The 144,179-nt window shown below is 43.1% G+C and overlaps 3 protein-coding genes and 1 pseudogene across 3 annotated transcripts in view; all 4 read left to right on the forward strand.

The window, feature by feature from the left end:
* The first annotated feature begins 7,702 nt into the window (after nucleotides 1-7,702).
* Nucleotides 7,703-11,253, forward strand: LOC123363192 (39S ribosomal protein L54, mitochondrial-like). Its single transcript, XM_045004076.1, has 2 exons — nucleotides 7,703-7,763; nucleotides 10,853-11,253. Exons 1-2 carry the CDS (start codon nucleotides 7,703-7,705, stop codon nucleotides 11,251-11,253), a joined length of 462 nt encoding a protein of 153 aa, XP_044860011.1.
* A 2,247-nt stretch (nucleotides 11,254-13,500) lies between these two features.
* On the forward strand, nucleotides 13,501-62,694 carry CNDP1 (carnosine dipeptidase 1). The gene is made up of 12 exons (XM_045004473.1): nucleotides 13,501-13,663; nucleotides 34,248-34,364; nucleotides 35,730-35,873; nucleotides 40,639-40,798; nucleotides 43,468-43,556; nucleotides 48,532-48,729; nucleotides 50,793-50,877; nucleotides 52,289-52,449; nucleotides 54,419-54,583; nucleotides 54,821-54,962; nucleotides 60,687-60,834; nucleotides 62,446-62,694. Exons 1-12 carry the CDS (start codon nucleotides 13,661-13,663, stop codon nucleotides 62,549-62,551), a joined length of 1,518 nt encoding a protein of 505 aa, XP_044860408.1. The 5' UTR covers nucleotides 13,501-13,660; the 3' UTR covers nucleotides 62,552-62,694.
* A 7,758-nt stretch (nucleotides 62,695-70,452) lies between these two features.
* On the forward strand, nucleotides 70,453-98,013 carry LOC123363754 (annotated as a pseudogene).
* A 44,140-nt stretch (nucleotides 98,014-142,153) lies between these two features.
* The window catches only part of ZNF407 (zinc finger protein 407), a 398,789-nt gene continuing 396,763 nt past the window's right edge, over nucleotides 142,154-144,179 (forward strand). Inside the window, exon 1 of the mRNA XM_045007628.1 lies at nucleotides 142,154-144,179. This exon is cut by the window's right edge and continues 2,787 nt beyond it. Within this exon, the coding sequence (XP_044863563.1) occupies nucleotides 142,154-144,179 (2,026 nt within the window).

Genomic DNA, 144,179 nt, shown 5'->3' on the forward strand with positions numbered 1-144,179 from the left:
TTTGTCTTAAATCCTATGCTAACAAACTAGAAAATTGGTCAGGATATTCAGCTATTCAGGTTTTTGCAATCAAATCACACAACCAGAATAGAAAATAATACACAGTCAGCTGCTGTCTTGAAGATTATTTTGTTTAAATTTTTGACCGAGATACCTCAGAATAAGGCCCCTCTTGTGCCAATTGACTCCACTTTTCTCCCTTCACCTAACAGTTAGTTCTGGTTGGTTTAGTGTGTGCAGATTCTCTTCCATTTACGTGGATCATACAGTTGTTTCCAGCTTCTGCTCTGTTAGGAGGCTCAATTCACATCTGTAAAAATATCTGAAGCTTCCTGTAGTACAGGGAACAATATATCCAATCTCAGTCTTTATAATTCTTATTAAAGCAGCTATGCAAACCTTTATGCTTCTTGCTGCAGCTGAATGGCAGCTTCTGTATCCACTCTCTGTTTCATGTCTCTGGCAAGTCTGTGGCAATCACAATGTTAACATTAATGAGAGTGCTTGAGGAGGAAGGGTGGCAGTACTTAATCCATAAATACACAAACTGAGCACAACCATTTTAAATGGGATGTTCATATGTCACCCTAGTATAACACTGGGCAGGTATACACTATCACTTAGGTTGATTTAACTTATGTTACTCGGGTGTGAAAGACACCCCCTCGACTTGAGCAACACTAGTGACCTAAGCACTGTCTCCTGCCAACATAATTTCCACCTCTCAGGTGAAGTAACTTATGCTGAGAGGGGAGCGCTCACCTGTAGGCATAGAGCATCTTTATCAGATGTGCTACAGCATTGCAGCTGCATTGGTGTAGTTGTGCTGCTTATCACTTGTAATATAGACCTTGGCTCAGATCTCCAGTTTTACTCTGATTTGAAATGCAGAGTAGTGGGCTGAGTACTGACTGACCACCAGGAAACCCTGAATGTCATCTGCTTGTTGTGTAGATTTGGACAAGTCAACTTCTGTGTCCAAGTTAAAAAAGAGGGAGGGATCATAATGCATGACTCTTTCCTACCTGACTGTGGTGTCTTGACACTATGCAGCTTTTCAGAACATCAGTTATCCATTTCCATTTGTACAATAACAGTAAACATTGGCTTTGAGGACAGGAAATACAATGCTGAACTTCTCCTAAAGGTTCAGTACAGGCTTCTAGATAGCACCCCTGCCAAAGTCAGTCAAGCTTGTTAGGCCAAAATTAACTCTTTAAACTGCAGATATATTTAATTTGTAAAAATACAGATCTGCCCTCTTTAGAAGTCTTTGCTTTAGCATAATGAATTTGATAATGGCATATCTAGTTAGTTGTAACTTTTCCTAAAGAACTCCTGCTATATCATCCTAACTTAAGGTCAGCTTTGTGATCTCTTTGTGGGAGAGGAAAACATTTGTTTATCTAGAACATTTAGTTTGTTTGCTCCACTTGTTCTGGCCAAATATTAGCTTTAAAAAAAATATTTTTTTCCCTGTCAGCTGAACACATTAAATTAAAATGTGCTAAATATGCTTTTGCAGTGAGTCACTGTTTAACCTGAATAAATCATCTTCCTGATCATTAATACAATTATGCAGAGGTTTTAAATCACTCTTAGTAGAATCTGCTTAGACCATATAGGAGAGCTTAGTAGTGGATAATTTTGATTACTATCCCTTGCTAGCTTGATTATACCATTCTACATCATGTTGGCTTATGACAAACTCTGAACGCTAATGTATGTTTTCTAGTAGTTTCAAATATTCATGTAGGTATTAATTTTGCATATCCCTAGAGGTTTTGAGACTTCTTGTAGACTAATTAAAATGCATGCCAATTAAATGGACCAACAGATGCTGATATATTGGTACACAGTGTCCTCATTCTGTCTGAGCAGGCTTATGTTCATCTCAATCAGACAGCAGCATGGACCTCTTAAATTTCTGCCCTCAAGACTGAAAAATGAGAGTGCATGTATTAGAACAGCTTCCTTTGTCATCATTACTGCACTGTCCTCTCCTTTGGGGAATGTGGCTCTCCTATAGGTATCACATCTGAATCACAGAAATCTGTTGTTGTGTTGATCTCTTGCCCATAAGTGAAAAACCATGCCAGCAATACAACAGCTCCTGTATGACTAAACCAATGGTTAGTGAATTGTTGATAGAAACAAACTTCAGTGTTTTGGGTCAAGTGCTTAAAATATAGTGTTTATACTTTACAACTTCTAGCTCTTAAAATGAGAATTAAAAGTGTGTGGTTGGGTGAAGAGGAGGGTTGGCCTCTCTCCCAAACTGGTGCTCCCTTTGGAGGTACAGTTGTGTTTAGCAATGGCTATCCACCATTCCTTGATTTCTAGTGAATTAGAAGAAGCACAGACAGGTGTCTGTAAGGACAGACGATGTATAAGCAATGTATGTGTGGTACTTTAGCAAAGATGGTTTGGGCAGCGCTGTTCTCTTAATGTTTCTACATTATAATACAAAATCTCTAAAGCTTGATACCTAAGTGCTCAAACCCAAGCAAACTTTGAGTACTTTTTCCTATACAAGGAAGCTAATTCTAGTTGATCGAGCATAAATTCAATTTAAGAGGCAAGCCAAAAAAAAGTGGCGGGAGTTATGAAATGGAATTGCTTCTTTCCTGGGTGACTTTGTTCTGAAGCCTGACAGAAGAATTATCGCCTGCTGGAGTATCCATTTCTGAACTTCAATCAAATGGGCATGAAACAAATTTTACAACTACTTTGTTCCTAACAGTTTCAGTAACTTGGAAAGCAGCAGCCTAATGTCTAAAGCATTTTAAATTTGATAAATTGGTTAAAATCTTTCTTTATTAATCAGTACAGTAAAGTAACTGCAAACGACCTTTGCCCCTTGGAGTTCTGCGCAGTCCCTGTTTATGTCCAAAAACACTAATGATATCAGTGTCTTCCTTGGATTGAGGATTAAGGGATTAAAATCTCTTGTTACCTTGCCAGCATGGAAAATCTGTTTAAATGTTCATGTACCATAATTCAGGGAAAAACTAAGTAGCAACTACAGAACTGACAATGAATACACTGTCTTACTGAAACATCTGCCCTTGGAAATTGAGCTTTATCTTTAGTCTGTTTCCACTGTTGTTGGTTGTTGCGAAAATCTAGGCTACAGAGAGCAATTAAACAATTTGATGGCCACTTGCCTTAATTTTTAACTCTTCCTAAAACAAGCTCATTGGGTATGTGACTTTTAGTCTACAATCTTCAAACTAGGGTAGCAAGATCACTTCATTATATGTAGCCTAACCTCCATTGCCATCGGGTTAGCAAAAAGCATTTTCTTCTGCAGGGTCCTACCGTTTGTTCCCTGGGTACAGGGCCAGCTCCAGGCACCAGTTTATCAATCAGGTGCTTGGAGCGGCCACTCTGGAGCGGGGCGGCACTTTCAGGTATTCGGCGGCAATTCGGCGGAGGGTCCCTCACTCCCGCTTGGAGCGAAGGACCTCCCGCTGAATTGCCGCAGATCACGAGTGCGGCTTTTTTTTTTTTTGGCTGCTTGGGGCGGCAAAACCCCTGGAGCCAGCCCTGCCTGGGTAGCAATCTCTTCTAAATTGCATGACTCCATTGCAGTCTGTAAGCGGGGGCCAAACATCCATTTTTTGTCTCTGTTTAACACATCTTTGACTTAAGCAATTGCTCTTGAATTCTCTCTTCAAGCTGCCATTTATCAGTCAACATCACTGTCTTCCACTTGTTGACTTAAAGTTTAAGCTTCTCCAGTGAAAAATTAGTAGCATTCTGATACTGGAGCCATCACTGGTATTGGAGCTACATATCCTCTGGATTCCTCTTTTCCCCTCTGATATTTACCCTTTTGATTTCAAAGCTTAGATTGGGCCCATCCAACATCTAGTACAACTATCTTACAGAAATGTTTAATAGCAACTTGAGTGAAATATCAAAAGCAGGAAATTGGAAAATTACTTCTGTTTCTTGTGACTATTAGGCTTTTAATGTCTCTTTTCCTTATAGTTATCCAGATTTGCAAAACTTTTGGCATATCCCTAGGCTCTCTCATATTCATGGTCATGATCCTCCTCCTCCTCCTCCTCATAAAAGATGCATTCTTGTGCATGTTCCCTTAGAGGAACTAGTAGAGGATTTGCTGGGATGGTCAGACATGCTTTAACTTTATAATAGGTATGTTTCATGTATTGACTGAGTTCATTCTAAACACTTTTTGTGACTTTTTTCCCCCTCTTGCTTGGTAGGTAATACTTTTTTAAATTTAATTCATTTTAACCTTTTTGTTATCCAAACTGCTGCCCTTACAATGGCTAATTTTGAAGATCAGTAAACCGTATAACAACTAAGAAGACAACAGGTCTAACTAGATTAGCTTTATCTTTTATTGGTCATCAAGTTCCTTGTCTATCCCTTTCCTTCTCCTCTTGGGTATTTGTGTGGATAGCAACAGCAGGCAGGCTGGCAGTTGTCTCTGTGCATCCATTGGCACCTATTCTTTCATCAGCAGAAATGGCAGACAGCTAAAAAATTGCAGTTAAATTCTTTCTTTCATAAAAAGTTCCAGGTGTATTTTGCTTGAGGACCATATTTCTATTATACCAGAAGAGGCAAGTCCTAGGCAAGAAGAGACTATTGTAAAGACTCCAGCCTTCGTGCCTCTTTGCTTTTTATTAAAAAAAAAAAAAGGGGGAGGGCAGGGGGAGAAATGTCCTTCTTCAGAGTATGGAAGAAGAAGGAAAAAAACCACTGTGCATAGTTCTATGAAGCTTTGAAATCTATGTGTTTCAGATATGTCCTATTACAGATCGTCACACCTCAGACTTGGCTTTTGTGCAACCAGGTATAGTACCATTCATGTTAAGACGCCAATAACTAATTGAAATTAAAAACCTTAAATCAGTGGATGGAAAAGTCCTTTAACAAATTCTTTCCTTTGCTGCTTAATATAAGTTTTTAAGGCTGGCACATCTCCTTTCATAACAACACACTTCACCTCACTTGGTCGGTGGTCAGGCAATAGGACTTCCTTATTTAGGGATAAGTCAAACAGACCTTGAATTGCTTCATTTCTTTTGTTTTGGAGGGATGGCAAACCAGCTCCAAGAGTATGTTTTGAATATAGGGATACATGGGAAAAGATACAAATCTATATATGTAACTAGAATCTGGGGGCTGATTGTCTATAGAAGCAATTATAATTCAATCTACTAACACTTTGAACTGGCACGAAAAAGCATTGAATGGAAATTTTGGCTCAATGAGCTCTTGCTAAGCCTTGAGTCTGGTTCTGGAAGTTTTAACCACATACAGAGTGGTGTTTTTAATATACTTAGAGTATGTCTACACTACCCACTGATCCGGCGGGTAGCAATCGATCTCTCAGGGATTGATTTATCACGAGCAGTGTAGATGTGATAAATCGATTCCTCTTCCATTGACTGCTGAACTCCAGCTCGGCGAGAGGCAGAAGCAAAGTTAACAGGGGAGCGGCGGCCATCGATCCCGCGCCGTGAGGACACGAAGTAAGTGATTCTAAGTCAATCTAAGATACGTTGACTTCAGCTACGCTATTCTCGTAGCTGAAGTTGCATATCTTAGATTGATTGCCCAGTGCAGACCAGGCCTAAGAGACCAACCCTGAAGCCCTTACTCAAGTAAAATTCCCACTGAAGTTACTGGTAACTTCTTCAGAAAAGGGTGTTGAATAAGCACTAAACAAAGACAGAAGTGTTTCCTCAACTACAGTCTGGGGGAAAGGGTGGAAGGGAATTGGTTATTTAATAATTAAAAAAATAAAGACCCCATAACTCAAGGCAATAATTTCCTTGACTGGAATCATGGGAAGTGGTAACCCCAGGTCCTAGAGAATGTGCTGTGTTTAATGGTCTCTGAAAGCTCATCCCTAAATGGGAAGGTGAGCAGTAAAGTCATTAACATAAAGCATTAATATTGAAAATATATTCTACCTTTCTAACACAGGCTATCGTTCCACATCTTTCTATGCACAAATATGACATAGATTTAGTGGGACACAGTCACCCTGAAGCTGTACTCAGTAACAGTTGATTAGTATTATCCATTCCAAATGTAAAACAGGTTCAGCCTCTCTGATTTCATTAGAGGGAGACAAGAGGCTCAGTAATACATCTGCTCCTCTAGCTCCTTCTAGTAATTGGATTAATAAGGGGAAAGTTTTATGGACAGAATCCCTGCCACAAACAAAGCCAAATTATTTAAGGAAGTAGAAGCAGCATTCTGAAAATATTAAAAAAGAAAGAAGGGATCTGCAATTGGATGGATAACCATCAAGGGCAAGCTTTAAAAACTGTCCTTTTTTACATAGTAAAGTTAGTGGGGCTGCTGTGACCCAGATTGCAGCTTGCAATGGAAAAGCATAGTCTAGTGAGTTGGGCAGACCTGAGTTATAGAAAAGCCAGAGTCCTAGGCCTGGTTTAGATACTGGCTCACTCTCACTGGGCTTAGGCAAATTATTTACCCTCTCTGCCTCCAGCTGTCTGTGTGTCAGGGTGACTGATGTCAGTAATCATATGGTTTAAAATAAAATTCTTGTTCAAGTTCAAGCTCTTTTGCTTCAATGCGAAGAATAGCATCCAGTGTCCCCAGCTACCTGTGGGCATTGCTCAGTGCTAAATAGCAGTATTCTGTTTTTAGAGAGTAAGGCAGACTGTGCTGGGAAACTGAAACCATCAAGGTGAAACCAGAAGAAATAGGAAAGATGATGGACACATACACTCTTTGGTATCTGGGGTAATGGTCAGCATGAGTGATGGAGTGAAGGTGAGGTTTGTTAGAGGAAATTAATAAAGTTCTGGTAAGGCACATTTCACAGTTTAGGGCGACTGTACCTTTATACCCTCTGCTATCCAGCAAGGGAACCCATTCTAAGCTTCTGGGGGCTTGACTGTCACCTCTTCTGGGCAGAGACCTCTCCTTCCTGACCCCGGGGTATTTTCAAACTGCACAGGTCCCTGACTACACTGTGGTGTTCTCAGCAAGCCAGACTACATAAATAGGCCAGTATCTGAGCTTCTGCTTTCTCTTCAGAGGCTGTGAATAGCTCTAGTTGTCCACAGTTACAAATTACCACACAGCTCTTTTGAAGCAAGCATGCTTATAGTTAAGGTGAGAGCATTCCAAAGAAAGCATATTAAAAACAATAAATGAAGTGATAGGCATGCTAGTAAGCTTGCTGGCAGTCACCCCAACTCCAATCCTAGGCTTGGGCAGGTGTCAGTCTTTCCAGCCTTTCCTGAGCTGTCTGTGGGACTCCCCTGCCCCGTTTGCTGGATCAGAAAGATGGCTCTGAGTCAGGCTAATTATCCAAAATTCCTTCCTTGGGGTGTTGGTCTCTGGAGAATCTCAATTCGACCCAGTACATACAAGCCTTTCCACGTGGTAGTACCTCTCTGAAACTGTTACAACCGGAGTGAATGTGCCTAATCACTCCCATCCCCCATGTTGTTCTTAGTTCCTGGAGGAGCTGTAGCCACCTACCCTCATGGAGTTGCACACAATCCTTGTCCTGTAATAATATGTAAACTTAATACAGTAAAATCACCCAAAGAGATTGCAGGAAAATGCCATTTCTCTCGCAGCACATGTTATATGTTGCTGTTGCTTTTTACAGATTCTCAGCTAATTTACACCTTATCTGTCCCATTCCCGCACGGCCACCCCACCTTTTACTAAGATGGAAGTTGAAGCTAGACTAATTCAGACTAGAGATGAGACACAAATTTTGAACAGTGAGGGTAATTAACCATTGGAGCAACTTACCAAGACTTGGGTTGGTTCTCCATCACTGGAAATCTTCACATCCATATTGGATGTCTTTCTAAAGCATATGTTCCAATTTAGCCTCAGCTACTGGACTTGAAGCATGAATTAATTCAGGGAAGACCTATAGAGTGGTATGTAGGAGGTCAGACTAGAGTATCACAATGTTTTTTTTTCTGGCCCTAACATCTATGAATCTCCTAATCATTTGATTCTTTTTCTCCTTTGAATGATTCAGAGCACTTAGAGATCAGCATCAGCAAGTGAACTCTGGATGGAACAAAGAGCTATTTCTAGATTCATGTTGCAAACAGGAGAAAATGGTACGGTGGTTTTGACTAGAAAGGCTTCTTTTTCCTTTATTCTTCTTTAAGGGCTCAAGATGAAGATACTGGTTAACTTAATTTTGTTTTCAATGTGAATTTTAGAGGACCTTTAGGGTCAATCTATGTTAAGTGATGTAGAATAACAAAACAAAACATAACTTGGTTTTATTACTGTGAAGAACGGTGAGGATGCAGAGGCTGATAACTATTGAACAGAAATGAGCTTCTGGGCCAAAGATATAAAGAGTTCCCAAGTCATGTTCTTTTGAGGGAGATTTAAAGGAAGAGAAGGAGAGGGTGAAGTTGGTAATCTACTTTGTAGTTGAAATCCTGGTCCCATTAGAATCATCTGTGAACTCTCATTGACTTCAATAGAGCCAGGATTTTGCCCTGTACCTGTGAAAACTTCAACAGCTCCAAAAACAATATGACTTTTTTTAGGATTGGGAAATGGAAAAGCAATGGATCTTAGGGTGTTGGTTTATTCTATTTTTATGTATTGAGGGAGATACATTCTTGATCAATTTCTAGAGTTTAGCATTAATAGCTGAATTTAGAAAATGGCTTGGAAATTCCCAAGGCATTAACTATATATAATTCAACACTGAGGAAATAAAAATCTAACCTGAGCTCTTATCAGTAGTTTATTTGTTCTCTTGCCACTGTATAAATAGACCACACAGAAGATGGAGCCTTAGACAGTGAAACTCCTAAGGGTGTAATAGATTCTATGTAACAGGGATTATGAGCTTGTTAAGATTGTGTACTTAATGTAACATTTGAGAGTTAATATCTCAACACATACAACGGATCAAATTTTCCCCTGATTTATATAATCGCAATTATATAATTGACTTCATTAGGCTTGTATATGCTGTAACTCAGTCATATACAAGTAAAATTTCTCAAGCTCAAACACACACCAAAAAATATAAGTAAACAAGTCAGCGCTGCAAATAGAACCTGGTGCTGCTAAATTCCAGTCCAGTTTCTTCCTCACAAGTCCATCCTTCCTCATTCATAATACTTTAAGCACCTGCATTTATTTGAATACTTAGTCATATCAATAACTAAAGCTGTGAATATTTGGAGCATTGCATGGTCAAATGAATCCACGAGTTTGTTTAAATAGGGATATGCATATATATCACATTCAGATATTTATACCTAAATTTATTTCAACTGAATGATCAAAATCAATTCACATAAGTGAAGGTGCCTTTATTAAGGGAGATTGGATGGTCAAGTCCTTTTTCCAGGTTTAAAAGTTCTAAGGTGGACTAGGATTAATAGAGTGCTATTTAATCATAGCTGATGTGTTGTTTTTGAAGATAAAATGTAATATCTTGCTAGCAAAAGGATAAATTGTATTTTATTTTTGGTCCAGTACCACGACTGAATTTATAGAGTCAAGATAGCGTAGTGACATTTACAAACCTGGGGTCTTTCTGCCAATTTGGAATTAAATCGAAAGTAAAGGGTATTGTGGTTTCTGTCTGTGTGGCAACTGTATTCAGAAAGTGTTTTGCCTTGTGAGAAGCAAGTCAGTAAATCCCAATTACACATTCCTTGGACAAGAACCTGAAGCAAAATTTTAATTCTACTCATTTCTGCAAAAGAATACTTCTCCGATGTGATGACAGACAAACATATCCTCGTCCTAAATTTTACCAAGATATTCCACATCTCAAAATTGTTATGAAATCTGGCAAAACTACAAGCTTTTCTTATTTAAGAGAAGACTTTTAGTGGGCGGTCACGATTGTAGAGTAATATTCCAGGTCAGACAAACAAGCCGACACGATCAGTCTCTCAATTTTTTTCATGCATTTATTAATGTTTAATATTTTTAAAAGGTTCATTTGTAGCCTGTTTTATTTAATGTTGATTATACTACAGTGGGTTCGGCTCTGGTGAGTACAATCTCAAGTTCAACAGTTATCTGTTTCTTCTAGATCTAGAGCTCATAGGAACACATGAAACCATAGGCAAGTAACACAGACAGTCACAAGAACAAGCTATCTTTTAGCTGTTTTATTAAAGTTGCCAACAGAGTTATGAATGTCACAGCATATACAATTCTTAAATAGATCCACGCACCAGTTATGATGTCAGATATACTCGCATCCTCCTAAAAAGAAAGTACTTGTGGCACCTTAGAGACTAACAAATTTATTTCAGCATGAGCTTTCGTGAGCTACAGCTCACTTCTTCGGATGCATAGAATGGAACACACAGACAGGAGATATTTATATTTATAAATATGTCTGTGTGTTCCATTCTATGCATCCGAAGAAGTGAGCTGTAGCTCACGAAAGCTCATGCTGAAATAAATTTGTTAGTCTCTAAGGTGCCACAAGTACTCCTGTCCTTTTTGCGGATATAGATTAACACGGCTGCTACTCTGAAACCTGCCACATCCTCCTAGATGGTGTTAGAGTCTGATGGCGCTCTCATGGACTGATCATCAATATGGGGATGGTCCCCGCTGGAGGTTTCCCATAGGAAGCTCAATTTTCCCACTCTGGACACCCTTTTTTATAGCGTGATTCTCTCTATACCTACATTCTGCACTTGTACATGAAAGTGTCAACCCTCTTTTATCTTATTGGTCTGTGTCCCCTAGAAACATAAGGGACCCTAAATTCTATAGGCTGTATAGGTTCTCTTTATGCTCATTAACAGTGACTGGGAGAAGGAGACTACAGCGGAGCCCTGCATGTGCAGCTGTGAGTGAGAGCCCCTGGCTGCCCAGGCACTTGTACAGGCTCTCGGGGATGGGCGCTGCTTGGGTGCCGTCCCCACCACCTTCTGCAGGATGCTGGCTAATGGCTATGCCAAGAAAGCAACGGTGAAGGCCAAAGGGAAACGATTCAGTAAGGAGGAGATGAGAGGGCTGGATATGTGCAAGGACCCCAAGCTGCTCACCATGCACACCATGGGAGTGAACTTCCACAGACAGGGCCCAGAGGTGGCTCTGAAGGACGGCTCCGAGTATCCCGACTGGCTTTTCCAGATGCATCTCAGCCCCCCCAAGAAACTGGAGAAGCTGGACTCTGAGACACCCCAGTACTGGAGGCTCCTGCGGAAGCACAACACCTCGTGCCACAACAAACTGAGCAAGAGCAAGGAGTTTTAGGGTGGGGCCTGTATGGCGACACCCCTGCAGCCTCCTGTGCCCCTGGGCTGGGGGAGGATGCTGCACAGGGGCTCGAGGTAGGATTTGGATCTGTCCTGTGAGACAGGAAACAGATGCTGCTGCTGGGCGGGTCCTCTGATCTGGGACCAGTTGGCATCTCTGCCCAGCCAGGGTCTCTTATTTTTACTTTGAATACTGACGCCAATAAATCACTGGCCGTAACTGGGGGAAAAAACACATTGATGTACCACCTTTATCCTGTGGTTAAGACACATATTGGAGACAAGATGTGATTTTACAGCATTTTTTATAATTTAAAATTAATCTTCCAGCTAGATTTTCACAATATTATCACATGATATCTCTTTTCCCATAATCTTAGGGCATTGGGTTATTCCTCGGTCATTTATTTGTGTCAGCATTTCTTGTCTCCAAAGTCTAAAATAGTTAAGCTAAAATCTTGTGTTGTCTTACTTATATCTAATGCATGATTCCTCTAACTACTGATCAATATTATACTTCTATAATCTTACAAATTAATTCTATTTAACATACAATTAATATATACAATATAACATTGATTAATCATAACTTCACACCATAAATGGATAATAAAGTAGAATCATGGCAGTAAGTGATTTACGAGTGATCTAATACTTTTCATAATATTTAAATTTGGTATTTTATGGTTTGGAAAACAGCCGTTTATCTTTCTATTTTAAAAAAAAACCTGTTCATTTCACATCACACATTATGGGGGAGGGATAGCTCAGTGGTTTGAGCATTGGCCTGCTAAACCCAGGGTTGTGAGTTCAATCCTTGAGGAGGCTACTTAGGGATCTGGTGCAAAAATTGGTCCTGCTAGTGAAGGCAGGGGGCTGGACTTGATGACCTTTCAAGGTCCCTTCCAGTTCTAGGAGATTGGTATATCTCCAATTATTACTTTTTTTATTACCTTTTTAAAATTGAGAATCTGTCCTCACTAAATTGGTTGTCCAGTTTAAGGCTGAATTACCAACCCCAGGGATGAATGAAATCTCTAGGTAGAATTATAACCTACAGAGATAAATTTTGCATACACTGAACTATGAAATCAAGGGGCATCAGTCATGCCTTATGGCTAATGTTATACCATTTACCAAAACTGCGATTCTACTATAAAAAGTGACTATGTATATAAGAAAAGGAACTTTATTTCTTAATAGACCTGTTCTCAGTTGCATTCAATCAAATCTGCTGATTTTAGTGAAAAAATAAGTTTACTGCTTTTTATTCCAGTTAGCCTGTAGAACCAACATACATAGCCTAGAGCAGGGGTGGCCAACCTGTGGCTCCGGAGCCGCATGCGGCTCTTCAAAGGTTAATCATAGCTAGGCACAGATTCTGGGGCTGGAGCTATAGATGCTAACTTTCCAATGTGCTAGGAGGTGCTCACTGCTCAAGCCCCCCTGCTCTGCCCCAAGCCCTGCATCCACTCCACCCCTTCCCCTGAGCCTGCCATGCCCTCGCTCAGGGCCGGCTCCAGACCCCAGCGCGGCAAGCACACGCGTGGGGCGGCCCTTTCCCGGGGGGGCGGCAGGCTGGGCCGGCGGACCTGCCGCAGTCATGCCTGCGGGAGGTCCACCGGAGCCCCGGGACGACCGGACCTGCCGCAGGCATGACTGCGGACGGTTCGCTGGTCCCGCGGCTCGGCTGGACCTCACGCAGGCATGCCTGCGGCAGCTCAAGCAGAGCCGCCGGACCTGCGAACCGTCCGCAGCTGCGGGAGGTCCAGCCGAGCCGCGCGACCAGCAGACCCTCCGCAGTCATGCCCGCGGGAGGTCCGCTGCTCCCGCAGCTCCGGGGCACCTCCCGCGCATGACTGCTTGGGGAGGCCAAAAAGGTAGAGCCGCCCCTGCCCTCGCTCCTCCCCCTCATAGCCTCTCCCCTATAGCCTCCTGTGCATATGAAACTGCTGATTGCATTGGGCGGGGGGAGGGGGGAGTAGGCGCTGATTGTTGGGGGCTGCCGGCAGACAGGAGGCAATGGGGGCTGGGGAGTAGGTGTGGGGCTGCTGACGTATTACTGTGGTTCTTTGGCAATGTACATTGGTAAATTCTGGCTCCTTCTCAGGCTCAGGTTGCCCCCCCGCCCCCCCGGCCTAGAGAGAGATGATTTCTGAGTTCAGTTATGTTATCTATCTAATCTTTCTTGTGCACATAAGCTTTTGTTGACACGTTCTAAGTCCTTTTCTGTAACCCTGGATATTAACCTGTGGTATGAGAAACATTAACACTGATGAGCAAAACATATATATATATTTTTTATAAAAAGGGATAATGAAGAAAAAGACTAACCAGGTGTGGCTTTCCATGTAGGAAGAGAAGTGGGAAAGAATTGCTAAATCTTTTAGCTTCAATACTACATCATGGTAAGTCCTTTTAATTAACTGTGTGCCTTGGATTTAGATAAAGAACTCCAACTGCAAAATTTGAATGTCCATTTTCAAATGTGAGAGAACCAAAAAAAACAAACCCACCACCAAGATGTGGGCATACAAATAAATGAAATCTGAAGCAGGCAGCCTGGATCTGCAGTCAGGTCCGTGTTGTGAATGTTAAAAAAACCCTGGATGGCATAACTGAAGGGGTTGTGTTTAGCCACAATATTAAATAGCATTCCATGCACAGCCGTATTAAAGAGGGGGCATGTGAAAGTACCCTCTCCGTTTCCCTTAATTGGGGATATTTAATTTTTTCTTTAATTTTTTTTTTTTTAAATCGCATTAATGACTTTTACCACATTAGCAACTATGGTCTGTCTCCTGGAGCTGTGTTTTGGTTGAATTTACCTTTTATATAAATAGGCATGACTTAGTTAACCAAGATGTAACTGTTCCAGATTTTACCACTAAAAAGGTATGCACATCATAAATCCCTCTTATTCCCTTTTTGTTTTGCCAGTGGGAGTACCCCTGGTTTTCCTTATCTCTTTTCTGAATGTCTCCTGCCTTCTCTTCTCTAATAAAAACACACACATGGACATACTTTGATATATAATTTTTTTGTTCTGTTTCTCATCATTTCTAAAATCTGGAGTGCATTTGTTGCTCTTGGAAGAAAGAGACTAAAGCCTGGGTACAGCAATGCAGTCCTTAATGGAACTGCTCATGTGCTTAAAGTTAACTTCAATAAAACTACTCAGCACTTAATTTAAGTGTGTTCTTAGGTAATTTGGTGGATTGGGACCTAATGCTACTGGTCAGAGCCAAACAGGGTGTTCTAGTCATCATGCCGGCATCTCAAAAACACCCATGCCACAGCGCTTTAGCCCTAACCACACGATCTCTACTTCTCTAATGCTGGGCTTTTCTTGCTAGAAGTTGCTATTTATATGATGGCACAGTGAGATGGATAACTAATAGAAATTAGGATTAGACCAGTAAACTCCTTTTAGGTGATCCTGGGATTTCCCCAGGAACACTTTCCCCTCAGCGTGGTCTTGAATCCATAACTCTAGATAAAAGGCTGGCATTTTAACTTACCCTGAAATCTAATCCGTTTTGAAATACAGTAAGTAAAAGGATAGGAACTTTTGTTCACCTTCCAGGATTCTCCTGAACAGTCTGGCTGAAATTTCAAACTTTTGTGCCTAAAGTTAGGCTCTTAAATCCGTTTTTAAGGGCCTGGTCCAGAACCATTGAAGTCGATGGGACTTTTTGCCATTCACTTCAGTGGCAGCAGGATCTAAGCCTAAATACTGGCACATTTTTAGGTGTCTAAATATAGATTAAACATTAGGCACCCAAAGCTAAATGTTTGCCTCTTTGCTTTTGGTGTCGCAGTATCATGTTTCATGTGCTGTCAACGGTCAGTTTTGCTAGAGACTGGACAACACTTTCATTAACTATGAAGGGGCTCCGCTTAGGGCTTGTCTATATGAACACTCAGTTTGTGGCAGGCTGGAGTGTAAATCCACCTCACACTTGTCTGCCATGCACTAACTGTCCGTGTTTGACCCTGCTGCCATGTACTAAAAGTTTCCAGTGTACTTTAATCTACTCTGGTTTCAAAGGAGGGCAGATCAAAGTGCACTAGGGAACTTCTAGTGTACAGCAGCAGGGTCCACATGCAGAGCTACTGCACGGCAAGCTAGCGGGAGGTAGATTTACACCTTAGCCTGCTGCAAGCTAAGTGTTCATATAGACAAAGCCATAAGTCTGAGCCTGCTCAGGCTTCTGGCAAGATGCAGGAGTGGTCTGAGGTGTGAGCTTTGTCTGGTTTCAAGTTGTAGAAGCAATAATTGTATGTATTTACTAAGAATAGCCTCTCTCCTGGCTTTGAGTGCCTGCCTGCCCTTCAATCCATAACAGCACAGCTCCAATGGAGATGTGCTTCCGGACCTTTCCCTAGGGGTGGCTGCTGTTGGAACCTCCCCTCTAAATGGAGGTTTCCAGCAGAGAGAGGGCATTACGCAGCAGTCAGGGGCAGGACAGCAACAAGTTGTATCAACTTCTCAGCCTTAAGGAGGAAAAGCGGGGGAAATAAACACACTTCCATTGCCTCCATCTGTACTCTCCCAGACAGTGGGGGAGTGCTGCATAAGCTTTTAAACGGATGCCTGTATCATACGGCTTTAATAAACATCATCCCAAATCCTAGCCATTCACTTGCTGCTGTATGGGTGTTCATCTCAATTGCACATACAACATTAATCACCCTGAGTCTAACATTGATGTTGCTTTGCTCTGCTCACCAAAGCAGCCTGAAGGGTCTCAAGATTAGAACAACTTCTCATCATCACTTACATGAGACTAATATCTGAAAATACTTTTTGAATTTAAAAACTATGAATTTCCAAGCTTGCTGTTAGGATGCCCTTCTTTTGTTTTTCTATCTTGGGACACAACAGAGCCCAGAGGAGAAGGACATTAGACAAATAAGTCTTTTTTGTTCTCTGGGGCCTGACCATTTAAGCTCTGTGCATGGAAGTCCTATTGGCTTTAGGGGGAGTTCTGTGTATGGAGGACTTGCAAGGTAAGCCACGAGGTAGGAAGCAGAGGTGTGGTAACAAGGGTGTACTCCTTGTGACAGCTGATGTGGAGTCTTGTAAGTGTTTGTGGGCCTGATCCTAAAAGGTGCTGAGTGCCCCCAGTTCCCATTGAAGATCATCTGTAGCTGCCAAGTTCCATGCATCATTATGAGTGACTTTCTTTTGACAATGTGACCAAGCCTTTTCTGATTTGGCCTTTGCCCAATAATGATACACTAATATTAATCAGCACTTATATAATACCTGCCAACTCAGGACCTCAAAGGGCTTCTCCTTACCTGTATAGATATAATCGTATTGTCTGTCAAGTTTTTGCAGCATAATAATGTTAGGTCACTGAACAAAATCTTGTTCCTAGAATCCAGCACAGGTAATGGGGCTAGTTCTGAGCGAACTCCAAAGGGGGCTGGATGAGAAGTTCTCTCTGGAATGCAGAGCAATAAGGATCCAGTCAGCTGCTGCAACTCTCTCAGCAAGGGAATGGGGCCGTGCCCCTAGGAGGTGAGGGGAGTATTGGGAATTTTGGGAAGGGGCCTTCCAATCAGCATTTGCAGCTCTGAGGGAGAATTTTTTTAAACTACTTTTTTCTAAAGGTGGCATTTAGATTTAGGGCAATAAAGACAGGCATGGCTGGTAACTTGGGATCACTTGTGGCTATATAAATACTGGGTAAACACATTGCCCTCTCAGCTGAAATATAGTGCACGGTATTGACAAGTGGCTGTTATGAGGTGGAGGGTAACTAATCACAAAATGATAGGTAGAGATGAAAATCTTTATTCCATTATCCAGACCGTTTCCTTGCCAGTGAGGGATTGCTCCCTGCAGTGTATTTTCCAGTCTTTTACTCAGTCAAATATGAATTGGTTCAAGAAACGTGGCTTCCCCCAATACCTTTCACAGTCTCACTATAGTAAGTTTTTTTTTCTTTTCTTTTTTTTTTCTTATTTGTCTGTCTTTTTTTATTACATTAGCACCTAGTGACCTCAACTGAGTTCAAGGCCCTAATGTACTAGGCACTGTACAAACACATAATTGGAGACAATCTCTGCCCGGAAAAGCTCAAATTCAAAACAGACAAAGATATCACTGGTCTACAATTTTTGAGAAGTCGTCTGCTTCAGAGATAAAATGTGCTATTTATTATGTATTTTGATGTGCTGAATTCAAATATGACAATTAAAACAACTGATTGGCTACTGTTTCTAAGTTATTTAAGTTTTTACATTTTATGTCTATGTATATTGTGTAGATAATAGAGTTTTAATCATAAATTGTAAACCTAGGTCTTTTCATGTGTTTATGGTTGCTTTACATGGTAATATTTCACCTGTCCTGTTTATGTAACACTTTAAAAATCAGCAAAAGGGTTATATAAATAAAATTTATTATGAAACAAAAGGCAAAAAACTATTATGTACATAGTTTAGTCCTATTCAGTGTCTACTCGGCGCTTCTTGGCTTGTCTCTTGTATTCATTAAATGGAGCATCTCTTGTCACTGTCCAGCAATAGTCTGCAAGCATTGATGGGCTCCATTTGCCCTGATAGCGTTTCTCCATTGTTGCAATGTCCTGGTGAAATCACTCGCCGTGCTCGTCGCTCACTGATCTGCAGTTCGGTGGAAAAAAATCTAGATGAGAGTGCAAAAAATGTATCTTTAGTGACATTTTGCAACCAAGGCTTTTGTATGCCTTGAGGAGGTTTTCCACCAACAACCTGTAGTTGTCTGCCTTGTTGTTTCCGAGAAAATTTATTGCCACTAACTGGAAGGCTTTCCATGCCGTCTTTTCCTTGCCACGCAGTGCATGGTCAAATGCATCATCTCGAAGAAGTTCACGAATCTGAGGACCAACAAAGACACCTTCCTTTATCTTAGCTTCACTTAACCTTGGAAATTTTCCACGGAGGTACTTGAAAGCTGCTTGTGTTTTGTCAATGGCCTTGACAAAGTTCTTCATCAGACCCAGCTTGATGTGTAAGGGTGGTAACAAAATCTTCCTTGATTCAACAAGTGGTGGATGCTGAACACTTTTCCTCCCAGGCTCCAATGACTGTCGGAGTGGCCAATCTTTCTTGATGTAGTGGGAATCTCTTGCACGACTATCCCATTCGCAGAGAACACAGCAGTACTTTGTGTATCCAGTCTGCAGACCAAGCAGACCAAGCAGACCAAGCAAGAGAGCAACAACCTTCAAATTGCCACAAAGCTGCCACTGATGTTGGTCATAGTTTATGCACCTCAAAAGTTGTTTCATGTTATCATAGGTTTCCTTCATATGGACTGCATGACCAACTGGAATTGATGGCAAAACATTGCCATTATACAGTAAAACAGCTTTAAGACTCGTCTTTGATGAATCAATGAACAGTCTCCACTCATCTGGATCGTGAACGATGTTGAGGGCTGCCATCACACCATCGATGTTGTTGCAGGCTACAAGATCACCTTCCATGAAGAAGAATGGGACAAGATCCTTTTGACGGTCACGAAACATGTTAGGGTTTCCATCACCTGCCAGGAGATTCCACTGCTGTAGTCTGGAGCCCAACAGCTCTGCCTTACTCTTGGGTATGATCTGTTGGCTCTCTCCAAATCATTGGCACTGCAAAAGGCATAGATTTCCTTTTCCTGTTCAACCACTGGCGAAGATTTGTTGCACAAGTGTTGCAGCATATGTGTGGGGCCCACCTCTTGTCCTGATCTCCAATTTTGCAGCCAAAATAAAGGTGATAGGCTTTCTTAACCATAGTGGTTATACTGCACTTTTGTGATGCAAAAGTCACTTCACCACAAACATAGCAGAAGTTATCTGCACTGTTCACACAAGTACGAGGCATCTCTGCTCACTTTGGCTAAACAGAAATGTGTCCCTTTGCAAAATCAAACACTGACAAATAAGAGAGCACGACACTGTATGATTTCTAGAGCTGATATAGGGCAATTTGTTCAGCAGAGTGATGTAAGCTTCGTTATGATTGCATCATCCATGACTTCTAGGAATAATATGATGCAATTCATATCATGTATGACGCAATACCAGCTTCAGATTGCATCATTCATTGTTTTGCCTAAAAAGCAAGTACTGTCCAAACCCAGTCATAGATTTATTCATAGATCCAGTCAAAGATGTATTTTAGTCATTTCTGGTTTAAATTGAGATCCCTTCCCTTTATAACTCACTTATCCTCCGCTATTCCCAAGTCAAGGGTCGTATATACTGACCCAATAGCATATCTTGAAAACTAGAGCCAATCAACAATTTTAAGCATCATTTTCGTTCTCAGTGACCCAGAATTAGTAAAGTTTGACTACATTTAGTTCAGAAGCATTTTGGCTGTAGAGCAGTGTATTAAGACAGCTTCCTTTTCTTTATCTTATCCCTTTATTACTAATTCCACTCTCTTCTACTCCTGTAAATAATTCTTTTCCCTCCTGAGTGTTTAAACACTCAGCTGTTCTCCTGAACATTGTCAGCATTTAACCAAACTATTCATATTGAGTTCTTTAGTCTTTCCTCATAAGCCAACCCTTCCAGTAGTTAATAAGCTACCACCAGGGAGACTTTTATTTAAGGAGATAAAGCTGCTTGCATTTAACCAGGCCTTCAGACAATGTTTGTAATGTTTATGATGGCCAATAAATGGAATAATAACCACAAAATCATAAACCTGATACATCATGAACTCTAAACTTTGTTTCAAGTTATAGATTATTAGATAAGGATTTATTTAAAGTGAAATATTAAGCAATAAAAGAATCCCTTTTTTCTTAGCACAATATTGCATTTTCCAGTAGTATACTATGACTTATTAGCAAGCTGTTGAGCTACAATAATATAATAGACCTACTTCTGATCTCATTGACACCATTGTACTTCAGGATTACCTCCGTGGAAGACAGTGGAGTTTGATTTAAAATCAAGGCAGTTGAGATCAGAATTAGGTAGTTTTAGAATTGTGCCTCAGGGTTAGGATAGGCACATTTAAATATAAATATACAAATTTCACCTTCCTCACCCACCCCTTTGTGTTTCATCTGTATAAATTCCAGTTAGTTTTTATGTGAATTTAACCCAATATGAATGCTTAGAAGAAGTCTTTATAAGGCTCAGAAAGAAACAGTGGGGCACATTTCACATGTATTGGTGTGTATGTGACTTGGCTTTTGTAGACAGCATTATTAGTTGACAGGTTAACTAAAAAGCTGTCATAAAATTCTGAACTAAAAGTTAATTTTTAGCCAATCAGTAACCTTTCTTAGTTAGTTACAAACCTTTTAATCAACTTGGATAAATTCTTTGTCCAAAATAAAAAGCACAGCTTGTAGTTCAGTGTCTCTAGTTCCTCACGCACTATCAAGAAAGCGGCAAAAAGAAGAACATAAATAGGTAAGGGTTTTCTTTTAATATGCAATATAGAATATAGTGCTAATAAATATCCTGACTTTTCCTGAATAGAAGACTTTCATGAGTTAGGAATGTAGGCCCAAGCTTTCAGTAGTAGAGCTGGGTGGGAATTTTAACCTGGCTATTCTGCATCCTAGAGGAGTGCTCTAACCACCAGGCACTTTGGCTCTTCTTGTGTGGATGTCTCTCCATCTCTCCTGTTGGAGCTGTTCTGTTTTGTATACATTAAATATTCATTGGGCCAGAGAGAGAATCAGGCAGAGCAGAGACATGAATCTGGGTTTCCCACACCCCAACCGGGCTATAGAATCAGTATCACTATATAAATAATTAAATATGTACTAGGTCAAAGTGGAACAGCTCCAAAAGGTGAGATTGAAAGAGCGGTCGCAAGTGAGCGCCCTCACCACTGGGCTATTGGGTATTCTGAGCTGGATGTCTTTCACTCTTGGTTTTTTGTTGTTTTTTTTCAAAACTTTTTTGAGAGGTTTTCACTTTATTCTAATGGAACACATACAAATATCACAACCTCACTTTTTTTCATAAAACAGAATTCTTGGTTTCCCACCAGCTCTAGTCGTAGCACTATAATCTGTCTTGGAAAACGGCTTTACAAAGTTTTACAAAAACAGTATTTCAAACAGTTGCTACCCGAGTGTGACAGTGCTTTCTATCTACTAACCAAATGTCAGATCCTGCCAGCACTTCACATGGAGACCTTCCATTGTAGTTATAAGGCTTGCAGGATGAAACTCCGTTTCTTTGCCCAACTTAAATTACTGCCAGATTTGGTGAGAGGCTGAGATCTTCCTGCAGCTTGCTGAATGCCTTCTGCTCCTGTGGAGTACAATGGAAGCTGCTTTGCATGGCTGAGTCTTTTTTCTGGAGAATTTGCTGAATGAGAAATGTGTGAATACTAGAACCAGCCATGTGGCCACAAGAGGTCCCACTGCTTCAGTCAGAACTGTATTCAAACAAATGGTTGCCCTTTTGTGCACTAGGTAGGGAGTAGCTATTTGGAGAACAGCTCAACACTAAGCTTTTGTGTTTTGTTATTTTTAAACTACCTTCCTGGATAGTAGTTCCATTAGGAAGTTCAAGTAGGGTGACCAGATTTTATAGGGACAGTCCTGATTTTTGGGTCTTTTTCTTATATAGGCTCCTATTATCCCTCGCCCCCTGTCCTGATTGTTCATACTTGCTGTCTAGTCACCCTACCGTCAAGAAAAAACCCACCATTTGTTTGCCAGACTAACCTTTGCTGTAACTGAAGACTCGTCTCATTTCAAAATGTTCAGTTTACTATGAACATGATGCAAACCCAGGTATTCTCCAGCCTTTTAATTTTATGAAGAAATTCTTTCATAGGATCCACCTCCCATCAACAAACCCCATCTCCACCCCCGACTCTGCTTGGTCCTCAAAATATTTCATTCTATGGACGACTTGCTTGTTGACTTCAAATCTTCATCCCCACATCCACAGCACCTGACTGTGATGGCATAAACCAGAGAGTCACTTCAAGCAACAACTAAGGCAGGGGTGGGCAAACTTTTTGGGCCGAGGGCCCCATCTAGGTGGGGAAATTGTATGCAGGGCTCGGCCAGGGGGTTGGGGTGCGGGAGGGGTGCGGAGTGCAGGCTCAGGGTGGGATGCAGGAGGGGTGCGGGGGTGCAGGGTGTATGAGGGGGCTCAGGGCAGGGAGTTGTGGGGTGCAGGAGGGGTTCGGGCTCCAGCCCGGCGCCACTTATCTAAAGCGGCTCCGGGGTGGCAACAGCGTGCACTGGGGCTAGGGCAGACTTCCTGGCTGCCTGCCCTGTCCCTGGCCCCACACCGCTCCAGGAAGTGCTGCAGCCCCCCGGGAGGGGGGAGACGAAGGCTTCCCGTGAGCTGCCCTTGCCGCACCTTCAGGTACCTCCCACAAAGCTTCCATTGGCCGCAGTTCCCCGTTCCCAGCCAATGGGAGCTGCGGGGCCTGGAGGCAAGGGCAATGCACAGAGGGGGGCCACAGGGACATGGTGCTGGCCGCTTCTGAGAGCGGCGCGGGGCACACCGCGCCACGGGGGGGCAATCCCATGGGCCGGATCCAAAGCCCTGATGGGCCGGATCTGGCCTGCAGGCCGTAGTTTGCTCATCCCCGAACTAAGGTCTATCTTGGTTAGGGGTGTGACTTTTCTATCAAAATAATTAAATCACTACACCACCTTCTGTGGATGCAGTTATCTGTATAAAGGTAATGAGGGCTTGTCGACACTACAGAGCATTGGCCAATATAGCTATGCTGACAGAGACCCCAAGCTCAGAGACAGCGTAAGCAGGCAGAAGGAGTTCTGCTGCAATAGTTACACCATCTTCCCAAACTACATTAGCTAAACTGACAGAAGCACTCCTCCACTGGCATAGTTGCGTCTACACCTGTGGTTTTCTCTGCATGACTTTTTTCACACTCCTAGATGGTAAAACTTTGTACTGTAGATCAAGGATTACATCTCTGTAGCTTATTCCTGTTACCGACAGTAAGAGCTATGTGATATAAGATGCCTTTATCCTGATATAACCCACTAGAGTGGGTTGTACTGATACAGTTAAAGCAGTAAACTTGTGCATAGACAAGGCTGAAGCTGCATAACAGAACCCTTAAAAAGCAAAGATCTTCTTTTCTTATTAATGACTGTTGAATAAAAAGAGGAAAGTGAAACACAGAAAATGTGCTTATTAATAAGGAGTGAAGGAAGGGAAGTGCTAAAAATATATCATATGCATTATTTCTAAAAACAATTGTTTTTAAACTTTTCCAGGGGCTGTTAACTGCTCTTTAAGGTCAGACCAATTCAAATGCATTAGGATTTGAACACTATAGTGTTTGTTTTCTCCTTTTGCTATTGCATGCCTGTGCCATCCTATGAAACTAGTGCCTGATGATTTTTGTTGCAACAATGAGTTGCTTTAGTGTCACCAGAAGGCTCCCTTCTATTTATTAAACCAACTCCCCTTACATAGCTCTTTCTGGTTACTACACAAATGCGAACTAGAAGTTGCTGTTTTGTGTATTGATAGTGCAAGTACCATGTAGTTTCTTCTCTTAATTCGTCTTAATTTCCCCCCCCCCTCCCCCCCCCCCCCCCCCCCCCGGGAACAGCACAACATGGTTGCTATCTAATTCCTTTTTGGATTTACAGTATTTGGTCACCTTGCTACCTGTGAGGGCTCTGTGAGTATTTTCTCATCTCTCTCTTTTCAGGTTTTTCATATACATGTATACTCTCTTGCTTAAAAAAACAGAATTTCACAAAAATCTGTTTAACAAGTGATTAGATTCCCCCTCCAATTGGACACTGGCAGAATTAATCATTTTAATCTTGTTTTTCCCACAGCACTTCAGTTTCTTTGCTTTTTTTTTTTCAACCCCGTTTAAAGCTAATTGTGAATAAAAATAAAATCATGGGCTTTATTTGTGAATTGTAGCATTGCCAGGTGTCTGATTGTTGACCAGAACGCCAGGTTGAAAAGGGACCTTGGTGGTTCTAGTCAGCACCTCGGCCAATGGGAGCTGCAGGGGCAGTGCCTGCAGATACAGGCAGCACACACAGTGCAGAGCCACCTGGCCGCCCCTGCATCTAGGAGGCAGACATGCTGACTGCTTCTGGGAGCCACGTGGAGCCAGGGCAGGCAGGGAGACTGTCTTAGCCCTGCTACGCCTCCGACCGGGAGCAACCTGAGGTAAGCGCCGCCCAGCTGGAGCCCAAATCCTCACCCCAACCCCCAGCCCCAGGTCAGAACCCACACCCAAATTCCCTCCCAGAGCCCACACTCCCTCCCACACTCAAAACTGCTCAGCCCCAGCCCAGAGGCCCCTCCTGCACCCCAAACCCCTCATTTCTTGCCCCACCCCAGAGCCCACACTCCCAGCTGGAGCCCTCACCCCCTCCCGCACTCTCAACCCCTGTCCCATCCCAGAGCTCCCTCCCACGCCCTGAACCCCTCATTTCTGCTCCAACCCCAGAGCCTGCACCCCCGGCCAGAGCCCTCATCTCCTCCCACACCCCTGCCCCAGCCCAGTGAAAGTGAGTGAGGGTGGGGGAGAGCAAGCGATGGAGGGAGGAGGGATGGAGTGAGTGGGAGCAGGGCCTCAGAGAAGGGGCAGGGCAGGGGTGAGGTCTCAGGGAAGGAGTGGGGCAGGGGTGGGACAAGGGCATTCAGTTTTGTGCCATTAGAACAGAGGTGGGCAAACTACGTCCCGTGGGCCCGTCCTGCCTGGCCTTTGAGCTCCCGGCCGGGGAGGCTAACCCCCGGCCCTCCCCCGCTGTCCCCTCTTCCTTGCAGCTATGCCGCCACGCGGGCAGCACTCTGGGCAGCGGGGTTGCGCGCTCCTGCAGAGCAGCATGGCAGCATGTCTGGCTCCAGCCGGATGGTGCGGCTGCCAGACATGCTGCTCTGAGTGGTATGGTAAGGGGTGGGGTTGGATAAGGGGCAGAGGTTCGGGATGGTGGTCAGGGGATGGGAACGGGGGGGTTGGATAAAGAGTGGAGTCCCAGGGGACAGTTAGGGGCGGGGGGGGTCCTGGGAGGGGGCGGTTAGGGGACAAGGAACAGAGGGAGTAGGATGGGTCAGAGGTTCTGAAGGGGGCAGTTGGGGGTGGGGAATGGGAGGGGGCAGGAGCCAGGTTGTTTGGGGAGGCAAAGCCTTCCCTACCTGGCCTTCCATACAGTTTTGCAAACTCAATGTGTCCCTCGGGCCAAAAAGTTTGCCCACCCCTGCATTAGAAAGTTGGCAACCCTAGTGTATTGAGCAGACTGTTGGGGCGGCTTCTGAGACCTTATCCACTCAGTAGCTCCTGAGACCTTATCCACTTGGTTCCCAAGAACTTAGCTCAACTCCAGACTTGTCACTGAGATATCTTTATTGACATACAATTAAACTACACTTTAGGTGACCAGGCTTAAGCATAGGGCAGTGGCTCTCAACCTTTCCAGACTACTGTGCCCCTTTCAGGAGTCTGATTTGTCTTGCGTACCCCAAGTTACACTTCACTTAAAAACTACTTGCTTACAAAATCAGACATAAAAATACAGAAGTGTCACAATACACTATTACTGAAATATGGCTTACTTTCTCATTTTTACCATATAATAAAATCAACTGGAATATAAAGACTGTACTTACATTTCAGTATTTAGAGGAGTATGAACAAGTCATTGTCTCAATGAAATTTTAGTTTGTACTGACTTCATTAGTGCTTTTTTTATGTAGTCGGGAATAAAACTAGGCAAATATCTAGATGAGTTGATGTACCCCCTGCAAGACCTCCACATATCCCTGTTTGAGAACCACTGGCACAGGGCATAGGTTCAGAGCATACCACACTTCTAAAAATAAAAAGCAAACCTCTACCTTTATATACATTTACACATTATATTGCATTTATTATACACTGCATCACATCTTCTGAAGCTGGCTTGGTCACTTTGTAGGAACCTGTCCATGTACAGCATGCTCTGTCCGTGCATTACTTAGGCTAAGTCTACACTACACCGCTTTTAGTGACATGGCTGTGCTGCTACAGCCCTGCCGCTAAAAGGCGCGCAGTGTAGCCACTGTTGGCTCTGCTGCTGAAAAAAATCTTCTACCCCCAATGAGCAGCATTTACGTTGTTGGCAGGAGCTGTTCTCACCTGTCGTTGGCAAAACTTGTGTCTTTCAGAGGGGGGTGTTTTTTTAACACCTCTGAACGACAAAAGATTTGTCTTTCACTTGCCACTGTAGACACTGGCGCTTTACAGCGCTGCAACTTTCTTGCTCAGGGGTGTGAAAAAACACCTCCCTGAGTGCAGCAAGTTTCAGCGCTGTGAAGCGCCAGTGTAGACAGTGCCCCAGCGTGGAGGTGGGTTTTTTAGAACACTGTGAGAGCTCTCTCCCAGTGCTCTGCCGCGACTACACGAGCCATATTAAAAAACACTGCCAGGCAGCGCTTTAACATGGCCAGTGTAGACTAGCCTTTACTTTTTACCTCATCTTACATTCCAGGCTTATTTTATCCATTGTTATCTTGTCCATTGTAAATGGTTCCCTGGGTGTTTTCCCCTTATCTTGGCTAGTGCAGACATTCTGTTTCCAGAAATAAGGCTGATCCATTTACCTCCCTAATCCTATCTCCCAAGAAATAAGACCTCACCAATTACTCATGTCAAGTCAGGCCTACAGACAAAAAAAAGAGAGGTCATGATGGCCATATCAGAAAGAACAAAATAAAAACAAGCATTTTCTGTAGTTGCATTCTTCATATTAAAAGTGCTGTATTTCTTTGGGCAAAAACCTAAACCTGAAAGTATTTCCATCTTCAGATTTCATCGAAAGCAAAATAAAAAATTCGTGAAACATTTTCACTTTCAAAAAAGACCATTTTCAACCCCTCCCCCTCAAATCATTTGTCAGTCCCTGATCAAAGAAGAGACAAAGCAAGGGATTTGGTCCTAACTACAGAGAACAATATTCCTGCAATAAACTGATGGATGACTACTTTCCTCCAGGGTCTTAAGCTCTGTGTAAAGACACATAACATAAATTTGCAAATTAATTAGAATAAATATTTTTTGTTCAACAGTATAAATCTTTAATCTTTGTATTACAAATTTAGAAATACTTCTCACTCTAAATAGTACTTAGCACTCAGAGTTGCTTTATATTTTTAAAGCACTGTACACGCAATAAATAATCCTGTTACTTGATTAAAATAGTTAAAGGTATACACAAAATGTTCCAAGTGGGTGGAGGCAAAGAGATGGAAATAACTGATTATCTGAATGCCAGAGCATGCCTGAACTAAAGCTGTGTTTTGCTATGAATAACAATGGCATCATAATGATTCCTATTAAATAATTGGTATTTCTCAGTACTGTGATAATTAGCTAATATTTGTAAAGTGCTCTGCTGTAAAGCACTAAGTACTGCTGATTTGTTGTTACAATGTGAAATATAATGTGTGCAGATATACACCTAAGTGGTCAAATTAAAAACTGGCAGTTGCTATTAAAGAGGAAAAAAGAACATAAGGTTGGTAGAAATTAAAGAACTAAATATAGAGAGAGTGAGTGAGCATCTTAGAACTCAGGGATGCTGAATGGACACTTAGGAGAAAATTCTTTATGGCTCTTAGTCAAGAGGTCACCCAGCGCTCTGGCCAGAAATGTGGTAGAAACTTTTGCTGGTATAATAATGTTTGCTAGCTGTGTGTTTGGTTGTTTGCTTTTAAACAACATTTCTATACTGGCAAACTCTACTGGCGTAGACGCAGTTATACCAATGTAAGTGTCTTTGCCAATATAGCTTATTTTGCTTGGGCATTAGTATAAGCTATACCAGCAAAAAAACTTTTTTGACAGTATAAGTTGCGTCTACACTGGGAGGGTTTGCTGGAAAAAGGATTGTGGTAGAATATTTAAACTGGACATACTGAAATGAAACAAATGGAAAATGAAAGTAATAGTACTTCGGCTCGGCCAATGGCAGGAGAGCTCAATTTAAACTCATATAGAACCAGTGGCAGAAGATTTCACAAAGGTAGTGTTGCATAATAGCACAAAATTAGGTATCAGGAGAACTTGGTTCTAATTCCAACTCTGACAGACTCTCAGAATGACTTTATACAAGTAACACAACTGCTGTATCTCTCTTTCCCCATCTGTAAAAGCCTAATGCTCACTATACTGCCCAGACATGGGTGTTGTGGGGCTTAATCAGTCAACCTCTAGAGAAGCAGTTTGATATTGTTGGATGGAAGATGCTATGTAAAAAATTATTTATTTGTATTGTAGAAGTGCCTAGGAGCCCTGGTTATGGACCCGAGTGTGCTAGGCACTGTATAATTACAAAATAAAAGGATTAAAGGATTAGAAAACATGCCTTAAAGTAACAGACTCCAGTAGCTCTGTCTATTTAGCTTAACAAAGAGAAAGTTAAGGGGTTATTTGATTGCAATCTCTATGTACCTACATCTTTGAGGAACAAATATTTAACAATGTGCTCTTCAGTCTAGTAGAGAAAGGTATAAGGCCATCCAGTGCCTGGAAGTTGAAACTAGACAAATTCAGGCCAGAAATAAGGCATACATTTTTAAAAGTGAGAGTAATTAATCAATAAGGCTACATTTTAGTCACGGACCGTGACCTATCCATAACTTTTAGTGTATACCCCTGACTAAAACTTGGGAGCAGGGTAGCCAGGGCGCGGGGGGGGGGCCTGTGGGTGCTGCAGGGGAGGGTTAGCGGGGCTGGGGCAAGCTCCCTACCCAGCTCCTGAGCTCCAGGTGCTGCCTCCACTCTGCCCCAAGCCCTGGTTCTGCCATTGGCTGGGAACTGCGGCCAATGGGAGCTGGGGGCAGGGGCGGTGCCTGCTGGCAGAGGCAGCACCTAGGAGCTGAGGGAGGGGAGTTCCTGTGACCCTTCTGGGGATCCCCCCGGTAAGCACTGTCCTGCACCCCAATCCCCAGACCTGAGCACCCCCCCCCACCCAAACTCCTGCTGCTGGGGGCAGGGGGAGGGTGAGACTCCCCCAGCAGCAGTCGGTGCGACTGGCCCAGGGCCTGCATGAACTGCTCAGGCAGCCCCCAGGCCAGGAACACCAGCTGCTGCAGAAGTCAAGGAAGTCACGGAATCTGTGACTTCTGTGACCTCCATGACAAACACGGAGCCTTATTAATCAATAGAACAACTTACCAAGGGTTGTGGTGGATTCTACATCGCTGAGAATTTTTAAATTAAGATTGGATGTTTTTTTTAAAAGACCTCTTCTAGGAGTTATTTGAGGAAGTTCTATGGCCTGTGTTATACAAGAGGTCAGACTGGATGATCACAATGGTCCCTTCTGGCCTTGGAATCTATAAATCTATGAGAAAGATGATCCCTGTCACAAAAGTAATGTGTCTGAGGCAGAGCAGCTGCTCAAAAACGACACCCAAGAACCAGAAACAAGAAATTGCTCACCTAAACTTTATTGAAAATGAACTGAAATAAATAATCTGTGACACAGGACTGAAAAGGTGATATACATCTCTACCTTGATATAACGCTGTCCTCGGGAGCCAAAAAATCTTACTGTGTTATAGGTGAAACCGTGTTATATCGAACTTGCTTTGATCCACTGGAGTGCACAGCCCCGCCCCGCCCCGGAGCGCTGCTTTACCACGTTATAGCCGAATTCATGTTATATCAAGGCAGAGGTGTATATACAATACAAAGAGGTGTTCAAAAATTGTTTTAACTTCGATATACTGGGACTGTCAAGACTGCCCTTCACTGGCTTTTCTGTGGAGGTTCCTGGGTGTCTTGGAGGTTATGCACTGTGAGCTCTCAAACGGTAATGGAATGGCCAGCTGAATTTTAACAAAGGTGTCTTTTCTCTGAATTGTTAATTCGTCATAGAAGATACAGATCTGAACAAAACTAGAGTTTTAAATGTTCACATTTAAAATCCCCTCCTCTTGGTTTTCACACTTCTGTGCTGTTATTTCACTAGTTCGCTGTGATTATAGACTTTCCACCACAGACAAGACTTAATTTCCAACATTTAACCAAAAAAAAAAAAAAAAGGAGGCAGAAAAATGAATCTTTAAAAAGCAAAGTTTCTGGTTCCCTTTATACATCATAAAAAATTAGACAAGCCCCATTTTTGTTTTTCCTTTTATGAAATGGCAAGCACTGGTTTTGACCTCTTGCTACACTGATCATATTGGTTTTGTGATCTTACAAGAAAGCCTCATTAATTTATATCTACAGTTAAAGGTATTTTCTAGCCCCTTCTGAATTAATGATGAGCATTTCCTTGTGCAGCCAGAGCCTTTCAACAAGGAGCCATCCCTCTTCTTAAGGTTTTCTCTGGGTCTGATTTAATTCCTCCCTTCTTAAGAAACTTATGTCCCCCAAATCTTGCTTGGTATTTCCAGTCTCATAAGCCGCTTTGTCTCAGTGCTAAAGGCTCTCACTCTAAAATGAGCCCCAAGCCACAAATGTGTGTAGCAGTTTTCACACTGAAACATTACGGGAGAGGTTCAGATCTGGGATTTTGGACTCTATTGTAAGCCTCCTATTGTTAAATCCTCTCTGCTGCTGCTCTATCCTAAACTTTAAGATACTCTGAACAATTGAAAACAAAAGCACCAACAAGCATCACCTATTTCTTATTAACCCCTCTGAGATATTTTTTCCCTACTCAAAATTTCCTGGCTTTTTTTCATGCTTGCTTCAAAAGTCCCTTCACTATTTCCATTTGGTTTTACCCCACACTTCTATTGCTATAACTGTTTAATGGAATCGTTAAACTATGGAATGTTTATTAGCTTAAACTATGAGTGGTTTATTAGCTCCATCTGCTGGGTGAAATTTTTGCCTCTTTTTATCTGGAGAAAAAACCCTCAGTAATGGAAGGAAATTGTTATTCTGATCATTGCTTGATACTTTTGTCTCTCTCTAATCACTCTTACTATTTCTACAATATCCCCATATTTAATCTCTACACTTCAAAATATCTAAACATTTTTTCTTATGATGTCATATATATTTGCCTCTCTTTTAAATGAGTAAAGGATTCCCCCTAGCCCACCTTCATACTTTCCATTACTCTACTTTCCAGTAACATTCAAATATCTGGTACATACAATATGACCCCACACTAATTTTAAACAAAATACATTCTGATTGGGCTACTCTGCCTAAATCTATTTTTGGAATGCTCTTGTTTTTTTGGGCTCCAGTTGCCTGTATCACTCAGATCTTTCAAATGTCAATGTTTCGAGTGCTGATATGCCGCAGAACTGTGTATGTCAGGAATATCTTCCATTTGAATATTACATTTGGTGACACAAGGCCTTATCCTGCAAATTTTACTTCTAGTAATAGTCTCTGCTTGTGTACAGTAAACATGTTGACTTCACCCATGAATAAGGGTCACAGAATTGGGCCAATGCTTGGTCCCAGAATTCCCAAACTGAAGTGGGCAGCATTCTAGATCACCATAATAAGTCCTTTAACTTCCTCATATGCATGACCTCTGACTTTTTGTCCAAGATCTGCTCTTCACTAAACTTGTGCGGGCAAAGAATCTAGCCATGAGTTTCAGATAGTTGATGAGGAGTTTGCTGTCTACCTGGACCTGGACCATTATATTCCTTTTGTCACCACCAGCCAACATACTAGCATTCCATTTCAATGTCAAACTGGAGTTTGAGAGATGAAAAATGGTAGCAACTATTTCCAGGGAGGACTTAATAACAGGCCCTCCAAGCTTCCATGTGATGGATCCACGAGGGTAGTTTGCCCATGATGGCTTCTAGCTCACGGAGACTTGCAGGCCATAGTTTTACTTTAAGGCTCAAGCCTCCAATCTCTGCAGATTAATTAAACCCTAGAAATATTGCCCATATGAAACCTGAGAGCAGGCCTAAGAGTCTGGCAATATTAGAAAAAAGTGAGTTTTTGTTACTTTGCCTGCCTGTTCTAATGACAAAATAGTAGAGATGGCTGTCTTCCCTGCCCAATGTTCAGACTGCACCATCCACTTTCACTGGATTCCCTGTGAATTCATCAAGTTTTAAGCTTCTTTTGGTCACCTACAAGACCCTTCACAACTGTGTCCCTGTAGCAGGGTGGACCCTGCTCCGGGGTTTTAAGGGGTTAAAAGTGGCCTGACAGAGCTGGGCTGATTGGGAAAGTGGCTGCAGCTGGGGGCCACGCCCCAAACTGAAGCCCTGGGGCTTATAAGAAGCAGGGAAGCCAGAGCCCAGACAGTCTCTCTCTGGAGGCAGAGAGAGATGGGCCTGGCTGCTTAGGGCCTGAGGCTAGATACCTGAGTGAAGCAGGGCTGGGGGACAGGCTGAGGAGCTAGGGAAACTCCAGCCTGGAAAGCCCCAGGCTGCGGCCTAGCAAAGGGCCAAAGGTACTGGGAGTTGCAGAGGGCAGCCCAGGGGTAGGACAAAGCAGCAGGTCCAAACCCCTTGTGCCTGTGATGAGTGGGCTGATACTGCAGTCTGCCCCAGGGTTTGGGGCTAGACCATGACTGTCAGTGGCCACTACTGAGGCAAAGTGGGGATAGTAGGGTGGGGGTTCCCCTGGGAGGGGGAGACCCAATTATAGTTAAAGGGGCACCGGGTCCAGGGAGGGACACGGGGGCCTGCGAACAGGGGGATCACCAGCCTGCCGAGGGTGCTCCAGGGCTGGACTGAGTGAAATTCCGAGACCAACCAGCAGGAGGCGCGGCAGGGGTGAGTCGGCCCGTTTACAGTCCCGCTTTGCTTTTCCTTTTCTGTCTCATAGCCCCCTGCTTCCTCCACTATGCCAATGCCTTGGCTGTCAGTTTGTCACTGTGCTTCTTACCATACTTCCCTCTTCTTCTTCAAATCCCGCCTCAGGAACCACTTCTGCTGTGGTGCCTCGGAGAAATCATCCATCTAGTAAAGGTTTGTTCTTGTGTCAGGTGGGTTTAGATGATTGTAGGTACATTTAATAAAAGCGAGTGATCTGGAACCATCAACCTGTGCAATACCTATGTCTCACATGATCTTATTTTCACTATCCTTGTTCACTCTCATTCCTTTTTCTCCTCGTTTATCAGTCTCAATTTTTTATATCTTGTTCTCTCACAAACATCACTGAAACTGCAATTAAAACTAGAGGCTAACATTACGGGTTGTGCATGCAGCAGCATGTTTTGTTGACTCAATTTAAAGTACAACTTTTTGGACAAGCAGCTCATTGTTTTAAATCCCAGAATCCCTTTTTCCAAAGAGATTACGCCCTACAAAACTATTTAGTTTTTAGCCCCATCCTTCAAATGTCAATTATCTAGCTTCCCAGTTCAGAGAACCATCAGCAGAAACTCCAGAAACACAGGAGGAGAAGAATTTTCAAACCCTTGTGAAAATTACAAACTACAGTGGCTTGTTAAATCTTGTTTTGTCTAACGTTCGTGGCAGTGGAACTACAAAGGCAGTAAGTGACTTCTGCATTATCTAATGTTTCAGCTTTGCCCTTGTGTTTAATCATCCACAAAAGCCATTTATTGCCTCGTATACATCTCCATCAGGATTGTTATCCCTTTAAACAAACTGCATGTGAAATGTACATTTTTGAATTAGTTCTTTTTCCTTTTGGAAATGTCGGAATAGAAAGCTGAGCTCCTTGGGCAATTGGTGTTTCTGTTTGCATTTCCCCGCCATGTTTGTTGTGTTTGGCAGAACCTACAGTTTGAGGTTGTTTCACAGTTTTTCATGAAGATATAAATGTCTCTTTAGAAAATGTTTGTGCATCAAAATCATTCCCAGAAGTTGCTTGTAGTCCAGATAATGCAAAACCCATTTACTGTGTTTCCCTCCCCTACAGATTGACCAATAAACTCTGCATGCTGTATGTACTAAATGCCTTTGCCTAGTGCAGTGGGATTTTAAAGCAGACTGACCTGTCCATTGTTCAGCAATTATTTATGGCTGCCTGCCCAGCAGTGAAATGTACCTGACAAGTGCTTGTGGGTATCTTCTCTTCAATATAGCAAATTTTGTCTTGAACTTGTAGATATTGGCTCTCTCTGTTATCATGCTGCTTTTTGAAGCAGGAGTGTCCTCATCCTCCTCAGGCTTGGAGAATCAGATCTTCCAATACATTGATCTTCATCAAAATGAATTTATTCAGGTAAGAGCTACGCATATTGTCAAATAGCTACAATGCAGAAGTGAAGTAATAAAGACCAACAATGTGTGTTCATGAGACCACTTCTTTTCTCTTCTAAGGGGAAAATAGTGAGCAGGCTTCCCCAAGGCCTCAGATGTAGTGGAAATGCCACATTTCACTATGCAGCAGGGCTAGGCAACAGAAAGTCTATGGTGGCGACGCTGCACTCTTCTTGTGTTCCATGTAGCAGAGATCGTTGGTAGCTTTGCGCACAGTATACCATGCAACATGGGAATATGGGTGGATTATGGCCATCACCACTAGATCCATGCAGAGTATGCAAATCCATACTGAGCCAAAACCTTGCATAAAGGGGAGAAGCAGGCTACATATGCTGCTGCTTCCCTCACTTTGCCATGCAGACATGCCACCTCTGCACCGATTACTGGATTGGGGATGGGCTCCAGGTCTTTTCCTCAGTTCTGTGATGTTTCTGTGCATTTTTGTGAGTGCACAGCTTATTCGTTTGGGCTGTGACCTCTTTGCCAGGATTTAACCTTTAAAGGGATTCTTTAAAAAAAAAAGTGGGATCAATTTGCTTTGGGAAAAAGGAAGAACAGAGGAATGGGACAGATATGATTAGTTCATGTCAAATTATGAACACTTCATTTTGTTAGAATTACTCAATAGCACATACTCATTGTAACAGTGGGCATGTCTGAAACTAGATGAGGATTGTCTAGACTCTAGACAATTCATGCAAAATACAATTACCCAGTTCAAAGTGAATTTAGATGGACAGCCTTAATACTACTCTGGTCCCTCTACATTCTCCTAGACAGGGGTTTAGATCCCATGATGACAGTTAGCTGAGAATTACCTCAGATGGATAGAAGACAGAAAGATAGACCATCCCTCCCATGCAAAATCTCTCTAGAGCACCCTATCTTTAAGGAATCCATTGGGGCTCATTTTGTTTGCTCTGAAACTATACCCCCCGCCCACCCAAGGTGTACTATACATGTGAAAAGGGTGCTGTCTGAGGGACAAGTAGAAAGGTAAGAACTGTTGGGGTCCCCTGATGGAATCAAGAGGGTTGGTTTCAATGAAGTTCTGTAAAAATGGATGAGGAAATCAGATTTTGATCACTCTGACTTTAGCAGCAGAGCTGACACTGAACAAGAGAGAAAGTGACTCCGTGTCGTGACAATTCTTTGCCAGATAGAGCAGGCAAAGAGGCTACAGCAATAACATGGCCATGACAGAGCTGAAATTAAAACAGCTTCAAATCTGATGTGTTTTGAGTTCAAAGTGCAAACAACAGCACAGATCTGGTTTTCAATACCCCACTGGTTCATTTAATTATATTCCTGGCTTCCTTTGCAGACCCTTAAGGAATGGGTAGCAGTGGAAAGTGATTCTATTCAGCCAGAGCGAAGACAAAATGTAACACAAATGGTGGAATTAACAGCAGACAGGCTTCGAGCTATGGGAGCCACTGTTGAGTTAGTGAAGTTGTGCTCCCACAAGGTACCTATTTGTCATTGCCATGTTTTAAAAATACTCTGATCTGCACTTTAACGGTGTGTTCTTATGTAACATATGGATAATTCTCATTGGTAGGAAGGAGTGAGACACCCATTGTCACATGTATGCAGAGGCATTCTCACTTCTAAGCATAGGATTAAAACATTAGCCCAGGAAGTAAGGTGGTTTCTTATATTTGGACCCAGCAGAGAAGGAGATACAGACAGAGAGGAGCTCATTTAAGCACATAGACTTATAGACTCATAGACTTTAAGGTCAGAAGGGACCATTATGATCATCTAGTCTGACCTCCTGCACAACGCAGGCCACAGAATCTCACCCATCCACTTCTATAACAAACCCCTAGCCTATGTCTGAGTTATTGAAGTCCCCAAATTGCGGTTTGAAGACCTCAAGCTGCAGAGAATCCTCCAGCAAGTGACCTGTGCCCCATGCTGCAGAGGAAGGCGAAAAACCTCCAGGGCCTCTGCCAATCTGCCCTGGGGGAAAATTCCTTCCCGACCCCAAATATGGCGATCAGTTAAACCCTGAGCATGTGGGCAAGACTCTCTAGCTGCCTTGGAAACCTTTATTGTTCTTGCAACAAAACTGAAACCAACTCAAAAGTGAGGCTTTACTCTGGGGAGAGGAGAATGCTCAAACATTTAAAGGGACAGGACAACACATTCCTACACCTACATTAAAAAAACTTCCCAAATATAGATGTACCTTATCATTTACATAGACCCAAAGACTTTAAGGCCAGAAGGGACCATCAGGGATCATTTAATCTGACCTTCTGCATATTGCAGGCCACAAAATCTCAGCCACCTACTCCGGTACTAGACCCCTAACCTCTGGCTGAGTTACTGAAGTCCTCAAAACATGATTTAAAGACTTCATGTTACAGAGACTCCACCATTAACATTACTTTAAACCTGCAAGTGGCCCATGCCCCAGGCAGTAGAAGAATGTGAACCCCTTCCACTCTCCCCCAGGGTATTTGCCAATCTGACCCAGGGGAAAATTCCTTCCCTACCCCCAAATAGGTGATCAGCTAGACCCTGAGCATGTGACCCTGGGCAAGACCCACCAGCCAGAAACCTGGGAAAGAATTCTCTGTAGTAACTCAGAGCCCTACCCATCTAGTATCCCATCTCCGTCCATAGGAGATATTTGCTACTAGCAGTCACAGATTGACTACTGCCATTGTAGGCAGTCCCATCATATTAATTCCCATCTTCTCCAATTTAATAAATAATTTCCAATGTGGAACTGTATCAAATGCCTTACTGACATCCAGGTAGATTAGATCTACTGCATTTCATTTGTCTAAAAAATCAGTTATCTTTTCAAAGAAGATCAGGTTGGTCGAAATGATCTACCTTTTGTAACGTTATGTTGTATTTTATCCCAGTTACCATTTACCTCTATGTCATTAACTACTTTCTCTTTCAAAATTTGTTCTGAGACCTTGCATACAATTGAGGCCCATAGTTTCCCAGATCACGTTTTTTCCCCTTTCTTAAAAATATGTACTATATTAGCAATTCTCCAGTCATATGGCACAACCCTTAAGTTTACAGGTTCATTAAAAATCCTTGCTATTGGGCTTGCAATTTCATATGCCAATTTCTGTAGTATTCTTGGATGGAGATTATCAAGACCTCCCCAGTTTAATGCCATAAAAGACTAAATAATCTAACAAAAATTTGTGAGTGAACAAGCCATGATCTGCCAAATAGTGGTGGATATTTTCCTTCAATCACATAAAAGGGATTGTCCATCTAGTTGAAATTTCACCTGGAGTATCCTTTTTGGGACTAACTTTTCTCCAGTATAAATCTTCAAAACCATACAGGTTTCTTCCAGAGGAACTTGTAACAAAGTCTGGTGATAGATGCAGAAATCAATGAAATGGCAGCTCCAGTATCAAGCTCCATTCTTGTAGAAATTCCTTCAATCAAGGGTGTGACCCAGATGTCATTTCTGACTCCAGATAATGTAGTGCTAAGTCTTGGCCAGTGTCACTAGAGCTCTTGTCTTTTTCCACATTATGAATTCCTGACTCCCATCTTCTCTTAGCTTCAGTCTTCATAGGTGTCTTCTTGTATGGACGATTAACCTGTGCTGGAGATAGTTGAACTGTGACAGATCACAGCAATGTGTCCTTCCTTCTGGCACATACTGCAAATGACCTGGTGTGTCCAGCAAGTCTTCTCAGCATGTATAGTTTGTGCACAGTGGCCACACAGAAATTCCTTACATTCCCGTGGTTTTCTGTCTCATCAGTTCATGAGATGAACTTGTCAGTTCATGCTAAAGTCCAGAGAATCCTGGAAGTCCAGTCACTTCAACTGCCTTCTTGAATGTAAGCACTGATACAGTAAATAATTTTTTCAGGACCTGCTCATTGCATAATCCAGAGACTAACTGGTCATGGAGGGGATCACTTAATATTTGTCTAAACTGACAGCTTCCTTAGAGCAGCAGTGAACTGTACTACCGACTCACCACTTCCATGATGTTGCTGATGAAACTGATATAATTCTGCTACCATCGATGGGTAGGAGAAAAATGTTCCTGCATTGCTGCATGAATTGCAGCATACGTGGCAGTTCTGGGCACAGTTGAAGATAACAGGTCATGCAGCAGTCCATATGCCTTCAGACCCATCACTGTCAACAAGGGTCTAACTCTGGAATAGAACTACAAGTTACAAATGTTTGAGATACGCCACCCATGATTTGCAGTTGTCGAATTCGCCAACATTGCCCACACTAATTGCCATTCCTCTGTTCTCCTGTTGGACTTCAAACCTCCTGGACACCTTCTCTGCCACAAGGAAACTCTTTTTTTGTTACTGTGCGTCTGCACTCAACCTGCCACTTTCGGAGGCATGCATGCCAACACGGCAGACTGTAGAATTTTCCCTTTGGCTGTATTTGGGCTCCCTCTACTGTCTGTAGACCCTTTAGGCAAGCTAAGCTGCTGCTCAGGATGCCCACTTACACCTGGTCTGTCAACATGGTTGCTTACTTCCCCCTCACTGCTTTGTTTTCAGTAGTTCTGAGCAGCAGCCCATTCTTTTTTCAGTTTTTAATTGCCAATTCCCCCTCTCCAGCTGCGTGGTTCACACTCTCCCAGTAGCAAAAGCAGCAGTCTGTCATCCTGTGCCTCTGGGTGAACTTCCCCCTTTTTTACAGTATTATTTCCTTCCTTTTTCTTTTCATTCATCCCAGTAGGAGCACTGGACATGCATGGGATAGAAATCCTTCATTGCCAAATGTTATATCTAGACCCAGCAGAGAATGAAATACAGACACAGAGAAGCTCATTTAAGCACATATAGCTGCTGTGGAAACCTTTATTATTCTTGCAGCAAAACTGAAACCAATCCGAAAGTGAAGCTTTGCACTGGGGAGGGGGAGAGTGCTCATCATTTAAAAGGACAGGACATCAGTTTTCGTTCATTCTGTAGGAAGGAGAAAGCACTAGACTTCTTACAAATTCCCTCACCTACCAGTGTAATGCAGCAGCTACCTTCCTTTCATGCAGAATCAAAAGCACCTGTTAATGCAATGCAGTCTGCAAATTCTTCTCCTTCTTCTTTGAAACAGAGAGCTGCTCCTTTTGTGAGCCATCCAGTTTTCTCTAACCTGTGCAGAAATCTGTCTTGTGTGGTAGTAAACTGCCATATTAGCTTGAGACCTTAGCCTGTCTTTAGAACGGTGTGCAACAGCTGCCAGTGCTGCCTACCAACACGGCTTTATATTTCGTTTTTTAATAGATTCCAAGAGCCTGGAACTTCAATCTGTTGCAAAACCAAACTCAAAAATGGCTTCTGTGCAACCTTGGATTCATTCTCATGTTATATGCAGGGCTGGTGCAACCATTTAGGCAACTTAGGCGGTTGCCTAAGGCACTAGGATTTGGGGGGCGGCATTTTCTTTGGCAGCAACCGCGGCAGCCAGATCTTTGGCCGCCCCGGTCGCCACCAGCATTTAGGCGGAGGGAGCTGGGCAGGGGAGCATGGGAAGGCCCGCTTACAGCAAGTAAGGGGGGGGCGGCATGCAGGGGAACTCCCCGCCCCTGCTCACCCTTGCCCCGCCTCCTCCCCGAGCACGCAGTGACTGCTTCACTTCTCCCGCCTCCCAGGCTTGTGGTGCCAATCAGCTTAGGCGCCACAAGCCTGGGAGGCGGGAGAAGTGAAGCAGCGACAGCGTGCTCCGGGTGGAGGAGGAGCAGGGGTGAGCTGGGGTCAGGGGGGTGCCTCGGGGTGGGGAGCTGCCGCGGGGTGGGGGCCTCAGGGTGGAGGGGGGGAGCTGCCGTGGGGGGGCCCTCAGGGCGGGGGCTCAGGGACGGGGGAGGACGCAAGGTGGAAGTTTCGCCTAGGGCGCGAAACATCCTTGCACCAGCCCTGGTCACATGTAGTGTGGACAGTTTTCTATCGTCTCCATTGCAGGCTGAGTTGTGAGGGAATGGAAGGGCCTAGCAAAGAGCATGTGCTATCATTGTATTACAGTTAAACATTAGTTGGGCTCTTCAGTTTCACCACAGAAGCTCAATGGCTGGGGAGAGAATCTTAGTTTCTGTATAAGCTTTAGAGATAGGGTGGAAATCAATTTTGACAACCTGCTCTGATAAGAGTCCAGTGCACCAGCAAAGGGTTGTTTGAATACTGACAATTCCAATTCCCCATGTAGCTACTAGCCTGTTCCACAAAGTTTTGGCTTTTCTTTGTTACTGTGTTAATATTCCTCCACAGCCTGATGTCCAGAGCCTTCTGTTGCCTCCTCTAATTCTAGCAGAACTTGGTAAAGATCCACAAAAACCCACTGTATGTTTCTATGGACATGTGGATGTACAACCTGCCAAAAAAGAAGATGGATGGAAAACTGACCCCTACAACCTGACTGAAATTGATGGTCTGTACATGGTCATTATTCTGGCACAAGTATTTGTATGCATGACACTAACTTATGGAGTGGGAGGAGATTCCCTCTAAACTCAGGCCTGGCGTAAGAAGGTGCTACTTGTGTAGAAATCTCTGGGACAAATTCAGGGAAAATGGGCCTTCAGGAGCCATGCTGTCATTGGTTGAGTCCTGCTTGTGATTACACAGAATCAGCTGGGAAAGAGCCAGCAGGAGTTAATCAGGGTTGGTTGTAGGAACAGGCAAGCAGGGCAGTCGCCCTGGTTGCAAACTTCCAGTGGGCACTGTACTGCTGTGCTGCTTGTGGGTTTTCAGTTTTGGGGGGTATTTTGTTTTTGCTCTGCTTTGATTGGCTGGCTGTTTTTGTTTTTGTTTTGGCTCTGCTGATTTGTTGGCTGCGGGCTGCACATGATAGGGTTTTGTTGGTTTTTTGTTTGGTTGGTTTGCTTAGACACTGGTGGGCTGAAAACATTTTCCGCCTTGGTCAACAAAACAGAACAGGGCATGGTTTTGCTCTGAAATCCTCTGGGTCAGAAGAGGATGATGAGGAATGAACAGCGCCTCCTCCCATTCTGCTGTCTACCCAGTTCTGTGATACCACAGCTCCACAGAGCTCTGCCAAAGGACCTCCCACAAGGGCCAAAAGTCATGGGCAGCTGTGAGCCCCCCCATTTGGGGATGCTAGCCAAGCAGCCCCACCCCTTCTGTCTGAAGCCCTGCCTCCACCCCACCCCCATCCGCCGGAGCCCCCAGCCTCCCTCTATCCCCTCCCCAGCTGGAGGAGCCCCAGCCAAACCGCCCCGGCCTCTGGACCCAGCTCTGGGCCACCAGCTGGTCCCAGCTGCCTGCTGGCCTCTAGCCAGAGCTGAGCTCCCACAGGCTTGGCAGAGCGTGTGCAGGGCCAGGGCTTGGTTTACGGGAGGCTTAGCCCCTCCTGGCCTATTATACCCACCACCCATGCCAACAGTGATGAATGGAACTCAGTCATATTTCCTCCCTTAATTTCATGCTCCCACGAGAAATCAGATGGATCTAAGGCAATGTAGAAGAGAAAACTATGGAGCCAAGGTCACAGTGAGTCAGTAGAAGAGTAAAGTAGAGAACTCAGAAATCCCAACTCCCACTCCTGTGCTCTAACCACTAGACCAGGGGTAGGCAACCTATGGCATGTGTGCCAAAGGCGGCACGCGAGCTGATTTTCAGTGGCACTTACACTGCCTGTGTCCTGGCCACCGGTCCAGGGGGCTCTGCATTTTGATTTAATTTTAAATGAAGCTTCTTATACATTTTAAAAACCTTATTTACTTTACATACAGCAATAGTTTAGTTATATATTATAGACTTATAGAAACATTAAAATATACTACTGGCACGCAAAACCTTAAATTAGAGTGAATAAATGAAAACTCGGCACACCGCTTCTGAAAGGTTGCCGACCCCTGCACTAGACCACTCCTTTCCACTCTTTGGGACCGATTCCTATCAAACTTACCAGTGTAGCTCCATTGACTTCAATGGCAGTTACTTTGGATTTACACCAATGTGAATGAGAGCAGAATCTGGACTTTTATAAATGTATACAAATTTATCAATCTGAAAAGTTTTGTAGTAATACCATGGCCTGTATCCCTGGATGTGTTTATAGGACTTCTAGGTAGTGTGCAATTCCTACACACACCACTGCTGAGTGATACCATCCCTACAGTTCTTTTTGTGGGCTTCATCTGCATAGCAACTGCATGTTGTGCCAAACTGTATTGAAATGTTGTGGTCTGGACAAACTTCTGTTAAGAACTAGAATAAAATCAACAAGCAGACTTGTGCCACAAATCAACATTTGAACTTGGAGTCCTCAGAGGTCTAGTGCACTAACCCTACTGGGAAACATCTAACACCTTTATTTAAAACTATTCTGTGAAATCCTGGTTCCATTGACTTCAATGGGAGTTTTGCCATTGACTTCAGTAGAGCCAGGATTTCACTCATTTATATCTGAAGCAGGGCCGCCCAGAGGATTCCGGGGGCCCGGGGTCTTCGGCGGCGGGGGGCCCTTCCGTTCCGGAACCCGCTGCCAAAGTGCCCCGAAGACCCGCGGCAGGAGCCCCCCACCGCCGAAGCGGGACCGCCGCCGAAGCGCAGCCCGGTCTTCGGCGGTAATTCGGTGGCGGGGGGAGGGGTCCCCGCCGCGGGCCTTCCGGGCCCTTAGGCGGCGGGTCCCGGAACAGAAGGGGCCCCCTGCCGCCGAAGACCGGGCTGCGCTTCGGCTTTGGCGGCGGCGGGTCCCGCTCCCCCCAGTCCCGTTCCCGTTCCCGGCCCCGGCCCCAGCCTCTTACCGAGCGCGACTCCGGCGGGGCCTGAGCTCCGTCCCGCTCAGAGCCGCGTGCTGAGGGGGCAGGGCTGTGAGCTCCACGCCGAGCGGAGGCAGCTGCCCCGCCCCCTCCCCACGCCGCTCTGAGCGGGGCGGGGCTCGGGCCCCGCTGGAGACGCCGAGGCTCCAGGAGAGGGGCGGAGGCGGGAGCCTCCGCTCTTCTCTTGGGGGGCCCCTGCGGAGCCCGGGGCCCGGGACAAATTGCCCCCTTTGCCCCCCCCTCTGGGCGGCCCTGATCTGAAGCAGCATCAAAGGCTCCAAAGTTTGATATAAGCTTTTTTTTTTTTTTTAAGGAAATCTTTATGGGCGTGGAGCAACAGATAACAAAGGACCTGTCTTGGCCTGGATAAATGCAGTGGAATCATTCAGAGCACTAAAATTAGTAGGTAGCAAAGAGAAACATTTGTATTCCAGTGGCACTGCAGGAGTGAATTTCAGATGTAACCTCATCCCCACAAATTGGTTTCAAATATTTGCAAACATTAGTATATTTTTAATGCTGTTTCCAAGCCCATTCCAAGATCATTTTGTGCTTGGGTATTTTATGTATTGACCGGGCTCAATGTAATGCAGAGGGTGCAATCTCCTTGTCCTGCCTTATAGAAGGTACTGAGGAAAAAGGCAAGCATTAAACTGATTTGATACCCAGGAAGACCATTTGCTTGAAAGCTTTTTAAAATTGTAAAAGAACTGACTTTAAAGCAAGTATTGGTCATGCTTAGTTTTGCACCTTTCTGTTCTGCTGGTGGCTGCAAGTTATCATCGGTATGTGTGTATCCATGGACAGTATAAGGATACGAAAGCACCTGGAAAATGCTCATTCAGAACAGTATATTCTTTCAACAGCATATGAGATTCAGCAAAGAAAACAGCTAGTCTGCAAATATAGAAATTATATCTTAAGTTATTTGCTGTCCAAGTCAGCTGTTGTAAACTGATGTGGTTTATGGCTGTTTTTCTACAATGTGTTAATCTTTCAAATCAGTAATGTCCAGGTTAGCATTTTAACAAGTGAACAATACTGGATTTACCATGGCGCCAATGGCGCCATAGCACTGGGCCCAAGCTCAGAACAGGGCCCGTAACACTCGCTTCCTCCCCTCTGCAGAAATGGAGCCTCAGAGCAGCCCAGATCCAGCATGGGAGCTGAGAACCCATGGGGCCCTGGGAGATGTAGTTCCTTGGCCAGCTCCCTGCCTATAGAGCTGGCCCTGGAGCAGGGAAGGAACTACATTTCCTAGCATTCCCTTGGCCGCTATCAACAGGAAAGGGAGGAGAGAAGCTGAGACCCCATGCACTGCAGCTTGCTGTGAATGGAGAGCTGGCTGCTAGAATGGGGTGGCACTGTGAATGGGGAACAAGTGTGCCCAAGGAGTAGAAGGCTTTGGCCCCGATATCACCCTCAGAAGACTTCCCCAGACTGGCTTAGCGATGCCGGTGTGACCTTGTCTGGCAGCCCCCAAAGAAGGAACTGAGTGGACTAAATGGACAGTGACCCTCTCTATCTGAAGCCTAGCAAGGGAGGTACGTGGATCCCACTAGAAGTTAAAATGATAAGTAAGGGAGGGGAGGCTCTACTAAAGGACCTGGGCAGCTTCAGATACAGTACAGGAGGATTTCCACTTCTGAGCCATGAAAATAGAAATGGACTTTTCCAGATTTATCTAATATTCAGAAAGGGAATCTAGCACCTGCCTTCCAGATTTGAACACCCTCAAAATTCAGGAGTGCTCAAGCTCAATTTGGGCAACTGTTACTTCATTTCTCCCAAATCAAATATGTTGATCCACTGTAATTTGCTGTAGAAAAAGTAGGATAAAATTGAGCAACAAATGCTGGGGTCTTCCGAATGCTAACTAGGATTGGATCTGCTATTTTCAACAGCCATTACCGGTTTTTTTTTGTTTGTTTAAAAGGAAGACAGTGATATTGCATTGGCAAATTCCCCATAGAAACAAAGAGTGGAACAAAAGAATAACAAAGGCGCCTCAACTTTTCCTCATTTATGGAGGACAGTCTTATAATATGGATCCAGATATCTTCCAATCACACAAGCTGAAAATTGTTCCACTTTACTGGAGCTCTGTAACCATGCGGGAACCAGTCCTGTCTGTATTTTGTGCACATCTAAAATTCTTACTGAATTCAGAAGTGCCTTGCTTTTGTGACCATACTACCTGATATTTTCAGCCATTGTAAACAAAGCAGGTTTACATTTAGTAATTGGGTGGGAAGCCTCACAGAAAAAAGTTAGGAGCTGTAGGAGGTGTTGCTTATTCACTAAGTAATGTGAGACCTTCCTTTTACAATAGTAAACCAGTACAGCACAGAATGCACTTTGCTCCTAGAGTCTAGAATGGGATCCTTTGCTTCTGTACACAGCCCATTAGAAAGACAGTGAAAAGATTCCCACTCACTTCAACAGGCTTTGGACAGAACTGATTGTACACAGGGTAACTCCACTGTCTTCACAGGGTCCTGGTCTCACAGCAGAGGGGGTCATATGAGCTTGTTGCAGAGCTGCTGCCCAGGGATAGGAACCTCCTGGCACCCCAGCCTCCAAAATCATCCAGGCTGCACTTTCTGCACGGCTATGTGCTAGCTGAGGGGTGTGTGGGAATTGGTGGCCTCTGCTGCAGGTGATGGGAATCTCAGGTACTCAAAGCCATGGCTTAGAGGAGGGAAGAGCCTAACTCCAGAGTCTGCAGCTGCCTAGGGCCAGAGCTGAGGATTTAGAATCCCTAGTGCTGATGTTGCAAGGTTCAAGCTTGCTCAGCCTTGGAATTGCCACCCCTCCCTTGACTAGTAGCTGCAGCTGTCTAAGGCTGCCCTCTGGCAATTGGCCCCATGGCTATATTCAGAGACGCTACAAGTGGCTCTGTGACTACTGGGGGCAGGGGCGGCTCCAGGCCCCAGCACGCCAAACGCGCGCTTGGGGCGGCATGCCGCGGGGGGCGCTCTGCCGGTCGCTGGGAGGGCGGCAGGCGGCTCCGGTGGACCTCCCGCAGGTATGCCTGCGGAGGGTCCACTGGTCCCGCGGCTTCGGTGGAGCATCTGCAGGCACGTCTGCGGGAGGTCCACCGGAGCCGCGGGACCAGCGGACTCTCCGCAGGCACGTCTGCGGGAGGTCCACCGGAGCCGCGGGACCAGCAGACTCTCCGCAGGCACGTCTGCGGGAGGTCCACCGGAGCCGTGGGACTGGCGACCGGCACAGCGCCCCCCGCGGCGTGCCGCCGTGCTTGGGGCAGCGAAATAGCTAGAGCCGCCCCTGACTGGGGGCAATTAAGCTAGAGCAGATAAAGGAACTGGAATTAACTTCAAGGAACAGAGGTCACCAGTAGGAAAGGAATGTCGAGGGGAGCAAGGAAAGAGGAAGCAGGTCAGGCTTGCAGGGGGAGAATAGCCCCAGCTGGTTGGGGAGCATATTCAAAGTAGAAAGGAAACAAGCATGGGGAGAGGTGGTGGTGATCAGGTAGTAGACTAGCATGTAGATGGGAGCAGAGGGAGAAAGGCTGGTGTCTTCAGATTCCCAAGGGCTAATTCCTCACTTTGGGTAAATGGTGTTTGGAAGTGGCTTGCTCAAATGGCAGGATGGGTGCCGAGGGAGGGATTTGTCAGAATTGGTCAGGTATCTGCTGGCTTTAGAACTTTGAGCTGAGACTAGGACCACATGCAATGACGGTGGTACTGGAGACATGGCTATAGAAGGTCTGAATGAGGAAGGAGATAAATCTGTGGGGAGTTTCCCTGATCACTATGAAAGTTCTACTCACTGTGGACACTGGTAAACCCACATGGGTGTACAGCTCAGTGAGAAAAACTGGGGGCTGAGGGAGCTGTGTATGGCAATGCATATAGTCATGTAGAGGTGTGTGATCAAAATGAAAAATGTCTCTGAGATTCAGTACTGGATACACTATGGCACCAATGGCACTGCCCCACCAGGCCCACACTCGGAGCCCACAGTGACTACATAAATATATTTGGTGCCAGGGCCCACTAAAGGTAAATCCGGCCCTGCAAGTGAATCAGATAAGGCTTATCCTCCTGAATCCTCTCTCTAGCAAATGACAAAGTTCATTATACAATATATGTGCACAGTTTATTTTTAATTTCTTTGTGGTTGTTTGGCGAAGCATTCTGTTTTATCCGATCACTCAGGCTAAACTTGTCCCTGACGTAAGTCTGTTAAAGTCCAGGGATTTGTACTGGTGTTAAATCTGAAACCTGAAGAAATGCACTGTGTTGCTTTCTGTTTAACTTAAAAGACAATCTTCATAATCTGAAAATGAACCACAGTGGAATGCTGAGCTTAGTTTTTCTTTCTTGTTGGGACATATGAGCATTTCTAACTCCTGTTGGCCCTTGATGAAAGTTGTCATATGATTTTGCCTGCATTGAAGACTTTCTCAAATTCTCCGTATGCTGCAGTAGCTGTGCAACTTCACTGGTGCTAAGGGCACTGGAAGTACCACTGTAGGCAGGTGCTGCTCTAGGAATTCCGCCGCCCCAAGCAGGGAGGCACGCCGCGGGGGGCGCGCTGGCGGTCACCAGTCCCGCAGCTCCGGGGGACCTCTTGCAGACGTGCTGGGGAGGGTCCGCTGGTCCCGCGGCTCCGGTGGAGCATCCGCAGGCACGCCTGCGGGAGGTCCACCGTAGCCACGGGACCAGCGGACCCTCCGCAGTCATGCCTGCGGGAGGTCCACCGGAGCCACCTGCCGCCCTCCCGGCAAAATGCCGTCCCAAGCGCGCGCTTGGCGCGCTGGGGTCTGGAGCCGGCCCTGACTGTAGGCTGCCCAACTGCATTTTTACCACCATATCGCCTAATCCTGCAGGTTTAGAGAACACAATGATAAAAATGCCAGCAAGGGGCCTACATGGGCAGCCCCTCCATGGCTAGCATTGGTAGAGCTGCAACAGTGGGAGATATAGAGGAAAACTTCAGTGAAGATGCAGCCTGTATGTTAGGGAGCAAGAAAGAAAAAAAGGGGGAAAATAAGGAAGAGAGCGAGAGAAAGTTTATAAGGGAAAGGAAATGTTGTCCCTGAGGCTGTATGTTCCAGGATTGCCCTTTCTAGGGGGATGTGTTGTTGTTAATTATTTATTAATTGTAAATAAATATTATTTATAAATTTATTTATTACTTATATTACCAAGAACCCTAGTAGTGACCAGGACCCCATTTTGCTAGGCAAACATTGCACAAAAAGGGGCTCCCTGCCCCAAAGAGATGACAATTTAATTAGACAGCCCACTTGGGCTCCCCCCCCCCAACCCCATAGCCCAGTTTATTAGCCCTCTTAATTATTAAAAATGCCAGTTTCTTACCTAGGCTTTGTTGATGTTTTTTTACTTAGGACACACCAGTAAACCACAAGTTCATTATTGAAGGTATGGAAGAAGCAGGATCTCTTGGACTAGAGGAAATAATTAAAGAAAATCAGCGTTTTTTCTCTGATGTTGACTATATTGTGATTTCGGATAACCTTTGGCTTAGCAACAGGAAACCAGCCCTCACGTATGGGACTCGGGGAAACATCTGCTTCTCTGTGGAGGTACAAGAGAAAATGGCATTGATTTATTTGGGGTTGGGTCCTGGGGCAGAGGATGACAATGTGCTCTGTAAATATGTGTTTGCTAGGAGAGGGACAGACTGACTGAATGCGCGTGCAGACCCTTCATCCACGTTCTCTCCCAATTCCACACCCTCCCCACCCTAATTTCATCAGCTCCATTCACTCTCTCTCTTCTCCCAATCCCTCTCCTACTCTCCCTCACCTTCTCCTCATCCGCAATTTCACATTCACTTTCATCCTCTCCTTCTCTCCCCTCTCCCTCCTCCAACCTCCCCTCCACCCCTAAGGGTACATCTATGCTGCAGCTGGAGGTGCAGTTTCCAGCTTGGGTAGACATACAAGCACTAGCTTTGATCAAGTTGGCACTCTAAAAAAAAGAAGTTGTTGCCTTTGGGGCACAGGCAGTGGCACTGGCTAGCTGCCCAAGTACAACCCCACCCCCACTGCTGCCCCACCCCTGTGTGGCAGGCACTGCTCAATGCATGGTGTCTGCCAGCAGAGTGCACAACTTAGTGGGGACTGTTGGTTGAGAAGCCGCACTAAGGTTCTGAAACCACTGACCAGAGTAAGTAGTACACGGTAAGTGATTTAGCAACTTGCATGAGCCACTGGGAAATGTAAGGAGGACAGGGAAATAAATCCCCTGGCTGGAAGTTTTTGTGTCAGTAAGTAAGAGGGGAGATACTGCCTTGGCCCCAGGGCTGGCTCTAGGTTTTTTGCTGCCCCAAGCAAAAAACATTTTGGCTGCCCCCCCATTTTTTTTGGCTTTTGCACTTTGCAATGTTTTTGTTTTGTTTTGACTGTTTAAAATTTAAAAAAAATGAAAACAGAATTTGTAGTTAGTGAAATAAAACAATTTCCTACTAGTGTTCTCATTTAATTTTAACAAAATGACAATTACAAACAACTTGGGTTCAACTATACACTATAATGAAAAACGTTAGTGTATTCCGGTGCGCCCAGTTTCTGATAAATTAAAAGGATGTATATGAACTGAATTTTTCTGGTTTTTATACTTGCATAGTCTTTTAATAATTCAGTGGCTGCCCCACTAGGCAGGACTTTCCCCCTCTCCACCCAGCTTCAGCTCTGCCAGCCGCCCCTGCCCTGGGACACCTTTGCCCCCCGTTACCTTCAGTTCTGTTTGGGTCTGGGCTGGTTCCCCCCAGGGTGCGCCTTGCTCTGAGCCGCTTCCCCCCTCCGCTGTGCTTTAAGCAGCCGGGCTGGTCTGCGCTCCCTGGCCCGCTGGCCCGGGGGATCAGGTGTCAGCAACTAGCTTCATCTGTCAAAGCGGCTCCTCTCTGCCCCCCCTGCGAGCAGGAGCCGGGGACTTTGCCTCACACCCGCTCCCCTTGGCTCTGCCGGGCTGGGAGCCACTCTGCGAGCAAAGCACATAGTGCAGAGCCAGCCTGGCTTCTGCCAGGTCCTAGCACTGCCCGATCTGCCCATTGGTGGATTTTCCCCCCAAAAAAAAAAAGGATGGCCGGAATGCTGCCCCTGGAAATGTGCTGCCCCTTGCTTTGTTGGTACCTAGAACCGGTCCTGCTTGGCCCCATCCTACAATCTAATCCCTAGAGAACCAAATCAAAATCTACATCAATCCCAGGGCTGGAAAAAGAATAAAATTAGTAGATGAATATTTTGACTAAAAGCGATTCTCTCAAGATCCTGAATACAACTCTTTCAAGCCATGCTGAAGAAGAATGACTCCATCAAAATAGCAAAAATGATCCATATCTGCTACTAGATGACTGCACAGAATGATACTTGGAGCTCAACCTGTCTGTCTCATACTCTGCTACAAAGCCACTAGGACATCTTTCACTTGCCAGAAGCAGACCTGAGACCATTTCTGACCCTGAGTTTTCCACATTGCAGCAGAGGGACTTTCCTAAAAGTACCTAGGATACGCCTTTTTTTAAATACAGGCCATAAATAAACAATATAATTGAGATTACCTGAGTCCCTATGGAAAGCCAGTGATTTGAAAGCATTAAAACAATGTTCTTTGCATGTCAACATGTTACCTTTATTTCACACAGGTACAGTGTGGGGAGAGAGATCTTCATTCAGGAAGTTTTGGAGGCATCATTCATGAACCAATGACTGATCTAATAGCTCTGCTTGGTAATACTGCATATCGTATTACTGGACGATAACTAGTTAGTAATGGGTGAGGGTGAACCTCAGAAATTCAGTGGTTCAGTTTGGCTTGTGTAAGCATCCTGACGTTTGGATGATCATGTGTGGGGGATTTTTTGTGTGAAGTTGGCCCATTGACTTCAGTGGAACAGCTCAGGTGCTTAAACTTACACATGTTAAAGTGCCTTGCTGACTCCAGGCCTATTCTGGAGTTAAATGTGGCCCCTCAGTGCCTGTCTAAAATACAAATACTTCCCACTATTTCCACTCGGGCTATCACTGTTAGGAGCCCCAGAGTAGATGGCCCACCAGTTGCTGACGCTATTTTCAGCACCATGTTTATTAGACCTGCTCCAGGCAAGTCTTATTGACATGTGCTGTTAGTGAAGGCTTCTGAAATTGAATATATTGTATGCTAATTCTTATATAAACTGAATGATGTTTCCATGTCAGCCACTAGCTTCATGAAAGACTGAACAGCAAACAGCAACTCAGTGGGTTTCTTAGTAGATTAGAAAATACCCCAGGCCAGAGGACCTCTTAACCATTATACAGTTCTCTCCCGTAACGGGTTAGTTACCCGCTCCTGCCCTTCGGGGCTTAAAACAGCCCAGGAGAGGGCTGTGGCTGGGGCAAGAAGCCTGGGCTGATTGGGGGAAAGCAGGCTCAGCTGTGGCCATGCCCCAATCAGGCCCAGCTGGCCCCTATAAGAGGCTGTGAGCCAGACGCCCAGCCAGTCTCCCTCTGCCTGTAGAGGGAGAAGGGCCTGGCTGCTGGGAGCTAAAGACAAGGTACCTGAGTGGAGCAGGGCTGAGGAAAGGCAGAGGAGCTGGGGAGCTCCTGCCTAGAAAGCCCCAGGCCGTGGCCTAGCATAAGGCCAAGAGGAACTGGGGGTTGCAGGGGGCAGCCCAGGGATAGGCAAAGGCAGCAGGTTCAAACCCCTTTGCCTATGATGAGTGGCCGATACTGCAGTCTGCCCCAGTGGACGGGGGGTAGATGGAGACTGGGCAGTAGACAAGACTGAGGCAAAGTGGGGATAGTGGGTTGGGGGCTCCCCAGGGAGAAGAGACCCAGATTGGTGGGGTACTGCCGGGGGGCAGCACCCCAGTTAAAAGAGGCACCGGGGTCCAGGGAGGGACATGGGGGCCAGAGGACAGGCGGATCACCGGCCTGCAGAGGGCGCTCCAGAGCTGGAACGAGCTAATTCCCAGGAGGCGCCAAAGGGGTGAGTCTGCACGTCTAAATCTCCCTTTTCATATTGTTAAATGGGAATGAGTGACTTGACTAGATGCGACTGAGTCTTGGTATGAAAAAGAGGAGTCCCAGTATGGAAATGGTTGAGAACCACTGCCCTAAATTAAAGGGAAGATTATGCCTGTTGGTATCTGTTCTGTAGATAGCCTTGTGGATACATCAGGTCGTATTTTGATCCCTGGAGTCTATGATGATGTTGCTTCCCTTACGGAAGAGGAGAAGAAGTTGTATGAAGCAATTGAATTTGATCTAGAGGAATATAAGAATAATACTGGTGTGAAAAAATTCCTATATGACACTAAGGTACAGTAACATCTTTATTAATAGTCTGCAGAAAGAATTTAAATGACCCATTAATTACTTTCACCGATTACTCCAAACTTCAAGGTTTTTCAAGCAACGGTGAACACTGGCAAACAAAACAAAGGAATCTAATGAGTTAAAAGCTCAGGTAGGAAGTTTAAAAAAAAAAAAAGATTTGGCCTGATCATTTGCAAACATCTGGGGGAAAATAATCGAAAATGCAGATAGTCAATAAAAAGTAGTAATACAAAAAAACCTCCAAAACCCAACAACCCCCCAAAACAAACAAAAAACACTTATTGGAGAGTCAAGGTGGATGACATATCTTTTATTCGTATCATTACCTCACCCACCTTGTATATAATAATAGGAGATATACCAATCTCCTAGAACTGGAAGGGACCTTGAAAGGTCATTGAGTTCAGTCCCTGCCTTTACTAATAGGACCAAGTATTGATTTTGCCCCAGATCCCTAAGTGGCCCCCTCAAGGATTGAGCTCACAACCCTGGGTTTAGCAGGCCAATGCTCAAACCACTGAGCTATCCCTCTCCCGCCCCGCATCTCTAATATCCTGGGATCAACACAGGTACAACAACACTGTATACAAAAAACCACTTATATAAGACCATAGACTAGAGAGTACATTGAATTCAGGTTTGGAAAGTGGATGGCAACAGAAAAGTTGGTATAATTTGGGGCTGGTTTTATGTATTTATTTTAGATTTTGATGTCTGACACTTTTGACAGAATTTTAAAATGACAATCCCAAAATTAACAATACCAATAAAACCCAGCAGCTAAGAACTGGTCTACCCCAGTTGTACCAGTAGTCCTATGTCAGTTAGGGATGTTATTTTTTTTTTCATTACCTCTATATTTATGTTAGTGTAAAACCCTTTCATGTATGCTGTTATTCCGGTATATAAGTGCCTTATACTTATATAGCTTATTCCACTTCCTGAACCAGAATAAAACTATATCATTTTAAGCACTCTTATATTGATATAACTGTCCACACTAGGGAGTTTTTCCACTTTAACTATATCGGTATAGTTAAAGCCGTACAAATTATCTTTTGCATCCGCTCCAGAGAATGGATGGGATTGTTCGCTGATCACTGTCCAGTTATCCTTTCTATTTAGATATGAGTTGCCCATTATTAAAAGCTTTTCTTCCCTTCTTCACCATCAGAGCTTGTCCATTCTGCTTAGTATCATTTGAACCAGTGCATAAATAGGGTACAGCAAGATGGTGTAAAACTCTGTAAACTGAGTAGGCCAGCAGTTCTAAGGTGAGTGGTTTTAGTAGCTGATTGGAGACTACGTAATAATGATCCCTGTTAACTTGGTAATGATCATATTCCAGGCTAATACATGCCTTTGCCATTGTCATCAGAATTTATTAGCCCAGGATACAACTACTATTTTGCAAATGAGAAGCACATTCAAGTTATCACTGAAACATTTATAAACAAATAGCATACAGTTTATGGAGACATTATCACAATTCATGATCCTTTTATAAAATTAGAAGTAATCACAACTGAAAGTAGCTAAATAATCACTACATAAGCCAGTTGGTTGTTAGAATTTGAAAAACAAAAACGATCTCCTAATGGTATTTTTCTTTTTAGTTCATTATATTTATTGTACACTTTTGCCTCCAAGACACTCTTGCCATGCCATTTTTCACCTGTCTGCTCTTACTGTCACCAGAGTTGTATATGAATAGCTTTCCTCTTCCATATATTCTCATGCTGTAGGCAAATGTTGACTAAAAGAAGTAGCAGTGTTTACTTAGAAAGACCTTTACCAGCTAGAGGTTTTAATCACAAATCAGTCAGCTCTAAATTGCAGAAGCAATCAAGCACAAATTTTACATGCAAGATACTTAGTTTTTCAGTAGATTGTGTGAATTTTTAATGGCTGTGGCATTGTCACTTTTGTTTTGTTTTGTTACATTATAAAGGAGGAAATACTTAGTCACCTGTGGCGTTACCCCTCTCTCTCTATTCATGGGATTGAAGGAGCTTTTCACGAACCAGGAATAAAAACAGCTATACCTGCAAAAGTAATAGGAAAATTTTCAATCCGGCAAGTCCCTCACATGGACATTTCAATCGTAAAACGTCAGGTAATACTGGCAAACTTCAACTCTTGGTCAGTTCTCAGCATGTTAAATTCCTCTTAATTTCAGAGATCCTCTCAACACTTAAAATTTACAGAATAATGAACAGCATCTTTCCACTATGTGGCTGTGTATGGGCTTGGGAGTGAAAGTGTGTGTGTGTGAGTGCACAATTTCTGGATATATTATTGTTGAAGGATGTAATGTATAAATACTGTTAATGAAAAGATGCTTTCCTTGTAGGTGATAAAATATTTAGAGGATGTTTTCTCTAAGAGAAACAGCCCAAACAAACTGAAGGTGTCTGTGCCAATAAGTGCAATGCCATGGGTTGCTGACATAAATGATCCTCTTTATACAGCAGCAAGAACGGCAATCAAAACAGGTTTGTTCTTTCTTTTATTATTTTTTAACATCCACCAAACAATGTCACGCTAACAGTGACTTGCACAAAGGAAAAGGAGTTTTCCTAAAATTAAAGAATTTCTTGTTTGGAACATTATTTAGATCCAGATAATTTGGGAAGGCGGGGCACGGTACTTATTCAGTGAATGAACTGTGCCTGTTCAGTGACACGCTTGCAGTTTGGTTTTATGGTTCTAGTCTCTCATCCGTGCATTTAGATGCAGGTAACCGCTTATTGCTGCCTTATGTATCAGGCACCCTGAGGAAAACTCACCTCAGTGCTGCCCATTGACATATCATGATGTACCTGATAGTGGAGTGTAATACTCAAATAAATAAATGCAACACAGCAGGTAAATGGGGGAGGAGAGGGCAGCTATGCAGATAGGCATTACCCTGGTAAATGCTCCCATTTGTTGATAAAAGATCTTTTTAATGTTCCCCCTCAGAAATATCAAATATGGTTGTCGCTACCTCAGGAAAGGTAATGTAAGCAGGTCTTTCACAGCTAGATCTGAGTTAAAGTTTCTCTTACCCTGGGACTCTGTAAGCTTCTCCTGGAGCCCCCAGGCTCTCACTGGCCGCGGTCCGCTGTCCCAGAGCAATGGGGGCAAAAAGGTAATAATTGGAGATATACCAATCTCCTAGAACTGGAAGGGACCTTGAAAGGTCATCGAGTCCAGCCCCCTGCCTTCACTAGCAGGACCAATTTTTGCCCCAGATCCCTAAGTGGCCTCCTCAAGGATTGAACTCACAACCCTGGGTTTAGCAGGCCAATGCTCAAACCACTGAGCTATCCCTCCCCAGCAGGAAGTGGTGGCCAGCACATCCCTCGGCACGCGCCACTTCCCGCCGCCCCCATTGGCCTGGAATGGCAAACCGCAGCCAGTGGGAGCCGCAATCAGCCAAACCTGCCGACACGGCAGGTAAACAAACTGGCCCAGCCCACCAGAGTGCTTACCCTGGTGAGCCGTGTGCCAGAGGCCGGTGTATATATGTGATGATGATGTTCGTCCATCGTTTTCGAAGAAGACCTTAACATCTATCAGGTTGTGAGCTGTCCACAATGCGTCCGCAAATGGCTGGTAAGGCCAATACGGGCACGGAATGTTCTGCCACATGTCGGGCAGACATGCGTGGGCACCACTGTTACAACATTTGCAGCTCTGGCTTTACGGAGTGCTCGCTTCTCTTGTGCTAGTGTTATCCTTCTAGCTTCAGATGTCTGGCAGCCTTGGTGGATCAGCGTACGCCATGTCGATCGGTCTTGTGCCAGGGTTTCCCAGGAGGTGACGTCGATATCCAGGGACTTAAGAGAGGCTTTCAGCGTATCTTTGTATCGCTTCTTTTGTCCCCCGTGCGATCGCTTTCCTTGAGACAGCTCACCAAAGAAGAGCTGTTTGGGGATGCGGTGGTCTGGCATCCTCACAACATGGCCTGCCCAGCGTGTCTGGGCTTTCATAAGCAGAGTGTAAACTGATGGCAGGCCTGCTCTGGAAAGGACTTCTGTGTCAGGCACCTTATCCTGCCACCGAATCCTCAGAAGTCTGCGGAGGCAAGTCGTGTGGAAGTGGTTCAATTGCCTAGCGTGCCTCCTGTATACAGTCCAGGTCTCACTGGCATACATCAAGGTAGTTAGCACTACTGCTCGGTAGACTTTAAGCTTTGTAGCAAGGCTTATTCCACGGCGGTCCCACACGTTGGTCAGCAGTCCGCCAAATGCAGAGCTTGCCTTGGCGATTCTGCAGTTGACCTCGATGTCAATTGTCACTGCACGGGAGAGGGTGCTGCCAAGGTATGTAAATTGGTCCACTGCTTGCAGCTTTTGCCCCTTCACTGTGATGATGGGCTCTTGGTGTTGGGCTTTCGGAGCTGGCTGGTGCATCACTTCGGTTTTCTTTATGTTGATAAGAAGGCCAAAGTTATCGCATGCTGCTGCGAATTTGTCCATGCTGGCTTGCATTTCCTGCTCTGATCCAGCATTCAGGGCACAATCGTCAGCAAAAAGGAGGTCTCGTAGCACAGTCTCCTTTATCTTGGTGACAGCCTGGAGTCTTCGCAGGTTGAACAGTTTCCCATCAGTCCTGTATCTCAGGCTGACTCCCAAGGAACTGTTCTGAAAGGCGTCTGACAGCATGGCTGAAAACATCATGCTGAACAGGGTCGGTGCCAACACACACCCTTGCTTGACGCCATTTGTGACGGGAAAGGCCTCTGAAGCTTCTCCGTCGTCCAGAACACGAGCCGTCATGCCGTCGTGGAACTGACGTACCATCAGGATGAATCTATCAGGGCACCCAAACTTCGACATGATACGCCACAGACCTTCACGACTGACAGTGTCAAAAGCCTTAGTGAGATCCACAAAGATGGTGTACAGTTCACGATTCTGCTCTTGACACTTCTCTTGGAGCTGTCGGACTGCGAAGATCATGTCCACAGTGCCACGCTCTTTACGAAAGCCGCACTGTGTCTCGGGTAATAGACCCTGTTCCAGGTGGTCAATCAGGCGATTCAGCAACACTCGTGCAAGGATCTTGCCTGCGCTGGAAAGCAATGATATTCCTCTATGATTGTCGCAGACTTTTCGATTTCCTTTCCTCTTGTAGAGGTGTACGATGGATGCATCTTTCAATTCCTGAGGAATAGACCCTTGATTCCAGAAGGACTGAAACAGTTGAGTGAGTTTGTCAACAAGCACTGCACCACCATCCTTATAAACTTCTGCTGGGATCGCATCAGATCCTGAGGCCTTGCCACTGGACAGCTGGCTGATGGCCTGTAGGATTTCAGACTCTGATGGTGGAACGTCCAGACTGTGGTTGATATCCGCCTGGGGCATTCTATCAATCGCCTCGTTATTAATGGAAGATGGGCGGTTCAGTACAGATTGAAAATGCTCAGCCCAACGCTGTAGAATCAGAGTCTTCTCAGTAATGAGAGTTACACCATCTAAATCCAGTAAAGGAGAGCTCCCTGAGGGCCGAGGTCCGTACAAGGATCTGAGGGCTTCGTAGAACCGTTTGGCATCGTTTCTATCAGCAAACATCTGGATTTCACCTGCCTTGGCACTCAACCAGGAGTCCTGCATCTTGCGAAGCTTGTTCTGTACGGTCCTGCGAGTGTTGTTAAAGGCATTTTTCTTAGCTGATGACGACGGGTCGTTCTGATGAGCACGGTAAAGGCGGTGCTTTTCAGCAAGTAAGGCCTTGATCTCTTCATCGTTTTCATCAAACCAGTCCTGCTGTTTCCTGTGTGAGGGTCCAAGAACCTTTAGTGCAGAAGAGTGCACAATATTCCGGAAGCGTTCCCAGTCCTTCTCAGCATTTTCCTCTAATTGCAGCTCTAAGAGTTGGTTGTCAAGATCTTCTGCTAGTAAAGCTGCTGTATTGGGGTTCCTCAGTTTACTGACGTTAATCTTTTTCACCACAGCTCTGTTTCCCTGCGGACGTCTCTTTGGCTTGATGTAAAGGCTTAATTTAGAGATGATGAGTCTATGATCAGTCCAACAGTCAGCACTCGGCATGGCCTTAGTCACCCTTACATCCTGTCTATCTTTCCTCCGCACGATGACATAATCAATGAGATGCCAGTGCTTGGAGCGTGGATGCATCCAGGACGTCTTTTTGCAAGTGGGCAGGCGGAAGATAGTATTGGTAATGATCAGATCATGAGCCACACATGTCTTCAGGAGTAGTAGGCCATTGCTGTTACATTTGCCGATTCCATTTTTTCCAATGACGCCATCCCAGGCAGAGTGATCAGATCCTACTCTCGCGTTAAAATCGCCAAGTAGAATCAGCCTGTCGGTACGCTTCACGGATGAGAGTAGGGCATCAAGATCTTCATAAAACTTGTCCTTTACTTCATCCGGATTCGTCATTGTGGGTGCGTAAGCGCTGATTAGTATAGCTTGCTTTCCTCTCGGTAGTGGAAGATGCAGTGTCATGAGTCGGTCGTTCACACCCTTGGGAAGACTGGCAAATTTGCGGACAAGTTGATTCTTAACCGCAAAGCCAACTCCAGATTCACGACGTTCGTCACTGCTACGTCCACACCAGAAGAATGTGTAACCACCCCCTATTTCTGTGAGCTGACCTTCGTTGGCTAGACGAGTTTCACACAAGGCTGCAATATCGATGTTAAATCTTGCGAGCTCTCTAGCGACCAGGGCTGTTCTTCTTTCTGGTCGATCTGCTGAGGGGTTATCTTGAAGCGTGCGTACGTTCCATGTACCAATAATGAGTGGTGTCACCTTGCGGTTTGTTATTTGAAGTTTTGTTGTTCGACCGCATAAGATGGGATCCCCTCCAGCCGCGGTAAGCTGGCCAGGGTTCTGTGAAGCAAACAATGTTTAGGGCACCTTTTCTAGCCCCTTCCTCTTGCTACGGAGGTGAGCAGTGCGGTCCTAAAAAGGGCTGCTCAGTCACTCAGGTAGACGCCGAATCCAGCTGTTGCTTCGATCAGCAAGAAGACGACCATTAGACCTGAGCCGCCTGTGTGCAGGTCCACGGCTACAGCTCCCAGTGTATCCACACCTGCTGCTTCGTCGCTCGCCCATCGCCACAGGACTTTGAAATTTACGGAAGTTAGATGTCAAGACTTGCGCGTGGATTGGATTAAAGTGAGGGAGAGGTGCGCATAGTCAGCCTCACTCTCTCTTCCCAGATCCCATCTTGCTCCAATGGCAGGACAGAGTCGAGACGGTTGGAGATGGGCTGGGCGCAGTGGTTGACCAGGGCATCTTTCGTGTCTTGCCGTGCTCTTAGCGTACCACACCGCTTGCAGAAACCGCCTTCATGACCGTTGGTCCTATTCTAGAAGGTCTCATCCGCTCAATCCGCCGGAGTCTGTCTTCACATGCTCGGGATAGACAAAGCCCTATCTCACCGGAGGTCTAAGCCCAACGGCTACCCTCAACCTGGTTTAGCCAGCCTGTCGAAGCTGTTGCCCGGGGTGTGGCCGCTGCGCATGCTACAGCTACAGGGAGCCACAGGTGAGAGCTGAGTGACAGGTGGGGACCAAAGGTGGACGAGCTGCCCTGAAAGGACACGACATGCCCCTACACCAGAGGTGCTACCCCTCCCTGAACACCCCATACACCCCTGTATATATGTAGCTAGGTATATAAGGCCTAGCTACATATATACACTGCTGCACTGTTAGATTCTGGTGGCTTCTACAATAGAAAAAATGGAAGCCCATTAAAGGGTTACATTACTTTTCAAAAGCAGAAGACTCACTTACACCACTTTAAAAAGAGGAGAAAACCTAAAACCCAGTGCAAACAGCTGATTTTTGAGACTCTGATTTAGCAAGGTATTTAACCATGTGCTTAATATTAATCGTATGAGTTGAGTCACTGATTTCAATAGGACTACTTGCTCTTAAAGTTAGGTATATGCTTAAGCACTTTCTTGAATTGGGGCCTACATTGCAAGGTAAGAGGCAGCCGGAAGATAATACTGTCTCACTTTTCTGTGTACTGAGATGCAAAATCAGGATAGTGTCAAAAGACCAGTATAGTTTTCGAGAATGTGTATAATGGTGTTATTATATTAGCTGCTATACAGTCTTCTCCAAAAGAAATACTACCAAGAACAGTTTGTGCTGGGCAGAATGCCAAAGCTCACTAGCTCCAGTGACGAGACCAGTGTGTCTTCATTTTACTTCTGCAGAATTTCATTTTTTCCATGTGTTTCAGTTTTTGGACAAGATCCAGAAATGATCCGGGATGGCGCAACAATTCCTATTGCCCAAATGTTGCAGAATATAACAAGGAAGAGTGTGATGATGCTTCCAATTGGAGCAGCTGATGATGGGGAGCATTCCCAAAAAGAGAAAATAAGCAGGTTAAAATTAAAAAAAGGCACCATAAGAGACGAGAGGAGGAACTGAAGTACTACAGCAATCCCAGCATACTAGAGTGTGCCCACCTGATTCTAATTGACAATCCTGTCTCTAGCTGTTTTATCCAATAGAATCTATTTTGGGATCTTCAGAGTTGTATATGCTTATCCTAATGACAAAAAATAAGGTTTTGCTGCTTTTTACTTGTGTTGCTCCCGCAGTGCCAAACAAGGCTAAAAAGGAATAAGATGGAATCTATTCCTTCTTCCCTATTGACAGAAGTGCATTGTTGCCAACTTGCATGAGTTTATTGCAAGTCTCATAATAATTGGGGTTTTTTTTCTTGAAGTCCCAGCCAGCTGCTGGAATCGAGGGATTGCATGATAATCTCAGTTGTCATTTAAAAAAAAAACAACCCTATATGTTTCCGGCCCTTGTGATCGTGGAGAAAAGCTTAAGAATGTGAAGGAAGCGTGTCCTAAAGTCTCCGACAACTGAAGGCAAATAAAAATAACCCAACATTTTTTTTTTAAATCACATGAATTTTAAGCTTATTTTATGATTGTTTGGAGCCTGATGCATGACTTTGGAATGCATGGGGTCGCCAATACTGGAATTGTCTACCAAGTTCCAATGAGTTACACTTTCAGACAGTTAGGTTTTCACTGAGGGCATAATTTGAAGCAAATAGTGTGACTGAGGAAGGCTGCAGACCCTTTGTAACAGATTGTGATATGGAAGAACTCAGCTTGATTCTTAGAACTCAGGTTTATATTTGCAGGGCTGGCAGTTAGAAGAAAATTTATTTTTCTTGTAAACTGACCACATTTGATCTGGAAATCGAGAGACAGTAAACATGAAATCCCACTATCACGTTCAACCGTTGCTTTTTCAGAGTAGACCTGCACATTAAGGTTATGGACAGAAGTACTGAGGGGACACAACACAAACATTTGAATCCTCCGATCGTCTTTCTGGAATACACATGTCAGGAAAACTAGATGTTAAATGGCATCCTTAATTCATGCAGTTGTTCCATCCTTTCCCCTTACCAGGTTAATAAAGGAAGGCCTGACAACGCTGTCCTTTTAGGATAGAAGAGAAAATGTAATGTCTTCTGCCTGACCCTTTAGCTTGTCTGTATTGATTGCTGTTAATTCACAGAGAAAGACTTGCCATGATAGCTGGCACTAATAAAAAACTTATGAGACACTTAGCAAAGAAATGTAGATTAAATGGGCACAGAACACTGCAGTTCCTGTCTCGTCCCTAGAGATGGTTTTCCCTCCCTTCCCACCCCTGAGCTAGGATAAGGCATTTTGGTGGGATGGGATGGAGAAGCTAGCATGGCAATTTCCCATGTTGTGTTTGTCCTGTGGATAATTTGGAGATTTACAATTTAAGGGTTCTTAATCTGGCACCTTGAAACCCAATCACTTAATTCTTCCCTTCTCTCTCCCTCCCCACTAAATGTAGGGCCCGATCTTGCAAAGGTTGAGTACCCTCAAGTCTAATTGAAACCCATAGGAGTTGCGGGTGTCGAGCACCTCATAGGGTCAGGCCCTTGTTTGCATAATCTGTTTAGCAACATTGGTCTTTCTTTTTTTGCATAGGTACAATTACATTCAAGGAACAAAACTGTTTGCAACCCTTTTCTTGGAGATTGCAAAACTTCATGGACAGTTACAGGAAGCCTCCAACACGACAACTGCAAACTGATGGATCCTGGGAAGACAATAAGCTATACACCTGCCTATTGTCTTAAATATTCTAATCTCCTTCTTTATTACTCTGGAGAAACATGTACAAACAATAAAATATTTAGATGTGCACCGCATGTCTGAAACTGTTGAAAAATTAAATGACTGCTATTGCTTACAACACGCACTAACTAGCATATAGACAATGTTTAACTAAAGCAAGTGATTCCTTGTGCCATACAATTGGATCAGAGGTGCCTCATGCTCATTGAATGGAAAGTTTCAGTTTGTAACTTGAGCCTAGCGGGGTCGTGGGAGCAGGAAACACAGTTTGTTATTAAAGTTTACTTATTTCCAGACATGAGCCAGGTCAGTCAAAAGTTGGACGGTAGAGTAAGGGCAGCTGGCTTCAGCAGTGTTACTGAGCATGCTCAGTCTATGTGAGCATCCTCAGTACAAGCCAAGCAGCAAATTTGATCAAAACCTGTTGCAAGGGAGCCCTTAAAGGGGCCAGCACCCCTTTTCTTCCAGCTAGCCAGACAAAGACCCCTCTGCATGAAGGTTGCGGTGGGCACAGTCTTTGAAGAAAGGTTGTGTTGTTAATTTGTGATTGTGATAACTTCCCCAAAACAAAACTAACAGCAAGAAGGTTTTGTGGGAAGAGACTTCAATATTGATGTAATAAGGGTAACAATAAATTTATCATAAATTATTCTCATAATGTTAGGTCATTACAAACTTGCCGGTGCTTTTAAGGAGCTTTTAGACATACCTTCAATTACTTTATCCTTTTAAAAAGTGGATGTCAAATCCTAGTGAGATAAATAGAAAGGAGCATAAACACTGCCAAATTAAGTGTAAAAATGTAATAAGAAAAGTCAAAAAGGAGTCTGAAGAACAGCTAGCCAAAAACTGTAAACATAATAACAAAATGTTCTTTAAGTACATCAGAACCAGGAAGCCTGCTAAACAACCAATTGGGCCCCTGGACAATCGAGATACAAAAGGAGTGCTTAAAGATGATAATTTAGTTTCTCCACAATTACTTTAATTCTTTGCTTCAGTCTTCACGGCTGAGGATGTTAGGGAGATTCCCAAACCTGAGCCGGCTTTTGTAGGTGACAAATCTAAGGAATTGTCACAGATTGAGGTGTCACAAGAGAGGTTTTGGAATTAATTGATAAACTTAACAGTAACAAGTCATCGGGGCCAGATGGCATTCACCCAAGAGTTCTGAAAGAACTCAAATGTGAAATTGCGGAACTATTAACTATGGTTTGTAACCTGTCCTTTAAATCAGCTTCTGTACCCAATGACTGGAAGATAGCTAATGTAACGCCAATATTTAAAAAGGGCTCTAGAGGTTATCCCGGCAATTACAGACCAGTAAGTCTAACGTCAGTACTGGGCAAATTAGTTGAAACAATAGTAAAGAATAGTAAAGAATAAAATTGTCAGACACAGAAGAACATAAATTGTTGGGCAAAAGTCAACATGGTTTCTGTAAAGGGAAATCATGTTTTACTAATCTATTAGAGTTCTTGGAAGGGGTCAACAAACGTGGACAAGAGGGATCCAGTGGCCATAGTGTACTTAGATTTCCAGAAAGCCTTTGACAAGGTCCCTCACCAAAGGCCCTTACGTAAATTAAGTTGTCATGGGATAAGAGGGAAGATCCTTTCATGGATTGAGAACTGGTTAAGAGACAGGGAACAAAGGGTAGGAATAAATGGTAAATTTTCAGAATGAAGAGGGGTAACTAGTGGTGTTCCCCAAGGGTCAGTCCTAGGACCAATCCTATTCAACTTATTCATAAATGATCCGGAGAAAGGGGTAAACAGTGAAGTGGCAAAGATTGCAGATGATACTAAACTACTCAAGATAGTTAAGACCAAAGCAGACTGTGAAGAACTTCAAAAAGATCTCACAAAACTAAGTGATTGGGCAACAAAATGGCAAATGAAATTTAATGTGGATAAATGTAAAGTAATGCACATTGGAAAAAATAACCCCAACTATACATACAGTATGATGGGGCTAATTTAGCTACAACGAGTCAGGAAAAAGATCTTGGAGTCATTGTGGATAGTTCTCTGAAGATGTCCATGCAGTGTGCAGTGGCAGTCAAAAAAGCAAACAGGATGTTAGGAATCATTAAAAAGGAGATAGAGAATAAGATGGAGAATATCTTATTGCCCTTATATAAATCCATGGTACGCCCACATCCTGAATACTGTGTACAGATGTGCTCTCCTCATCTCAAAAAAGATATACTGGCATTAGAAAAGGTTCAGAGAAGGGCAACTAAAATGATTAGGGGTTTGGAACAGGTCCCATATAAGGAGAGATTAAAGAGGCTAGGACTTTTCAGCTTGGACAAGAGGAGACTAAGGGGGGATATGATAGAGGTATATAAAATCATGAGTGATGTGGAGAAAGTGAATAAGGAAAAGTTATTTACTTGTTCCCATAATATAAGAACTAGGGCCCACCAAATGAAATTAATGGCCAGCAGGTTTAAAACAAATAAAAGCAAGTTCTTCACACAGCGCACAATCAACCTGTAGAACTCCTTGCCCGAGGAGGTTGTGAAGTCTAGGACAATAACAGGGTTTAAAAGAGAACTGGATACATTCATGGAGTTAAGGCCATTAATGGCTATTAGCCAGGATGGGTAAGGAATGGTGTCCCTAGCCTCTGTTTGTCAGAGGGTAGAGACGGATGGCAGGAGAGAGATCACTTGATCATTACCTGTTAGGTTCACTCCCTCTGGGGCACCTGGCATTGGCCACTGTTGGTAGACAGGATACTGGGCTGGATGGACCTTTGGTCTGACCCAGTATGGTAAATATCTCACATGCTTATGTTTTTCATTCTTAGTTTATTAAATAAGATTTTCAGACTAATAAAAGAAATTGCAGGAAGCTTTCTGTCACCTAGAGATAAGCCAAGTGTCAGCAAGATAACACCTCCTTAGCCATAACACCATGTTTATTACCCCAAAAAGTGTTAATAGAAACTCTAAAATGCAGCTTTTGTAATTGTTATTTTTCTGTCTATATTTTAAAAATATGTTAATTGAGATTTGTGTTTTGCACAAAATATTTAATAGACATTTTAATTGCCAGCTACAAATGTCATAACTAAGAAGACAAACAAATCCAGAAGAGCATCTTTCAAAGAACAAAACACCTCCCTTTGTTTAAGATACCAGTTTTGGTATAACTGCAAACCTTACCTCAAGAAAATAACCTTGTAAAAAACATTCCTGTTTTAGGAAAAAACACTCATTGTGTAAAGGAATGCAAGGATGATCCTTATTTAGGATACCTCAAAGAGGAACGTAAGGATGTGTTATCAGAGCCAAAAACAGCACTAAAAATGGGCTTTGTCGACCCTTCTTTTGCAAAAGAAACCATAGTTCAAAACCCACAAAATTCTTATGGAATATAATTCTTTTATAAGCACTCTAAAATCTTTATTCTGAAACTTTAATAATGGGGCAGAGTTTTGAAGAAAATGTTTGTTCATTTGGAGAAATGCTGCAAACAGTGAATGCATCTCAAAGGGCTTTGCCAGTATAAATGTTGAAATGGCAAGAGCTTTGAGGATGTATATTCAGAAATATTTTGTCAAAATGCAAAGCTTATAATGTAATTTCCTAATATCCTTGCTATGTGAAGGGAAAATCTTTTATGTACCAGCCTAAAATTTTGCTGACTAGATTAATAATGTGAGAAACTATTTAGATAGAGAATATTTATTAATGGAGAATTAATTAGCAATATGTAAGCAACTCTTCACCCAACTCAGAAGAACAAGGATCACCTCTTCAAAACTTGTTGAGAAGAGAAAGCAATCATAGAATCATAGACTGTAAGGTCAGAAGAGACCATTATGATTGTCTAGTCCGACTGCCTGCACAACACAGGCCACAGAATCTCACACACTCACTCCTGTAACCTATGTCTGAGCCACTGAAGTCCTCAAATCATGTTTTAAAGACTTCAAGTTGCAGAGACTCCTCCAGCAAGTGACCTGTGCCCCACGCTACAGAGGAAGGGAAAAAATACCCCAGGCAGTGGCGGATTAATGATTTTGCCGCCCCTAGGCCATGAAATAATTGTCGCCCCGCCTCGACTCCACCCTTTCCCTGCCCCCTTCCAACTCTTTCCCCAAAGTCCCACCCCAACTCCGCCCCCTCCCTGCCCCTATTGGATCCCTTCCCCAAATCCCCGCCCCAGCCCCACCTCTTCCCCCAGCGCGCCGCGTTCTCCCTCCTCCCCCTCCCTCCCTTCCCCACAAAACAGCTGTTGTGCGGCTCAAGCACTGGGAGGGAGGGGAGAGAAACAGGACGCGGCGGCACGCTAGCAGAGGAGACGAGCTGGAGCAGGGGAGCTTCTCTGTGGGTGCTCAAATTTGCCGCCCCTTCAAATTTGCCACCCTAGGCCTAGGCCTAGGCGATAATACGCCGCTGACCCCAGGGCCTCTGCCAATCTGCCCTAGGGGAAAATTCCTTCATGACCCAAATATGGCAATCAGCTAAACCTTGAGCATGTGGGCAAGACTCACCAGCCAGACACCCAGGAAAGAATTCTCTGTAGTAACTCAGATCCCACCCCATCTAACAACCCATCACAAGCCATTGGGCATATTTACCACTGATAGTCAAAGATCAATTAATTACCAAAATTAGACTATCCCATCATACCGTCCCCTCCATAAACTTTATCAAGGAAGCCAGATATGTCTTGAAGCCAGATATGTCTTTTGCCTCCACTACTCCCCTTGGCAGACTGTTCCAGAACTTCACTCCTCTGATCGTTAGAAACCTTCGTCTAATTTCAAGTCTAAACTTCCTGATGGCCAGTTTATATCCATTTGTTCTTGTGTCCACGTTGGTACTGAGCTTAAATAATTCCTCTCTCTCCCTGGTATTTATCCCTCTGATGTATTTACAGAGAGCAATCATATCTCCCCTCAACCCTTTCCTTTAATAACTGTTCCAGTTTGAAGACTCTCTTTAAGAATTATTTATTTTTAAAAGGCTTTGAGAGCTAAAAAGCTTTTCTATAAAGAACAGGAGTGTTTGGACTCTTTCAGAACAGAATTTCAATTCCTATTGAACCCTAATGAAACTGAAGAAATATCTCATAAAATGGGCTGAGTGAAAAGAGTTAAAGCTCTAAACTTAAAGATGGTGGGAGAATCTCCCAGCAAAAAGAAAAAGGAAGTATAACTGTCAAGAAAGAATTACAACTCTAACACACATAGGAATTAACAAAGATAAAGAGGCTCCTAAGAACAACCCAGGAAGGTATTGAGCCAATGAAAAGATGACAGCAGCTAATTTGGAATTTGCACTTTCTGTGCCTCCATCCACAACTTTACAGTACTCATCAGTTAATCCTGTCCAGCTATACGAGCAAGCTGCCACAGCCAGTTAAGAAGAAATAGAAGAGAACAGCCTTGCAGCAGCAGTGAAAAGGCAACCTTCACCCCCCAATGGACATTAACAAGACTTCGACATGGAGTAGTGAGATGAAATAACTAAACCATTACCAAGGGATTAGATTTGAAAACTCTTGTAATGATTTTATGGGAATATTGACATGCAATTGTAACTGAACAGTTTCTCCTTTTAATTACCCAATGGTTACCAGAGGTAGGCAACCTACGGCATGTGTGCCAAAGGCGGCATGCAAGCTGATTTTCAGTGGCACGCACACTGCCCGGGTCCTGGCCACCGGTCCGGGGGGCTCCGCATTTTAATTTAATTTTAAATGAAGCTTCTTAAATGTTTTGAAAACCTTATGTACTTTACGTACAACAATAGTTTAGTTATATATTATAGACTTATAGAAAGAGACCTTCTAAAAACGTTAAAATGTATTACTGGCACGCGAAACCTTAAATTAGAGTGAATAAATGAAGACTCAGCACACCACTTCTGAAAGGTTGCCGACCTCTGGGTTAGACCATGTATTCCTGGAGAGAAGTCAGGGGGCTAAACATCAGTAAACAGAATAACAGTGGGATTTAACTGGATTTAAGATTTTTGGCTTAAGACAGAACTGTAGATGGCTTTTTCTAAGTAACTGATTTAAATATTGTATTTAATTTGTTTGGATTTTAGTTGCTTACTTTTCCCATTTTAAAACTCTTTTAGCTTATCAATGGTAACCAAGCAGGACTCACCTGACTTTAAAAAAAAATATTTTGCCCATCTATAAACAGTTTTCAGTTATCTAATGATATATTAAGATTGAACCCTCAATCATTTTGGGAAATAAGACCTTGGTCTCAACTTACTGAGATAAAAGGGCCCTACCCAAGACAGGTCTCCTCTCAAAAGTGTAATCTCTGTAGAAAAACTCTCTACAGAGAGACATCCAGAAGAGACGGTAATAGAGGTAACCTTTGTTTATCATTTGTGTTTTGATTAATGTTTTCTTTTACTTTCTTTAACAATAAAATAGCCAAGGTTAATAATTATGATCATTTGCTCAGCACTAATCGTGGTGTCCTCTATGGTATGTAAAAGAACCCCTTTGCCTAAAATAGTGAGAGTCACATGCATGTCTTGGCAGTAAGAGATAACTAGTAAGAACTGGCCTGCCATTTCTTGTTTACCTAGACTAAATATTTGTATTAACTTTTGGGATAAAATTACTTGGCACTCAATAATTCCTTCCCTGCACCCCACCCCATTTGCTCTCTGTCTTAAACTTTCAATTTAGAATAGATTCTTAGGCCAGAGTTGCTTCCTGGGAACCAGGTTGGGCTGAGATTCCTGAAAAAGGTGTTTGCTTGCATGCCATTTGTGACCCACTCTGATCTAGGAGTGGAGTGTACAGTGTGAATAAACAGAATTACACTAAGAAAATGTGCAGACGCTATGTCACTGTTTTCTTTTCCAACAGGAAACTTACTTGCAAGGCCCGAACATCTGCTACTGCCCAACAAAGGGGCAACCGTATTATACCCATTTCATAGATGAGTAAATGAAAGGATAGAATTGTTAGTGAAGTGACGTGCCCAAGGTACCAGTGTAAGTTAGTAGCACAGCTTAGAATAGAACTCTAACTAGTACTGAGCTCTAACCAAACAATCACACTTCCTCATTCAGTTTTCCTTAGGACTTGCTGAAGTTTGGAACTCTGTGTATTCTCTCTCCAGTCCATTTAGCAGATCACTGAGTTCTCTAACCCAGTGGATTTGGGGCTGGATGAAGGCAGTAAAAATAATTTAGTCCTGCTGATATTTTCCTCTCCCTGTGCATGCCTAAAATGCAGCTAAGGTTCCTCAAACCCTTTTGATTTCATTATAACTTCTACATATCTTTACAAGTCTTTAATCTCCCTGAGGAGCAGAGTTTTCTGCTCTTCTCTTTAGCTGGCATGTTCAGGTTCTTCAATGTGTTTCTGTCGTATCTGTAATTTAAAGCAGATAAAGAGCCTTTCATTTCATATGTTTATACTGGCAAAGCCCTTTGAGATGCATTCACTGTTCGCAGCATTTCTCCAAAGTCAACTTTTCCTGTGCTGTTTGTTTTTCTTCTGCAATCTGTGGAGCTCTGTACTAGATTGCTGTAAATTTAGGCTAATTGCACTGGCAACCACCTAAGGCCAGAACCTAAACAATCATTTCACATGCGAGAATTTACTCATGATTATTTTTAACCAACTTAGTGCAGAGAAAGAACCTCCTGCCACAAGACTCACATGAAATAATTGTGTAAGAATATTATAACAAGGTTTCATATTTTAATAAAAATGTTCTCTTTATAGTAAGTCCGGACGGCTGAGGAAAGGAAACACCTTTTCATAATCTGTCTCAAATGAACCATAAGAATTGGGGTTTAGAGGAGAGATGTATTCCCTGGGTAAGCTGGTATTAGTCAAGCAAAAAATTAATACTGTTATCTCCAAGTTGATCATGGCAGCCTAGATATTCTGAATCTAAGTAAATGTGACAGATGTTTGTTCTACAGATATTGTTAACAAAATATTTGGAGAGACTAAATAACTAAGGGTAATCAAGAGAGAAAGGGGGTGGGAATGGGTTATTGGACAAGAGTCAGCTGGAACCTGAGATAAAAGGAAGTCAACACAGCTCAGACTGTTACCCTGTTACGACCACCTCTACCACCAATACACTAATGAGACAATTTTGGAAGCTGCTCCATTTCACAGCCATGGTAAAACATTTCCTGGTTCATTTTTATACTTTCTTGTTGTTGTTATGTTGCACGAGATAATTATGCTACAGCCTAAAAAGAGTTTGAGCATTTTTGAAAAATCACGATATTTAGACGCCAGGAGGGTATTCTGTTTGGGGAGCCCAGGGCACAGGAAGAGGATGTATGAGAGAGTCAGGCATTTTGCGTTTAGTTACAAATGTCCTGTGTGGGTATGTGTGCTTATATAAATATATGTAAAGAGTATGATAACACTGCAGTTTTGGCAAACATAGAAGCGCTATCATTAAAAGCAGAGAAAAATAAAGGAGAGAACTGAGTATGCAAAGGAGTTTAGGGAGGAATTAAAGCTAATTCTTCTTCGAGTGATTGCTCCAATGCATTCCAGTTAGGTGTGCGCGCCGCGCGTGCACGGCTCTTCGGAAGATTTTTACCCTAGCAACTCCGGCGGGCCGGCTGGGCGCCCCCTGGAGTGGCGCCGCTATAGCGCTGAATATATACCCCAGCCGGCCCGTCCGCTCCTCAGTTCCTTCTTCCCGCCCGTGACGGCAGTCGGAACTGTGGAGTGCTCAGTAGTCCTCCACATCCCTAGCTCTCTCTACTGGTTTTGTATATAGTTTTTTACTGTTAGTATAGTTAGTTTTAATAGTTAGTTAGTTTAGATAAGGATAGGGGGAGTATTTTCTCCCTCCCCCTCCCCGGTGCGGGCTCATGCCCAAGGCACCGGGCTTTAAGCCCTGTTCAACGTGCCAGAGGCCTATGCCAGTGGGTGACCCTCACGGCTCCTGCCTCCGTTGCCTGGGCGAGGCACACCGTACAGATAAGTGTGCCATTTGTTCGGCTTTTAAGCCGCGGACGCGTAAGGACAGAGACAGTCGCCTCAAGCAGCTCCTTATGGAGGCATCCCTCCAGCCCCCGGCACCGTCAGCGCCGGCACCAAGGGCTTCTTCGGTGCAGAGTGCACCCGCGGCACCGACCGGCGCCGGCACCGTGGCCACGGTACCTAAACCGCCGCCGAAGACGACCCGGCACCGCTCGCTCTCGCCTGCACGCAAGCAGAGACTGGCGAAGGCTGTGGCGAAGGCACGCACAGAGTCCACTACGAGAGTGGCTGCGGCAGTGCGTAAAACGGGCCCTGAGCCCTCGACTCCGGCTCCGCAAGCGCCGTCGAGTCCGGCACCGCCACGCTCCCCGGCACCGACCGAGGTGGAGCCAAGGCTGCCTTCAACGCCGGAGACATTCTCCTCTGCCAGAGACCTCATCAGGCTCATAGAGGCTCCGAGCCTCCGGCCCCCGGCACCGCCGGTGCGGGCTGTTGTCTCTCTCGGCAAGCCAGCCAGGATGACTAGACCGCCCTCAGTTGACGAGGGGCGCGGAAGACGGTCGAGGTCCCGGTCCCGGTCCCGGTCCCGGCGCAGGTCCCCGTCCCGCCGCTCGGAGTCTCGTCGCCGCTCCTCCTCGCGGCACCGAGCACCATCCCGACGCCGGTCTGAGTCCCGGTACCGTTCTCGATCTCGGTACCGGTCGCACTCCCGGCACCGATCCAGGTCACCGTACCGTCGGTACCGTCGGAGGTCGTCTCGGCACCGCGACTCCCGGAGTCACTCCCGGCACCGCGGATCCCGGTCCCGGTCGAGCTCCCGGCGCCGGTCGAGCTCCCGGCACCGTCGGAGTCCACGCTCACGGTCACCGTCCCGTCGGCGCTCGGCGTATCGACCCTCGGTGCCGTCGGTGCATGGCCTCCCGCCGTCAGCGGTTCAGTCCGTCGGCACTACAGCACCGCCTTGGCCATCCCGCACGGCTTCCGTAGCCTCCGGTGCCGATGATACTACCCACCGGTGGCCTACCCCACAAGGACTTCCACATGAGCAGTGGGGCTACTGGGTCCCGTGGGGACAGCATGAAGGTCAAGGTATCCCGTTTCCCAGGAGGGATGTGACCACCAGCACCAGGGTCCCTGAAGCGACTATTAGTCGGCCGCCTCCCTCTCCTCCGCACGAGCCATCTGCTCATCCGGTCCGCCAATCGCCCACGCTTCACGGTTCGGAGGAGGCTCACCCACCGGACGTAGAGCCGGAGCCGGTTCTGCAGGGTGCATCTTCGTCATCCTCGCCGGACGAGGCGGTGGCAGGGGCTGCGACCAGCGAACCCCCGCCCATTGACCTCTGGGCCTTCCAAGACCTGCTTCGCAGGGTGGCGGCATCCATGAATCTTCCCGTAGAGGAGGTCCAGGAGGATGAGGACCCAATCACCAACGTGGTGGGTGCGGATGCGCCCGTCCGTGTGGCGTTGCCCTTCGTCCGGACCATTCAAAAGAACGCTACTACGCTATGGCAGACTCCCGCTTCTATTCCTCCCACAGCACGCGGGGTCGAGCGGAAGTACTCAGCCCCACCATCAGGCTATGAGTACCTTTACTCTCACCCAACCCCGGACTCCCTCGTGGTCCAATCTGTTAACGACCGGGAGAGGCGCGGCCAACCTGCCGCTGCGCCTAAATCCAAGGAAGCCAAGCGCATGGACTTGCTCGGCCGTAAGATTTACTCCGCCGGGGGTTTGCAGCTGAGGATCGCAAACATCATGGTCCTCCTCGCCAGGTACGTCTTTGACATTCTGACGTCCCTGGCGAAGTTCTCGGAGCTCCTGCCTTCCACATCACGCCAGGAGTTCTCCGCCTTGCTGGACGAGGGGAAGAAGTCCTCTCGGTCATCTATTACGGCCGCCCTTGACGCCGCGGACTCCGGGGCTCGGACCTTGGCATCCGGCGTGACAATGAGGCGCATCTCCTGGCTGCAGTCCTCCACCCTGCCGCCGGAGGTGCAATATACACTCCAGGACCTCCCCTTCGACACCCAGGGTCTGTTTTCCGAAAAGACGGATGCTCGGATCCAGACCCTGAAGGACGGGCGTGTTGCCATCCGCACGCTCGGAATGCACACGCCGGCGACGCAGCGCAGGCCCTTCCGGCCGCAGCCCTCCCGCTATCAACAGCGTTATCGCCCCTACACCAGCAGACGTCCGACCCAAAATCGCCGTCGTCCGTCCGGCAACCGCCGCAACCAGGGCCAGGCCGCTTCCAAGACCCCGCAGGGGGCTAAGCAGGCCTTTTGATGGGACGATCGAGGACGGCCCATCACTCTCCCTACCGGATCCTTCCCCTTTATTTTACAACCGCCTTTCCCATTTCTTTTCGGCGTGGTCCCGCTTAACATCGGACAACTGGGTGCTTCAAACAGTCCAGTCGGGATACCGCCTTCAATTTGTTTCGCCCCCGCCTTCCCACCCACCCTCCCTGTCCCTCTTCAGGGACCCCTCTCACGAGCAAGTCCTCTTGCAAGAGGTTCGGACTCTGTTGAGCGTGGGTGCCATAGAAGCAGTGCCTCAAGACAGGCGGGGCAGGGGATTCTACTCACGTTATTTTCTCATCCCCAAGGCGAAAGGCGGGCTACGTCCTATCCTGGACCTTCGCGAGCTGAACAAATATCTGCTCAAGCCCAAGTTTCGTATGGTCACCCTGGGGACCATTATTCCTTCCCTGGATCCGGGAGACTGGTTTGCCGCCCTCGACATGAAGGACGCCTACTTCCATGTCGCGATCTATCCTCCTCATCGGCGTTACCTTCGGTTTGTGGTCAACAACGCCCACTACCAGTTCGCCGTGTTGCCATTCGGACTCTCCACGGCACCGAGGGTATTCACAAAATGCATGGCAGTCGTAGCAGCAGCCCTCCGCCGTCGTCAGATGCACGTCTACCCGTATCTCGACGACTGGCTGGTCCGAGCTCATTCCCCTCAGCTCGTGATAGAACAGATGGCAGAAATTCTGTCTCTCTTTCAGCGGCTTGGTCTTCTCATCAACACCGAGAAGTCCACTTTGCTCCCAACGCAGCGGCTGGAGTTCATCGGAGCGGTTCTCGACTCCACGGTTGGCAGGGCCTCTCTTCCCCGCGCCCGGCACCAGACGATGACCTCCATAATCCGGAATCTCGTCCTCTTCCCGACCACAACCGTGCGCTCCTGCCTACGCCTTCTGGGTCACATGGCCTCCTGCACGTATGTCACCGCATATGCGCGGCTCCATCTTCGCCCCTTCCAGTCCTGGCTCGCGACGGTGTACCGGCCTCATCGAGACCCCATCGACATGGTGGTCACGGTCAACAGGAAGGCCCTCGACTCCCTCCGCTGGTGGCTCACCCCGGAGGTCGTGTGTGCGGGGGTCCCGTTCCATCCTCCTCGCCCATCCGTTACGCTGACGACGGATGCCTCAGCGCTCGGTTGGGGGGCCCACCTGGGCGAGCTTCACACCCAAGGCCTTTGGTCGCCCCAGGAACTCGCGCTACACATCAATGTCCGCGAGCTCCGTGCCATCCGCCTCGCCTGCCGGACCTTCTGCTCCCACCTACAACGCCGTTGTGTAACAGTACTCACGGACAACACCGCTGCGATGTACTATGTGAACAAGCAGGGCGGAGCCCGCTCTTCTCCCCTCTGCGAGGAAGCGATCCTCCTGTGGGACTTCTGCGTGACCCACTCCATTCACCTAGAAGCGTCTTTTCTTCCGGGAGTGCAGAACACGCTGGCCGACCATCTCAGCAGGTCGTTTCTCTCCCACGAGTGGTCCCTTCGTCCCGACGTTGCACATACGATTTTCCAGAGGTGGGGGTTTCCCCGGGTCGACCTCTTCGCCTCCAAGGCGAACAGGAAGTGTCTCCAGTTTTGCTCGTTCCGAGGTCACTCGCCGGGCTCTCTGTCGGACGCGTTCCTGTATCCCTGGCAGACTCACCTCCTCTATGCCTTCCCTCCCTTTCCTCTCGTGCACAGAGTGCTCCAGAAGCTGAGGAGGGATCGAGCCACCGTCATACTCGTGGCTCCGGCCTGGCCGAGACAGCATTGGTACACCCTGCTGCTCGAGCTCTCCGTTCGGGATCCCATCTCCCTCCCGTTATGGCCGGACCTCATCACGCAGGACTTCGGCAGACTCCACCATCCGAACCTGCAGTCCCTCCATCTTACAGCCTGGTACCTGCGTGGTTGACCCACGCAGAGAGGGACTGTTCGGCGGCCGTGCAGCAAGTCCTGCTTGAGAGCAGAAAGCCTTCCACTCGCTCCACCTACCTGGCGAAATGGAAGAGGTTCGCGCTCTGGTGTGACCAACGAGGGCTCAACCCTTTCATCGTACCCGTCCCTACCATCTTGGACTACCTTTGGTACCTTAAGGAGCAAGGTCTGGCGGTCTCCTCATTGCGGGTACACCTGGCAGCGGTGTCCGCTTTTCGTCCTTCCCTGGAAGGTCGCTCCATCTTTTCCAATCCGATGGTCTCCCGCTTCCTGAAAGGCCTGGACCGATTGTACCCGCCGGTGCGGCGTCCGGCCCCAACCTGGGATTTGAACCTCGTCCTGTCCAGACTCATGGGTCCGCCATTCGAACCGATGGCCACGTGTTCTCTTCTTTACCTCTCCTGGAAGACGGCCTTCCTCGTCGCCATAACATCGGCCAGACGAGTCTCGGAGCTCCGGGCGCTGACGGTAGGTCCGCCATACACTGTCTTCCACACGGACAAGGTGCAGCTTCGTCCGCATCCGGCCTTCCTGCCAAAAGTGGTCTCGGCTTTCCACCTCAATCAGGACATCTTTCTCCCGGTCTTCTTCCCGAAGCCCCATGCCTCGCCAAGGGAACAACAGCTCCACACCCTCGACGTCCGTAGAGCGCTCGCTTTTTACATCGAGCGTACAAAACCTTTTCGGCGTTCTACACAACTCTTCATAGCAGTCGCCGATCGCATGAAAGGCGAGCCGGTCTCTTCCCAGCGCATCTCCTCCTGGGTAACTCAGTGCATCAGAGCATGCTACGAGCTGGCTCGCGTGCCCCCGGGCCGCTTCACCGCTCATTCCACGAGGGCGCAAGCCTCGTCTGCCGCCTTCCTGAGCCAGGTCCCCATCCAGGACATATGTCGAGCGGCCACATGGTCTTCGGTCCACACCTTCGCCTCCCACTATGCGTTGGTGCAGCAGTCTCGAGACGACGCAGCCTTCGGCTCAGCAGTTTTACACTCTGCCACGTCTCAAACCGACCCCACCGCCTAGGTAAGGCTTGGGAATCACCTAACTGGAATGCATTGGAGCAATCACTCGAAGAAGAAAAGACGGTTACTCACCTGTAGTAACTGTTGTTCTTCGAGATGTGTTGCTCCAATCCATTCCAGACCCGCCCTCCTTCCCCACTGTCGGAGTAGCCGGCAAGAAGGAACTGAGGAGCGGACGGGCCGGCTGGGGTATATATTCAGCGCTATAGCGGCGCCACTCCAGGGGGCGCCCAGCCGGCCCGCCGGAGTTGCTAGGGTAAAAATCTTCCGAAGAGCCGTGCACGCGCGGCGCGCACACCTAACTGGAATGGATTGGAGCAACACATCTCGAAGAACAACAGTTACTACAGGTGAGTAACCGTCTTTTTTAAAAGGCTCAATTGACTTAAATAATTTTATAGAGAATTAAAAGAATTCCAGACTTCCTAGGTTAAAAGCAATTTATCATAAACTTAGAGAAATGTCAGCTCTTCAAGGATCCAGTCTTGTTCCCACTAAAGAATCAATGGAAAATTTTGTCATTTTCTGGCATCAGGATTCGGCACCAGTTATGGAAATTTCAACAAGAAAAGCTCTTTATTTCTGCTAGGAAAAAAAAAGTGAGCACAACCACTGAAGCAAAATTAATAAGTAATAGTAATTTATGTAATACCAGTGCTTACATCACACTTTTCATCCATTGATTTTAAAATGTTTTACAAAGGAAAGTAAATGACCAGTCTAAGCCATACCACGCTGAGCACGTATTAACCTTTTACAATTTTCAGAGGTCTTGATTGTTTACTTTTTTAAAAGCCAAATCCTGATCCCAGCCAAGTCACTGGCAAAACTCTTATTGAATCATAGAATCATAGGACTGGAAGGGACCTCGAGAGGTCATCTAGTCCAGTCCCCTGCACTCAAGGCAGGATGAAGCATTATCTAGACCATCCCTGACAAGTGTTTGTCTAACCTGCTCTTAAAAATTATGGAGATTCAACAACCTCCCTAGGCAATTTTTTCCAGTGCTTAACCACCCTGACGGTTAGGAAGTTTTTCCGAATGTCCAACCTAAACCTCCCTTGCTGCAATTTAAGACCATTGTTTCTTGTCCTGTCCTCAGAAGTTAAGAAGAACAATTCTTCTCCCTCCTCCTTGTAACAACCTTTTATGTACTTGAAAACAGTTATTATGTCCCCTCTCAGTCTTCTCTTCTCCAGACTAAACAAAGCCAATTTTTTTTCAATCTTCCCTCATAGATCATGTTTTATAGACCTTTGATTATTTTTGTTGCTCTTCTCTGGACTTTCTCCAATTCGTCCACATCTTTCCTGAAATGTGGTGCCCAGAACTGGACACAATACTCCAGTTGAGGCCTAATCAATGCGGGGTAGAGTGGAAGAATTACTTCTCGTGTCTTGCTTATCACACTCCTGCTAATACATCCAAGAATTATGTTTGCTTTTTTTTGCAACAGTGTTACACTGTTGACTAATATTTAGCTTATGGTCCACTATGACCCCCAGATCCCTTTCCACAGTACTCCTTCCTAGGCAGTCATTTCCCATTTTGTATGTGTGCAACTGATTGTTCCTTCTTATATGGAGTACTTTACATTTGTCCTTATTGAATTTCATCCTATTTACTTGAGACCATTTCTCCAGTTTGTCCAGATCTGAATTTTAATCCTATCCTCCAAAGCACTTGCAACCCCTCCCAGCTTGGTACCATCCGCAAACTTTATAAGTGTACTCTCTATACCATTATCTAAGTCATTGACGATATTGAACAGAACTGGACCCAGAACTGATTCCACTCGTTATGCCCTTCCAGCATGAGAAGTGGGAACATAATTTGGTACAGAGTGAAGAAGCCAAATGATGTTCAACTTCTCTGTCTCTTATTTATCTTGTAAATAGCACCAAGTGTGCAGACAGCATTTGAAAAGAAGAGCCGAACTAACGAGTCCCTTCCACTTACTCCAAGGTGATGATGGTAGCTTAATAGCTTAGGTCCAATACTTCTCTATGCTTTTCATTTTACATTAAATAAAGGCTGACTCTCAGGATTTGGCATAAATTACACATTTTGTAAAGTTAAAAACAGCAACAAAATGCTTAGAGCTGAACTGAAAGAGGGCCGCCCAGAGGGGGGGGCAAGAGGGGCAATTTGCCCCAGGCCCCGAGCCCCACGGGGGCCCCCACCAGAGTTTTTCGGGGCCCCTGGAGCGGGGTCCCTCACTCGCTCCGGGGTGCCCAGCAAACTCTTGTGCGGCTGGGCGCAGGAGCTTCTGCCGCTCCCGGTCTTCGCCGGCGGGGGGTCCTTCTGCTCCGGGGCGGAAGGACCCCCCGCTGGCGAATTACCGCCGAAGACGGAGCGGGACCCGCCGCCGAAGTGCAGCCCGGTCTTCGGCAGTAATTCGGCGGCGGGGGGCCCTTCCCTTCCGGGACCCGCCGCCGAAGTGCCCTGAAGACCCGCGGCGGGGCCCCCCCGCCGCCGAATTACCACCGAAGACTGGGCTGCGCTTCGGCGGCGGGTCCCGCTTCGGCGGTAATTCGGCGGCGGGGGGGGGCCCCGCCGCGGGTCTTCGGGGCACTTCGGCGGCGGGTCCAGGAACGGAATGGCCCCCCGCCGCCAAAGACCCCGGGCCCCCGGAATCCTCTGGGCGGCCCTGAGCTTAAATGCTTCTTAATGAGATAAATAATACTGGGTGAGAGCCTAAGTCAGTAACTGAACTCATGTGGAGTGGAATGGAAGGGGCAACAGGGAGATAATGGTACCTTCCTGCATCACAGCCACCCCGCACCAGGGCAAGGTAGAGCTGCACAAGAGTGGCCCTAATTTATGGAACTGGCATAAGGTCCCTCAGGGCTGTTCCTGAGCTCCTTTAAGGACCTCACCTCACTGGGAGATAGGGCATAGAGCTGGCTTCTTCCACCCCCACTCCCCCTTTTTAAAATCAAGATTGGATATTTTTCTAAAACATATGCTCTAGGTTACACAGGAATTATTTCAGGGAAGTTCTGTGGCCTGTGTTGTGCACCCCCAACATGCTCCCTGCCTCCCTCTTTTCCTTTACAAAGGGAGCGTTTGGGGAGAGGGGGTGGGAGATGGGAGGCACAGAAGGAAGTGGAGTTTTCCCTGGCACAGGGAGAATTCTGAGATGGCCACCTCTGGTGCAATACAGCTCTTTTGTGCCACTTACTGAAGAATCTGGCTCTAATGTGTGTAGATTTTATGGGGCAGATTCTCGCCGCTACTCTGGCTTCCTTATACCAGTCTGCCAGTGCAAAGGAGCAGGTCTGGTTGTATAGGGAGTCCCTGAGCATGGGGGAAATCCCTGAATGAGGTAGGGTTACCATAATAGTTCTTGTACCACTCCCCATTCATAGATCCCTGGCTTTGTAAAGCATCTGGCTTCACCTTTATTCATCAGCTTTCAGAATGTCCTGAGTGCTCCTCTAAAGCATCCCCAGAACAGCAGCCCCACAAAGGTGCTATAAATATATTTTATACTCTGAGGCTAAATACAGACCTATAAATACAATATGTACCTTTTTAAAAAAAAAAAGCATATAGCATCTGAGGTTGTGGAGTGGGAATCTGAGATACTAATTGTTGTCATACTGACCATTCCCATCTTCTACCAACCCAACATCTTTCCTTCTTTCTGCAGAATGTGTCAGCTGCTATCATCAGTTGAATGGAGCTGTGATGTTACAGTGGTCACTTTAAAAGTTTCCCCATTTTGTTCCACCAGTCTAAGAAATACACCTAAAACAAGTGATACCACTGTGTCATGGATCCACAGGATTGGTGCTGTACCCCTAGCTTTTGAACAGTCTCCAGGAGGAACAGTTTCAGTGTAGCCAGACCTCCAAGGAGTCCAACTCTGCCTTTAGGGGCTTCAGCACTCCTGTTTCACACTGTGAGCTCTGATTATTAGGGACCAAGAATGTAGCTAGAAATGGAATAACATGAAATAAATGTCTTCCTAAGTGTTTAAGCACTACCTGACACTGGTATTAACTAAGCTACCCAGGTCATTTTTTGTAATGGCAATATATCTTCCTGGAAGCACACAGACTGAGCATTGTATAAAGTCTGAGAATCAAAGGATAAACTTGTTTTAAACATTTCAGTTTTCTTTTACAGACTGCCCTGGTGCTGGCCATGTCGTTCATGTCACTTACAACAGCAGTATCTGTGCCTTCAGATCAAATATTTCAGTATATTGAAGAACATCAAAATGAATACGTGCAGGTAAAGCCCATTGCTGCACAATAAGACTGTTTGCGATGTAAGTTTCTAGTCATATGCATTCTCAAAGTAGGTTAGACTTTAAAAAAAATAAATTCTAAAATGGTTCAATTAGTGATCATAGCATAGCTGGTATTTTACTTCTGGTCATAGTATTCTTTGCTCTTTTTGAATGAAAAGTGATATATACATGCAATTAATTATTTTTGGATAATATTTCATATGATTCTCATAAGAAAGTAGTAGCAATAATAATAAATACCTAGTTCTTGTATAGAGTTTTTCATCCATAGATCTCAAAGTGTTTTACAAAGGAGTAAGCAGACTTATATCAGTTTTCTGTTGCTTTCTGCTAATAAACTTTAGCTTTCTAAAAGTACTATGTACAGGGCAATTATTTTTTAACAATAAATAGGATAAGTAATCAAAAAAGGCCAAAACCTCACCACTGGAGTTTTTAACCTAAGTAAGATATGCAAGATTTTTCCTAGGACCCAGAGTATTCCGTGCATCTATAATAACACAATTTATCACAGAATGCACCCTTTGCCAAACCGTTACTACAGGGGTAGGCAATCTATGGCACGGGTGCCAAAGGCAGACCACAAGTTGATTTTCAGTGGCACTCACACTGCCCGGGTCCTGACCACCAGTCCAGGGGGTTCTGCATTTTAATTTAATTTTAAATGAAGCTTCTTAAATGTTTTTAAAACCTTATTTACTTTACATACAACAATAGTTTAGTTATATATTATAGACTTATAGAAAGAGACCTTCTAAAAACATTAAAATGTATTACTGGCACGCGAAACCTTAAATTAGAGTGAATAAATGAAGACCCAGCACACCACTTCTGAAAGGCTGTCGACCCCTGCATTACTATAAGTTTATGTTCTGGAATATAAGGTTTATATATTTATATATATGATTGCTCATGATTGTGAAGATAACCTTGAAAACCTGAGCTTTGAGTAAAATGATTCAATGTTGTCTTCCTCACTCTGCAGAGAGCATGAAACAGTACCTCTGAACTGACCTGTTCATTTCCAGTAGTTGTTGACACGGAAGCCTAAAGATGAGATTTTAAATGTTGAAATTAACTATTTTGCTACTCATTATTTTAGCAGAAACATCCAGCTAAAGTTCCTCATCTAGTCCCTACCCAGCTACCAAAACTTATAGCTTCTCCCCTGACAACTTCTACTATGCAGCTATGCACTGTGAATACAACAAAAGCATACCATATTGGTAACTGGAAATGTGGGGACAGTTTAAAATAAAGGAATTAAACATCAAAATAAATAACACAAGGGACACTGTACTGATTTAATAAATCATTTTCATATTTAATGTATTAGAAAGCTAAATTTCAATGAACCTGCCATAAATTTACAGGTTAAATGTTAAAACATGACATCATAGGATTCCATGGTTGTAGCTTCTTAGAGCCCACTTTTAAAACCCTAATTCACACTGCGTTAGTACCTTTCTACATAGGCATTTGCATTTATTTCAACAGGACAACTGGTGGAGCAAGTTACAACCCAACATGAATACATTGGCCAGAATTGGGCCCACCTTGATTTCCATATGAAATGTGTTCAGTTTACAAATAAAAAGATTTTGAATACATTTTTAATAAATGTCAGCCTTGCAAATTTGATCTGGAATCTACGACTTAAGCAGAGTTCTTTCCTTCAACATATCAACTTCAGTGATAATGATTCTGATGACAAATTTAGGCCATCACTGACCCCTATACAACCTCATTGTTTAGGAAATATGTCCCCAAGGACACCTGTGCAAAACCATTTCCTTTATGGATTTGTATAGGTGCAACTGTTTGGAATTTAACAAACAAACAATTCTAATGATGATGCACAAGAAGCAGTAGAATTCAGTTATCTCTCAACTGCATTAGCTCTGCAGTGCTATCATTAGTTAAAAACAATAGAAACTTATTATTGCTGCTAACAACAACAAAGAAGACCCTAAGTACACATAAGGAGCAGATTTCTGGAGTAAGAAGGTGCCATTCATCCATAATCAATTTGCAGAGTAGAACCACGTTTCAATTTCTTAGCTTTCTTAATGTGTTTAACCCACTTAGGTCCCAATGCAGGAATGTGCTGCACAGGAGAGAGGACCCTGTATCCATGAAGAGCTCATTGCAGGATTGATATTTAAAAGCTATGTGAATGAGGATAGAACAATGAATGTGACTGTCAAGCTGTCTGGAGTGGCTTATGACCATGGGTGCCAGACTCAGGGCAGACTGTCAGAAAGCAGGGCAGAAACCCCAAATTAGTTGTATGTTCTTCAGTTAGATATCAACCAATCCAGTCTCAAATGTGAATCCCTAAAGCATTATAACAGTCATATCATGGAGTCACAGACAGACTCCTGAGTACTCTTTCCTACTTGTTCCAGTCTATCTTGACACCCAGGCAAGCTGGACTACGTGATAGATGGCTGTTTTACATCAAAGATCAAAAAATATTCAGGTTACTCCTAGTCCCAAAGGACCAGTCACTTACCCCAGGTAAATTGTACTCATCTCTCAAACCAAAGACAATGCCTGTAGCCAGTCCTGTAATAAACTAAAAATGTATTAAGTAAGAAAAGAAATGAGAGTTATTCATGAGGTTAAAACAGGAAACATACACACACAAATGAATTACAGTCTTAGATTTTAAAAGGTAATATAAGCGTCTATAATAAGCAGCTCTCTATGTCCCTTAGGGCTGACCCATGCCAAGCAGCATGGAGATCTCTTGCTTATGTTTAGGAATCTGTGCCCCTCAGAGTCTAACCAGCATAAAGATCCAGTTCTCCTTGTCAAGGATTTTTATCCCCTTCACCCCAGAATCCAGACTGATAGAACAAGTGTCGGTGCCTGGCTCCTCTTCATGTAGGTGGGGAGGGCAATCAACCAGGTCTTTGTCCTTTTCATGCCTTACAGTGGCTCACCTGGTTTCAAAGGCCCTCTTGTCTGCACTTTACACTAATTAATGCTTCTTTTCCTGTTAGGTGAGTTTCATAATTACAGAGGTTTAAAATGAAAACACTCAATATACATTTATATCACAGGAGACAGGCATTATTATAAGTAGGATTAATACATGCAGCACAAGCATTGTCTAAACACTAATCACATTCTTATAACACTAATATCTACTTTAACTATACTAACACACCAGTAAGCCAAACTGGTCTGCATTTGTCAGTGTTCAGTGAGGCCCTGGGCCTTGGCATGAGCTGGCACCTGATCTGCCAGCATCACAGTGATATTTTCAGGTAACTTTCATTTCAGAGGGCTGTAACATCAGCTTAGAGCAATACACTGCATGTAGATCATCACCTTCCATTTTCTTATCCTGCAGAGACTCAAAGATTGGGTGGGTATAGAAAGTGACTCCAATGACCCTGAAAAGAGACATCTGGTTATAAACATGATGCTTTTGGCAGAAGAAAGGATAAGAAAGTTAGGTGGAACAGTTGAGATGGTAGATCTGGACATGCAAGAGGTAATACATTTTCACTGTGTTTTCAGGATACAAATCTAAGTATCTATAACCAGCTTTTGTCTAGTGATATAACCATGTTATCTAAGTGCTGTACAAATTAAGATGCACACCTATAAAATGGGTTACCACTGTAACTGTAAGTATGGTTTTTCTTTGGCTTTTGCAACAAGAAGTAAAATGCAGACTACAAAAAAAAGCCTCATTTTATATACACAGGAACCAATAGTGTAATCCTGGTGGATTAAGTGACCAGAATTTAAAGAGCCATCATCAACTTTAAAATCACGTTTACAAGGCAGGGGAGCCAGTGAGCTAGGAAGCTCCTTTCATCCCCTTTTTCAGAGGCCCAGAAGAGGGGATGCCAGGAGACAACAGGAAACATAATTTCTGTTCTTGATCCCCGAGGCTTAGAAGAAGTAGAACTGGGTGTTGGTGGACGCATCTGCCTCCTAGCACTAGAGCTTCCAGAACTTTTCCTTATCCCCTTAAATCCAAGGCACTGCACACACCAGTGATGTTTTTAATGTTATGTGACTGGAACCAGGACCAATCTCCTGCAACAAAATGGTTTGCATGTCCCTAAGACCATTTCTTATTTTGTGCTATGGCTAGCATTGTTACTCTTTTGCTGCATATATAACCATTCACTGCTCCAGAATATTATATATCCTTGCATAATAGCCTTAGGATGTAGATTCTAGTCTGCTTCTATATAGCAGTCATTCTAAAATTATTTTTACAAGGACAGAACTAAACAGAAGACATTCAAAAATCAAGACAAGTAGGATCAAAATCATACCTGGTGGAAACTCCAATGACTTCATCATCTATAAATGCATGTTTTGGAAGCCTCTGTCAATGTATATAATGCGACTCTGATTTATTTTAGCTACCCAATGGAAACAAAATCTCTTTGCCACCAGTTATTCTGGCAAACATTGTAAAAGATCCAAAAAAGCCTACCGTTTGTTTTTATGGGCATATGGATGTGCAGCTGGCAAAAATTGAGGATGGATGGTCAACAGAGCCTTACATATTGACAGAGAAAAATGGTAAGTGCTTGAGCTGCTTGAAAGCTTTCAGCAACTGGTTTAGCATGTATACAGGCAGAGTCTTTATACTAAAGCAGCTTCCATACCATGAAAGAAAAAGAAGAAGATCATTCAAATAACATAGAAACAAATAATTCTGTTCAGGTAAAATAGCAAACCTTCTGGGAAATGCCTTCCTTGTCTGTGAATAGATTTTCCACTAAAATCCTTTGAACTTTTTTTCCTTATATGCAAAAATAAGCACTTGTCTTAAAAATACAGCTGCACGGAAGATCTTGCGCCAAATTCAGATTGCATCTTGCACATATGCCTACACCAGAAATTAGAGCTGAAATTCTGAATCCACTGAAGCCATAGGAGTTTTGCTATTGACTTCAGTACAGCCAGGATTTCACCTGAGGTGTCCAAATAGGGTACAACTTTTGTGCCTCACTACCAGTTCCTGTCAAACCCACAGAATCCATGCTCTGTTATTCCTCCATGGCTAGAAAAGCAGGAGAATTCTGGGGCAGGAGGCATGGTTGAGACATTTAGCTCCTTTGATCAGCTATTGTATATCATACTGCTTATGTTCCTTCTGAGTACTCTGTGTGGATGGCTGAGCTGAAATTGTGGGCATTCCTGGTCTGATCAGAATAAGGGTGCAAAATCATATTGCTTTTGTACTATTATTTTCTGCCAGTTTTGGAAGGCAATGCTGAAGAGAACCTCACTTTAGCCCCTTCCATTCTGCTTGTTATAAAATTTCTCCTACTCAACTATAAGCTACCAAAGAACTTTAATTAGAAATGAGCATACAAAAGGAAGGGTGTCCAATATAAACATTTACTACAAGTAAATATGGATTTTGCAATTATTACAGTACAAATCCAATAATGGAATTTGGAATAGCAAAGGTTGAGTACTCCAGCTACATTTTGAACATCAGGGGGATAGCTAGTCCTGGCTTCAGGAGACCTTGTTATTCAAATACTGATTACTTTTTCTACAGACCATGTAGAGCTCTGTGTTACATATACAACCTGTCAAAACACTATTTTAGTTGTATGCGAGATCATTAATAGAAGGAGGAAATACTATGGTGTTTGTAAAGATTTTATATTTATTAATAGTTTAAAGAGTAATTCTATTTTAAAAATTAATTCAGTAAAATATTGCATCCTGAGCTATATATTTATATTGTGTCAGTGATTTCCACATCAGATATGGTCAGCTTACAAGTAAAAAGATAATTTTCTAAAGGCCATCCTGGCAAATTCATCCTGACTCTAGCTGGTTTCTTTCCTACTTGTTCAGTGCACAATGATGAGTAATAAAATTTCTACAGCTCAACTATGGCTCTGTTACCTGTGCAACATCACTGTCTGCACTTGCCTAATGAACTAACTTTATTAGTTATCACAATCTCATTCTATTTTGTTTTCAAGGCAATCTCTACGGACGAGGTGCATCTGATGACAAAGGACAAGTTCTGGCTGTGCTGAATGCAATTGAAGCACTTCAAAAACATGCATGTGACTTTTTCTTCCTTTATCAATAAGTTTGATATTTGCAACTAGTTAACCAATTGCTTATAAATCTTTTTGAAACATTTCCTTATAGGAACTTCCTGTTAATGTAAAGATTCTGCTTGAAGGTATGGAAGAAGAAGGGTCCATTGGGCTAAATATGCTAGTTAAACAGAGAAATAGTACATTTTTTTCTGACGTTGATTACATTGTGGTCACTGACTCCGCATGGCTCAGCAACAAACCTGGTATTACATATGGGACAAGAGGAATGTGCTACTTCTTTGTTGAGGTATAGTGCAAAAAGAAGCATGATCTTATACTCTCGTTAACTGAATATTACCTGAGTATTTATCAAGTGGCTTTATATTTATCCAGGTCCAAACACTAATAGCCCTACCAAATATATAAACTCACAGGGTTAAAGGTAGATATAGGATAATACAGTGATTCCATCTCTGTTATATATGGTAGTAATTTTAAGGCTGAACTAAAGGAATCACCACTTTCTAGTACTGGTATATAGAAATAACAATAGTAAGTTCACATATAAGCACATTATGGGTCAAATTATCCTTTCAGTTGTACCAGTGCAACCTCACTGAAATTAACTAAGAAGAGAATTTGTCCCTCTATATATTCAAAGGGCTTTACAAAATATTAGCTAATGAATTAAGGATGTCCTGTACACGCCAGTCTCCAAGGAATTTATCTGGGATCCTGAAATACATGATATTTAAGGATGCAAGCAGAGATTTATCATTGGTAGGGCTGGTGGTCTATCCTGATAAATTATAACAAAAAGTCATAGTCTGATAGCAGGGAGAGGGGAAAAAGCAGAAGTCATGAATTTATAATGACAAATGACAAAAAATAGGCCACACTATTTTAATCAAAATATCTTTTATTTTCTATAAAAACTACTTCATTCTCTATAATCTATTAGCTTAAAACGATTTAAAACTCTTATTCTAGTGCCTCTTGGTTCAACAGCAGTGCAGGAAGTTGGAAGTATAGCTCCTGCTTTATCTTCTTCAGCACTGCTTCCCTGCCTCCGCCTCTGCAAAAGGCAGCTAGGGCACGAGTGTTGTGCAGGCATCTCTCATCATGTCTGCTTCCTAGCTATGTAAACGCTATAATGTTTTACTAAAAAACCCAGAGCTATTGTGCCATTTCATAGTAAGCCTGCCCCCAATGAGAGGACAATAACAATGGAACTGAGCACATCACTTTTGTGCTGAAAGTTTCATCTCGATTTTCCAGAAAACATTTATTCTACAGTCCATGTGGAATAGTAGAAAAAATGAAAATGTCAGTTCTCATTTTTAATACCCAGCATGTTTTTCAAAAATATGGTTCTCAAGATTGTCAGATTAGTCTGTCAGCATCAGAATAAGTAAATGGATAATAAATTCTTTAATATTAAGTCAAATAAATATTATTTAAAGAAAGGTGCATTAGCACATTTGTTTTTTTTCCACAGTGATGGAAAAGAGAACAAAATTGCAAGCAAAACAAAAAACAATTGTGATAATATACCTAGAAATCCTGAAATGAAAATGACAATAGACTTTTCCTGTTGAATTACACTGAAAGCTTACACAGCCTTCTCCATGGCTTGTAAAGGAAGTATCAAGTGTGTTCACCTATTCTATTTTTGCAGTTAGAATGTGCTAAACGAGACTTACACTCAGGGGGCTTTGGAGGAATATTACATGAAGCAATGAATGACTTAATATTTCTGTTAAGTAAGTATTGCTTTAATTACCTATGAATAACTGTCATGTTCCAGGTCTGTCATGTTCCATTTCAAAGTGTATCAGGTATTGTTCTGACTCCCACCAACTAAAAGCACAGGAATATAAAAACATGAGTTATGTGTACTGAGCCCGGTACTGACATTGTTACTCAGACAAAACTCCTATTAATTCTCATGAGACTTTTTCTTAGTAAGGACTAAGTAAAGAAGACTTCTGGTTTGGATCCATTGTATGCATAATTGCAAGTGCTGCAGCATTTCATCCAACCGTGTAATTTACCTTAATTATATAGGGCCAAGTTAATTTAAATGGGCAATTCACAAAAAAAGGAACAACTCTGTTTACTTTAATGTGTTTGTTAACATTGCAACCCCAATTCTGTTTGTTTCATGTACCATGTATTGGATAATAACCTGAAAGGATTCTGTGTTGTTAAACTATACTGGATCTTTATTAAAGCAACTATTTACACAGGTGCTGCAACTGCAGCTAGTATTCAAACTATGTGCAGACAAACAGACTTCCTGGTGTCTCCTCCAAACTCTTTCCTCCTGCAACTTGTGCTCCTCCCTCCAAGTCCCAAGGGGGGTTGCTACACGGTTTCTTACAGTATGTGGTGTTTTAACTACTTTAATGGAGTTTTAAGGTTGAGATTTTAATCAAATGAAGAGTATCTTTGTCAGTTAATAATTCACTCCAGAAAAAAATTGTGCCATCCAAAAGCAACAGGCCTAGCTCGCAAGCTACGTGTGAAAGCAGCTCTCATTTTAGTTATAGTTAAACCTAAGTTTAGTCCAAAGGTCATAGCTTTTAAATAAAAGCATTAATCTCCAAAGAGAGAAGGGCAGAGGCTTTAGGTGAATTTGGTAGAAAATGAATAAAGCAAAGCGATGCTCCGAATAGGAAATAATGTACAGTACAAGGACATTGAGCAATTAAAGTAATAAGACTACTGCACCAGAGATTGTGGGGAGGCCACCCATGTAAGAAATAACCAGGCTGCAATCTTTTAACTTTAAATGTGGAAGAAGATTAGGTTTATTTGCCCTGGTCTGAACTTTCTTTTTATGTATCCTGCCACTGCTTTTTCAGTTGCAACCTACTTTGACTCCCATTATTTATTCACCTCAGGGTACATTATTTAGGGTTTTTTCTATCAATATTTTATAAAGTTCTGTGCAAGTAAGTTGAAAAGTTAAGGAGGGATATTGTTGTAAGAAAATGGTGATGAGCAATGCTCATCCTGAGTAAAAGCTCTTAATTTTATGTGTCTAATCTCTGTGGCTGATCGCTTTAGAATGTTTTTAATGAGTCTATCACAACATTATATAAGGTAACAGTATGTGCACCAGGTGTGCATATTTACATATCTACATACATACATTTTCTCCTACAGACATATATTGTCCCCACTGTTAATTTATTTGTGCCAAAACAGAAACACCCACCTGTAGTTATTAAATTTTAATTCTAATATTGATTAACAATACAATGTAAGTTTTCAAAGTTTGATGTACAGCACCTTGCATCTTTTTTTCCTCCATTGGGTTTCTAAGAGCCTCATGGAGACTGACTGCCCTGATCCTTCTCCTCTTCTACTCTCTCTCCTGCATAAGTCTCTCTTCAGGGGGACTTTTCCTCCAGAAGTCTGATTTATCTGGACCTTGTGAACTGCGTCTACACTAGTATTAATAGTGTAGATACCAACAGGTGGTGGCCAGGGCAGGGCCTGCTCCAGGCACCAGCAAAGGAAGCAGGTGCCTGGGGCAGCCAATACAAAGGGGTGGCACTCTGTCCATTAGTGGGGCAGCACGTCCGGGTCTTCGGCAGGAATTTGGCAGCGGGTCCCTCAGTCCCTCTCTTCCTCTTCGAGCTGCCGCCGAAATGCTGCCGAAGAGGAAGAGAGGGAGTGAAGGACCCGCTGCCGCAATACCGCCGAAGAATGGAGCAGCATGATTGAGCTGCCGCCAAAGTGCCACTGATCGGCTTTTAAAAATTTATTTATTTATTTATTTATTATTATTTTTTGCCGCTTGGGGCAGCAGAAAGCCTGGAGCCGGCCCTGGGCCAAGGTAGCGGCAGCAGCAGCACAGGCACAGGTAGCCACAGAGGAGGCTTAGCTGAGCTGTGCTGAGTACTTACTCAGTAGTTTCAGGTGAGTAAATATTTAGCACGACAGCTCAGCTGTGTCTCCGTGATTCCACTGTTATTTATACTTGGGCTTGCTCATTGAAAGCTAATGTGAGTATGTGTACAACAGCAGGGAATTCATACCTCGGTTCACAGTGTAGGCGTAGTCCATGTATCCACAAGAGGGGTCACATATTACTTTCTGTCTCAGGAAAAAGTGTGGTGCCTTTCAAATCCCTGCTCCCAAAGACATTTTAGGACTCAAATTTATACCTCCCATATGACAGTGCCTTGAGTTGCCACTAAATCACAGCTGTAAATGGTTAATTATTAAACAAATACTTATATTAGGCTCAGAAAACTACAGAGCTTGAAAACTGCAATTATATGTGACATTAAAATATAACAGTAAGGTCAATATTAAACATGAAAACCATCTCTGCAGAGTTTTTACATACACTTTTTGGTTACAGATTTCTGTTGTCTCTGCAGTGCTTATTAGACATGAATCTTCTTTTTCTAGACCAATTAAAATTCATTTGGATTTTTCTCTAGACACTCTGGTAGATTCCTCTGGTCATATCCTGATCCCTGGAATTTATGAAGCAGTAGCTCCTCTCACTGAAAAAGAAAAGAAACTCTATGAAGGAATTGAATATGACCTGGACCAGATTACGGCCAAATATGGATTAGAAGGGTTTCGTAACAAAACTAAGGTATATGTTACATTTATTTTTGTATTGCTAATAGAATTTTCCTTCATTGGTTTCAGGCTTCTCAGTTGGAATAATAAATCATAGTCATTACTGAAGTCAATGGGGTTCTTTCCATTGACTTCAATGGGCTTTGAATCAGGCCCTAAAATCAGGGGTTCCTTCAAATCTCTCCTTAATCTCATAGACTCATAGACTTTAAGGTCAGAAGGGACCATTATGATCATCTAGTCTGACCTCCTGCACAATGCAGGCCACAGAATCTCATCCACCCACTCCTGTAACAAACCCCTAATCTGTGTCTGAGCCACTGAAGTCCTCAAATTGTGGTTTGAAGACCTCAAGCTGCAGAGAATCCTCCAGCAAGTGGCCCGTGCCTCATGCTGCAGAGGAGGCAAAAAACCTCCAGGGCCTCTTCCAATCTGCCCTGGAGGAAAATTCCTTCCCGGCCCGAAATATGGCGATCAGTTAAACCCTGAGCATATGGGTAAGACTCACCAGCCAGCACCCAGGAAAAAATTCTCTGTAGTAACTCAGATCCCACCCCATCTAACATCCCATCACAGACCACTGGGCATACTTACCTGCTGATAATCAAAGATCAATTGCCAAATTAATTGCCAAAATTAGGCTATCCCATCATACCATCCCCTCCATAAACGTATCAAACTTAGTCTTAAAGCCAGATATGTCTTTTGCCCCCACTACTCCCCTTGGAAGGCTGTTCCAGAATTTCACTCCTCTAATGGTTAGAAACCTTCGTCTAATTTCAAGTCTAAACTTCCTAGTATCCAGTTTATATCCATTTGTTCTTGTGTCCACATTGGTACTAAGCTTAAATAATTCCTCTCCCTCCCTAATATTTATCCCTCTGATATATTTATAAAGAGCAATCATATCCCCCCTCAACCTTCTTTTGGTTAGGCTAAACAAGCCAAGCTCTTTGAGACTCCTTTGAGTCAGTTTCCATTCCTCGGATCATCCTAGTAGCTCTTCTCTGTACCTGTTCCAGTTTGAATTCATCCTTCTTAAACATGGGAGACCAGAACTACTCACCAGTGCTGGGACCCCGTGTGTGTTACTTGTCTTAGATTTTAGCAAGCTCTTCAGGGCAGGGACAACTACTTCTATATGTATCACTAACACAATGGGACCCAATCAAGATTAGGCCCTTTGGACAACATAGCAATATAAATATTAATATTGGTCAAGAACAACTTTTGCTTTGTGATAGGATCACATATTGCCAGAATTCTACCAACAAAATTCTGCTCCGGGTTGAACAGGTACTTCAGTGGGGGTTTCACCCATATAACTGAGTGCAGAATTTGGCCCAACCGAGAAATCTTTTATTTGCTAATACACCTATCTCTTGGAAAAACCTGCATAATCCTTATAATACCCACTGCAAAAGTGACATCTTTGTCAGCAAAGAGTTAAATGGTCATGCTCTGTGACTAAAATGGAGTAAGGATTTGGGTATCCCAATATATAAAACTATGGTCTATATATAAAATAATATATAAAATAATATATAAAACTATTAAAGACTATGACTCATCTAACAAAAAACTCACTTAAATATTGGACCCTCTTAAAATACATTTATTAACTAAAATATTGGTCACTGTTCTATTTTTAATGCCACTTATGTTTTTCTTCCAGTTGGCAATGTAACATCCATTATCACTCATGGAAGTTGTGAACCCATATCACAAGGAAAATACACTGATTGGTATAAAATCTGTATTTCACATGGTGTGGTTTGTTCTGAATGCTCATGACTGATCTGATATCATACAAAGCACCTTAAATCTTGAAGCTAAGATACCTACAAATCTAATATTTATATTTGAGATACTCTACTTTCACTGACTTGATTTGTGGGCTTGAGAAAGATGAATCCTATACATGTCTATAGTGGCAATACTATAAATGCTTGAAAGCTGGATATTTTATATGTAACAGATATTATGGTGTAATAAATGGATCTCTTTCATTTTGTTACAATGAGTTATCTTTAAGAAAAAACAAGCCATGGAAGATTTGGCACAGTCAATCTCTAGGCAGATTTATATATAGCACACTTACATACACAAAGAGCGGTTTCATGTGGAAATAATAATACTGAGACTGCTTGCCTAAGAATCATGTATGCAATCTGTTATTGTGAAGTAACATGAAGTGCTAGCTAGTTACAGATTATTGTTTAATGCCTCTTCTGCTTTAATATATTTACATTTTTTACATCTTCAGGAAGAATTATTAATGCAAAGATCACGCTATCCATCTCTTTCCATCCATGGAATCGAAGGAGCTTTTTCTGCACCTGGAGCTAAGACTGTAATCCCTGCAAAAGTAACTGGAAAGTTTTCAATACGTCTGGTGCCGAACATGGAGCCTTCTGTAGTAGAGAAACAGGTAGGATGGTGGATCCCTCCTTTTTTAATTCCTCCTATACTTGTTTATTGCATTCACCCACTTCAAAATGAATGAGTTCTGCACCTGTGACGCTTAGTGGCAAGTTGTTTCTTGGCTACATTTTTGATACTCTGTCCCGTCCTGAGCTGCACTTTGTACTGCTTGGTTGTAGCTGAGGATTTGAGTTTCTGCTATATAAGAAGAAACTAATATGGGAACATGTATGTCTCCAAGAAGAAATATGATAAACAAAGAACATGTTAAAAATGTCATACTACAGTTTCACTATCTATAATGTACCTATCCCAACAACAGAATCTGGATGTAAACAATATGCAGTCACTCCATATCCCTTTGGCTACAAATCCAAAAGCATCTATCATTTTCCAAAATCAAATACAAATGACAACCATCAGATTCTGACAAAACTATGGTTTGGTCCCAGGGTTAATCAATCTCCAGTTACTTCTGAATAGGTCCATTGACAGCACCAACAAATGAAGATCTCTGCATGAACCAGTATAGGAGTAGAGGGTTGACAGCACCAAAAAACAGCATGGCTGGAACTCTCTTCCCACACTGTCAATATTTCACATTCATTATGTGTCCAAGCAGTGAGATCTTGAATGTGCAGTGTTGTTGTAGCCGTGTCGGTCCCAGAGTATTAGAAAGACAAAGTGAGTATTAGAAAGACAAATTCTGTTGTTGGTCCAATAGAAGATATTACCTCACCCACGTTGACTCTGTAACATTTTGAGCATGGCAGTTGTGCCTCTGACAAGTCAGAGTTTTAAACAAACGCGCACACACTTGATTTTTTTCTCTATGTAATGAATTAAATAAATATTTGCGTGTCACTACAATTATTTTCTTTAGGTGACTGACTATTTGAACAAGAAATTTACTGAACAGTCCTAACAGCATTAAAGTAACCAATGACACAGGATCAAAGCCCTGGCTGTCTGACATAAATGAACCTCAGTATTTGGCTGCAAGGAAAGCAATTAAAAGAGGTTTGGCTGTTTTATAATATGTGGATTATTTGGTAGACAACTATGTCACCTTTTGAAAGTATTATCCATAGAAATGAAACCAGGTTATTTTCCTTATTCTGTCTGCACATATTCTTATTGTCCACATAGGTTTCTAATACTGACATATTTGTATAGAATTGCACTTTCATACATAGCAGCTTTTATTGTTTGTTGATATGAGGTTGATTTGCAAGCAATATTAATGTACATTGTTAACATTTTACTACACTGATGATCACAAATATCACACACAGATGTGTCATTCGTTGCTCTTACCATTTTTCAGCTCCTGCTGTAACTTCTCTTCAGATGAATACTATTTGTGGTTAGGGGACAGATCCTTGTGCCCATGTAGAATAACATTGGCTTCAGCACTCCAAGTGGGTGTAAGGATCCCTTATAAAGTCATTTGTAGGATCAGGAACTTTAGATAGTGAATACAGCCCATAGGCAGAACACACAAGTATGGGCATGGGTGAATTCTAATACTTTGAATCCAAGCTTAACAACACCAGATCATAACAGCTTTTTTAGCGGAAAAAGGAAATATCTTTAAGAAGTCCCCATAAGTCTCCCCATCCAGCCCCTCCAACAAAAAATGTAGAAAACAAGTTTATATCCAAATAATGCCTTTAGTTATTCAAATATAAAAGCAGGAAGGATAGTTCATGAAGCTTGTAGAAATTGATTTTTTTTATAAAGCTTATGTTATCTTCACTCCCTAGTGTTTGGAAAAGAGGCTGACATGATCCGTGCAGGTGGAACAATTCCAATTGCCACACATTTTCAGGAGGTGACTAGAAAGAGTATAATGTTACTAGGAATAGGAGGACCTGACGATGCTCCCCATGGGCAAGATGAAAAGATCAGCAGGTATTTTTTACTCATTTTCTTAAAAATCATAAACATGTTAATTTAGAAGAAACGTGGAGTTTTAAAGTGTTAATATAATTTCAGAAAATATACAATACTGTGACAAATAAAAAAAACCCCATCTTGAATTTACATCACTTTTTCAAATGTACATTTAGATCTCCCAGATGTAATTTTGAAAAAGTGGTGTAAATGCAGGTGCCTCACCTCAAATGCTGCTATTTTCTCTTCTCAAAAAACTGTAGTCAACTAACACACTACAACATATTTGGATTTTTAGGAATTAGTCATTTGAAAACATTCAAGTTGAAGAGCTCCTTTAAGTAATCAAGTTGGCTAAAATGTGTGTGCCTTCACCTGGATGCTTTCTTTCCTACTTTTCTATGTCCTTGATTCACGTCAACACTTGTATTGCAGTTCTAATGACTGACAGTAGTCAAATTAACTGAAGTTGGCAGTTTTTAACACAATATCAGTGCATTTGGTTGTTTATGGTTTCTTGCATTAACTAATGAGAAGCAGTTTGATAAAAGATGCATGAGGGGATAGCCTGTGAATGTTTTGTTTTAGTGAAACTATAATTAATACTTGTATTTCATACATACAGCTACTGGAAGGTAAACATAGTGAATAATTTGAAGTTAAAAAGGAGGGACACACTTTAATTAAATAAAAATCCACCTCCAAGGAATCTATTGCAAGTTTTATTTTGATGCTGAACAATAGTTACATAAAAATGAAATACTTCTCTTATTTGGAATTTGAGCACAACCTGCAGCTTCTGTTCAAGTGGCTGAGGTAAAACATAGGGTCAAATTCTTTCCTCAAATCAGTGTGTGTGTGTGACTCCCATTACCTTCCCTAGGAGTGCCATGACTATAACCAAGGGTATAATTTAGGGCTCAGTTCTGCAAACACATTACTTGAATAATTGTAGTCACGTGGGTAGTACCAATGATTTCAGTTAAACATGTGTGTATTTTCACAGGACAGGGCGTGAGCCAAAGCCAGTTGAAATCAATAAGAGTCTTTCCATTGACTTCAGAGGGCTTTGGATCAAGTTCTTAGGGTAAAATTTTCAAAAGGTACTTAGGTACCTATAGATGCAGATAGGTGTCTGTAGATGCCCAAATACCTTTAAACATCTGGTCCTAAATGATTTAGGAGCCTAATTCTAATTTTCTTGACTTTCAATGAGATTTATATTGCTAAGTCATTTTTTAAAATAGGAATTAGACATCTAAGTCACTTTGGCCTTGCAACACTGAGCAGAGCAGGGTCTAAATACTTTTAAAAATGTGGGACAAGGCTCCTGAGTCATTTAGGCACTATTGATTTTCTCTTGGTCCTTAGTTATTTTGTGTGACATGATAGTTAATTATTCAATCTTAAATAGCAATCAAAACTAAAGGCAAAACAGTCAATATATTTATCTGACTACTTGAGTCATGACATTGTGTGCATGAAAATTCATAGATTAGAAGGGACGATAGTGATTATCTCGTCTGATCGTCTGTATAACACAGGCCATAGTAATTCCTGCAACAAACCCAATCACATTGTTGAACTTCAGCATAGTTTTCAGAAAAGCATTCAATCTTGATTAAAAGTGATGGAAAAGTCTATCACACATTCCTTGGTATGTTTTTAGGAAGACTGTCTTTACTGTTAAAAATTTGTTTCTTATTATCATTTATTTCCATGTGAGACAGTATGTGAGTATATCTGAAGAACTCCTATGTTGTGTACAGTAAAATTATACTGTTGCCTCTGTTTTCTTTTAGGTACAATTTCATTGAGGGAACAAAACTATATGCAGCTTTCCTTCAAGAACTTGCTACTGTCTAAAGAAAAAAGGATTTGGATTAGTAAACCTTTATAACTATCCTATTTGCTTGTTTGATAAGCACATATTACAGAACATATTGGATTTCACAATTATCCTGAGTTCTTTTTTTCAAAATGTTAATGTTTTAAAAAAGAAATTGAACATGAAAAAACAAACACAAAATATCTGATAAAGAATGCAGTACATTATATCACTATTATCCCTTTTATATTGCTTCAAAATGAGATTACTATACATGAGAAAATAATTCACCTTTTCTTAGTAATAGCAATGACTTTTTTTTTTGACAAATAGCATTAGACTCAAATGGAATGCTTAATATCAGGTGCTGATCTACTAACTGAACAAAACCTTAATTTTTCTGAGATTTTTTAATGTAGCCCTTACTGAACTTGTCTTTGATTGATGAGCTTAGCCCAAATAGCTTAAACAAATACATATTTTAAACCATTAACTTTATAACATGGCTAAAAGATAAATTTACGTACATAACCTTAGGATGGGATTAAGGGAGTTGATTATGCCAGACCTCAAGGATATACACTCATTCAGCAGTACACCAAGCTATCCACTTCAGGATTATTGACTTAGTATATCATGTTCAGCATAAAAACCTAGGCCAAAAAAACCCTTCTCATCCTGTACTGCCTCTGTCCAGAAGTTCTGGTCAGTATGAATTCGTTTGCTATCACTTTCTCCATTTAATAAGGACCAAAGAAGCAAATTTTTTGGTTGAGATTCCTCAGCTGTGAAATGTCCTCCCATCTGATGTTCACTGGTGTCACTTCCTCAATTGCTGTGGGGCCCACTCCATTTCCCATTTAAGTCAATGAAAAGACTAGCACTGACTTCAGTGAAGATGGATCTTGCCTTAAGGGCACTGTGACAGGGCTGGACTAACTGGACGGACTGCCTAGTGGTTAGGTCCCTGGGTCACAACTCTCCTCCCATCTCTAGCATCTGCTGCCAGTGATTGCTCAGTGTGGAGGCAGACTCTCTTCCAGTACACAGCAACTTGGCCTTCCACCAAGTCACCACCGAAGTCCACTCTTTTCCAGAATAAGGGTCCAACAAGGAATGGACGTTCAATCTCTCCCCATGGTGGGGTGGGTTTGACTCAAAGGTCCCACACTCTTACTTCAGGGCTTACGATATCTTCATCTGCCTTATCTCAAGGGAAGAGGCAGATCTCACAACTGCCTGATAAGGGAGCCTGGGCCCACCCTCTCTGTGGACTACAAACCAGATCTCCAAGTGGCAGCAATATCAAGTATCTAGGAATGCTCCAAGGGTGTCTCCCTGGCCACTCCCTACCACCTACTTTCCCAGTCCAGGGAATGGTCACCACATCTAAAAAAAAAAGAGAGAGAGAAATGACGAAGGGCAAGAACAATAATTAAAGGTATAGTACAGCTTCCATATGAGGAAAGATTAAAAAGACTGACTGTTCAGCTTGGAAAGGAGATGATGGGGGAGGGGGGGAAACATGATAGAGGTCTATAAAATCATGAATGGTGTGGAGAAAGTTAGCAAGGAAGTGTTATTTACCCCTTCACATAACACAAGAACCATGGTTCACTCAATGAAATTAACAGGCAGCAGATTTAAAACAAACAAAAGGATGTACATCTTCACGCAATGCACAGTCAACCTGTGGAACGCACTGCTAGGGGATGTTGTGAAGGCCAAAACTGTACCTGGGATCAAAAAAGACTTTGACGAGTTCATGGAGGATAGGACCATCAATGGCTATTAGCAAAAATGGTCAGGGATGCAACCCTGCATGCTCTGGGTGTCCCTAAGCCTTTGGATGCAACCCTGCATGCTCTGGGTGTCCCTAAGCCTTGGGTCTGGATCATTTGATGATTACCTGTTCTGTTCATTCCCTCTGGGGCACCTGGCTTTGGCTACTGTTGGAAGACAGGATACAAGGCTAGATGGACCACTGGTATCACGCAGTATGATTATTCTTATGTTCTGATCCAAGCAAAGATAGAGTGAAGGATTCCTTAATCCTTAGGGACAAGCTAGTCCCTTCTCTGGTGGCCTGGAGCAGCTACAGCTTGCAGGTCACCCACTTCTCTGCAGTAAGGACTCCCACGGTACACTTACTCAGGCTCTCAGACAGACCCATCCCCCTTGCCTGTCTCTACTCCCCCACCCTTCTGAGCTGACTGCTTTCTTTCAAACTCCTCCTCCAGTTGGAGCAGTCCATGCATATGCAATGAGCTGGTGCCACTTAGGCCCAGAACTGCTCCTTAGCTCTTTCTTAGTGTGGGTTTTATATACCCCATCAGAGCATACTAAAGGACATTTTTTTTCATTTAGACTATTTTGACTGTTTTTAGGCCTACCACCCTTGTTTTTGTATTATTTTCCTCATTCTTCTTCTTAGTGTGGAAAAGCTCCCTTTGTGGATGGCAACACATGGGTTTGTCCTTGTGCCAGACTTTATTATGCCATCTGCCTACCTAAAATAATAATATAAATAAATATGAGTAAGCTTATTTTTCATATTTGTTGCTGGTGGGAGAAGCACTATGAATTTCTATAGAACTTTCAACAATCAATTCTCCTTGCTGTAGCATTCTTAGTTGCAGTTTACTTCATTAAAGAAAAACTTCAGAAATACTTTTATTGAAGGAACACTTCATGTTGAAAGGAACCTCATGCAACCACTACTTGGACTAGTTCCAGAGACTCCTTTTTAAATTATATTCTTCAGAACATAAATTGCACAAACTATTTTTTTCTTTTCTTTGGCTCCCATTCTCTTGGTATGACAATGGCTCTCCTAAATTGCCATATCATTTCTCTTTCTCCAACAGACCCGCAGGTATCTATTTGTGTTTATTAAGTGCCTATCACCAAAACACCTAAGCATTGTCATCATCATCATGTTCCTATTACGCCTCTGGTGTTTAGGGCAGTGATGAAGCTCCTCCACTCCTGTCTGTTTCCGGCAAGTCTTTCAATAGTTCCCCAGCTCTGTCCCAGGTTGTCCAGCTCGGCTTCCACAGCTCTTCGCCATGTTGTTTTCGCTTGCCTTCAGGTATCCATCTTAATGCCACTCTGGTGATGGAATCTGTTTCCATCTAAAGCACGTGAGCAATCCATCGCCAACAATTCCTGGCAATGATGGTGCTCATATCTTCTTGGCTGCACTGTGTCAATAGATCTTCGTTTGAGATTGTTCTGGGCCAAAAGATACAGAGGATTTTTCTGAGGCAGGTTGTATGGAATGAAGACAGTTTGGACATGTCATATTTTCTCATTCCCCAGCATTCTGCACTATAAAGTTATGTGAAAAGTTGGAGCATAGCACTGAATCAGTGATATTATTATGTTTCCCTTTCAATTTGGCTCTCATAAGTCTGCTGCTGATGGACTTCCATTCAAGCAGGGAATGGGAAAGCACTCCCTTCTTCAAAAGGATGGCAACACCCTCATGGTGTTGTCCATAATCCCATCCAGAATACAGCAAAATTTCTCCCGAGGCTGTTAATCTTCCTGATCCCATTCATCTGCTCTCGCTGACACGATGTGTAAGCTATAGCGTCTCATCTCTGCTGTGACCTGAATTAGCTTCCCTGTTTTGTACATTGTCCATACGTCCCGAAAACCAAGTTTGTCTTGGTGTTGAGCACTTCAGTCTTCATGCCAGTGGCTGCCTTTCGGCTTTTGCCACTGGCAGTCATATGGGTCATTGACTCCTGAAGGCCATCACAAACAGTAATGGTTGATTTCTCCATTTCTGTTTCCATAACATATATTGTTTTTTACAGGACTCGGTTGTTAGCCCAGTGCCTAACCCCCAACCTGGTGGACCAGGGTGTCTGTTTTGTCTGGCCCCTCCCTCACAGACCAATCCAGCATGGTTCAACCTACCAGGAGCAAAAAGCCCCTGCTGACACAGACTCTGGAGATTGTTAGAGCACGCAAACTGTCCCGCCATGAAAAAGAATGGATACCAGAGGACAGTACACTGTAAGCATTGTACAAGATTTGAAATATACAAGGAGCACTCTAATCCAGAGGTTCTCAAACAGAAGGTCAGGACCCCAAAGTGGGTCACAACCCTGTTTTATTGGGATCACCAGGACTAGTGTTAGACTTGCTGGGGCCTGGGGCTGAAGCTTAAGGTCGAGCCCTCCCGCCCAGGTCTGGAGCCTGAGCCTCACCACCCAGGGCCAAAGCCCAAGGGCTTTAGCTGGGGGCGGTGGGGCTCAGGCTTTGGTCCCACCTCCTGGGGTTGTGTAGTAATTTTCGTTGTCAGAAGGGAGTCACAGTGCAATGAAGTTTGAGAACCCCTGCACAGTTTTCCATCCTATGCTGGGTATGATTGGGGACAGTTCAGCAGTGAATTACTAAGTGGACAAGTGACTGGATTTCTGATACTAGTATTTGCCAAAATTTTGAGCAGACATGAAATTTTCTTTTGTAAACCACCTGCCTGTGAGACAATTTGAACAGGAATGACAGAAGAATGGCCATACCGGGTCAGATCAAAGGTCCATCAAAGTATCGTGTCTTCTGACAGTGCCCCTGAGGGAATGATTACCTGTTCTATTCATCAAGAGATCCCCCATCACCCATTCCCAGCTTTTGGCAAACAGAGGCTAGGGACATCATTCCTACCCATTCTAATAGCTATTGATGGACCTATCCTCCATGAACTTATCTAGTTCTTTTTAGAATCCTGTTATAGTCTTGGCCTTCACAACCACAACATCCTCTGGCAAAAAGTTGCATAAATTGACTTTGCATTGTGAGAAAAAACACTTCCTTTATTTTATTTGAAACCTGCTGCCTATTAATTTCATTTGGTGACCCCTAGTTCTTGCGTTATGAGTAAATAACACTTCCTTATTTAATTTCTCCAAACCAATCATGATTTTATAGACCTCTATTCTATCCCCTTAGTTGTCTCTTTTTCAAGCTGAAAAGTCCCAGTTCTATTAATCTCTCCTCATATGGAAGCCGTTCTATACCCATAACCATTTTTGTTGCCCTTTTCTGAACCTTTTCCAATTCCAATATCTTTTTCGAGATGTGGCAACCATATCTGCATGCAATATTCAAGATGTGGGCGTACCATGGATTTATATAGAGGCAATATGATCTTTTGTCTTATTATCTCTCTCTTTCTTAATGATTCCCAATATCATTGTTTGCTTTTTTGACTGCTGCTGCACACTGAGTTTTCAGAGAACTATCCACTATGACTCCAAGATCTCTTTCTTGAGTGGTAACAGCTAATTTTGACCCCATCATTTTATATGTATAGTTGGGATTATGTTCCCCGATCACCCAGTTTTGAGAGACTTGGCTGGTATGGGACCAAATTGTCCTTTATGCAGCTTTACTCATTTGAGTTAGAGCTACATGGGATATAGTTTCTCACTAGTTGCTTAGACCATTAGCAAGCCTATGAACTAGTCCTCCGAATTTTCTGTTGGGGAGATGGTAGGTCTCACTATAAACTGATATATAAATATGGGGAATTGAGCCTATTTCCAGGGAATTGTTCATATCAGTGTCCTGCATGAGTCTTCCTATTTCAGGAGTTAAAATACACTACATCTCCACAGCACTCCCAGACCATTTTGACAGGGAGAAGCAAGAGACTAGGATTTGAGTCAAACCTCATTTTCTTGCATGGCAGTGCAGGACACTATAACTGAGCTTCCAAGTTCACACAAACCATTTTATCACACTTTCTAGTTCAGGTATTCTGGGAATATTTTGGATTGTTTGCTGTTGTTCAGGCTCAGACTGTTACTTTTCTGATGATAATGTAATTTCTCCAGATGTCAACATCAGTTTATAGAATTTGTTTCAGAAATGTCATATGAGCAAAATTGCACAAATTAGTGTGAATTTTGTACATTAAAGGTGCTTGGTTTCCTTTTCTTTCATTTGCATTGGCAGACATCAGAGTAGCAAATTTAACAGCAGAGCAAAGCTCTTGTCCGTTATGTAGGAGTGGAGAAGAAATCTTGAGGGCAATGGACCCTACGCCACTCCATTCTATTCTCCAAATTCAGCTATAGCAGAGCTGAACCAGCCATCAGTGAGAATCATTGTAACTTTAAATTCTATTTTCTCTAAATGTCTTTTAATAATTACCTTTAGCATTTTAAAAGTTTGCTAATATCCTTCTTTACTAGCCAATAAATTATCTTTCCACTTTCTGCCTGACAGTAACTTCTGATGTAATTTATTTGTGTATTTTAAAATTTTATATATTCTAATATTTAACAAGTTTGGGGGTTTTTTTTGTGTGTGTTAGCAGGAAAGCTTTGGCCATCCGTAAATTAAACTGAGATGTAGATACAGATATGGGGACAAATTCTGCTTTCAGTTACATTGGTATAATTTCAAAATAAATAGACTGACATTAACAGAGTCACTGCATTGGTGTACTGAGAGCAGCGTACTTGAAACTTCTGGCTACAGGCATCTGGTTTACGGAAATGGGATTGGGAATATTAAAACTATCTCTATGCACAGTATACCCTCTGCTGGCTAAACTGCACAGTATTATTAATACAGCACTTCCTCTGGACTTTAAAAAAGTAATCTTACATTCTTTAGGTAAGCAAAATTTGCAGTAAAATCAGTTACGGTTTTGAAAGCATATGCATTGCAGAATAATTCATAATAGTATTTTCTAAATAGCTTTTTTTTTAAAAAAAGCAAATATATTTTTATAATCTTTTGTCTATACTATTAAAAGTTCATGCATGTCTCATTTTGATACATTTTAACAAATACATCCTGATGGTTTTAAAACTGAACATATTTTAATTTTCAGAACTGTTTTAAAATTCTTTACATAAAGTTAGAATAATATAATACACCTCTACCCCGATATAACATGAATTTGGATATAACACAGTAAAGCAGTTCTTGGGGGTGAGGGTGGGGCTGCGCACTCTGGTGGATCAAAGCAAGCTTGATATAATGCAGTAAGATTTTTTGGCTCCTGAGGACAGTGTTATATTGAGGTAGAGGTGTATATGGAGATATACCTATCTCATAGAATTGGAAAGGACCCTGAAAGGTCATCAAGTCCAGCCCCCTGCCTTCACTAGCAGGACTAAGTACTGATTTTGCCCCAGATTCCTAAGTAGCCCCTTCAAGGATTAGAACTCATAACTCTGGGTTTAGCAAGCCAATGCTCAAACCACTGAGCTTTCCCTTCCCCGTAATTCAATAGTCACTTTGTGTAGTACGGTTCAGTTAGTTTAAAATTAGTTTTTATATGTGCTTATAAAAAAGAAATAAGAAAATAACTGATTTTTGCTACATACCACACTTCCTTTGCAAATATTGTTTTTGTTAATATTGCCGCTTCTACAATAGCAATGTCTCCCTCTTCAAGTTGCAGAACATTAAAGAAAACTTAGGGCCCAACCCTGAAGTCCTTAAAGCTATAAAACTCCAAAAAATTGATGTTTTGCTTGCGTTGAGAACTTCTGGATTAGGCCTTGCTTCTGCAAACCCCTAAGTACATACCCAACTTTATTTACTAAAATAGTGAGTAAAGCTAAGTATGTTTTTAAAAAGGGTTTGCAGGCTCTCCACCTATGTGATGAAATTGAAAAGAATGGAAAATAATTAGGATACGTTTTAAAATAGGATACAAAGAAAACAGGACAAGAAGCTAAGAGTTTACAGTGCAGCAAGAGCAGTTTAGGTCGGACATTACGAAAAACTTCCTGTCAGGATGGTTAATCACTGGAATAAATTGCCTAGGGAGATTGTGGACTCTCCATTGGAATTTTTAAGAATAGGTTAAACAAACACCTTTTAGGAATGGTCTAGTTATTACATACTCTTGCCTTGAGTGCAGGGTACTGGACTAGAGGACCTCTCAATGTCCCTTCCAGTACTACTCTTTTATGAGTCTTGTGGCATCCTCCAGTGGACAGAGTGTAGAAATGGGAGTGAATAGGCCTAAGTACTGCTCCCGAGCGCCACAACTACAGCAAGTCACTTAATTGCCATACACCTCAGTTTTGCAGTCTGGACAAGGATGATAATGCTAGCCTACCTTTCCAAAGGGCCTTGGGGAGGGGAAGTGCTGTACAATTAAATATTACTGATTCAAAAACTACAGTGTGGTCAGATTGCAAGGCTCTAACATGGTTTTCCTAGCAACTGAGATACTCAACTTGAAATCAAAAGCAACTGCATTTTAGTACAGAGACATTTGTGCGAATTAAGGGATCAACCACTGGCTATCCTTCAATTTGAAGATTACCAGAAAGGGTTTCAAGTCTGTAATTTAGACCACTGGGTCTCATCCTATTTAGCATTGTGGGCTGCATATGCAGCTCTCTGCTATGTGGGCCACATCCACACAATATAAATACTGCCTGTATGGCCATGAGCGCCGCAGGTGTGTGGTGAGTGGGCTGGGAACCCCTGATTTAAAACAACTCAGGTGAAGGCCAGGTAGGCAGCACATGTTAATGTTGGAGCCTCTCCACCATCCAGACGCGTCTTACTGGGACGTCAGAATCTGTTTTTTTACCTGTTTGCGATTTCCCCCTAACTACCTGCCCCAGAAACAACCGAGCAGCAGTGAGTGAATACTCGCAGCGGGCTCCAGTGGGCCTCAGGTGCCAAGTCTGCGCATCCCATCCAGCCTGCAGCACCCCAGTCGCTCCCATGCTCTGCCCTGGCCTCCTCCCAGGGCAGCCCCTGCCCAGGGAACTGGGATAGCCGCTGGACCGGGGATGCCCAATGCTCCCCCATCTTGCCCCTCACCGCGGCTGCCTAGGCAGGGCAATGGGGGCCCCAGTAGGGTGACCAGATGTCCCGATTTTATAGGGACAGTACCAGTTTTTGTGTCTTTTTCTTATACAGGCTCCTATTCCCCCCACCCTGATTTTTCACATTTGCTGTCTGGTGGCCCTAGGCCCCAGCACCGCGCTACCCCCAGGCGGCGCTGCCACGAGGCGCAGGAAGCGCAGGCAGCAGGTTCCACCACAGCCCCCACGTGGGGGGGGGGGTGCGCGAGGCCCCCTTCGGGGCAGCTCCGGCCGCGAGGAGTTTGGGGCGGGGAGGGAGGCGAGCGGGGCCTCTTGCAACCTCCTGCACGCGCCGGCTCCTCGCGCTCCTGTTCCGGCCGCGTGTCACGTGACCGCACGTCGCCTCTCTCTTTCTCTCCTTCTCCCCTCCCCACAGCGCTACGCGGCCTCGTTCTGAGAGTGACGCAGAACGGCAAATCTACGGCGCGCCACTTGTGACCAAGATCATCACAAGCGGAGGCGGACGGCTCCCCCCGAGCGGTAAGTGAAACCTCATGGGCTGCGGCCCTTTGGCCTTCTTGGGAGGCTCCGTCCCGCGGGTTGCCATTTGCAACCGTTATAGGCGCCTCCTGTGGGCGTATGGGGCGCCTGCTGGGCCGAAATTGGCCTTACGCTTCCCCCCAGGCTTTTTGGGCCTCTGCGCTGCCGTCGTTTTCTTGCTTTTGTGGGCGGGCGGCCAGGAACTCGTTTACCAGCCAATCTATTTGCATGTCCCGCCTCTAAAGCCATGAATGGGCGTGTGAATGGCGGGACCGCTGAGGACTGGAAAAACGTAGCGAGCTGTGATTGGCTGGGGCGTGGCCGCTGAGATGGTCTCCCTCCCCCGTCAAATAGGAAAAAAAAACAATTTAAGGAAGCGAGGGAGTGCGCATGCGGGACGGCTCCCTGTCCCTACGCGTTAGGGCTGCGCGTGCGATTTGAGTTGTGGCGACAAGGGGGCGCACATGCGTGGAGCGTGTAGAAAGGTGGCGCAGGGACGCGCCCTTGCCCTGAGCGTTGAAGGCGGCGGAGTACGCACGCGCGAGAGGCGCGCCTGCTCTCAGCGCGCCGTGCCGCCATGTTGGCTGCGGGAACAACGAGGTATGCGCGGCCGCACGCGCTCGTCTGGAGCCGGACTTCGGCGGCTTCATTTCCCAGCGTGCATTGCGGCTCGCGGGCCTAACGGGCCCCCCACCAGCTCTTAGCCGGCCCGACCCTGGCGCGTGTCCCGAGCGGGCTGGGCCGGCGCGCGACCTGTAGCAGGCGCCCGCCCCCCGGAGGGGGGCTCTGTTCTGGCCGGCCGGGCCCTGCCTGGCGCCTGCCGCGCCCCAGTGCTCGGGGGGCAGGAGGCGACACGGGGGGGGTGAGGGGAGCTGGCGGCCTGGGCGCGTTAAGGTGGCTGCTCTGTGGTTGCAGCCTGGCCCCTTAGTGACCTGGCGCTGCGCAGGGCGACCTGTGACCTCGCCACGTCGGGCTCGTCCTTCAGCGAATTGCTCCAGTTTTAATGCGTTTCCATCGAACCCCGTGTTTAGTTAGCGCAGTGCCGCGAATAAAAGCTGCCGGCGGCCCTGTGCCTGACCGTTGTGATCGGTCACGCAAACAGCGTCACTGCGTGAGGGGACGTTTTCAGTTATCCCTAACTTAAGGAGTGTGCATAAAAGAAATTTATAATTTTTATAAGAACTTGAAATTTTGAAAATGTGTTGTCAAGAAATAAAATTACACTGAGAAAATATACAGTCTGCCTAAAGACCCAAGTTAGCAACACTCTTCACCTCTAATCAGGGGCGGCTCTAGGCACCAGCAAACCAAGCTGTTGCCTAGGGCGGCCAAATCTAGGGGGCGGCAGGCTGGGCCGGTGGACCTGCCGCAGTCATGCCTGCGGGAGGTCCACCGGAGCCGCGGACGAGCGGACCTGCCGCAGGCATGACTGCGGAGGGGGCGCTCGTCCCGCGGCTCGGCTGGACCTCCCGCAGGCATGACTGCGGCAGCTCAAGCGGAGCCGCCGGACCCGCGAACCGTCCGCAGCCGTGCCCGCGGGAGGTCCGCTCGTCCCGGGGCTCCGGTGGACCTGCCGCGGGAGCTCAACCGGAGCCGCGGGAAGAGGGGACCCGCCGCGGGACCGAGGAAGGGCGGCGCAGCACACCGCGCTGCTTGGGGCAGCCTATTTTCTAGAGCCGCCCCTGCCTCTAATTTCTTCTAAGCAGCCCTTTAAGGCTGGGGACCCTCTCCTGATCCAGCTTCACATACTTTCACTCTTTACTCCTTCAGTCTCTTAAAACACTTTTCATGAGGCGTATAAACCCTGATCTTTAGTTCAAAATGGGGGCAGGTGGGTTGGTTGGGGAGAAAACATGGGGGAAAAGTCCCAAAGTGGAACTTTCATGCTGTGTCTTAGCAGCCACATAATTTTGTTGCTTTAACCCTGGGGGGACTCAAACGTCATTGCACTGCAACCCCCTTCTGATAAAAATTACTACACAAACCCAGGATGGGGGACTGAAGCCCGAGCCTACCCAAGCTCTGCTGCCCTGGGGAGGGACGCAAAGCCAAAGCCCCATTCCCCTGGGTGAGTGGGGAGCCGAAGACCGAGACCCATTGCCCCAGCTAAAGCCCTTGGGCTTTGGCCCAGGATGGTGGGGGCCCTGGGCCACAGCAAATCTAACACCAGCACTGGTGACCCCCATTAAAACAGGGTTGCTTTAACCCTTGTTTTCCTGTCCCCTTATGCCACCTTAGTTTTGTAAGAACTTAGGAACAACATTTTTAATTATCTGTAATAGATGAAGCAAATGTGTGGGAGTTTTTGTAGAAGGAATGATTTGCTGATGGTGCGAAGCATTAGACGTGGGCTGTCTGGACTTTGTCCCATTGAAGGTTGCATTAGCAGCTGTCCAGCAGCTCAGCTAATGTATATAATTAGAGCAAATTACAGTTATTCTTATTTTAATAATATAGAGGTTTGGCCTGAAGACACTATGAATCCCAACATCCAATCCTCCATTATGATGTAAGGCTACTAGGATCAAGATAAAACATCGGATGTATGAAAGATGAAGACAATTACCAGTTTGTTTGGTCTGTTTTGCAGTCCCCTAAGCCAGAGTTTCTCAACCTAATATGGGTCATAACCCAAAAGGAGGATCCCAGAATGTGTCAAAGGGTCACATGGGAGGCTCAAGGAGGGGGTTTAGGTCCTGGCTCTCAGTTTATGTAGGAGGCCCTGAGGAAGGTGGTTGCAGTCACTTCACAGCAGCAGCTCCTGCAGCTCCACTACCAAGGAAGGGACTGGTTGGACTTGGCTTCCTGCTCTGGGTGGTGTTGCTTGGTGCATGAGGTCGCAGCACTACTCGGGTTTGGCCTACCTGCCTCTTTCTCATGATGATGGGGCTTGCTGGACTAGATTTAAATGAGTGGCACTGCAACTCCATGTATTGGGTCACAGTGGTACTTACACAAACTAGGCCTGGCTGGTCCCCATCGACCAGCCCAGTCCGCCCTGTGGGGCAGGAGTACAGTGACCAGATGTCCCAATTTTAAAGGAACAGTCCTGATATTCAGGGGTTTGTCTTAGTGGTCTATTATTCCCTACCCCCATCCTAATTTTTCACACTTACTGTCTGGTCACCCTAGGCAGTAGCCACTGCCATGGTCCAGAGTGTGGTTATTTAGGACTTATTTAGTACTTACTTATGGGTAACAAATATTTACTAAACCAGATGTTTTTTGCACTGAAGCTATTTACTGGGTCAGACAGGCCATCAAGATTTACAAATGAGTCCTGAGCCCCAAAAGGTTGAGAACTACTGCCCTAGACTATTCACAGCAAATTACATTAATTGTAGAGGTAACATTATAGTCATGCCAGTTTTATTTCATAAATTATTACAACATGGACATATAATCAGATTGTAGCTCTTATATATAATATATGGAGGCAGGCAGTAATTGTATAATCCATACATTTAAAAAAAAAAGTCAAATGCACAGATGTGACGTGAGAATGATGGACTGTGACTTTTTCAGTATGTTCGAACATGTCAGTTTTATTAGCATTTTGGGAAATCCTAAGTTAAAACACTGAGCCAAACCTTTACTATCACTCCTGCAGAAACTTTTCTGTATATTAATAACTTCAATCACTTCTAAGTTACTCAAAGTTTTCTTAGTTTAAAACTTTTTAAAATGTAGGCTTAGTTGCATATTTTTATAACAACATACAACATGGACTACAATGAGTGACTTAGACTCTTTCCTTATTTCCTTATAGTCAGTGCAGCTCTTCACTGAAAAATAAAAAGGCATTAATGAAATATGGTTGAGAGTATAAATACCAAAAATTCAGAAATACGAAGTTATGTTTTCCTTAATAATTATAACTTGAACCTTTGCATGTAACTCCTCACTTAATGTTGTAGTTATGTTCCTGAAAAATGCAAGTTTAAGTGAAACAATGTTAAATAAATCCAATTTTTCCATAAGATTTAATGTAAGTGTGTGTGTGTGTAGGGGGGTTAGGTTCCAAGGATGTTTTTTTGGGGCAGACAAAAGACATTATATACTGTACAGTACACCATTATATACTGTGGTGGGGAGGTGCCCCTGGCTTACCCTTGGGGCTCAGGGCTGGGGGTGTGGGGTCTGGGAGAAAGGGTGCGGGAGGGTGCTCGGTGGGGGGTGCGAGAGGGCGCTCAGGGCTGGGGCAGCGCACTTACCTGGGGCAGCTCCTGTTTGGTGCAGGGGGTGTGCAGGTGGCTCTGCGCAGTGCGGCACCGCCCCCATGGCCATGATTCTGGGAGCCGCGATTCTGGGAGTGGCCCACCCCCGGCAGGCAGGGCCACCTGGAACGCAGGGGCTTTAGGGGCTGCAGGGCCCTGGGCTAAGAGGGCCCTGGCCTGCAGCTCTAAAGTCCCTTTTGGAAAGCGGCCCTGCGAGCACAGGCCTGAGGACTCAGGAGGAGCAGGGGCAGCCACGCAGCCAGCAGCCGGAGAGAAGCAGTGCTTTCCCCTTCAAAGCGCTGCTTCTCTCCAGCTGGCTTTGAAGGGGAAAGCACCACTTCTCTCCGGCTGCGCGGCTGCCCCTGCTCCTCCTGAATCCTCCGGCCCCTGCTCGTAGGGCCGCATTCCGAAAGGGGCTTTAGAGCTGCAGGCCAGGGCCCCGGGGCCCCCTTAGCTCAGGGCCCTGTAGACCCTAAAGCCCCTGCGTTCTGGGTGGCCCTGCCTGCTGGAGGGGTGGGGGCAGCTTCCCCGCTCACTTGCTCCCTCCCAGAAAGTCCCCCTGCCACCAAACAGCTTTTTGGCGGTGCTTAGAAGTGCTGGAAGGAAGGGAGGCAGAGAAGAGGAACTTGTGCAGTGCTCCCTTGTAAAGTCAGCCGAACGAGGGTATCAGGGAGCATTGCACAACTCTAAAATGAGTATGTTCCCTAATGGAGCAGTGATGTAACTTCGAAACGACGTTAAGCGGGAGGATGGTAAGTGAGAAGTTACTGTATGCAGTCTTGTATCTCTGTGTATGTTGTCATACTTATGGCCGAATAGGTATATGAAATGTGGCAGAATTGTGGTTGCTATGGGGCAATAACTTTTCATTTTCTAGCATTTGTGTATTTAAATTCTCAGCTATTATGTTGCAAAAACTTATTTCCTAGCATTGAAGTTTGTTGTCGTCTTTTGTAAAAGAAGAGTCTGCAGAGGGTGGTCACCCTTTGGAGAACAAGAAGGAAAAAAACCCACATCCTGGTTTCAATGGAGTTTTACCTAATAAAACATACCACAGCTCAGTGTTTGATCTGGTCATTATTCATTTAAAAATACATTTTTACATATGTCTTTTATGTACAAATGAAATGACATTTTGTACACTATTACATTGTATATTAGTGTGTGTAGAGTATCCTACAGAGCACACATGGTATGAAAAGACATACTGTAACAAGATTTAGACCACCAGATCTACTGGACCCATTTCAGTACCACCTTTAGAAGGAAGGTGGGGTGGGCTGTCTGTCTATCAATTCTAGTTTTTAAATTATCTGTGTAAAGAGATGGGCAGTGAACATAATTATTTTGATAGTTTACATACCTTTCTCTTGTCACCAGGTAACCAAACAAGCACTTTAACTTGTTTTGGAATGTTCTAAAGCTTTAATATGTTGCTGAGGGTATTATTGCTGTGTGACCAGGGAAAGTCTGAGAGAGCTACTGTGTGATAAAAGCTGCATCTAAATCAAAAACATTTTTGTCATTAGAACCATATTTTATAATATCACTTTCCACAGGAAATGACTCAAAGCAAACAGTAAAATGAACAGAACAAAAAAGACAATGTTTCATGTATAAAAATATTTGATGAACATATAGATCAACATTGTATAAGGTTTAATCCCGAAAAGCCTAGTATAGGCAGTGCTGGAAAATCAAGTCCTTTATTTAGCCATAGAACAAGTACTGCATGGCCAGTGGAAGGACAAATTTATTTGTGTCTGGCTCAATGCAACTGGAGCTAGTGGGATTTCTTCAGAGGCAGCAAAAAGGTGGTTCATTTTCTAAGACTGGCTTCTCTGCCAAGACAACAAAACAACAGCTAGGTGCTCTACACAAAGTTTTTGTAAATCTTAAATCCCTAAGCCCTCCATTTTTTCTGATTCTGGATCTTTGCTCTATTTTCTGTGGATGTGTTTTTTCCCTCTACCCATAAGGAGAAATGAAACTACCAATAAAAAAATTGAAAATTATTGGAATAAAAAATTGGTCTTAACTAAGATATGATTTAAAGTATTTAGCTACCTACATATTAAAACAGTGGAGAAGCACAGCACTATAAAGTATAAAGGATCTGATGTGGCCACCAGTAGCCTCTTGTTCATGAAAATGCTACAATCCTCGTTTGCTCCACAAAGAGAAATCAGAGTGCTAAGGTGGGAAACTACAGGTATGTCTTCTTAACGTGGCTGTGTAGTCGCAGCACCCCCCCCCCCCGCACCCGCACGAGGGGAGTAGCTCCCAGTGGTGGGAGCGGGCTCCCAGTGCTGGTGAACTGTCTACACTGCTACTTTACAGCACTGAAACTTGAATTGCTCAGGGGAGATGTTTCAGCGCTGTAAAGTGGCAGTGTAGACAAGGCCTATCTCTTTCTTACTTCTGTGGAATTGTTGCCTAGTGATTCTGAGTCTAGCCAGCTCTGTTTCTCCAAATGCCAACTAAACTTCTGAAATAATTGAGGATTCTACAGAGTATACTCAAGGATGTCTGGCACATACTTATATGTTAAGGTAGGTTCTTATCTACATCTTAACACCAACAGTGAGGTCTTCTAACAGGGTCATATGTGTTCCAAACTTAAAAACAAACAAACTTACTTTCCTGTAGCTTTTGGTTAGAGGGAAGTCCTTCTAAAGTGCTCCTTGAATTATAGAAATGTAGCTCCTCCACAAAGTGAGTATTTAAACCGCAATCCCTAGTGCAACAGAGAACTCATCTATACTCTCACCTGCTTTTTACATAGACGTGAAGGTTAGGGAAATCCTAAAAAGGGCATTAGTGAAGTTCAGAATGTGGAATACTACTTTGGGAGAGGTATGACTTTTCTTCAACAGCTCTGCCATGTGTGGTTGCCGGGCTGAGTACTTTTTGTTCTACAGCAAGCCAACCTTTCCTCTGGCTAGTTAGTCTAACTGTTTAGCTAGAATTTGTGACCTTACAGGGCAAAGGAGGGTTGCAAACATTCTTGGACTGCTCAGGTTCTTAGTGTTAAAGGAAAAGCCTCATTACATGTCTGCTGTTAAGACAATTTAAGTACTTACACACACAAAATCAGGATATCATGCACAGTGCCTTGGGTCCTATGAGGTATAGTTTATTGAATGTTCTGTCTTTTGGGGTAGTAAAGTAAACCTAGTTTCCATGTTTGAAAGATGTAGATCACAATACTTCTTATTGTTAATCCCAAGAATACCTACTGCAAGGTCTAACATGCACTTGCCTCAATGTTTTCAAGAGGCAGGTTCATGGGAGTTTTTACACTGATCTTTCACTTTGACTGTTTTGCAGAAGAATCTTTAAAAACAGAAATAATAAGGAAGATTTTATTATCGTAACTCTTGGTTTTGTAATATCAGAACATTATAATATCTATATATATAATATTTTTGCTTTGTGCAATAGTTGTATCAAATTTTAACCAGGGTATAATTCACTCACATCAATTTCAATATTCATGTTTTATGTGACTTTTTTTTAACATACTTTAGATTTTGATATACATGAAACTTAAGGACATTTTTACACTTAGGATTTACTAAAAAAAAAAGCTTGACAGTGATGTGTGACATCTATCTAAGAGGAGGACAAGTTCTTTTATGGATTGACAGCTGCCTTTCATACTGGCGAGACACTACTCTCTCCTTAAAGATCATTACTTTTTTCTTTTCTTTTTTAAAGCCTGATTTTTTTTAATTTTTTTTTATTCCCACCCTACTAAAGTTTATACTAAATGCCTCTGCAATTTTTCAAATACGATCTTGTGGTAAAGGATAAGTTTTGTAGGAAAGTTTCCTAAAAGCAGTCAAGACGTATATGAAAAGTTATACAGTATAGACCCGTTTATGTGCAGATGTTGGGAGTCAAGCCGCCACAACCACGTGTTAATGGACCGCGGGTGAAGAGGACCATGCTGAAATATCTTAAGATATCTATATATACATGTATAATTATCTAGGCTTACATACATATTCACAGCGTCCCAAATAGTGCAGGCCTATCTGTTAACAGTGCTTTGCAAGAATACAAGTTCAAATGTGTAATCTAATAAAAACATTATTATTACTACACGGGTGAAAGTAACTCAGGAGACTTACTGGTATGGGGTGGGGCGGCTCTGGCCCTCGGAAGGGGTGGGGCCTCAGATGGTAGTGGGGGGCTAGGGGGTCAGCAACCTCCAGCCAGCCCTTCCAGGCTGCCTGGTCTGTGCTGCCTGGGGTTCCTGTGGCGATTTAAAGGGCCCGGGGCTCCAGATGCTGCTGCTACGGTAACAGGGTCCGGAGCCCCGGACCTTTTTAAATCGCCAGCCCTGGGGCAGGCAAAAGGGGCAGGGACCTTAAAGCGCTGCAGGGTACTTTGCCATGCAGCGCTTTAACATTGCTACTCGTGCCTCTCCCTCCCACCTCCGGTCAGCGGCCCAGCACTGCCATGGCAAAGGACCATCCTAAAAGCACTGCCAAGGCAGCGCTTTAATGTCCCTGCCCTTTTTGCCTACCCCGTCAGCGGCCCTGCTGGTAGGGTCCCTAAGAGCAGGGCCTCCGACGGCGGGGCGGAAAGCATTAAAGTGCTGCTGCAGCAAAGGACTGTCCTTAAAGCGCTGCTGTGGCAGCGCTTTAACATTGCTGCCCCTTCCCTCCCACCCTGTTGGCGGTAAAGACGTATAATGTGTTTCTGCTCCACACTTCCTGTCGATTTCTATGTCAGTGAGTTAGTGAACAAATCTGTAACGCTACATAGCAAGTTCCTGTACCGCGTGTTAATGAGTCTCGCATGTTAAATAGGTAGCATTGGGAGGCATGGCGCTGCCGCGCGTTAAGCGGATTCACACGTAACTGGGTCTGTACTGTAGTTTGAAAAAATTGGAGGTTTTCACTTTAAACATTTCCTTTTTTTTTAAACCGTTTCATATATCAAATGGTTTGCCTTAGAAACTCCCAAATTGTGTTGTTATATTATCTTTATAGAGCATTCGTGCCCTTTACTATTTGTGAAGTTTGGTGAGCTAATTTTGAAGACATTTGTGCCTGCTTCTGCTCCCATTGAAGTCAGTGAGAGTAGAATCAGACCCTTAATGTCTGTGTTTTTTGTCTTTATCTTGGGTAACTTGGTAGTATTCATAAAATTGACTATGAGTATGTGATGCACAATCCACACCTGGGTCTCTTTTAAAGTCCACACTTACATTTGGAGAGTATACAGAATGTATGATATCTGAAGTGGGCATGGTTTAGGATACATACTAAAGGCCTGGTCTGGCTTTCCTTGTGCCCCCAAATCTCCCATTGCAGTTGTGTGTAAGGAATGCAACCTCAGGTCCCCAAATCTAGTTGACATTTCTATTAAAGAAATGTACAAGTATCTCTGATCAGTTCTCACAAAATAATGTAAAAAGAAAAAAGAAATTACCGTACATTAAACTTTGGAGTTAAGCTTGTAAATTCGTATCTGTGACTTAAGGGAAAACCAGATGTTTTAATCCAAACCTTTGAAAGCAGATGTAACGCATGTTACCACATTGTGGGTCTTTGTCCTTCTCTAGTGGCTGATCTGCATAAGATGTTAATGAGTCAGTTACTGCTCACTACCTGTGAGGGTGCTTAGTCTTTTTATCTCAAGCAATTTATGCCCTCCTGGTGATTCATAGCAGGCAGTTGACACACATGGAAATGCAGAAGTAAGATACCTCTCAAAATAACCCTATTTCCAACTATGTTTCTCTCATTCATAACATAACTATACACCTGCACATTTGTCACTGCAGAAAGTGTACATATGAGCTGCATTTTGCTGTTTGGTGTGCACCTGTTGCACACTGCGTGTGTGTCACCTTCACCTATTGTTCTGTTGGAAGTGATGCATTACAGCTTAGTTCAGATGATCACTGTGAAGTCAAAGTCTGGTCAGGGAATAGGGAACTCCAAAAATTCTTAACAACAACAGTCATGCTCCCATGGATATCTTCACCGGCTGTTTCCCATGAATTCCTTATTTGTGTGTGTGTGTGTGTGTGTGTATGGGGGGGATGGAGATGGGAAGTTGCAGAGGAAGGCACAGGTGAATCTCTCTGTGTTTGCCTTTCCCTCCTCCCTTCCCCACCTTGTTACATTTCTGCCTTTTTCACCTGCAGAGGCCAATTCCTGTGGAGTACCCATGTGGGGAAGATGATGCCACAGAGGTGATGGTTCTTTCTTTTCATATTCCCCATCCTAGATACACCAGATCTGGGTTTTCTGCAGTTGTGAAAGGAAAGAAATTATATCACCCTATGTCTGGTAAATTGTTAAATGGGTTGTATATTTCTGAGAAGTCAAAATGGGAAAAATATGATAAGGCACCCAGAAGCATGTTGTGTTTTTTATACTTTGTTGTTTCAGCACCGTCAGAAGCAAAGTGCACTGAATACTAAAAATGCTAGGTTAGCATACATATTCTTTACAGTGCACAGCCTGATTGTTACAAGTCTGAGCTAATTTTTTTTGGATTGAATCCAGTGCAAGCATAATGCCCTAGTTCAAAGATAAGGTACATAAACATGTTTTATGGATGTTGTCTTCAAGATCTGCCAGGCTTCTTTTCTATTGTTTTCAGTGTTATTAGTATAACAATGAGATAATTTGAATTGCATTTCTATTTTTTTCTGTTCAAATTTTAATTTTAAATTATTTTCAAATTTTGTAGGCTTGAAGTTGAGGGGCTAATGAATGCTTAAATAAAGGCCTTCCTTAAGCATGTTATGCTTCATTTTTTGAATTCATAACACAAACCCTAATGAATGTCTCCTAGTTACTCTTATTTTAGAATGTATGAGTTACCCGATTTACAACTTTTACCTAAACTGTGAAAGGATATTTTTCTTGTTTAAATTAAAAGGACTGTGCTTTTTAACAGGTTACAGCTGTTAGTTTATAATAGTGTAGAAGGAAATACAATAAAAGAAATGAAGAAAAAGCCTGCAGCTTTTTCTACAGTGATAGGAATATAAATGCCCTAATGTCAAACCTTTCAACTGTACCTATTTTGAAGGTACAACGTAGAGTTTTCACTTCTGGCCCCAAGCACATTATGTACTGGAATCCATGAAGTTGGGCTCTTGATGTCTAAATTGTGTTAGGTTAATAAATAAATATTTTTAGAAGGTAGTATAGCCTCCTTAGGTCTTCCTCAGAGCGCATTTGCTTAACAAGCCTAAAGTTTACTTTTTCTCACCCCCCCCCCCCGTCTAATTTTGGACAGTAAGTAGCCTTTGACATACTGTGACTATAGTCACCATTATAAGAATTTAGATAGGTATCGCGGGGTGACAACAAATCTTCCATTGCTTATACGCACTTATGTGTGTGTGATTTTTCAATATTTGACAGGTTTTTTTTCAGCTGGTGAAATATAGTAGGATCAGCACTAGTTACTTAGTTTTAATTTGAGTATACTGTATGTTCATGCAATTTAATCAGAAAGGAAAGAAAACATGGAACCAGAATTTTCTCATTTACATGAGTGTAACTCCATTTAAGTTAATGCATTTACTCCAACTTACATTGATGTGACTGAGATCAGAATCTGACCCAAACTCTGTATCTCCTAAACTGGGCACTTGAAATGTTCTAAGAGATTTGATAAAAATGGAACCTTAACCAAACCTTCCCCAAATTTGATGGTATGGATAAAATAGAACCTGCCTCCAGACCAACAGAAAATCAAAACTGACCTGGATTTGCATTATTTTTCTTCGAACTATTCATCTAATTGTATCCCTAGCCATAGGTCTGAGTGCCCCTTCTGGCTCATTTCATGTCAACGGATAGGATTGCAATAGGATGACCAATTGAGTAGGTGGATGACAAAGAGAAGGGAGAGGCATTGTTCAACCCCTCAGTAATAAACAGCTCATAGAGCAGCAGCAACCTATTATAGCTGGGATCGGCCACCTTTGGCACGCGGCTCGCCAGGATAAGCACCCTGGCGGGCCAGGCCGGTTTGTTTACCTGCCGTGTCTACAGGTTTGGCCAATCGCGGCTCCCACTTACCCGCGGTTCACCATCCCAGGCCAATGGGGGCGGCGGGAAGTGGCGGCCAGCACATCCCTGCCCCGTGTGGCTTCCCGCCACCCCCATTGGCCTGGAACAGTGAACCGCAGCCAGTGAGAGCCGTGATCGGCCAAACCTGCGGACGCGACAGGTAAACAAACTGGCCCGGCCCGCCAGGTGCTTACCCTGGCGAGCTGCATGCCAAAGGTTGCCGATCCCTGCATTATAGGAATGCCAGCTATTCACAATTTCCCATTCCTAGGTGAAAAAGATGCTGAACTTCTCTGATGGGGGGAAAAATAATTGTTTGTTTGTTTATCCCCCTCCATTCAGGTTAATGTTATCTTAGATGTTGCTATCCTAAATACATTGTGTTTTGGAGTACCTTTTGAAATGTATAAATGTATCTGGTCTCTTACAAAACATATACATACATATACATAGAAAATTGTGCATATATAAGGTTAATTAATGGGTTAATTAGTGCTACCATGTCCAGGTTATACTGGAAATAAGAGTATTAATCCCTAAAATGTATGTTTGAAATATTGTACAGTGGTGCAGAACTTATTTGTGAGGAATCTATATTTGCTTAGGGGCTCAAATAATATAATGATGGGTTTGGTGTGGTATAAATACCTAGATAGATTAATCACATTTTATTAGACCTTTAGTTAGAGGCTTTGGATGAAATACTATCCCCATTGTAGTTGACTTTAGTGGGGCCATGTTTTCCTCCTTTTTTAAAATTGTTTTTCACTCTTCATAAATTCTGTTTCCTAAGTAAGTGGTACCTGTATAATTAATACTACTACAATTTTGTTTCTAATAAGTAAAATTGAAGGGATAGGGAAAAGAAAGAACAGAAAGAACTGCACTAGGAGTTTTGTTTTATGAAAGAAGATGTTCTGAGTGTTGGAATTGTCTAAACCATCGGAATTGCTAAGCGTAGGTAATTACATAATTTCACACTTTCCAATAAAGTCAGACCCTGATTAAGAAGTTGACAGCCTGTGAGAGTCCATTCTTTGACAATGATGTCTATATTTCCTAAACTTGTGGTGACTGTATCTAAGAGAAGACACTGAGATTCTAACCATTTACTTTGAAGAGACTCCTCATTGACAAATGGCGAATAGTCTATTTCTTAAGACATGAAAACTTTAAATACATAAATACTTCATCTGTTCCACTTTCCGCCAGCTTACATTTTGCTGATGCCAGGTCTTTTCACTGTCTTGGTTCTTACTGTCTTTCAGTGTGTTTTGATGTTCATATTTCTTTTTTATTCCTTCTTCCTTGCTGTGCTCCCCCCTCCTTCTTTTTCTTAAACAAATAGATGATATGGTAATATGGGCCCTAATAGGAAAAAGGTATTGTTTAACTCAGTTGGGGTATTACTAATCCAGTCACCAAATGCAACCATAACACAGCATGCATTTTAATTATTAAATATAATGGAAACTTTGCATTTTAAATCTAGAGCAATAAACCATTTGTTTGAAAGTGTACTGTTCAGTTCTGTGATTTCAGCTCATAGTGAATTACAGTGCGGTATATTTGATCAATTATTACAGGTTGAAAAGTAGTAGGGTTCAGTGGTCCTGTTAATTTTTAAAATGCATATATGAGTCACTGAGGGTCAAACTGAAGATGAGTCCTATGTGTTTGGGATTTTTAAAAAATCACTTAGAATAAGCAAGGCAAAGAAATATATAGAAAATTATCCAGTCATTCCACCTAATGATAATTTAAAGGAATGTTGTCAAGACTGACAGCCTAAACTCAATTTATAAAATAGACTTTTGGTTATTAAATGCCACCGTTATTTTCTCCTTCTCATTTCTATTTGTATGAGATGATTGTCTTAAATGCTTGTAGAGTAGAAGTCTTGTCAACTGCAGCCTTATGCAAAGGAGAGTCTGCAGCTATAGCACACCAGTAGGAGCCCTGAGCCTTTCTAAATCACAATTCCTGCTTCCCTTTTGCTCCTAGGGATAAGTGACTTACTGCAGCTCCAGAGTCCAGTTTCCTTTCCTTCTCCTGCCAACTCAATTCTGCTAGTAGTCAGCTATATTGGGATTATGGGGTAGAACCAAGGCTCAGCTCTCTCCCTGCAGACATTGCTCCAGATGGGAGTACTGGGTGTGCAGCCCCAGCTCCCTCTCACTTCCATACTTACATCTGTAAGCAGGGGAGAGCTCACATGCCTGTGCAGAGGAGTGGGATTTCTCACCACCTAGCCTTTAATGTCCACCACTGTTTGCCTGTCTTTGTCTTACTTTGCATGTTAATGTTCATTTTGGAATCTACATTCATATGTATTCACTTATTCATTTATGATTATTTACCCCGCTACATTAAATAAAAGCCCTTATGTCCTATAACTCTATTAACTTGTTCAGCTTTTTGTCTGCCTTTATCTTGTTCTTGCAAGTTTTATCAGACTCTGACTCTTTCCCTACTTTTTACCATCTAATTTGGGAGCACATTTTTCCCCTCTTTGAAGCCATTTTGGCTATTGCTTATTTTTGCATTTTAGAAAGTCCCTGTTGATTTCAATACCTACAGATTTTAATGCTTCATCTCCTTTCCACATACTAAATAGTTTTAATGCCACCAAATGTTCAGTGGTGGAGATGGCTATGGTGATGACTAATGGGATCTTTTCACCTCTAGTTTGCCAGAATCTGGCTCAGGTTAACAGTAACTGAAAATTGTCATCTAATGTCTGTTCAGTGAACTGTGTGAAATGAGTTGATGGTCTCAGGCCAGTTCTTAGTCGGCTGGTGTTCAGATCACACAAAACACAATTATATTTTATCTTCTTCGAGTGCTTGCTCATGTCGATTACAATTAGGTGTGCGCGTGTGCCGCGTGCACAGTAGCCGGAAGGTTTTTCCCCTAGCAGTACCTGTTGGGTTGACTCAGGCGCCCCCTGGAGTCACGCCTCCATGGCACCGTATGTAGGGCCCTGCCGACTCACCGCCACTTCAGTTCCTTCTTACCACCTGTGACTGTTAGCTGAAATGCTCGTTCTCACTTGCTTCGGCAAGCCTTTCGCCCTAGATGCATTAAGACTTTATCCTGTAAATAGTTAAATTAGTAGTTATAGTTAGTTTGTCAGTATATAGTTAGAATTCCAGTAGGAAATTGTTCTGGGGGTACCCACCTACTCTGTCCCCCAGTACTGGGGCATGCCTCGGTCCCTGGGGTTTAAACCCTGCACAGCCTGTGGCAAACCTATGCCCAGGAGTGACCCCCACAGTTCCTGCTTAAAGTGTCTGGGGGAATCTCATCAAAAAGACCGTTGCAAGATCTGTAGGGGATTTTGCCCCAGGACTCAAAGGGACGGGGATCAATGGTTCAAAATACTTCTCATGGAGGCTGCCTTCCATGCCCACTTGGACACGGGGTCAGCTGAGCCGACGCCGAGCACCTTTGCATGGTGCATAGTGTTCCGACGTCGACATGAGAAACTTCAGCGCTGAGAAAGGACTCAGATAGAGATCGACAGGGCTCCCTGCACAGGGGTTCCATGCAGGGCAGCATGCGGCATTGTTCCCAGGCTCTGATGCCCCACAAGAAGAAGAAGAAGCCGCCTGTCACGCCGTTCATCGGCCTGGAAAGATTCTGGCGCTGTGAGATCTATGTTGGGTCAAGTAAGCACGGCAATACCTAGCCTGGCTCTGTTGACTCTTACCTCGACAAGGGGTCAGTTGAGTCTGGTTCCCCAAGACTCCCCTCCCTTGGAGGGTCGCACAGAGGGGAGTCTTGGGGGAACCATGATGCAAAAAAGATTGACCTCTTTGGGAGGAAAATCTACTGTACCGGGAGGCTCCAGCTTCAATTTTCAAACCACCAGGCGATCCTCAGTAAATATATCTTTAATTCCTGTGGGGCTATGTCTAAATTCACAGAGGTTCTGCCAAAAGACTCAAGGGCAGAATTTTCTGCATTGTTGGAGGAGGGCAGGCTTGTGGCAAGGGTGTCACTCCAGGCAGCCCTGGACATTGCTGATTCGGTGGCACGCACCACGGCTTCAGTGGTGGCCATGAGGAGGAGCTCCTGGCTGCAAGCATTAGGACCCTCATGTGAGGTCCAATCGACCATCCAGGACCTCCTGTTTGAGGGCTTGACCTTTTTCTCTGAAAAAACAAACTTTCAGTTTCATAGCCTTAAGGACTCTAGAGCCGCTCTCAAGTCCCTGGGTCTCCCATACTCTGTATAAGCAGCAGAGGCATTTTAAGCCCCAGCCCCGCCTCTATTCTACTATCCATAGAACAGGAAGAACTACTCTAGGACGTGTAATAGAAACAATAGGAAGCATCCTTCTCACTCATTGTTTCAGGGCTCTGGGCAGGCGAAACAGTCCTCAGGTCAAAAGCAGACCTTTTGAAGGTGCGCCCAAGGGCGATGCACAGTTCAAACACTGGATCCAACCATTCCCTCCTTTTCATGCTGACTATCCCATTTCTACCCTGCGTGAGCCCAAATTACATCAGTAGGCTGGTAGAACTGGGATACTCTCTCCAATTTAGCTCCCTCCCTCCCTTCCAGCCCCCTTCCCTGTTCCTCTTCAGGTACCCTCTCACGAGTAGCTTCTAATGCAAGACGTGTACATGCTCCTAAGTGTGGGGGCAGTGGAAGAGTTCCCTCAGGAATTGAAGGACAGGGGTTTTTATTCCCGGTATTTCCTAATACCGAAAGCCAAAGGCGGCCTCAGGCCCATCCTAGACTTGCAAGACCTCAACAAGTTCATGAAGAAACTGGAGTTCTGCATGGTCTCTTTGGCCTCCATTATCCCTTCCCTGGATCCAAGGGACTGGTATGCTGCCCTCGACTTGAAGGATGCTTATTTTCATATTTCAATAACATATGTCTCACAGAAGGTACCTCAGTTTCGTGGGGAACCACAATCGCTATCAGTTCACAGTCCTCCCCTTTGGCCTGTCAGTGGCACCTCGAGTGTTCACCAAGTGCATGGCAGTCGTGGCCTCTTCTTTGCGGAAGTGCCAGATGCAGATGTTCCCATACCTCAGTGACTGGCTGATCAAGGGCCTCTCCAAAATGCAAGTGGAGGGACATGTGAGCCTGATAACAGCAGCTTTCGATGACCTGGGCCTTCTATTGAATATGCAGAAGTCAACCCTGTCCCCCGTTCAACGGATAGAGTTCATAGGGTCAGTATTGGACTCAAAACAGAAGAGAGTGTTTCTGCCACAGTCGTGTTTTCAGACCCCTTGCAACATCACACAAGGTCTCAGACAATTCCCTACCACCACAGCCAGGAATTGCCTAAAGGTGGCAAGAAGGAACTGAAGTGGCGGCGGGGCCCTATGTACAGCGTCATGGAGAACTCAATGGGTACTGTTAGGGGGAAAACCTTCCGGCTACTGTGCACGTGACACGCACACACCTAATTGGAATGGACATGAGCAACACACCTCGAAGAACAACAGTTATGAAAGGTAGGTAATTGTTTTATAGTAATGGTGCCTGTCTTGACAGTCTTGGCACAGAGATTAAAGGTTAAATGGACATGGGAACTGAATTACCCCCTTACCACTACAGGTAAAACCTCATTGGAACAAGGCTGAGGCACAGTTGGTGGGAAGTTATGTAGGGAAATATGAACTGCTGCTCCCTGTATTTTATCTGTTCTGTGGATAAACAGGTGACTTAAATCTCCAGAGATAATTGGTACTAACACTAGACTTCTCTATTGCCTTTATGTTATTTAGGGCAAAATACTGTGCTCTCTTCAGTCCTCATGTACAAGTCTCATTTATGTCAAGAGCAGTTGTGCAGACAGAGTGAGGGCAGTATATGGCCTTTAATTACTAACTTAAGTGGATAAGCATTAAAGTTTTTATTCTGATTGCCCTTCTTCCCTCCCTCTCTGCACTCCTTCCTTGTCTTCCTTCTAAAACAGATTTATTTTTTAAAAATTTGTTAAAAGAAAAGTATACCAACTCTCAGTATGGAGTGAATTTTTACAGCTGAGTTATAAATTCCTGAAACTAGGGGGTTTATAATGGAAATACTGGGGGGAGAAGGGGCGGGGGTACTATAATACATATGTAACCTTTTTTCCCTCTTTTTAGTGAATAGACCGTTTAAACTAAATTAAGTAAAGGATATAAATTCTGTTGTTTCAGTTTTTAATATTTCATGGCTGATTTTATAGATAAAAATTACATTTAACAATAAATATGAAGCAGAATTTATACAGCCTGTTCTAGTTTGATATGGAACAGCAAATCCCATTTCTCTGTAGCTGTAAAGAAAATTCATTATAATGTCTTTGGTTGTAAGAGATGGCTTCATTGTGATTAGTTACACTGATAATAAAACAACCTTTTTACAAATGGCACAAGATACATGGGATCTCATGTGTCTGCCTTTTAATGGCATTGAATTTGTGCATTTGCTACCTTTATTCAGGGACCCTTTTTTTTTCTTTTACAATGGGACACTTTTTAAATCTGCAAGTTATTTAAAAATATGGTTAGCCTACTATAACTATTAATTTTTTCTTAAAAATAATACATTTCTTTAGAGAAAGAGTTATTAATGTAGCTGGCCAGTCTTAATTGCCTTTGTTGTTGAGCTTTTCTAATTAAACCAGCTCACTTTTTTTTTTAAAGGGCTGTATCTCCTTTGTTTCCTATATCATTTTGTTAATTGTGAATGCTAAAATCTGGGGCCAAATATTCCAATCTAGGTCCCTGAATTTAGGTTCCAGAAGCCATATTTAAGACCTAAATAAAAGTGGCCTGATTTTCAAAGGTTCAGCACCCATTGACTTCAATGGGATTTGTGGGTTTTCAGCTCTTTTGAAATTCAGACCACTTTTGTTTAGATTGTCTAAATATGGAATTAGACACTAATGCTACGTACCTAGTTGTGAACATTGTGGCCAGTATTTATGGCATACTGTTTTATTAAATTAAGTTTACAAATGCCTTTAACAATATTTTGAGCACCTAGTTTACTGGGTGAATTGGCCAAGTAAAGTGAAGTGATTAATCTAATAAAATTACATATTCTGTACATATTTGTATTGTCAGCTATTTATACGATAGCAAATGCTTTACAAAAGTCTCTGATGTAATCTTATGTTTTCTAGTATGATAAGAAAATATATGTTCGCGTCGGATGTTATCATGCTTAGAAAAATTGGTATAAAAGCTACAAGAGAATATTTTACTGTATTTTAAAATGTACAATATAAGAACAGTGTATTAACTTAAAATATATTCCTTTTCTGACATAGTTTAAAAATGAGACAGTTAAAAATGAGGTTGAAGAACACTAGATATGACAACAAAGGTAGTATTTAAATAGTGAATTAGCAGTTGAAGGATTGGATTTAATAGAAAGTGAAAATATGAGTGATAGTATTAAGGAAAATACTACTTACAGATACACGATATGGGAAAATTTAAGCGTTTTTGAAAATGTACAAATATTAAACTTAATATTAAGTTTCCCTTTTAAACTCTTTTGTAAACAAAACTTTTTGAAGCCAAGGTAATCCAGAATTTGTGGGCTATAGTTTGATACTGTACCATTGGGTAAAGTATTTTCATAGAATTTAATGAAGGGAAATGCCTGTGTTAATGACTGTAACATAGATACTTTATGATGTGTGCTGAGCAAGCGGTAGTGCGTAATAGCTCTTCCTCAGTAAGCAGGTTGTGACAGTCGGAGTCACAATCAGCCTCCCAGTCTCCTCAGGGCTCCAAGGAGGAAGTAAGCTGCTCTGGTTCTATATCTGGGGTGCTGGTGCAGCTATACTGACTGGTATACTAAGGGGGGCAGCGAGCAAAGACTCCATCCTTGCCAGATTGGAAAGCAGCAACTCAGCAGAACTTGCTTGCACTCCCATGTTGCAACTTGTAATATAGGTAGCATGGAAGAAAGTAAGGGGAGGAGGGTTTATGCCCCCTTGCCCTTTTGCATGGGTGTGTGGGGTTAGTGATGATCTAACCAGTAGTGTGTGCAACATGTTTTCTGTAGGAGCAAATATCGTCTTACGCTTATGTAGCTCAGAATCAGAGTGGATTTGATTTAAATCAAATTGATTTAAATCACTAGTCAGGAAGACTCGATTTAATCATGGATTTCTACATAAAAGTGCATTCTTGTTGGTTGTTATAATCTTAATACATATTCTTCACAACTCAGAGATAGATGTAGGTTTTATTTTTAGAAGGTACACACTATACATTTTTAAAGTGATTTATTTTGAAAACTTTTCAGATTAGTTTTACAGCTATATCAGAAAATGAATGATTGATTATTTCATTTACCAAAGGTAATTGAAGCAGATATTTATGAAGTCACTGGGAGGGGAATTATCTCCAATTCAACAGGTTAATTTTTAATATTTGGAGGATTTTCTTGCCGTGCTGTATTAGGAGGAGAATATCACCAGACAGACATTTAATTGTTTTATTTAACTAAAACAACAACGTTACATATTCTGGATTTTTTTTTTCAACAGCAAACATATACTATTTTAACAAAACAAGCATATGAATCTTTGAATGTAGATAAACAGTCAAGTTTTTTAAAATTAGGTTTGTTTTGTTTTTGTTAACATTGTTTTTAACTAAAATAGTTAAATGAAATATTTAAAAAAACAAACAAAAAATAAATTGACTATGTTAGTCAGATCAACATGAGAAACGTATATTGGCTTCTGCAGCTAACTCAGTCGTCTTCACCTTCATTTTCCTGTTTATTCATAATCTGGAAAAGAAAAACAAGCTCTCCTGCTTTTTCAGGTCCCAAACGATTTCTCAATTTGGAATGAATTAGTCCAAAGGAAGAAAATATTCTTTCTACACTGGCAGAAGAAGCTACTGCTGCCATTATAGGTTTGCCCTTCTAGTGAGAGAATGGTGTGGTAGATCTCAAATCAATGAAGGCTACACTCAGAAAGACCTCAAGACTGGAATATGCTTCTCAAACAGTTTCACTTTTTTTTCTTCTACTGCCTGTCCCTCCCTTCTCAGATTTATCTCAACTTCTTCTCCTTGTCCAGATCTATTCTGCCCCCAACAATCTTCTATTCATTGAACTTTTTGAAACTTTGCACTTTTAGAGAGAGGTAAGGAATTGACTCTGTGTACACAAATTTGTAGAGGGACAATAGGGTTGAGGTCTGTTATTTCTCACCTCTCTTTATTATTTTATTTATTTATTTATTTTAAAACATTTTTTCTGTTAGCATGCATGTTATCTCTGGAGACACAAATCTGCAGTTTGAGAGCTGTAAAACTAAGCATCTCTGATGGTATCTTCTAGACTGAGCACTGAGTCCCATTGGGTCGTTAGAAAGATTAACCTAAATAATCTGTACAGAAGCCCCTGGAACTCCATAAGATTGGGTCCCTAATCCATGAAGTATTGGAACTCATTTACAAAACTTTTCTTAAACATTACATGAATATATTGTCTTACACTATATGATTAGAATGCATAATCTCTATTCCATGATGAGATATCTTTTAGCTATAATGTATCTTAATTAAAACTATGTTTAGATTGCTTTTTGAGGAAAAAACCTTTTTATAAAAAAAATCCGATTTAAATAAAAAAATCCAATTTTTTTATTCTATTTTAAAAAAATCATTGATTTTTATCTACCCTGCTCAGAATGCAATCTGCTTGACCACCATTACTTTAGAGATGATATTGAAAAAGCTGTATATTTTACTTGCCCATCAGAAAATATTGCTCTCACCAAGTAAATAAGAAAGTAGAATTGTTCAGGGTTCATTTTAACCCATTGGTTGCCATGGTATAAGAAACATTTTTAGTATTAGTGTTTTGCTAACATTTCCCCTAGAAACAGAGTGGTAGGTAGTGGAAATAAAAATACACCATGCATGGAATAGGAGGCAAATCCAGACCCATCCTTGGATGATTCTGTACACAGAAAAACTAATATATGACTACCGAGGGCATTTTTCATATTCCAGGGTGCCCAGTTTGCTGGACTCCCTACATACTGCTGCATAGTGGGGATTCTCGGTGAGGGACAGACCAGGGGAGAGACCAGGGGCAAGGCTAGTGGATTCACAGATACATGGATCCATCAGCTCTTTCTCCCTGTGTGGTGGACACTCCAACCTTATGCTGAAATAGCCACTCTGTGACTTGGGGCAGAGGATTCTTTTTGCCTTGATCTTTGCTTGGTTCTTTGGTTATGTACTGGGGAGATAATTTGGTGATAAGCTGTTAGTTGAGGTATATAAATACTGTAATACACCTCTACCCTGATAGAATGCAACCCGATATAACACGAATTTGGATATAATGCAGTAAAGCAGCGCTCCGGGGGGGGGGAGGAGGAGAGGGGCTGTGCACTCCGGCGGATCAAAGCAAGTTCGATATAACACAGCTTCACCTATAATGCGGTAAGATTTTTTGGCTCCCAAGGACAGCGTTATATTGGGGTAGAGGTGTATTATGTAGCTATTACGTAGTGCACTTGAAAAATAATGAAAAGATTTAGTACTGAATTCCCAATTATTTACAGAAAGGTGGTAAGAAAGAAGTTGATTGTTTTGGATAACAAAATGAAGCTGCCTCATTTCATGTTTTTTCCAGCTAATAAAGAATGGTGTTTGTTCTCAACACACCTGGTCCTACAACTGTACTGCATGCATATTTCCCGCCGGGGTAATGAGAGTTTTAATTGCTGATTGAGTCCCTGATTCAGCAAGGCAGTCAAGCATGCTTAACTTTAGGCATATGAGTAATCTCTTTTGAAATTAGGCACATGCTTAAATACTTTGCTAAAAGCGGGGAATACCTAAGTTTTAGTGGCTGACTGAGACACAAATATTGGCACATTAAAACAATTTTGCCTGGGAAAGAAAGGCTGTTACTGTTTCCTGCCTGTCAACGTAGAACCTGGCGAATATCATACCAGATTTCAGTTGTAAAATTTTGAACTTTTTACAGTACAAAACCAGATAACTTTACCAGATGTTTGGTGACTTGGAATGAAACAAGGGTTTGTTCACTGGAACTTTGAAAGTAAGCAGGCCATTATGGGGGAAGTCAAGCTTTGCACACAGCCATCAATAGTTTAAATCTTGGTCACAATCGTCTGAGATTACAAGGAAGAAATTCTCTGCTGCAAGGGAGATGAGAGGATTAAAGTGACTTCTTGCATCTACTGTGAGAAATAATCAATGAGAAATGTTGTGGCTTGGTGTGCTTCTCTTGCACTACATGCCAATGATCTATCAAATGTGTATCCTTGTTCTTTTTACTGGATCCTAGTGAGTAGTACTAATTGTGTTTGTTAAAGCAGGACCTGTTTGGAAAGAAGTATAAGGATTACAGAGAACTGAAGGCTGCTGTTTCTGTTTTACTGAAGTCTTTAAAGGAACTAATGTGTGTTCTTTGGGCAAGAATTTGAAACAGCATCTCTTCTATTGGATAAAAGAGGATGCAACACGTTTAAAATTTTCCAAGTATGTTAAAAAGTAAGGTGGCCATCTCCTCCAATCACGATCCTCCCATTTTTTGAGTTAGGCTGAGAAATCAAGAATGAAAGCAAATTTTGTGGGTCAGATAACTTATAAAGCTGAATTAAAACATATTAAATAACAATAAAATACAAGTGGATTCATTGTTGAAAATATTTTGACCATTTAGAATAAGATGGCCACAATTGTTGCCTAAAAGATGTATTTACATATTTTGATACATATGTTGATCTGTATAAGAAATTCATCAGCTTTTATTTTAGTGAAAGTATTTACTCAAGAAATATGGAAAATAGCAATATATTACTATTTGAAATGCTCCTTTATAGATGAAGTGCAATGGAGTATTAGGCTTCCTGTGAAAATGGCCACCAGGTGTCATCAGAATGCTTTTATTTTTATTAATTTGCCATTGCTCTTTAAATGTGTTTGAACGTTTTGGTTTTTTACTTGGGAACTTTTTCAAGCTACCACACAAGTATTCTAAATGGAATGTGTTACCTGCTTCAGTGAAAATCTCATACAGCTCTTTCAACTGAGATATTTGAATAGGTTAGTGGCAAAAGAAATACAGGAAACATAATAAAAATGGATGTCTGTGTATACTCATACGTATGTTAAATGTTATTCTTTTAATCAAATGGCTATTTAAAAGATGGAAATAGAGAGTTAAGTGATATAGGCCTAGTCTATATTAGAAAAGCTGCTTTGTAGTAACTCCATATAACAAACATGATTGTCATCATGTCACTTTTGGTGTTTGTACTCCCAGACTAGATAAAACTGATTTTTAAAGACATATGAGAGATTTTATTTTTGCCCCTTTATGACATCCCTACAGGGCAGAGTTAAGATTATTTGGGTGTCCTAACTGTACATTTCCAAACTTTCATGAGCTTGGATTCTTTTTAAGTTTAATCTTAACTCTGAATTTCCTGGGATAATTTGGGATAATTACAACATTTCTGTAAAAGCAGCAAAGAGTCCTGTGGCACCTTATAGACTAACAGACGTATTGGAGCAAAAAGCTCATGCTCCAATACGTCTGTTAGTCTATAAGGTGCCACAGGACTCTTTGCTGCTTTTACAGATCCAGACTAACACGGATACCCCTCTGATACTTAACATTTCTGTAATGCATTTTACCCTAAATTACTATAATGTACTTTCAATCATAACTCCATCCTAGTGTAATTTTGACTTGGAACTTTTCTAGGTACATATATAGCTCTCTTTACAATATTTACTGAGCAATGAGTGGCTAGACAAAGCCTGATATTTGTAATGTGACAAGCAGAAAAAAATCTTAATCAAATTAAAATCTTTATACTTCATAAAGAAGCAAAAAAGTTTATGCCTTTTTTTTTTCCTTTGCAATTTACCTGGTTCCAACTGCTGCTCCCCTGCTATACTTTTGATTGGCTTATCCAGAAAGTAAGTGCGTAGTTGTCTACATCAAAGATGGAGCTGGGCGTTAAGCTCAGAGAAGACATGTTCTACCCCTTCCCCCTCTGCTGGAGGTGTTAGCTTTCTGCATCTGTTTAAGAAGTGTTAATGGGCAGGTGCAACCTAGGTCAGCATCAAGGAGACTTCTTGTTCCTGATTACTTCCGTATCATCAAAGAGCTGCTTGTGCTTTAAACTAACTGTTTGCAAACCAAACCAACACAAGATTGTTCACTCTACCTTTCAGGCTTCATTTTGGGAAAAAGTGAAAAAAATCCAGGAATCCTTGCAAAAATGACAACTTCAGGACAGTCTTCTAGGAAAGTTATATTCCTCTCAATTAAAGAGGAACAGAGTTGGGGACTCCAGGACAGATCATGTAGGAAAAAGGATCTAAAAGATAGTTTGCCAAGAACAGCAATTTTAACATAGTTTTTACTTTTCACTGCCAAAAAACAAGACATAGTCTAGAGCCACACTATATTTTTCAAGCAGTCAGCCTGATATATGGTGCACTCATGCTCAAATCACAAGCATAGGATGAAGAGAGAACTTCATAGTGTGCATGATCCAATACCAATATAGATTAATGGGTTCTAAAAACTATAGCAAAAAGGGACATTCAGACTTATCCCAGACACTTTAATCAATTTGTTTGTTCCTCCTCTGTTAATCAGGCCAAAATGGTCAGAGCCTTGAACAATTTGGGACCATTGGATGAATCAAGATTTTTAGAGCAGTGCCACAAGAACAAAGAAGGCATGGTATTCAGAGAGTTCACAAAAGAACAGGTCTCTTTGCTCACTACTAGAATTGAAAAGTGTAAACTTCTTCCCTGAGGTGTTAAAATTTTCTGCATGGAATCAGTAAGACCATTGAATTCAGGTGGTAATAATATCACTAGGTACCAAATACTTTAGAAGGGAAGTAAGACTGTTTCTTGCATCTGCAACAGGCACACTTGCACACTCCCATTTCCATTTTCAGCTCATCAATATGTCCTAGCACTGGTCAAAATTCTTCAAAATTTCACAATTTAGAAAGGGAAAAATCTTCTTAAAATGTTTTTGCTGTTTTTCAGCCAGCTATTGAGCCAGTGAAAACGTCCAAATTAAGAAATTATTGGAGTAAAATGTTTTCAACAATTCTTTTCCTCTTTGGGATGGGGACCAGCTCTGTGTTCTCCAATTCTCAATTTTAGAGCATCACTTCCAATACCAAAGTCTTCTGTTAAGTTTAGATAGGGCCCTGAGGCCCTTTTACCAACATAACGATAATCCTCAGAGCGGCACTTGAAGGAGTAGGGACTATATGTTCATCTGTACTTCAAAGACAGTCTTTTCAGAGTCAAATCAGTCAGTAGCTAGTATTACATGTATCAGCATTTGAATCTGCCTAATATAATATGGATTGATTATGAACAGGAGGAAGACTTTCCTCCACCCTACACAGTGTTTAGTTTCCTCAGGGGCCCACTTCATCTCAAATTAAGGGAGAGTATTTTTGTTTATGGATAAAAATAATACTTCTGGAACCCCATCTCAGCTGTTATTATTTGAAGGTACCTTTAGGTGCTGGGATTAAAGGCATTGAGCAAGTAAGTGGTCTCTTCAGTGCGCTCCATATGAGGCCACTATAGCTGTTTCTGCTGCCTACTGGTAGGTGGAATTGGTAAACAGAGACTGCTAAAGTTGTCAGTGTGACTCATATTGTTTCTCGGATGATTATTTGTGAAGTTTTTGTTTTTTTAACACTAAGGAATGCACCTTTGATGCATCGGAGTCGTAGGGTCTAACCACTAATGCTAGGCCTGTGGTTTACTTGGAGAGGCAGTGCCTCAGTGACAAGGGTCGCTGGCATAAACAAAATTGTCAAAATATTGCCCAAAGATGGATGGTGAGACTGACCCTTATATGGTGGTTCTAATACAGGCTCCATTGTAAGGGTTGATGTGTTGCAAATAAAGATGTATATGTGTGTCAGATAATACGAGATGTGCTGAGAACAATGCCTGTCTTCATTCCATTTGAACCAAGAAATCACGTCTTCACTATTCATCAGTGTAAAGAATAGTAAGGAAGTCATGTTACAGTAGGGACATCAGGAGAGACGCCTAAATTTACTTAAGATGAAGTACCTCAGGAGTTTAGAGGGTGCTCATTTGGCATGATGGTTTCATGCTGAGACAAGTGTCATCCTGATCAACTTTTTCCAGGTTAAGGAGCTAGTTAAGAGAATCTTATTTCAGTGGCAAAGAGGTTCCAGATTCTGTTGAATCCCATTCTGTTGGATACATGATTCCATGGAAAGGAATGATTGGTTAGAAAGCACTGAGGTATTTTTACTGGAAATATGCAAAGCAGCTCCTGGATGTCAATATAGACCTTTGCCACATACTATACATTGAACATTCAGGCCTCATCTGATACTGTGAGATGCTAATTTGCTCCTTGGGTACTGTTTTTGAAAGACTTGAGCATCGGGACTTAGTACAGAAAAATGAAAAGGCAAGGAGAAATTTAATCCCTGTAACTATGCTTTCTTCAGGTTCTTCTGTATAAGTACAGATTCCTTCCCTTAAAAGTTGGCATATGCTTCCCTGAAAAGTAAATAAAAATGTATTGAGCATCGAGTTAAGGAACTTTGTCGTTCCTTACAGATTTAAGGTTAATTATTAAGTTAATTGCTTGTCCCTTTGATCTTAACTTAAAATTATGTCTTTCTAAATTTCATCTGAGGAATGGGAAATGGCATGTCTCTTTTAATTACACTAATGGGAATCTTAGCTGTACTGTCTCCATCTACTGGCATAGAGGAACTATATCCTACTATTTGGACTGGCATAGAAAAATTTGAAGAAAGAGAACTATGAGGTGAAATATTTCCTCTTTTTTTCATCAGGGCAAGACTTCCTAACCCCAAATAACTGACTGTTTACTCAAGTTCAGCAGACACAACATCCATAGCAATAGATATATGAAAAGTCTTGCAGGAAGAGCGCAAGAATTTGTATGATTAGCCTGTTGGAAGTGGTGATGGAGGTTCAGTAAGTGGCTCTTTTTCTTCTGAGTATGTACTGAGCCAGTACTTAAGTATGGCTGCTGGATGAGCTCTTTCAAATGCGACTTTGAAACTGAGATCCTGAGCATCTGTTGTTAAAGATCCTACAGAACTTTTGCAAGACTAGTGTTATTCACCATTGTATACTAGTCACGTTTATTAAATTACAAATATGTAATATACAATTGGAAAATTTATATATAATGTGTGTGTGTGTGTATATATATATATATATACACACACACACATTTCCTGGGGTTTTGTGTGTATATACGTATCTGTGCAGTAATGATGTGATATATGCAGGTGTGCCTTTTGCAGATTCAAGAAAAGTACTTTGCCTCCTTTGTAAAGTATGTTGAGATCTATGGATGAAATCACTATGTAAGAGCTAGGTTATTATTACCACCAGAGTTACTGAGCTTACTGATTCCCTGCACTGATGTTCAGAGCAGTACATACTCTTTTTAGAATCCCATAATTGATAACTGTCACAAGTAACCTTAAAATGCCTTTTTAATTAATCAGAGGAAATTCCCAAACAAAAGAATTTGTTAATCTGAAGTTAATGTGGTAGATTAATTTCTTGGACATATCCTTAAGAATCTAATCAAACGTTCTTGAGTTATATGAGCATTTAAAAATTGTATAAGAACATAAGAACATAAGAAAGGCCGTACCGGGTCAGACGAAAGGTCCATCTAGCCCAGTATCTGTCTACCGACAGTGGCCAATGCCAGGTGCCCCTGAGGGAGTGAGCCTAACAGGCAATGATCAAGTGATCTCTCTCCTGCCATCCATCTCCATCCTCTGACGAACAGAGGCTAGGGACACCATTCTTACCCATCCTGGCTAATAGCCATTTATGGACTTAGCCACCATGAATTTATCCAGTCCCCTTTTAAACATTGTTATAGTCCTAGCCTTCACAACCTCCTCAGGTAAGGAGTTCCACAAGTTGACTGTGCGCTGCGTGAAGAAGAACTTCCTTTTATTTGTTTTAAACCTGCTGCCTATTAATTTCATTTGGTGACCCCTAGTTCTTGTATTATGGGAATAAGTAAATAACTTTTCCTTATCCACTTTCTCAACATCACTCATGATTTTATATACCTCTATCATGTCCCCCCTTAGTCTTCTCTTTTCGAAACTGAAGAGTCCTAGCCTCTTTAATCTTTCCTCATATGGGACCCTCTCTAAACCCCTAATCATTTTAGTTGCTCTTTTCTGAACCTTTTCTAGTGCTAGAATATCTTTTTTGAGGTGAGGAGACCACATCTGTACACAGTATTCGAGATGTGGGCGTATCATGGATTTATATAAGGGCAATAATATATTCTCAGTCTTATTCTCTATCCCCTTTTTAATGATTCCTAACATCCTGTTTGCTTTTTTGACCGCCTCTGCACACTGCGTGGACATCTTCAGAGAACTATCCACGATAACTCCAAGATTTTTTTCCTGACTCGTTGTAGCTAAATTAGCCCCCATCATGTTGTATGTATAGTTGGGGTTATTTTTTCCAATGTGCATTACTTTACATTTATCCACATTAAATTTCATTTGCCATTTTGTTGCCCAATCACTTAGTTTTGTGAGATCTTTTTGAAGTTCTTCACAATCTGCTTTGGTCTTAACTATCTTGAGTAGTTTAGTATCATCTGCAAACTTTGCCACCTCACTGTTTACCCCTTTCTCCTGATCATTTATGAATAAATTGAATAGGATTGGTCCTAGGACTGACCCTTGGGGAACACCACTAGTTGCCCCTCTCCATTCTGAGAATTTACCATTAATTCCTACCCTTTGTTCCCTGTCCTTCAACCAGTTCTCAATCCATGAAAGGACCTTTCCTTTTATCCCATGACAGCTTAATTTACACAAGAGCCTTTGGTGAGGGACCTTGTCAAAGGCTTTCTGGAAATCTAAGTACACTATGTCCACCGGATCCCCCTTGTCCACATGTTTGTTGACCCCTTCAAAGAACTCTAATAGATTAGTAAGACACGATTTCCCTTTACAGAAACCATGTTGACTATTGCTCAAGAGTTTATGTTTTTCTATGTGTCTGACAATTTTATTCTTTACTATTGTTTCAACTAATTTGCCCGGTACCGACGTTAGACTTACCGGTCTGTAATTGCCAGGATCACCCCTAGAGCCCTTTTTAAATATTGGCGTTACATTAGCTAACTTCCAGTCATTGGGTACCGAAGCCGATTTAAAGGACAGGTTACAAACCTTAGTTAATAGTTCCGCAACTTCACATTTGAGTTCTTTCAGAACTCTTGGGTGAATGCCATCTGGTCCCGGTGACTTGTTAATGTTGAGTTTATCAATTATGTTGTATGTTTTTAAAAAAAATAACTTTCTTTGATTAAAACAGCTTCATTCTGAACATTAAACATGACATGAGAAGCAGTTGTTGTTTGATAGAATTTGGTTTTAAAGTAACAAATGTTGAAAGTTTGACAATAGTGTACTGAGTATGTGCTTAATCATGGCAAAGCTTTCATTGATGACAGTGGTGCAGTATTAGGATCTGTATGCATACTAACAGAATAGGATAGTTTCCTTACTAATTTAAAACCAAATTAAGGTTTTCTGTAATGTTGCACTTTAGATATTTGTTCATTCTCATAACTTCAAGTGATTCCAGAGGACTTTAGACTAAGGTGAAGAGAGTGGGGTGAGAACCACAGAAGCTTGAACTGGGCATCCTTTAGACCTACAGATCTCTGAATTATACAGTTAGTTTCTATACACTCTGAAGAACTTGGAACTTTGATATTGCGCAGTGACCTCTACCTACCTACCTACCTACCTACCTACCTGATATTGCGCAATGACCCCTACCTACCTGCCCGGCCGCCGTGCTCCTGGCCTGGAGGCTAGCCCCTGGGCCCTCTCCTGCTGTCTCCCTCCCCTGCAGCCTCAGCTCGCTTGCTCCACCGCTGGCGCAATGCTCTGGGCGGCTTGGCTGTCAGCTCTTGGGGCAGCGCAGCTGCAGAGCCCAGCCTGACCCGGTGCTCTGTGCTGCAGGTGGTGCAGCTGTAGCGCTGCCAGCCACCAGTGCTCCAGGCAATGCAGTAAGGAGGCAGGAAGCGGGGGTTGGGGGTGGATAGAGGGCAGGAGAGTTTGGGGTGGGGGGTGGTGGTCAGGGGGCGGGGGTGTGGATAGAGGTTGGGGCAGTTGGGGTTGAATGGGGGCAAGGGTCCGGGGGGGCAGTCAGGAAGAAGGGGGGGGTTGGATGGGGCGGCAGGGGGCAGTGAGTGGCAGGGGTTCCGGGAGCAGTCAGGGGACAGGGAGAAGGGGTGGTTGGATGGGGCAAGGGTCCTGGGGGGGCCGTCTGGAATAAGAGGAGGGGTTGGATGGGGCGGCAGGAATCCAGGGGCAGTCAGGGACAGGGAGTGGGGGTGTGGGGAAGGGGAAGGGGCATGGGTCCCAGAGGAGCCGTCAGGGAACAGACGGGGGGTTGGATGGGGCAGGAGTCCCGGGGGGGGGGGGACACAGATAGGAGGTGGGGGCCGGGCCACGACCCCCTCCCCTAACTGGCCCTAACAATTTACGAAACCCGATGTGGCCCTCAGGCCAAAAAGTTTGCCTTCTCCTGCCCTACAGTAATGATCCTTCTTACAATGTGAAAATGGTCAGAAAAATGGCTCTTTCAAAATGGGACCTTGTTATTCTGTAGATATGCACCCTGCATATATTCCAAATATTACTTGCTAACTTTTATTGATAAAAATAAGTTTACTTTTGTCAGTGCTATAGAGCCAATGCTGCTATAGGACAGTGAACATTAAAAATGTTTCAAGACCCCGATTCAGCCCAAACTCTTCAATATATCTTAATTTTAAGTATGTGTTTAAATCTCATTGACCTCAACAGAACTACTTGTTAAGTTACGCACATGCTTTGATTAATCATCAAGTTCCAGAATCTTTGCTACTGATGATGAGGCATGAGCCAGAGAGGGTGCAGCTTGCCTTTCAAATCTCAGGTTGAATTTGCTCTGGTGACAGCTTATATATATACCTTGCAATCTGATTACATTTGAAATGTAGTCACTGAGTGCTATACAGAGTCACTTTTCAGAGTTAACCTCACATTAAGGGCTCAGTCCTCAGCTGGTAAAAATTGATGCAGCTCTTTTTGAAGATACTGGAGGTATACTGATGTACACCAGCTGATGATCTAGCCATGACTTTTCAAGTTCTGACCCATGCAGTAGTTTCCAAAATGTTAGACCTACTGGTTGAATTAGGAAAGAAAATTTATAAATCATGGGAATCAGGAAAAGACAGTTAAAGAGGCAGTATCTGGAAACATGAAACAGCAGTACTAGTCTGGAAGTATTTGATAGCTGGTTTTAGAAACTAGGCAGGGCTGGGCTTGATCAATAGTTGAGCATAATGAGAGTGAAACATGTCCTGTAGAATACATGTAACTTTTGTGCATGGAGTTGCTTTTAGGCCTTACATAAATGACTATTAATAGAAAAACAGGGTGGATGAGGTAATATCTTTTACTGGACCAACTTCTGTTGGTGAGAGACAAGCTTCTGAGCCACACAGCTGAAGAAGAAGAGAAGTGTGTAAGCTTGAAAGCTTGTCTCTCACCAGCAGAAGTTGACCCAAAGAAGATATTATCTCACCCACCTTGTTTCTCTAATACCGTGGGATCAACACAGCTACAGCTACACTGCTTACATATTAATAGAACAAACAGATTCTCTAGCTTCATTTGTAGCCCAGCTGTTTTAGGTACAAAGTCCTGAGTTCAATATCTGGTTGGAATGTATTCCTTCGAAATAAAGATAATTCTTATTTGCTAATTACACATTTGGATAGTTTACTGTACACCAGTGTTTCCCAAACTTGGGATGCCGCTTGTGTAGGGAAAGCCCCCGGCCTGCGCCACTCCCAGCAGCTCCCATTGGCCTGGAGCGGTGAACTGTGGCCAGTCAGAGCCGCGATCGGCCAGACCTGCGGAGGCAGCAGGTAAACAAACCGTCCCGTCCCATCAGGGGCTTTCCCTACACAAGCAACATCTCAAATTTGGGAAACACTGCTGTACACTATTGTCTGGATCAACTCTGGAATTATTTATTGCTATCAGAATGCACATATGGTTATGGTCAGGGGCCCATGCAGTCAGTGGAAACAGAACCAAAATTTGGCAGCTCACTAACACTGGGTTCAGTGGCAAATTGATATTTCTGTGGTAGCATAAGGTAAATAGAAAAACATAGATTTTTATTGAATTATATATTTAAAATGGAGTTTTCAATCAAATCATATTAACTTTGTTTGCTTTAATTTTTATTTTAATATATACTGCAGGTTTGGAATGTTTTTTCTTTTTATTACACACAGACACAAAAATGACAGATTTCCACAGAATTTGTTCAGGGGGCAGTTGGAGGATTCTGTATCTGGAATGGATCTGCCTTGTTTTGACATGGAGAGGAGGATATCACTGGGCTGTTGGGGAAGAGTTGTATCGATAGTTGTTAGTGGAAAGTTGGTTTTTGGCTGCTGGACTGGAGGTTTTGGCATCTGTAGTGGTGGAGGGGTTTGGGTTTTTTTGAGAGAAAGCACAAGTTTTTTCTTTCCTGCCCCTCTGGCACTTCTGTTACTTGTTTTTCTCCCACTGGAAAGTGTGTCCTATTGTTAACTTGTCCCCTTGGAAATGACAGGTGGTTTTAGTGGTAGCATTTTTGGCAATCACATGGCTTCATTTCCTCCATCATATTCTCTTCCTCTCATCCTGTGGCATGGGACGTGGGCAGAGGAAGGACAGAGGGGCTTATACTGGTAAAGCTTAAAATATGATATTTAGCCAAATCCTTCTTGATCCAACAGGTCTTAATCACCGTCAATTCTGTCTTTAGAGCTTTTTAATTCGGGGTTAGTCAGCTTTTTTATTCTGAAATCGCTAGTTCTGGAAAAGGTGGGTTATCTGTTGTCCTCTTTGCTGAAGGCCATAGTAACTTAGAGTGCTATGTCAAGGCTGCCAGAAATAAAGGTCAGACTTCAAACTTGAGTGCCCAAGTATAGACAACTAAATCTTTATTTATACACCTAAGTAAAAGTAGCCTAATTTTCAGGGGTGCTAAGCACTTGCAGCTCTCCTTGCACAATATGACTTATGGCTAAATTGTATAACCCTTTCTTATATTTGAGCACTTGCTCACACTAATAGTCCTATTGAAGCCAGTGATTTTACTCAAATAAGTGCTCACCAGAATGAGTAGTGGCTCCACAGTCTGGCTTTAAAGCATGGCCATTTTATTTAGATGCCTATATGTGAATTTGATTTAAGGGCTATAACTTTAGGATTGTCTCTCTTACCAAAAGAAAGTGGTCCAGTAAAAGATATTACCTCACCCACCTTGTCTCTAGTTTTAGGCAGCCCTTTTGACAATGCTGGCCAATACCTTTAATTATGGCTGTCCCCATGACACTTTAGATCAGATTATTGTTAGTCTATACCTGAGGTATTAGCAAATTATGTTTGTTTTATGTGAGTACAAAAGACTAATAACAAAACTCTTTTATTTTATAGGTAGTAGTACAGCCAAATGAGCTACTCCTGATACTAGAACTGTGCTGCCTTCATGAAAAATGGATGCAGAGGAAACTCAGAAGAGTGATGAAGTTGATGGGAGTTTACAAACTGATCTGACAGAAAATTCAATGAAAAATGTTTCAGTAGAAAATGCTGAATGTGATTCCTTATCTAACCAGGAAACAAGGTCCTTATCTGATGGAGTACATAGGAGCCTTGAGAAGAAAGGAGAAGAGAATGGCAAAAACAAAAGGGCATTATTAGAATCAACTAGCCTAGAAATTACTGAAGGGGACCAATTTGAAAATGAACCTATCTCAAAAAGAATAAAGCTGGATTTTTCAAAACATACTAAAGGCAGTGAAGGCAAATCACTCAAACTCACAGTTAGGCAGGAGTCAATTGCAGAAACAGATAATATAATAGATGGAGCCATAAAAAAGGTAGCAGTGAGTGACTGTGTCAGTAGTGACACACTTCTTTCAAATTCCTCGTGTCCACATTGTGATTTCAAAGCTGTCGATGCTACTGCACTGAAAATTAATTTGGAAAGTAAAGATTCACAAGAAGTTCCATCTGCTGTTCCTGAAAGTACTTTCCAAGTGGAAGAAATTAGTGTTAGCTGTACAGTTGGCAATATAGATAAAGTTCTTAAGTGCAAAACTTGTGATCAGTTTTTTCACTCTTACCCTGATTTGGAAAAACATATTCAAGAAAGCCACTCAAAACAACCCAAAGAGCATGTGTGTCCCCACTGTAGTTACAAAGCAGAATACAGTGTAGCTTTACAAACACATATCAAGCAGGCTCATGGACAATCAATATTTTGCTGTGATCTCTGTGGTTTTCAGTGTGGTGAGGAGAATCTCCTACATTCTCATTTCCTTGGCAAGACGCACCTTCGGCGTCAAAATCTTGCTGCACAAGGAGGATTTGTACAGAGATTGACAAAAAGAAATGTTCATAAAAAGCAGTATACGGCAGTCAAAAAGAAGAAAGTGAGAGCAAAATCTGGGCCCTATAAATCAAAGACAAGAACTGCTGATTCAAAAGATTTAAATGCTAGCAATAATCTGAAGGATTCAAAAGTAAGCTTTTCTAAACAGAGTGATGGCAGTGAACTTCTTGTCGAAATGATAACATCGAAAAATATTTCCACTGAAAATTCAGAAACTGTTACAGAGGAAAAAGAGTTTTCCTTCAGTGTAGAAGGAACTCATGAACTCCAGGCTGAAAAGCTAGAAATATCAGGGTTCTCAGAAGAAAATTTGAACAAACAAGAGCCCACCAGAAGTACCCAAAAGATAATTGGCAGTTTCAACACAACAAGGAGATTTGATAGATCAGGACATAAGAGAAATATTTTATCACTAAGAACTTCTTTCAGACAAAGTGGCTCTTTTAGTTTAAAAAAGCAGGTTAAAGGAAGATATAGTTTGCTGAGTGTTAGTAAAAGAGGCAAACCCAAATCTCATCAAACGCAGGTGAAACACAACTTCAGGACCCATCTTAAACCAAGTAATTTAATGCCCAGATCGCCTAAAGAGTTAGAAATAGATGATGATGATGATGACATTAACAGTCAGTGTAAGGCTACCTCAGAAATACAGGCTCTGAGTCAAGATAAGACAAATACCAGTTCTCCTAGCGCTACAAAAACTGAGGATTCTCAGATGAAACCTGTTGCTGACAACAAAGTTCTACATACTTGCATTTACTGTGGTATTGTTTTTCAGAACAGAAAAGGTTTGGAAATTCATGTTATAAAACATCATACAAAAGAAATGCATTTTCATTGTCAAACATGTAACTATTCCTGTGCAATCAGAGGGGACTTTGAACAACACTGTCAAAGTCATAAACATCAAATGGGGGGTTGTAATTTTAATTGTCACCTTTGTTCATTTATTTGCTTGAATGATACAAGCCTTGGAACTCACATGAGTGAAGAGCATAATATGCCCCATAATTGTATTATTTGCAATCTGTATTTTCTAACTGAGGAAGAACTGATAGATCATAAAACAACTGAGAAGCATATTAGTTTATTGGCTCAACAAAATACTTCTCAATCAATTAGCA

Source organism: Mauremys mutica, chromosome 2 (assembly GCF_020497125.1).
Source record: "Mauremys mutica isolate MM-2020 ecotype Southern chromosome 2, ASM2049712v1, whole genome shotgun sequence".
In the NCBI taxonomy this organism is placed as follows: domain Eukaryota; kingdom Metazoa; phylum Chordata; order Testudines; family Geoemydidae; genus Mauremys; species Mauremys mutica.

Bases quoted from the DNA above. Each gene is read 5' to 3' on its own strand.
- LOC123363192 (XM_045004076.1), top strand. From the start codon at position 7,703: ATGGAAGTTGAAGCTAGACTAATTCAGACTAGAGATGAGACACAAATT. The intron at 7,764-10,852 runs GTAATTAACCAT...GCTGTGAGTGAG, and splicing joins ACAAATTTTGAACAGTGAGG to AGCCCCTGGCTGCCCAGGCA.
- CNDP1 (XM_045004473.1), top strand. The intron at 40,799-43,467 runs GTCTGTACATGG...TTTTTTTTTAAG, and splicing joins CAACCTGACTGAAATTGATG to GAAATCTTTATGGGCGTGGA. The intron at 50,878-52,288 runs GTAATACTGCAT...TCTGTTCTGTAG, and splicing joins TGATCTAATAGCTCTGCTTG to ATAGCCTTGTGGATACATCA.